Source organism: Nyctereutes procyonoides, unplaced genomic scaffold (assembly GCF_905146905.1).
Source record: "Nyctereutes procyonoides isolate TBG_1078 unplaced genomic scaffold, NYPRO_anot_genome, whole genome shotgun sequence".
Lineage (NCBI taxonomy): Eukaryota > Metazoa > Chordata > Mammalia > Carnivora > Canidae > Nyctereutes > Nyctereutes procyonoides.
Window position 1 is genome coordinate 25,420,097 of NW_026575133.1, and position 144,179 is coordinate 25,564,275.

A 144,179-nucleotide genomic window follows, 5' to 3' on the forward strand; every position below is an offset into this window, starting at 1 on the left:
CGACTCCGCCTGGGTGCAGGCTCCCTGAAGGGTGTTTTCCTCCCACAGTGGAGCAAAGGCTCCTGGATTTCAGAGGACCCCCCTGACCTCCTGCCATCCTCTGCCCCCTTCCCACCACTGCGGGCAGAGGGCAGGCCTCCTCTCTAAAAGTCTGGGCTCAGTCTATTCAGCTTGGCTAAGTGGGGCCCAGAGGAACCAAGACTGTATTTCTCTTTCTAACAAAGTCTAAGTTTTCACACAGATCGTTCTGTTGCAAAGTTCTATTTTCAGCGTCAGAATTGAAATAAAAATCTCCCTCTTTCTGTAACAAATTCTCATCTTCCTCAAGCCAGTAGTTAGTATAGGCCACTTAGAGAGAAGGCCTAATGCTCAGGAGAAGTTAAAGGAGAAACAGATTAATATGAATATTTTGCAAAAACATTTACCTTGTTATTTATTTCTTGTTGGCTAACTTACAGAGTTCATGTTCACTCTTTAAAAAAAATTACAAAAATCCTGGGGCACCCGGGTGGCTCTGTTTTTTGAGGGTCTGCCTTTGGCTCAGGTCATGATCTCAGGGTCCTGGGCTCGAGCTCCATATTGGGTTCCCTGCTCAGCGGGGAGTCTGTTTCTCCCTCTCCCCAGTGCCTATGTGCTCTATTTTTCAAATAAATAAAATCTTTTTAAAAAATTACAAAAATCCTGATAAGCACGAAGATGACGATGAAAGTGACCACTATGGGGGGGCTCCTGGGTGGCCTAGTTTGGTTGAGTGTTCAACTCTTGGTTTTGGCTCAGGTGGGGATCTCAGGGTCATGAGATCGAATCCCACATCAGGTTCTGAACTTAGCATGGAGTCTGCTGAAGATTCTTTCCCCGTCCCTCTCCCTCTACCCCTCCCTTTGCTTGTGCTTCTCTTTCTCTAAACTAAACAAATGGGGGCACCTGGGCGGCTCAGTGGTTGAGCATCTGCCTTTGGCTCAGGACGTGTTCCTGGGGTCCTGGAATTGAGTCCTGCAACAGGCTTCCTTCAGGAAGCCTGCTTCTCCCTCTGCCTATGTCTCTGCCTCTCTCTGTGTGTCTCATGAATAAATAAAATCTTTAAAATAAATAAACAAACAAACAAATAAATAAATAAATCTTAAAAAAAAGACTTTAACCTTAACAATTCAAACACTAAGGGAATGCACACTGTATTCCAGACTTTTCTGAAGCACATTATACACAAGTATATTTTTCATACAAAATGAGATCGTGCTCTACTTCTTGATTCATAGCTCACTTTTTTGCATGAAGCAATTTGGAACTTTAGGAACATCTTCCTGTGACAGGAGACCCAGTATGCTTCTCCACCATTCTTGATGGCTGCTGAGTAGTCCATATTTTTTTTAAATGTGCTATTTCTTAATCAATTGATCCTTTATTGTTGAACCTATCATCTATCCAGATGTTGCTGTAGCCACACATGGGCATTTGGCTGCTCAGAGAAACAAAATCTCGTCCCCTCCTCTCTGTATGGTTGATGCCTCTGCTGTAAGTGGCTAGCGCAATGGAGTGAACATCTGGATATTTGAAAAAGAATCTGATGGTAAGTGGATAAAGAGAGCACCTGTAGAATATAGCCTGACTTTTTCTTTTCACCCAGATGCTTGCCTCTGAATATTTGGAAACTGGCAGCAAGAGTCCCAGAGAGCCCCATTACCTTTCTTTTTTTTCTGGTTTCTTGGGTTTCTCCATCAATTGTTTGGATTGGCAGTTCTTTTGCTTCTACTCATTCTATTGTCATGAAATCTGGAAATTCTGGGTTCATCATTTGTCTTATCCCACAGTGTGTTCTGTTGTTTAGGATTCCTTCTTTTAGATGAGATTTTTTTTTAATTAAAAATGTTTTTCTAGGGATCCCTGGGTGGCGCAGCGGTTTGGCGCCTGCCTTTGGCCCAGGGCGCGATCCTGGAGACCCAGGATCGAATCCCACATCGGGCTCCCGGTGCATGGAACCTGCTTCTCCCTCTGCCTGTGTCTCTGCGCCTCTCTCTCTCTGTCTCTCTCTCTGTGACTATCATAAATAAATAAATAAAAATTTAAAAAAAAAATTATAAAAATGTTTTTCTAAAAAAATGTTTTTCTTTCTCAAATTTTTATTTTGAAAATCTTCGAATAGACAGGAAAGTTGAACAAACGTCACGACGAACACCTGAGTGTCCATTATGTAGCTCAAACCTTGTTTCACTTACCTGTTGCTGCATATCAAGCCACACAAGTGTAACAGTGTGAATTTATTATTTCTCATGGCGCCATGGCTTGACCAGGTGATCACTGTGTTTCACACAGTGTTGGCTGGGGGACGGGGAATGTCCTCGCATGACTGGAGTGCAGAGCTGTCTGCTAGGTGCCTTGATTCTCTCCATGTGGCTGTGTTCCAAGAAGAAACAGGCCAAGAAACAAAGGAGAAATCACGAGGACATGTTATGACCTGGCCCTGGAACCCATGCAGCAATACCACCGCTGTTGGATTCCAAGGCCAGTCCAGATCCAAGGGGAGCAGAAACCGATTCCATGTCTTGACAGGGGGAAAAGACACGATGATGACATTGCAAATGAGCACATAGGAGGGAAGACATTGTGGCAGCCATCCTTGGGAATGTAATCTACCAGAGCCTACCCTCTGGCCACAGAAATTCCCATTTCTCCCCCTCACTTCCTCCCCCGAAAGTGTTGTCCCAGGATCTTGTCACCCAAGTCAGCTCCTATGTAAATGAGGCCCCTGGCTGTGGCTCCCCAGGTGCAGAGACCTGTGAGAGGACAGATGCAGACCTAGCATGGTGTGGGGAGACTGGGCTAGGGTAGTCACAGCAGGCAATCCTGCTAAAAAAAATTGGGGCAGAGTATCTCGTGATGGCCCTTGTCCCTGTCAATCCTGCAGGCAAAACAGAAATGAACCAGAAGGGTCACCTTTGGGTTGTGGGTGCCTATCTGGTAGATTTCTCTGTGCCAACATGAATTTAATATGCAAAACTCACATCACATTTGCGATGATGATGTACACTACCGAAATGGCCTTTATTCATATGAACCAAGACTTCTGAGTTGCTAAACCCAGTGGACAAGTTCCAATCTTCATCCTATTTGAATTCAGCAGCGCAGAGACTGAGACTGTCAGTGGGTCAACAAGCCTCCTTTCTTTAAACAATGGTGCATCAGAAGAAAACCAGCCAAGGGGCTGTACAGCAAGATAAGGCAGTTAACAATTTCCCAAGGTTTTCAGGCCCCGAAGACTGTCTGAGTGTCATCACCCAGGATAAGGAGGTCACCACGGTGAGTCTGCCATTTAATATGATCGGTTCTGGTGGTCTGTGTTCACGGTGGCAGGTTTTCTTCATACAATGGAACTCGGGCACCAGAGGCGGCCCAGGATCACCCCGCACAACCTCCTCACTCTTTACTTGAGGAGACCCGAATTCCACAAAGGACAGTGACTTGGTGGCAGAGCCAGGAGGCCCTTCCGTAATGACACAAGGCCTTGGGTACATGTTCATCCTCTGTCGTGTACGTGCTCATGGGGTGCCTGTTGCATGCTTGCTCCTGTGCCAGGCATGAGAACTATGGAGGGAAGCAGACATGCTATGCTCTGAAAAATGCTTGGAGTCCCACAGTTACACCCCAAAAGATGAACTGCTTTATTCCAAACCATGCAGATGCCAGGCCTCTTGGAACCAGCGTCGATGGCATCGCTTCCAAGGCCTCCCAGGCTCCTGACACGTGATGGGAGGTCAGAGAGAAGCTGGCAGGCACGATCCCACCACGCTTAGCAGAAATAGAGTGGGTAGGGGGCACATTCCACCACGTTGACCACGGCCTCTGTAAAGTGAATTAGGGGCAATTGCCAAGTGGACCAACATCTGCTTCAGCATCTTGAGAAAGCTGGAAATAAAAATCAATACGTGTAAAATTAGGCTGTCGAGTGAACCCAGGACCACGAGTAATTGCAATCTGAGTTGAGGCCGCTGTGAGTAGCCTCACCAGTCCGGAGAACAGGCACCTTCCCCCACACGCGGCATCTGTATTCCAAGCTCCTTCTCCAGTGATAGTTTCAAGGCTTATAAAATGATACTACTGGCGATCCCTAAGGAGTCTAATTTTTTAAAATCATCTCCTCTTTCTTTGCTTAGCAAACAGCCATTTATGTTCTGCTATTGCAAAGAAAGGAGCAGATAATAACTTGTGTTTTAGAAATTGGAACAAGAAACTAGCAGATGCAAGTTTAGTGAATATTGAGTTTTAAACTTGTCTCGCTGTGATTTGTGGCCATGTCACGGCAAATATTTTTCAATGTCACCGCCTTAGCCAGTGCTGTCACTAAGGCAGTCAGCTGGGGAATAGAGGGCCGAACACTATGATCTCAATATTAATGGGAGCTGTTGAAAGTGGCAAAGGTGATAAAGTATTGTTTAGTTATTGGTGCCATACTTTGGCTGCGGGACATTATTATAAAACGCAGTCTGTTTTTGTCAGATTTCAATCACGGCTTCAATAACACGTTTAGAAACTTGGAGTACAGGAGCCCACATAAGAATGATTTCTTTCCCCCCTTAAACTAAAGGAGTTTAGATTGCAATCTGAAGAAATAGGGTTTGAAATTTGGATTTTACTTACTTTATTAATAATTTTTTTCCTCCAAATTATTTGGCAGCGTGACATCCTTGTCTGATGTGCAGACAGTCAGATGGGTTAGATGTGGCTTAAAGGAGCCGGGAAATTGATATAATCTCTTCCTTCACACCTGCGATAAGGAAAGATTCCTATAGGTCGTGTAAAATCGGGCCTCGTCCAGCGAGCAGAGTCCTGAATCCCCCTTACCCCCACCTCCCCGGGCCAGTCCAGGAAGAGAGAGTTATGCAAAGTGCATAATGCTTTAAAAAATAATATCCTGTTTTGCAAAATTACATTTCGTTCAGGAAATAACAGGATTCCCTAGCTTGGCCGCGACCCTGGGGAGAAGGCGAATGAATGCTTTGGTGGAGGAGGCTGCCCCTGTCATTAATAGTGCATGGGTTTAAACTTATAATTAAAATAACCTTTAAAATTCAATTTTTATAGATGGAGGAGATAACTTGATTTGAAACCCTTCAATGCACACATTTTATGTAGCATTCACCCAAATCCAATGGTACCATAGAAAAACGGGAACATAAAACCAGATGATGAGAGTTTATATAGCTCTTAAATATCAAGCTGTCAGGCTCTGTGCTGGTAGAAATATTGTAATTGGACAAGAGTAAAGAAAAAGAGTTTGTATTAGCGTTGAGGGTTTTTGAGTGAATTCAGACCGAGCAGAATATAATGGAAACCCCTTTAAAAGAGAGAGGACAGCAAATCCCAAGGTCTGAGCATAGTCTGACCTCCCTTTCAGAGGAGATCTGCTTGATAAAGCAGACACAACCCCAATAAAATACTAACAATAGAAAAAAGTAAATAGAAATCATATTAAGCAGTGGCAATATTGCCTGAATTGAAACAAAAATTAGGTATAATAGCCCCGGCGGGTTTTAATATGGTGCCCAATCACATCACGATATGAAGCATATCATGGTGTTTCTAAATAATGTTTATCGTCTTGAAATCTCCCTGCCTCATAGACAACTTGCATTATTTGAGGTTTGTGGCTTTTTAAAAAAGAACTCATAAATATTTAATGTCCGGGATCAAGAATGAGGTAGGGGGAGGGGAACGTGTCCCTGGGAGTAGTGATGTTTCCTTGTGTGACAGGCTCCGGCATTGTCTGGGGCTGGGTCCTGGCCCTGGTGGTGAAGCTTCCGGACATAGAGAAGCATGTCCCATGGAGGCCTGGAGCCTGGAGCCAGCGAGCCACCTGGCGCCAAGGCCTCAGGGTGAGCCCAGATGCCAGGGCAGCCTGGCACAGGTGCATCAACACTTGTCTGCCATGCCTTGGCAGGACAGACCTTGGATTGATATTTCCCTCATGTCTCCGGACACACAAGGGCCACAGAAGTGGGGTGGAAAAGGCAAAATGAGATCACATTGGCCATATATCACTGGCATTCTGAATTCTAAGAACTAATGGCAAAATTTGGTTGAAGGGAAAATCACAGTGGCCGTCAAACTGGCTGGTTTTTTTTTTTCTATTAGCTGATCAGCATGGCCCCATCGAGGGCCTTTGATTATGATGAGGCTCTATCATAATCCTCATTATTTGGTGTTTTCTGTTACCAACAGATTTTTTAGGGAGGTTTTTTTAACGTTTTTTTCAGTTTCACAAACTCATTTTTTAAAAATTTTAAGATAGATTCATTCATTCATTCATTCATTCAGAGACACAGAGAGAGGCAGAGACACAGGCAGAGGGAGAAGCAGACTCCATGCAGGGAGCCTGATATGGGACTCGATCCCAGGCCAAAGGCAGACACTCAACCACTGAGCCACCCAGGTGCCCAAACCCACTTCTATTTTGGATTGTTGCTGTAGGCATTCAATGAGAGTTGGAAAACTGCCTTTTCTCTACTCTTTGGTTCAGATCCTCTATCCCAGGTGGGGAGAGAGATAAAGGGGAAATGGTAGGTAGCCTGTGTGCTATTTCCTCAAAATTCCCACTGTTTATTAAAAAAAAAAAAAAGAATCTCAGTGACTCTGCAGTTGGGCTCTGTGGTCCTCACTCATCCATTCACGGCGTTTCTGAGAACCCACAGTGTGCCAGGCACCGTCTCAGCCTCTAGAGATGCGACAGTGACATTTGGCAACTTTGGTCTTCTTGGAGCTTCCGTGTCAGTGGATTGTCGCGTAGTGCTTGAAATCTGCCCTCCGTTAAGAGGCAGAAAGGAAGGAAGCAAGGTACCTTTCTGGGTGGAGTGACTGCTTTGAGAGCAGAGACACCTTAATTCCTGCAGGATTCCTGCCCTTCCTCCCTTTGAGGGGGGCAGCCCCCACATTCACCCTGGTGTCCCTCAGGGGGAGGAGCAGCCTCACTGTCCCCAGCGTGCACGTTCCTTTCTGAGTCAGTTTGCCAACATCCAGCCCTCTGGGGTGGATGTGGGCTGCATCTCCCAAATGTGAGCTCCATTGCTGCACAAAAGCGCTCGGGGCCCCACAGGCTCCCCCAGGGGTCAGCCTGGCATCCCCCCTGCTGTTTGCCCCACGAGGTAGGCCTGAGGGACTGGCACCACCAGCCCGGCCAGGCCAGAGCTGCGGCTGCCTCAGGAGGAGAGGAAGAGGCCAGTGCCATTGCCCTGGGCCTGGGTCACCAGCTGCCACTTGCAGTTCTATGGCCCGCCACATCCCCAGGTCCCCCACCCCCTGTCAGGACAGCAGCCAGTCCCAGAACTCCCCAAGGCCTGGGGTCTAGCTGTTCTCGACTTCCCCGGCTGCCCCGTTTGCTGGGCCCTGGAAGTCTGGCCACATGCGTCGAGGGCTGGGTAGGCCGGGGCTACTTGGAGAGGCAGCCAGTCACCGTAGCCCCCGGGGACAGGGACGTGAGGCAGTGGCATCTCCCCAGCAGGTGCTCGAGTGGGTTTTCCTTCCCGGGGCAGCTAAACCCAGCACAGGCACGGCCCCGGCAGCGGCTGGAGTCACGCCTGTGGGAGGCGCCCAGGGCTCCCCACGCTCAGGGCTGCGCCAGGGCTCACCCAGCCCACGACTCCAGTGAGGATGGAAGCTGTAAGCCGTCTGTCCTGGGCTTGAATGTCGGCCTTGCCACTTACTTGCTAAGTGATCTTGATGGACCACTTGGTCTTTCTGAGCCTCAGTGTCCCCATCTGTAAAATGGGCACAGTCCCGATCACAGGAGGCTGTGGGAGGTTCAGCCCTTTGCGCAGGCAGAGAGAGGGCTAGTGGCAGGGCCAGGCTCTGGGTGGTGGCCGGCAAGGCGGTCCTGTAAGTGCCTGGGAGGGAGAAGAGCTTTCTCTTCCCCATTGGGCTCAGCTCTGCCACCAGAGTCCAAAGCATAGCATCTTTGGTGGCCTTCACTGAAATAAATGGAACCAGCGTTCCCTGCTTTCATGCACACCTGCTGCCACACTCCAAGGGGCCTGCCCCTTGCCGCTCTAAGGCCAGTTGGACCTTGGCATTGAGAAGGAGGATCCTCGCTAGGAGATGCCCTTGGAGAGGGTATGCACACACGGTTCCATCCCTCGGAGGGATCCCCGTGTCTGGGAAACAAGAGAGGTTTGCGGTCGTCAGGGGGAGGAGAAGTGTGGGCAGTGGAGGCCGAGGCCGGGTCAGGGTGTTGAGTCAAGGGCAGGTGCAGCGGCAATGCCCTGAACTCCAAGGGCACGGGGGTGGGGTGAGGGGGCTCCCGCCCTGGGGCAGCTCCTGCTGGGAGGGGGCCGCCAGGTGCTGAGGGGCCTCAGCCCAGGGTGGGGCTCCTGGGAAGGCCTCCTTGGGGGAAGGTCAATAATTTTGCTGCTGGTTCCCTTAGACTCCCAAGGACTGGGCCAGGAAGCAGAGACAGAGACAGAGGGGGCGGAGAGAGAAGAGATAGGGAGACAGGACGGAGAGAGGCAGAGAGAGTGCAAGAGACAGCTCTGGGGTCCAGTGCTGGGGTTTCCAGCACAGATCCCACCCCACATTCCCACATCCCGGAGACGACGCCTTTCCTCCCTTGGCAAGCTGTCCGCGGGGGGCAGTTTGGGCCATCAAGTCTCCCGGGCGGTTTCAGGTCTGACACAGGTGAGTCTCATCTAAGTTTTGTCTTTTTGTAGGGCAGAGAACGTGTCAGAATCTTCCCATAGGGATGCTCCCGTGGAGTTGTGCACATGTGTGCACGCGTGTAGCACCTTTTTTATTGAGAGAGAGTTTGTAGCTCTCACCAGATTCTCACGGCACAAGGCCAAGGCCCGCTGCCCGAAAGGTTGCTTCCTCCATAACTGGTGTCTTAAAGGAACTAGAAATTTCCCCCTTTGAGTGCTTTAAGATCACCTCTTATGACAGACGCGCTTTAAACAAGGCTTCTAGCTTCTCCACATTTCCACGGCATGTGAGGCTGAGGAAAGAGGAAACAGAAAAGGGAGTTTGTCATCAGGTTACAGTAAGGGAGACCAGGAACAGTGGACGTGACCCCCAGGGTCAAGGAGACCTCAGTGAGAGCAAAGGCCACAGGTGTGTGTGCACGCACGTACACCCACGTGCACGTGTGCCTGTACGTGTGTGCAGGTGGGGGAGTGGCAGGACGTGGCATGGGGACTGGGCGCTCACTGCGCCTGGCTGTCTGTCCTGCTTTCTTTCTCCCGAGGTGCCAGGGGAGGTGCTGGTGCCTCCAGCAGGGACACATCTTTGGGGAGAAAAAGAGGCCGTTCCTGTCTCCAGATTTGAGGATTCCTGATCCCTGAGGTCACAGTTTCCACGACGTCTCTCTGGGCTGGGCCAGGCCCTCATGGTCAGTTCGTGCAAGAGCTGAAGCTGCCGTAGCCAAAGAAGGCGGGCTTGGTGGTCTCCTGCCGGCAGCAGCTTGGCTTTGGCTTGGCCTTGAGCAGTGAATGCACCTCAGTTTTCTTATCTCTAAAGTGGTGCTAAGAGGAATTTCTATGCAATCCTCACCCACGGAGAGAACTTTTTAAGTATGTGGTATGCGTGCATGTGCGTGTGTGTATAAACAGGTTGCAAACTGTAAAATCTTAAGCAAGTGTCCCTGCTAGTGTTTTGTTCAATGAGTCAGTGAATTATAATTCAGTTATTGGAAGATCTGCTCTCAGGGTGGTGCGATGTGGGGATCGCGTGGCAGCTGGGCGAAAAGCCCGCAGTGACGGACGAGGATAGAAACCTGTAGAGGGCAGCCCGGGGGGCCCAGCGGTTTAGCGCCGCCTTTGGCCCTGGGTGTGATCCTAGAGACCCGGGGTCAAGTCCCACATCGGGTTCCCGGCATGGAGCCTGCTTTTCCCTCTGCCTGTGTCTCTGCCTCTCTCTCTCTCTGTGTCTCTCGTGAACAAATAAATAAAATATTACAAAAAGAAAGAAAGAAAGAAAGAAAGAAAGAAAGAAAGAAACCTGTAGAAACCTGGCTGTGTCGTTCAGCTACCGCACCACCTGGTTCCTTCCTTCTCGCTCCGCTGTTTGGCTTCGAATCCTGCTCACACTGAGCCCTTCGTGAAAGTCGCTGTGTGCCGAGGCTCTGAGCGCAGGTCTGGGATCCCGACCTGTCACCCTAGGAAAGTGCCCCCCACCCCAGAATGCCAACTGGGACCACAGTCGAGGATGAGGAGGGTCCCTGCACCTGTGTTTCCAGCTGCTCCATCCCGGGAGCTCATTCAAAGAGACTTCCATGGAGAAGGGGGCGGGGGGCATGTGGAGCACGTGGGATTCACCCCGGCTCTGCAGGGGAGAGGACGCCCAGCAGGTTCCGCCACCGGGCAGGGCGCCGGTGCTCAGAGGGAGCTCCACTTGCTCCGGACTCAGGGCTGCTCAGTGGTAGCACCAGGCTGTGCACCAGATTTTTGCCCCTAGAATCTAAGCTTTTCCTTCTTCTAACGTGATCCGCTCAGTCTTCTCTCTCCCTCTCCCCAGCACAACCCAGTCCCTTGGTTGTGGCTGAATTTACATCCAGGGATGGCTGTAATTTCTGGGCTGACAACCAAATTCTTGGTGGTTGAGAAGGATGTGTTAAGAAGGATGCTGAGGCTGCATCTGGGTTCGGGGGGGGGGGGAGGGCACAGGGCTCATCCACAATGGCCTGCCCTGGACTTGGGAAAGGGGAGGTACCGTGGATTTCTACCCCACCCTTACTCATGGGGCAATGTCCCGGCTGCTGTTTGGGGTGCTGTGGTGGCCAAAAAACCTGGACAAGGATGCTTGACTCACAGACAGGGATGCTTGGCCCTGCTGTCCCTCCCAGGTGGGTGGAGTGGCAATAGTCCAGACCTGTCCTGCAGCAGGGGAAGCAGCCCCAGCAACCCCGTGAGCAAGAGCCCAACTGCCACCGAGGTCCCCGAGAGGAACATCAGGGCCTTCTGCATCCTTCCTGAGCCAAATTGTCAAAATGCCTCCATTTCCTCTTTAATCCCTCCATCACCTCAAATGCCCAGGGAGGGTGCAGGTGGTAGGGTGCGCCCTTGGGTGGTACGCTGACAAGGAGAGGAGGACATGGGAAAAGGGGCAGGAATAACACTGCTGGACCCCAAGAACGGGGGAGAGCCCTGGCCTCACAGCCCCCAACCACACGCCACCCCGGTGAGCTTGCGAGATAGAACACAGGACATTTAGTTAAGTTTGTGTTTCAGTAAAACCATAAAAAATACCCGTTTAGTCCCAGATACCTGTTTTTATTTGTTAGATCTGGTGACACTAAACACCTTGTCAAATATACCTCAGGCTCCAAATCCAGAAGGTTCTAGAGCCTCAGCCTCTGGGACCTCATGGAAACTGAAAAAGCCTCAGTAACTAGAGGGTGAGGGCCCGGCCTGTGGGCTCTGTGAGGGGAGGGTCTGTAGGGCAGCTCAGCCGCAGGGGTGTGGGCTCCAGAGCCCCACTGCCTCCCCTCAAATCCCAGCTCTGGCGCTCACTAGCTGGGAGGCCTCGGGAAAGTGACTTAGCAGTCCTGAGCCTCAACTTCTCCATCTGTAAAATGGGCATCGGGGGATAGCTGCTACCTCACAGGGCTGTTGTGAGCCCACTCATGAGGACAGTGCAGACAGGATGTCCAGTCGTATGAGGTGACAATCCGGGGGTGGGGCGGTAGTCGTTGTGTAATTTCTTAACCGGTGTGAGGAAGGAGTCTGGGTCCTGGTTCCTGGTCCCTGCTCTGTCATGGGCTTGCAGGGCTTCCTGGGGCTGGTCCCATCTCCCAGTCATATTTAACCAAGTGGGGCTCAGGCGGTCAATCGCACACTTAAACGGAATGCTTTATTTGGGCAGCAGAACCCTGCCTCCCGATGAGAGCCCACGGACAACCCCTGTACAGAGACCGAAGGAGCAAAGTTCATGAGGTTGAGAGGTGTGTGTGCTGGGGGCGGGGAGCCCAGAGTGACCACCCTCCGCGCTCCTTCCTCACCAGGTACATCTGCAAGGACCCTAGGTCCCCATGAGAGTGTGACCCTGGACAGTGGCTTGATTTCTGGCTCTGACAACACACGTTCTGGACGTGTGTCCCATTGCTGGTGAGTATCTGCTCCATGTGGGCCACGAGTGAGTGGGAAAGAAGGCTCCCTGTCTCAGATTCCACGCTGGGGACACAGAGACTGATAAGCAACCCCCCCGACCCCCCCATGACTTGGTCTGACCCCAGACACCCTCATGCAGCCACCCGAGGGCCTGGTGTCTGGTTCTGCTAGGACACAGAGGACGAGTGGGGGCATCACAGGCCCAGGCCTAGGAGCTCAGGGCTGCTGGGTGGGTGGAGGAAGCAGCCTCCGGGAGGCCAGGTTGTGCAACGGGGTTTCCTTCCCTCATAAGGGGAGCAGCTTGTCCACTGTCACTGCTGTGCTGAGTCGCAGTGCCCTGAGAGAGAGAGAGAGAGAGAGAGAGAGAGAGAGAGGGAGAGTGCCCGCACTTTGTTCTCTTTCTTGCCTGGGGGTAGGGCCAGCCTGAGCTCCCTTGGGGCCTCCTAGGTTCTTGTTTAATTAATTCTTCCTCAAATCCTCCTCCCTGATATTCAAGTCCACAGTTGGGCCCCCATCCTGTGGATGGGAAGGCTGAGTCCAGAGGGGCAGTTGCCCAGGCCATATAGACCATCAGGGAGGTCCCAGTCAGGACCTGCAACGACCTTGTTTTGGGTGATATGGAGCATCAAGGATTATTTGAATAATCCCAGAGCTTGATTGGTGGGAAGCTCTCTATCCAGCAGACCTAGTGGCTTAACCTCTCACTTTAGACATAGGGAAGTGGGGTCCAAGGTTTGCAGTGACTCGCCAGGGCTCACACCATGGGCCAGAGCCAACCAAGGCCTCGTCCACGTGGCCAGGTTGAGCGTGTAGACACCCCCACCATCGTTCTGCATCCTAAGAACAGAATACTTGTCAAAAGGCCTGAATATTTACAACACTTGCCCTACCTCCTAACTCCTTTCTTTTCTTTTCTTTTCTTTTCTTTTCTTTTCTTTTCTTTTCTTTTCTTTTCTTTTTTTACTTTTCTCTCTTCTCTTCTTTCTCTTCTCTTCTCTTCTTCTCTTCTCTCTCTTCTCTTCTTCTCTTCTCTCTCTTCTCTTCTCTTCTCTTCTCTTCTCTTCTCTTCTCTTCTCTTCTCTTCTCTCTCTTCTCTTCTTCTTTTCTTTTCCTTCCTTTGCTCGACTGCTGCATCAGGGGCTCAGGAGTTTTCTGGGTCAAGTCCGCTTTCTCAGGTGATGGGCAAAGTTTGTAGTTTATTGGGGGGAGACTCCTTGGTCTTGGTTTAGGCCAGCTAACTGGAGAAAATTTAACCCTGCTAGTGAAAGAGGCCCCTCCCTGGCTTTACTGCTTGTCCCTGGCAGTGGTGGGGGGACGGGCAGGTGGCCTGTTTATCTGCTTGTTTAGCCTCTATGGTGGCCATTTGATTGGTGCCAGATGCAAAGGAGCCGATGTCATGTATCCATTTGATCCTTTTTCCACCAAGTACTTAACTCTGAACGAGTCACTTTGCTGGATGGATCCGGGCATCAGTAGAGGAGGAGCTCACAGTCTAGGGAGAGACAGGCAGGTAGACATCAGACAGTAACCCAGGTGAAAGGTAATCGAAGCTGTGAGCACCAAGGCCTTGGAGGCAGAATGTTCAGACCTGCAGATATCCACAATACCTTTGTTTTTCATGAGGCGAAAGGGGGAGAAGATGGTAGAAGGGACCAAGATGCCCCAACCTGGAATAAGTCAGTCATTTTAAAATTTCACTGCTGAACCTGACATAATTCAGAACTCGTATCTGGCTAATGCATCAGTTCATTAGAACACAAAAATACACTATCAAACAGACAATCAAATTTCATGTAAAATAAGCTTCGGCATTAAAACGGCTCCTGGTGTTTTATGTGTGTGACTCGGTGGGCAGATATATTTCTTGCTGCGAGAGCAAGACTGATTTGTGTGAAGGCTCCCAACACCAAATCACTTCGAAGGTTGGGAGATAAAATGTCGCTTAGGATAATGTAATTGGCCTTAAGGTACAGGAGTTGAATTATTTTCGGTGATTTATAATGTGGAAATTAAAGACTCACTCACTTTCTAATTTAATTCCATCTTCAATGGAAAAATGTTCACTCTGATCTAAATTGGCGAGTAATGTTGCTAATTCAAATGCAGATGTAATTTCGATTCTGGTAGCAGTTTGCGGTGATTGACGGGTCTCCAAAGAATCATTAAGATCCTTATCTCCCAATCTCACAAATTCCCCGGCAGTTGTGATAATAACTTTGGCTAAGGAGAAAAGGGGAAAAAAAAATAAATTTTCCTCTGCCCCGTTGGTTTGAGCCTTGCTTTTTGCGGGATGTGGATTGCATGTCTCGTTCGAATTTACAGTCTTCGTGGGAGACAAAGCGACGCTCACTTACCAAATTTGGTGGCGGCATAAACACGGCAGTTTGAATTGTTTACCCGTGCCTTCCCTCTAAAATATGAATGAAATGGCCCAGAGAAGTTATCCCCAGCTCACAGTTAATTATCTGGGATTTTACACCACATTTGGTGCAATTCATTGATAAGTATCAACTACCCAGGGACAGGGAGACAATGATTAGCCATAATCACGCAGGCTTCACTGTCCCTCTCTCAGCTGTCACATGGCTAGCACATGGTAATGTGTCTTCATCTAAGTCGATCCTAAGAAGCCGCGTTGGAGAAATGATGGGGTCACTCCTGCTGTGTGAGAAATGACCAGGTCACAGAGACGGTTGTCTGCATCATCTGTTTGCCCAGCGAGTAGCGATGGTTGGGTTGGGTCACAGCTTTGGTCCAGTGTGCATATTAACACTCCTGACCTGGCCAGGCAGTGGCTCTCGCTCTCTCTAAGCAGCTGGCAAAAGAATTGATTTCTTGGGCCAACAGCTAATTTGACTCAAGTAAAGCCATTACAGTCGGAGAGTTGGTAGGTTCTATCCGGCTTAGACAATTCCGTAAAGATTTGGGGGAAGTTGGGTATATTCCTGCATTTCTAGGGTTGCTGAAAACCATGAATGTGGCGTGGGGCCTCTCTTGGAAACAGGCTGACCCCATTTGTCGGCAAGAACTCTCCTTGCACATGAGCATTTTCTCCGTATGAGGTTTTATAGCAGAATTTGTTGATTTATAGCCTATGTTAAGTCTCCAGGGGCACATGGTCATGGTTGAATGACTTCGGAGAGTGGGGGAAACACATCTCAACCAGCCTGGGAAAGAAATAATTTTGACTTAGAACAGGAATGAAAACAAAAGCTCTTACAAAATATTTATTGCTATTTTATAATCTATTTTTAAAAGTTTGATTTGGGGGGGGGGTATGAAGCTATCTGGCAAAGACTGCTCATGCTCACCAACATCTGTGCTCTCATCTTATTCTTGGGCACACTGCTGGGCCACGTCTTCTTTGCTGTTAGATGGAGATGTATGACTGAGTTCTGGCCGGAAGAATGTGTTCATACATCTCTTGTAGATCTGGCCAGTGAAAACCTCTTATGTGTGATTCTTGCTCTCTCTCCCCATCTGTTGGATAAATGGAGAAGCCTCGGAAGATTCTTCCTCCTGCCTCCAAACACTAGAACTAGAAAGAAATTTTACCTGAACAAGATAGGCAATCCTATTGGGTTAGACCACTGAGGTATTGGGGTTTGTTTATTTTTGCAGCTAATGCTATTCATCCTAACACAAGCTGCATCAAACACACTCGTGTATAGATCTGTGGATTTCCTCTAATCCCCAAGTTAATTCTTTATGGATCTCAAATATGTTACCGCCAGAGATCAAGCTGGTATCTGCATGATCCACAGATGACCGAACAGTGCCTCCATCTCGCTATTTAATCCCTATGGCCCTTTGAATTAGACTTTGGCCTTAAGTATGATGACTAGTAAGCGGGGAAGCATTTTGTTTTTACAAGTATGTAGATGTTTCACTAAGATCGCATTGACGTCCAGAACCAGAGTCAGCAGAGAAGCTTTTGACTTCAAGAAGGAAATTTTTACTTAAATATGAAGACTCGCGGAGGCGCAGTGTGTGTCTTTGGCAATTGTTTTCTCGGTAGTAGACTTAGCCGGTGTTTGGTCTTTCGCGAATTTATCCATGTTGTACAAAGACAGCTGGCTGGAGATCACTTGCCTCGCCCCATCACCACCCCCTTTAGTGGACTCCTTCCCAAACTTCTCCACACATAACCACTTAACATATCATTCTCTGCTGTGCTGGGAGAAGTTTCTACTGATGGTCCACTGATGCGACTTGCTTCTGTGAAGCTGGAAAGATCTCAAAGACCATGGAATAAATTAGTTTATTCATAGATCCTACTGCCTCAATTTGGCATAAAAAGGAATGAGAGCCCAGAAGAGTCACATCCAAGGTCACATGGCTCATCAATAGCCAGGATGTGTTCCTTCCAACTGCAGAAAGAGCCAATGTTGCAATTCAATCCTGGGGGCCATCTGCTGGAAGAATTCCCTCTTGCAAGAGAGAGGTCAGTCTTTGGTTTGATTCAGGCCTTCAACTGATTGAATGAGGCCTACACCCCACATGGAGGGCAATCTGTTTACTTCTAGTCCACCAATTTAATCTCATCCAGACACATTCATAGAAATATCCAGAATAATGTTTGACCACATATCTGGGCACCGTGGCCCTGCCAAGTTGACACAGAAAATGAACCCCCACAGCCCTCTTGCTCTGTTTTGAGGATCACAGTCAAGGAAACATTTGGCCGTTTACATAGTACAGTGCCATCATCACAAATGGGCTCAAGCCTGCATTTGAACCCTGATCTCTCCACTTACTTACCACAAGACCTCAGGAAGGTAGATTAAGCTCAGCTATTAACTGGACATAATGATGGCTGGGAAGAATAACCCCATGCTGAGGAGGAGATAAATAGCAGTGCATTTGGCAAAGAGCTCTGTAAGTGTTAAAGTGACACATACGGCTAAGTGATCTGGGCTTATTATCATTTCTTGCTTAGATACAGACTTCCACCTCAAGGCCATCAGAATGAGGTTTCCAGCTGGAAGTTCCTGATGGTGTGGCCATCTGGGATACCAAGGCAGCTCTCCTTCAGTGGGCATGATATTGGGCATGTCTGGCCATGTTCTCAAAGCTGCCAAATCATGGGCAGCCAGAGAGTGGCCTGGTGTCTGGTTGGGTGATGTGGGACAGCGAGCACATCCTCAGAAGTGATCTTTTAGATGTGACTTAAGAGCAGAGGATGTGGACCTGCTGCCCAGATCCTACTGTGTGACTCACACTAGTTTTTTGTTCCTAAAAAAACCCTTAGCTGGAAAGTTTCTGAGCACTTTATATATATTCCATTCCATTTATGAAGTCAGTAGTTTTTTGGTTTTTGTTTTTTTTCCCATTTTACAGATGGGCCTGAACTACAGGGAGATTGAATAATCTGCCAAAGCCATACACTGGTAACCATCAGGGCTCAAATTTGAACCCAAGACATCGAACCTAAGAACCTGTGCTTCTAACCACTACTCTATAGCTGTCCCAGGGGCTGGCACATGACGAGAAACCATCAGAGACAACCAGACCTAAGGGGGCTTGGTGATTTTTTGCATAAATGCTCACCATGGAGTGGTTCCCAGACTCCCCTGTGTGACCTTGGATAGGTCCTCTCTCCTCTAAGAGCCTCACTTTCTCCATCTGTACAATGGGAGTCCTCCCTGAGCTGCTGTCTTTGGCCTTGTGATTTTCTCCTTCCCAGAAGCGGGTCCTCCTTGACCCCGGGCACCTGCTCTGTAGCCATCTCTTTCATTTTTCTGGTCCAGGAGGTGCCTGGGATCCCTCAGCAAGAGCAGATCTACCTGCTGGATGGGGAAGCAACCGTTGAAGGCAGGGCTGGATGCTTATGTGTGACCACACCGGGCTCCCTATTCCCTCTGGCTCTCCAGGATCTGGGCAGCGCTTGCCTCTTACAGCATTCAGCCAGCCGCTTGGAAAACCCTGGAACCTAATGTAGGAAGTAACTGGGGATGGGGGAACAGAATGAAAAAGGATTCTAATCTTGGAGTTCCTGCCCTGAGGAACCTGGGGGGGGGGGTTGGGGTGGGGAGGAGTCAGTGTGAGCACAGTGTGTTCTCAGAAGGCTGAGGCCAGCTGGACGGGGGCCTGGCCATCCCACACAGGCACTGACCTTCAACAGTCAGCCAGATTAGGAAAAGGGAAAACCTGATGCCAGGAGACTGCTAAATGCCATGTCTGGAGGTGGGGAAAGAAGGGAGCTAGCAGGCCCCCCTCCCTGTCCCTTATCGCTTGCCAGTGTGCTGGGCACTTCCCGGGCACCATCTCAATCATTCTTCTCCACTAAGTCCCCAGAGCGAAACTTGCTCCAAATCACACAGCCGGGCAGTCTTGGAGCTGAGATAGTAGACGGCCCCCAGAGCCCTCCTCTTCCTTCAGGCTCCCTGACTGGGGCCGAACCAGGGGAGAAACCTTGGGGAGACCACCGGGAGCCCGGGGCAGCTGGGAAGGGACCACTGAGTGGGGCTGGCTTTGGAGGTCTCTGACAGGCAGGGCTGCAGAGTTGGTAAACTGTGCACTCGTCCCCTATAACTAACATCTCCCTGGCCATTTAGGAACCCCTTGATCTTTCTGGCAAAAGCGCTCGACCGGGGCCTTGCTGGCTTTTTCTGCAGGCCCAGAGCTCTGGGCTATTAGTGAAGAGTGGTCACTGTCCAGAGAGGGGACCCCATCAGCCCAGAGCTAGCAATCATAAAGATGAACCCTCAAGCTCCCTGATAACCCCCTGCCCCTGTGAATCCTCAGTTCTCTGTGTCTGGCCATCATCAGGGCTTCTCGGTCAGGACCAGCCACCCTCTAGGGAACGTCTTGGAAGACAGATGCCATCAAAAGATGGAGCAAAGCAAGACTAAGCACCAAAATGAGAACATAAAAGTTTTCTAGTTTACTTATTAGTACAATATGTAATTGGATAGAAGGAGCAGGTTTCAAAAATTTGTCTTACCGTAATGACTATAATTTTTTAAAGATTGAAAATGAATCTGACTAGAAAATACCATTAAACTACCAAGTTGCTTAAAATTTAAAGGGTAATTCACATATAATGCTTTTATTTAATAGCCCAATTTACAAAACGTCTAAAATTAATGCGGATCTTTTCAGGACAAAATCAGCCGTAACTGCACCAACTAATTTTTGCTCATTTGAACTGAATTATTAATAAGAGAGAAATATACCATATGTTCCCCAAAGAGCTGGATACATTTATTTCAAATAAAAGCACTGTGTTTGGTGGAATATAAGAGGTTTAAATGCTTTCAGAGAAATGGGTTACTTATATACAGATTTAATAGAGTATAAATCAGGCAACGTAATTAAGGACGCAGCTGCTCCTGAACCCAAGCTGGCAGCTTTTGCTTCTGAAGTTCCTTTATCACCTGCATGGCTTTCATGAGCAACCATTTGTTTTCATGGAATAATACCAGGGATTCAATGATTTTGCAGTTTATACTACACTGAACAGGAATTTTATAGCAGGTTTAGATTAACCTTGGTCATATCTATTGAGCTCATCTATTTCTCCTCTACCAGGTATTTAGTGAGTGCCTACTATGTGTCAAGCAGTGAATTCGTCTCTGAACAAAATAGACTTGGACCTTGCCCTCTCCTCCCTTCCTCCCTCCCTTCCTCTCTCCCTTCTTTCCTTCCCCCTTCCCAACCTCCCCCCCCCCCCCCCGCTCCCTTCCATTTGCCCCTCCATCTGCAAACTCAGGACTTGAGATTCAAGGTCAAAGACTCCCCCTCGCACAGTGCAGTGGGTCGATCGCAGGTGGCAGGTGCACGCAGGTGCTCACGGAGAAAAGAGGTTTTCCCCACCGCCTTTCACGGGCTCTGCAGCCTTCATCCGGCCTCGGGAGCTTTGAGCCCTGAGGTGAGTCAGGAGACCCTAGTCTCTACTTCCTCTTGCCCTGGGAACCTGAGTGCTTTCAGAATTGGAGCACCCCACAGCAGACCATCGGGGAAGAGCCGGCAGATGAGCAACTTAAAGTATTACCAGCACAGACAGGGGCTGGAGATGGGCTTTCTGATCCTTAAAATGCCCCCAGTTTTACAGCTCGCATTTCTCTTTGTATTGAATTACAGTGTTTGAGTTTAGTTTATCAGATTGCGATGAGTTTTGGAATGTCTCACTCAACCCAAGGTTGTCAGCATGTGGACGGTTCTAGAGACTGTGTTTGGTGCCTGCTAATCTCCGGGGGGCTCTGTGTGGGGATCCCTGTGCCCCTGGCATCTCAAAGGCAGGCAGGGCCCTGCATTGTAGGAACTCCCAGCATGCTGCCCTTGTGCTGTCATTGCTTGAATTTCTGTCCCTACCCCCCGAGTAGGATTCCCTGTAAGCCATGGGCAGGCACTGTGTCGGCTGGATTACTATTCCAGTGACTGTTATAGTGTCCGGCCCCATTGTGGGTGCCCGAACCCCACACGCCATGAACGAACCTTTGTTCTTCTTTGATGAATTCTTTAATGAATGAACGTGATTTCTCAATGATGGATTCAGATGCACCTACCTGTTTTCCAGCCTCCAGCAAAGTCTTTGCGGACCTTGGCAATGCCATGATGGCAAGCAGAGTTTAGTTTAGGAGGATGTGCTTGTTTCCTTGCAGGCCTGTGGGGCCGATAGGGGCTGGAAACAGTGGGCTCTGGAAATCTGGTGTGTGCACTTCAACAGGATGAGCAGCCGGCCTCAAACCCCAAAGCACTTGCGTGTTAAATGTATCTCAGAGTGAGTTTTTGTTTTAATGGAAGCAGTTATCCAACTAGCAGGCTTTGAATGGAAATAGCAGCTCTCTCTCCATAATGGGTGAGGGGTACTTTAATTAATAGCACCTCTTGGATTTTAATGACAGTGGCTTTGGTTTCTGGCCATCAGATGGCTACTCGAGCTATTGTTTGGGGGATGCAGGGACATGCGAACCTGCCTGAGTCAGCTGGGACACAATGGATACCTCAGATGTGTTGCAGTTTGTGGATTTACTAAGCTGCACGCTCGTTTATATCTCAGGGCAAGTGCCCTACCCCAAGGCTGGGCCCAATAAAACCCTCTCCATCATCTCTTTTATTCTGGTGCAAACTCAGAGTAAAATTTCCAGCTGCCCACAGGGCCACAGCACAGCTTCCCATTTACGGATGGATGCTGCTTTGTCACAAAGTGGCTGTGCCCCCTGGGGAAGGAATGGTGTTCGCTGGCCTCCCAGCCTCTGTGGGTGCCCTAATGGGCTGGCTCAACGTGTCCCAGCTCAGATGTGCCCAGGATGCCATTTTTCTAAGACCTGGGCCTGCTGCTGATGAGGAGAAAGCCTTCCCTTCTCACCCCAAAGAAGCCACGACTAGGGGTAGCAGGCCGGGGGCAGGGCTGCCAATTAGGGAACAGCTATTTATATCACCCACCCCCTCCCCTCACTCTCCCAGGTCTTGTGTTCAGGGCTGAAGTGAGGAAGACCCTCAGAGGGCTCATTGTATGGGAGGAGACAGGCATGGAAGCACACGGTGACACAAGTGTGCCATATGTGTCACGTGAAGCCTGGGTCTGGGTTCATCGTTAGGCTCCAGTCAGCATCATTAGGCTCTAGAGAGGGACGGAGAGGCAGCCTTTCCAGGAGAAGCTTCCAGATGTCCTGATAGGCTTTTCCCAGGAGACCTGCTCTCCTGCTGCTATGAGGAGCCCTAGGGATGATGATGGTTCCCTCCTCATAGGGGCTCCGCTGGAGAAGCCCAACCATCTGATGCCTGGGCCCACCCCCACTCCAACTGCAGATGTTGCAGGCATTATGGGCCATGGAGGGAAAAGTGTGGCTGTCTGAGGTGCATGGGGCATGGTGGGTTCTGGGGCTAGGACCCTCTGTATCCTTCCTTCTAGCTGGGCCTGGACCTCTGCTTAGATTTGGATTTGGCCGCTGAGACCTTGCAAAGCTGGCCAGAATACTTACTTACCCAGCCTACCCAATACATATATTCATGTAAAACCTTCCAAGGCCCTCCTCATAGGGCGAGGTAAGTCCCAGGAATGGGGTCTGTCACCGTGCCCCCCCCCTTTCACTCTAATACCTGGTCTCCTCCCTCTTACTCCTACTGTTGGGAACAGCATTGACTCCCCTGGGTGCTGGGCCCTGCATCCTCCTGTCCTTCAGATCCCAGTTCCTCACTCCATTAGGAAGCTCCTGATTCCCTAGCTGGGGCAGTGCCCCTCCGTGAGAACCGTGCATGTTCCCTTCTCGGGCAATGTCCTTATTTCCCTATTGAGTCCTGCCCTGGGGAGGAGACACATGAGACGCTTCCCCTCAGATGCACATTTTAGGATCTGGGGCTTGTGGGGAAATGGGATTTTCTGTTCCTTGCCCTCTCCGCCTGGGAGGCTGGATGGGGCTGTGATGACATGTCCCCCTCCTGCTGGACCGGCTGTGAGCCTGTGAGTTTGTCCAGGACGCACACAGGCTGCAAACGATTGTCAAATGAGCAGATAAATGGAGAGTGTGTGTATGTGGGGAGGCGGTTGGAACGCCCCGACTCGGGAATGGGATCTGAGCCCTTCTGGGGCCTGTGAGCTGCCCACAGGACCCACCCCAGGGACACTGTCTCCTCTGCCACCTGCCCTCTTGGACGCACGCTGGAGGCCCTTGAGACCAGGGAGGAGGTAATTAATGCTCTCAGGTACTCTGGCTTCTCACCCGGGAATTTAAACCTCCCCGGTCCCTCCATTTAAATAATTAATTATTATCTAACTACCTGAAGCAGAAGAGGAAGCCGGGGGCTCCCAATGCACAGGTCCTTTAACCCATAAACTTTGATCTCGGCCCCAAAGGTCAGCCATCAGCGCCTCACCCTGCAGCCCGGCTGATGCTTAATTACCCAATTAACGCATCATTTTATAGCCGGGTAGTTTAAGGGACTGCAGGAAGAGGGTGGGCTTGCCGGGGAGCAGCCATCGGTCATGGCCCCGTGCTTCTAATACACGAATTAAATATCTGTGTCTTCTAAAAGTCAGTGTGTGATTTATTGGAAAATTGGTGGAAACAGCCCTTGGGGGGGTTGTGTTCAAAATCTGGTTTATAAGAGTGGCTGCTGGCTATGACTTTTTGATTTCCTCTATCCTATTCAATGCCATTAGCCGTCTTTCATGTAAAATAAATGTTTGAATGCAGCTCATAGAAGGCTTATTTATCCATTTCGTTCCCTTCACTGCTCGCAATCATTATTTCTCTGTTGCCCCTCTTCTCTGGGAGAAAGAAGCCCTTCCCTTCAAGGCACATATTTGGGATTTGGACGACATGGAGGCCCCCTGCGCTTGCTCCCCTAGCCCCGACCCTGCCCCTTCTCGGAAGCCAGACGTGGTGCATTTCCCTCCTGGTAAATCGTGTGTAACTCCAGGATGGGAGGGATTCTGGTGTTATTTTATTTGTGATTTGCTGTTGTTTATTTATTGGGGAGCCTCCTTTTCCCAAAAGGAGCATAGTATGCAGAAAAACATAAAAAGGGGGAACCTGTTCCATTGGCTAAGCCGACATGAAGAAAGCCGGTGACATCATCTTCAGATAGGGAAGGGGGGGGCACCTGCTTCATCATACATTGAATCCTTATTAAAACATCCTCATCTAAATCTGAGAGATGGGGCCTTCACCTCAGCCAACTGACCCTCTTCTGACCTTTGATTGGCTAGTCGAAGATGTCAAAGAAGTCCATTCATTTAACAGGTCACGGTGGGTGTGCGAAAATGGGCCCCCCTATGAAAGGGAGTTTACAAGGCAAGAAAGAAAGTTTACAGAAGGACATCTAAGACGGGAAGGATCGCCTTGTGGGCAGAGAGGCCCCGGACACGGGCGGTAACCACGCTGATTTACTGGGAGGAAACAGGGTATGTCAGAGATCGAGTCAAGAAAGGAAACTTGGATCAGCCGAAGTGAGGTTCCATCTACCTCTGCATCTCCAGAGCCTAAGATCCAGGCGCTTCACATTTATAAACTGCAAAGCTTTCGTTAGCTTTGTTTTCCCAGAGGGCTAAAAAGCCAGAGTGGATTTGAAAACTTCTTCCCTGGCCCAGGCTGCTGGCGCCTCCAGGATTTGCTTCACACGTGCTTTGCCTTTGCGACGTTAAAGGGGCGCCGCTGTCCAGCACGCTAGGACAGTGCTTTGTAAACAGTAGGGGCTTAGTTATTGCTCAACAAATAAATGAACCATCATGCACATTACTCGGGGAGGAACAGAAGAAGGGATCCTTTGGTCCTGGGTCCTGCTGCTGTCTCGCTGTTCTCTGACTTCTTTGCTTCCATACCAGGCGGTGGATGGGCGGCTGTCCCAGGGCCGAGTCCCTCAGGGCCCAGCAGAGGGCACACAAGAAGTGAGATCTCGGTGGGGCCGGCGTCGGTGGGCTTGGTTGGAGTGACTGTGTCGCTAGCAGCTCAGCAGAGTGTCTTGCACTAGATAATGTCCCCTGGAGCCAGACTCCCTGGGTTCTTGTCCCAGCTCCTCTGAGCACCGCCTGGGTGATCTCGGGTAGGCCACCTTACGGCTCCCAGGCCCCCAGCTCCCTGCTGTGCCATATGGGTGCGCGCTAGGACCCACTCCCTGAGGCCCTTGTGAGGATTAGAGCTACTGCATTTGGAACATGCTAGGTACATGGAAGTGCTCCATGAGTGTAAACCACTTCTGTGAGCATCCACCACCTCGGCCTTGTCTCCGTTGAGCGCTGCGGTGAGTTTTCTGGAAAAGATAAGCCACTGGGCTTGGTGCCAGTCCTTTGGGATGGTCTGCACGTACCCAGCCTTCTGAAACTGCGTGAGGTCAGGGAAATTCTGCTTCCACTTATTGGAAGGTGCCTTCTAGAACATTTCAGTAAGGTCCAGGGGCTGTTTGGTCCCACACAGAGTGGGCCCTTACAATGACACTTTTGTCCTTGGGTCTGCTTCTCAGGTTTTGTGACTTACTAAACTGTCTCCTGCGACTTTAGCTTCTTCTGGTCAACTTAACTCTAGGATTCACCCCAGACTTCCTCTTCTGGCCCTTCAAAAATTATTTCTCCCGTGCTCTGGACCAATGGTTAAGATAACCATGGTGTTAGAACAGAGTGTAAATTACTAGTAGGTCACATCTGGGTGAAGGAGGAAGGGGTTCCCTTATGAATAAAATAGAGTGATTTCCTCTCCATGGAGTCTGGATTCTGTCCTTGCCCTTCTGCCTGGCCTCCCCTCCCCATCCTGCCCTTCTTCGGATCTTCCCAGCCCAGAAGACACTATGGTCATTTGGATTTACAGAGCACAGCATGTCCCTCTCCTGTTTTAAAACCTCAGTAGCGGGCAGCCCCGGTGGCGCAGTGGTTTAGCATTGCCTGCAGCCCAGGGCGTGATCTGGAGACCCTGGATCGAGTCCCATGTCAGGCTCTCTGCATGGAGCCTGCTTCTCCCTCTGCCTGTGTCTCTGCCTCTCTCTCTCTGCATCTCTATGAATAAATAAATAATAAAATCTTTAAAAAATAAAAATAAAAAATAAAACCTCAGTAGCTATTACCCCCACAAATAGAGCCCAACATCCTGCCCATAGCAATCTGGCCCTGAGCCATCTCTCCAGCCTCATGCCTATGTTCTTTCTTTATTTTTTAAAATATTTTATTTACTTATTCATGAGAGACAGAGAGAGGCAGAGACACAGGCAGAGGGAGAGGCAGGCTCCATGTAGGGAGCCTGATGTGGGAGTCAATCCTAAGACCCCAGGATCATGACCTGAGCCAAAGGCAGATGCTCAATCACTGAGCCACCCAGGCGTCCTGGCTACATGATTTCTTCCTCAAGCACCCTTTAGCCACTTTGGGTATCCCTGAGTTCCCCCCACATCACTGGTCTTTCCTGCCGGGGCCAGACTACCTCCTGGCCCAGGACATCCTTTGGCCTGTTGTGCTTATAGCTGTTTGCTCCACTTCTTCTGGTCTCAAGCTTATAAGTCACCTTGTTGACGAAGAGATCTTTCTTTCTTTCTTTCTTTCTTTCTTTCTTTCTTTCTTTCTTTCTTTCTTTCTTTCTTTCTTTCTTTCTTTCTCTTTTTTTCGAAGAGACCTTTCCTGACTACTCAGCCCCTCCCTTCCCTATTGCCATGCCTTATTGGATTCATTCTTAGTACGTATCGAATCTGGGGGTTATTCTTTTCCTCTAAAAGGTGAAGTCCTGGGCAGCCCAGGTGGCTCAGTGGTTGAGTGTCTGCTTTTGCCTCAGGGCGTGATCCCGGGGACCTGGGATCGAGTCCCACATCGGGCTCCCTGCATGGAGCCTGCTTCTCCCTCTGCCTCTGCCTCTCTCTTTCTCTCTCTCTCTCTGTGTGTCTCTCATGAATAAATAAATAAAATCTTAAAAAAAAAGGTGATATCCTGCTCCATAACACACCTCCACGGGTTGCCACCCCTCCTCATGCACACTTACCCTGCGATCTGACCCCTGTTTCCTGAGACACCCTCCCAAGTCACCCGCCTGCAGCCCAGCCGGGGTCCCGGTGTCTACCGTAGGGACACCTGAGCTAAGACACAGAGGAAAAGAAAACATGGGAATATTGCAAAGGGAACATGTTTCATTTGCATTTAGAATCACTGTGGCATTTTTAAAAAGATTTTATTTATTCATGAGAGACACACAGAGAGAGGCAGAGACACAGGCAGAGGGAGAAGCAGGCTCCCTGCGGGAAGCCCAATGCGGAACTTGATCCCAGGGCCCCGGGATCACACCCTGGGCCAAAGGCAGATGCTCAACCACTGAGCCTCCCAGGCCTTCCCTCATTGTGGCACTTTTCAAAACACTTTCACATATATTCACCTAAGTTTTACATACACCTTCCGCTTTACATGACCACATTAAGATGTGCAACTTAAGCTTTATATTACTGTTATGAGGACTAAATAAGGCAAACGTTATTTATTTTCCTCTGACTGATGAGAAAAGCAAGAAGTAGGTCGAGACATGGAAAGTCACACAGCAGGATGATGGCAGAGATGAGGCCTAGTGTTCCTGGCCTTGCACTTGCTGCCTTGAGTTCTGGTCGTTCTAAGCCCCTGCCTTCTCTGTTCTTTTCACAGGAAAGAGCTCAATGGTTGGCAATTTGCTATTATCACCTGCTGTGTATTTTTCTCTTGAATGCCTGGCTTTGAATTGATGTGTTTTCTAGCTTTCCCACCCGTACCCCAACGCCCCAAAGGAGACACGGGTTAGTGGGAGAGGACGCCCCATGTTAGTTGAGGGTCAAGTACTATGGCCATTCCTTTACATGTTTTATGAACTTACGACAGTCCTATGAAGGTAGGTGATGACATTCTGATTTTGCAGAAGAGGTTGAACCCAAAGTGCCTGCCACAGTGCCTGGCAGGCACTAGGTGGGAATGTGTTCAATAGTTGCTACAGACCAAATGTTTGTGCTCCCCCAAATTCATATGTGGAAGGCCTCATCCCCAATGTGATGGGATTTGAAGGTGGAGCCTTCGGGAGGTAATTAAATTTGATGAGGTTATGAGGGTAGCCCCATGATGGGATTAGCGGCCTGATAAGAAGAGGAAGAAACAGGAGATATCTCTCTGTCTCTGCCATGTGAGCACACAGTGAGAAGGTGGCCATCTGCAATTTAGGAAAGGAGCCCTCACTAGATACCAAATCTGCCAGCACCATGATCTTGGACCTCTCCACCTCCAGAACTGTGAGAAATACGTGTTTGTTGTTTGTTACCTGGTCTCCGATGTTTCATAATAGCAGCCTGTACTGACTAAGACAGTAGTCCTGAATGAATGGGGTTCAGAGAGGTTAAGTTGCTTTCCTAGATCCCACAGCCAAGAATCTGGCTGTTCCTAGTCCCAGGACCTCTTCCTGCATTTGGAGGCCTCCCAAGCTTCCATCAGGGTGTGTCTTCTTTCTCATCAATGCCTGCCTGGGGTACTCAGCCGTGTTCACTAGGTGTCCATGGACTGGATGAAACCTCACATTCCTCTTCAGTTAGGCCCTAAATGTCTGAGTGGCTGGTGCACCCACACCTGCTGCCTGGTATCCTCCACCATCCCAACAGAGAGGGCTCATCCCAGCCTCACCTGTGACACGTACCCCCCACAAGTCACCATCCTGATAATTGGATCACTGACCCACACAGGCAGAAAAATGTCCATGGCTGAGCGTAACAGCTGCTGGGAGCCATGGCAGTCTATCGAGCCCCCGCCTCATGTTTAAAACATGGCATTGACAGGCTTGCTCCCTACAGCCAGACCCACCTAGCAGGCCAGAGGCATTCACCAGATGGATGGCAAACCTGGGCCCCACAAGGTGTCTTCAGGAAGAGCGTGGCATTGTTTTGCGTCCCTAAGTCAGCGATGGAGAAGGCAGCCGAGATCTGCCTGGCTGGCATGCATCTCATTGAGGTTGTAACTGATACAACTTTTAAAGATGGGACTTTCCTTCAGCTTTTAAGGAAAAATGTCCTGAAGATCTCAAGGCACAAAGTAAAAATTGGCCCAGGGGTGTGACAAGCAGATGACAAGAGGAAAGGAACAGTGAGGTGGAGGTTCTGTATTGAGACTGGAGGCATCCTGTGAGGTGCTTTAGCATAGTGGGGTGACATTCAAAGTCAGTGACCAGTATGGCCATGGGCAGTGTGCTAGGATCCACTGACAACAAGCCCTGGTCCCTGCCCTTATGGGGCTCACAGCCCCACGTGAGAGGGAGATGAGCAAACAAGCAACTGTGACCCGAAGAAAAAATACCAACAATGGATTATCATGTGGCCTTCAGGATTCATTCTGGGGGCTTGGGGCGGGGAGGTGTCCTAGGAGATGGGACATGAAAGGTAAGATTCTGTAGGAAGAATAGGAGTTAGCTAAGCAAAGAACGGGGTATAAGGGACAAAGGTGAGTGTCCTGATTTACCCCTCACAACAATCTTAGGCAACAGATTCAAGAACCATCCCCATTTTCAAACAGAAGGTTAGAAAAATCCAGTACTTACCAGCCTAGGAATACCAAGCTGGAGAGTAACAAAGCTGTGATTAGAACCCAGTGCACAGGGGATCCCTGGATGGCTCAGAGGTTTAGCACCTGCCTTCGGCTGAGGGCGTGATCCTGGAGTCCTGGGATTGAGTCCCACATCGGGCTCCCTGCATGGAGCCTGCTTCTCCCTATGTCTGTGTCTCTGTCGCTGTCTCTCTCTGTGTGTATGTCTCTCATGAATAAATATATAAAATCTTAAAAAAAAAAGAAACCAGTGAACATGAGTTTGTTTGTTTGTTTATTTATTTATTTATTTATTTATTTATTTATTTATTTATTTTTGCACATGAGTTTAAAGCCCTGTTTTCACCTCTCCTTGGGCCTTTGTGTATTTCTTTCTCTAAAAGGTCATTGAATTTGGTGCAGGGGCTGGTCCTTTTGTCTCATTGGTGGAAGAGTACTAGCATCTTCCATTTGGAAATTCAAGGAGTGGATTGAAGTTGAAGGACTGGTGTGACAGTGATACTCCTGGACCCTCCCCTGCCCCCCCCCCACCAATTACCCGGAGATGGAGTTCATGGAAACACATGGTGCCCTGGGTTTGGATCTTCTTGACTTTGAAGCTAGCGGCATGCCGTATATGGGAAACTCCTGGAGACTCAGGCGAGAGATGGCAAGGAGAGCAAGGGCCAGCTTGGACTTGTCCCTGAGGATAATAGCAGGCTTTGCAGATTATTGAACAAGAGAGGGACCCCTTGGTGTTCTGTAGCTTGAGGGGGCAGCCCCAGTCACCAAGGCTGTTTTTCAGACCCCGTCTTTGTTTTTGTTTTTTAAGATTTTATTTATTTATTCATGATAGTCACACAGAGAGAGAGAGAGAGAGAGGCAGAGAGAGAAGTAGGCTCCATGCAGGGAGCCCGATATGGGATTCATCCAGGGTCTCCAGGATCGCACCCTGGGCCAAAGGCAGGCACTAAACCACTGTGCCACCCAGGGATCCCCCGGCCCTGTCTTTGAATTGCGTATTTCAATCAAAAGAGTCTCAATTTTCTATTGAGACTTGCATTTCATACCTGCTGTCTTGAGAAGAATGGGTTGGAAGAGGAAAGAACCAGAGGCAAGAAAAGCACTCAGGAGCATGCACAGTGGTAACACTTCAGTCAGGGACCAAGAGCCCACCCCAGAGAAGTGGCCACACAACTGGGCTTTCAAAATATTGAGGAGTTAGAAACATCGGGGCTTGCTAACCTGCCGAATATGTGGTGTTTGGGGCCAAAAAGAGGATGTCTGGACTCAGGGTTGGGAATTGGATGGATAGGTAAGCGATCGGACCTTCACCGAGGAGTGAACCAGGGAGGGCCCAGGGAGGCAGGTGCAGGGATGAGGAGCTGAATTGTGGACGATTGTGCTTGAGGTGTCAGTGAAACCTCAGAAGGGATGTGATGTCCCGCGGGCAGCGAGGTACCGAGATCCGGAGCTCACGCTGAGCTGGTCCACAGGCTGGGGTGGAAGCAACACTATCGCTACTTTAAAACCACCACCACCAGGAAAGGGCTACTCCAGCTGAGGCTGGCGTCCTCCTGGATGGTACCAGACAGGCAGGTCAGTGGCACAGAGCCCCGGGCGATGATGTCCTTTGTGCCTGGCCCACACCGGAGGGCCTGGCAGCCCGAGTCTTCCCTCTGCCATCCATCCCAGCACTGTCGGCCGAATGCCAGGCATCAAGGACGGTCCCCAGCCCCTTGGGATTTCCTGGGCTTTGTTGGGCCCGGGTCACCACGGTAATGTTATTTAAATCTAGGGTTTGAATGGAACGTTATTAAATGCCTCCTCAACCACACGACACTTGTGATGGGCCATAGTGGATGGGGGATTAGGGAGATAAATTGCTATTGTGACTCTAACACTATCACCAGGTTTGCTGAGGACAATAATTATGTAGCTTACAGTGTTTGGAAATACTGCCTAAATCTCCTCCCCGCATGTTGTTTGTGATGGAAAACAATTAGACAAAAGGTCCTTTTGGTAAGCTGCCTGGGATTCAGATCAGCGTGATGAATGGGCTTTCTCCTGGACCCTGAGCATTTGTTAGAAGTAAATTATATGTCATTTCAAATCCAAAAGATCTGCCTTTCCATGTTTATTGGGATAAATTAAATCTTCTAAGGAGGGTAAACAGAAGGCCCCGATAATTATTTGCTTCTGTATAATTTAAGCTGAAAAGGATGTGGCCAAGAGGGGGACAGGGATAGTAACACCCTGCATTGTGCCCACCACAGAGAAGGTACAATGGGGAAATTTAAATTGATACTGATCTATACACATCACATCAGGTCGGGGTGGGCAGCCTCACCCACTCACCGAGGCCGTCTTCAAATTCAGCCGTTGAGTTGCAAATGTTGACCAGAATCATCCTGATTTGCGACTTTAGAATCAACTTTTATAACCTTAGAGGCTTCCTTGCAGAGGGGATGGTACTTCTCCCATCAGACAGGTTTCTAGTCCTGAGACCAGGATAGGACCTTCTCCCAGCCTGTGATAAGCCCAGATCTATCTCCCCATCTCCCCACCTGTCCATTCATCTACCCATATTCACCTCTCCCTCCCTCCCTCCCTGCCTCCCTCCCTCCCTTCACCCACATATCCATCCGTCCACCCACCCATCCATTCACCCTTCCAAAAATACTTACTGAATACTTCTATTGAATGCTGGTTCCCCAAATATGACCAACACAACTGGTTGACAAGACAAAGCTGAGGTAATTGGTCACCATGGTGAGGGAGAGCTCCACTTCTATAGAGCTTTGGGTGGCAGTGTCTCAACAGGGGAAGGCACGGTCAGAATTTATTGAGAATTGGGAGTTTGGTTGAATGGTGGGGCTTTCAACGTGGGAAATGTGGGGAGGCGGCATTAGGGTTAGATGAGGATGGATCCTGATGCAACAGTCCAGGAATGTAGAAAATGTGAGGCAGGATTTTGGAGGTGAGAAATTTGAAGAGTTATAGGATGCAAACTGTCCATTGGTGCTTCCTGTCAAAGAATTGATGTGTCTTCTGGGAAGTTCCTCTGGCGAACAATCAAACCACTTGCTTGGGTAAGAGGCTTCCAGACACACCAAGTCATCTAATGATGTAGTGGGACACACAGTCTTGTACTCAGGTAGACAGGGTGTCAGTGGCCCAGGTTGAGTGTGGGGTACGTGGGTTTCATCCTCACCTCTAACGTGTCCGGCTGGAGGGGAGTGTGCCAAAGTGATGGACTTGGGAGGAATTTCTGAGTCCAGACATGGTGTTGGGTTGGGTGTTGTGATTCAGTCCCTCTGCCTGGTCTTTGTGTCTCCATCCTGCATCCCTGCAAACCCCCAACCGACAGCAGTTCCTGAGTGTCATCAGGTGCCACTTGGCACCTTTGTCCTGGTTCAGGTGCAGGAGGAGACTGTACCTGCACCCTGAGGTGTACCAGACCAAGGGAGGAGAAGCTAGGAGAGGCAGGGAAGGGAAGAGAAATGACCGCCAGTCCGCAGTCAGCATCCCCAGCACCCCTGGCCGGGAACAGCTCCCGGTCCTGATGGCCGACTGGCGCCCGCCCCCAGATGTCATCTGCTGTGTGAGGGTCCAGGCTCAGGTTTCACTGGTCCAGCCAGTGATAACATCTGCCTCTTGGGGTCCTAGGCCAGTGACCTCTTAGGCTCCCTGGTGCCTCGCAGTCTGCAGGGCAAGTCTCCTTTGCTCCTGGGCTGACAAGCCTCCTTTACTGACCAGCTTCCTGGCCCCTCCCTGCGCAGACTGTCTCCTTCACACAGTCCCGCAGTGTCCTGCCCCCAGGCTCTGCCTGGCTCGGCTTTGAAGGAAAATTCTATCCAGCCGTTGCCGCTGCCCAAACACCGTCTACGTGCCCTTGGCCTGAGCCTGCAAGAACAGACCTGTAAAATCCCAAATGTTACTGTTTCAGCTTCTGTCATCAAGCTTAATCATGGCTGGTTGGAATTAAGAGACATTAACCAGTGCCTATTAGTTAATGCTGACAGTAAAATGTGACACTTCCCAGTGGGTAGAGTGGCCTCTCTGCACGAGCCGATTCAGTCCTTGGACACGGTGGTGACAGCCCATCTAACAAAGGACCCAGAAGAGGCTGATGGTGGGGTTAGGGTCTCAAGGAAAGGGCACCTGGAAGTGGGGACTTCACAGCTTCCCCAGTGACCCAAATGAGAAGCAGAGGGAGCAGAGATAGAGTCATTTGTGACAGTCCTGGGTTGGAATCCAGGCCCTGGCCCCGGCTCCCTCTGGGCCCCTGGGTGGCCTCATCCCTTCCTGAATTCAGTGACAAGCCTCACTGGGAACTCCGGCATTGCACGGAGTCTTCTGCCAGTCAGAGCCAGCCGGCCAGCTGTTGTAGTTAGACCACGCGTGTTGGAAACACGAACAGGTCTCACTCTGTTGAAGACTGGAATTCCTCTCTCTCCTTGTTCCTCTCTCCTGCCTTTGGCCCCCAGGCCTTGCTGGCTGCCTCCCCCTGGTTTTTATCTTCCTCCTGTTGGCTCGCCTATGACCTGAGCACATCTTCCCTTGTGGAACTCCGTGTACACGGCCCCTTCCTGGTACGGCTTCCTCCTGGGCCATCCCCTCTGTTTCCTCGAAGGCCACACTCCCAGCCTGACCCTTTGGGGCTGCTAGTGTTTGATGCAGCTCCCATCCTTGCTGGGACCTTCTGTCTCTCTCCCCACACCCCCCAATCCAACCCCCCATCCCTTCTGGTTCTTTTCTCTTACTCCACGCCAGTGGTTCTCAAAGTGTGGTTCCGAGACGGGCAGCATCAGCGCCTAGACCCACCCAATCTGACCTCTGGGTGGGGGGGGGCAGCACTCCATGCTATACCCCTGAGAATCTTGGTGTACACCCTCCCAGGTGGTCCCTGGAGCTTTGCTAACCTTTTACAGAAGAAGGCTTCCTAAAGCTCTGTCTGCAGCCCAGCCCTCTGCCTGGTGCCCGGTGATTCCATGGGAGCGGGATGCTTTCTTAGGATGGTGAGAGTCACAGAAAGAGCTAAAAGAAGCCCCAGAGACAGGTCAACTGGACCAATCCTTTCACTTCACTGACCAGAATCCTGGGCTTCGGGAGGGTTAAGGAGCCCACTCAGTTCACCCAGTTTCTAATTCAAAGAGGACTTTCTTTTTCAGCAAATAGATCCTTTCTCAAAATAAACCATAGGCTTGGGGGTGAGAACGCCCACTTCACGGACTCCTGGAGAACTCAGGTTGAAACCTCCTTCTGTGCCTGAGGAGCCTGCACAGGTCCGAACCTTTGCTTCATATGTGGGTTGAGAGCTGTTCTCAGACATCTACCAGGAATCGGGAGCTGCTCATTGATTTCCACTAAAAACCACAGTCTTAGTAAATGTGGATTACTCTTTCTCAATAGGTTCCTGCACTAATAAGTTTCCCTTTTTTTTTTTGAGATTTCATTTATTTATTCATGAGAGACAGAGAGAGAGAGGAGCTGGATGAGGGACTCGATCCCAGGACCCTGGGATCACGCGCTGAGCCAAAAGCAGACGTTCAGCACTAAACCCCTCAGGTGCCCCCACTAATAAGGTTCTGATTGGATATTAATTAGTCTCATTGTTACGAGACTGTTAAAAATCTCCCAGGCTGTCTTGTGTTCTGTACACCTGGTCTAACAGACCCTCTCAAAAGACAAGATCGGCTGGGAGTCCAGGCTTGCTTGGGCCTGTTTGAGAAAGCTGCTTTCCTGGTAGACCAGTGCTGCTGCCGGCCTGGCCGTGGGATTAGGCATGGGTCAGAGCTGGGGTCACAGGACAAAGATCAATTGTCAGCCTTTGGGGCTCGGCCTGGGCCCATGACACAAGGTTGTTTTCCTAAGTGACTCATCTCCCTGGCCAAGCCCAGATTCAGGGGCAGGAAAATGTCCAAGGGAATGGACAGAGATGGGGACTTGGGGCCTGGGATCTGGACTGGCAAGGTGCCCTGCCATCCCTGCTCCTCCAGGATTTGCGGTCCCTAAGTTCAGGGTGGCGGGAAGGATGGCTCCACTGGTGAGTTCAGCAGCATCATAGGTTTCCTCTGCCCCCAGGACTGTGCCTCCTGCCTGAGTGACCTCCTTGGTTCCTCCTGATATCAAGGAGAGAGATGCGATTTTTGTGTAATGAGGTGACATTCACATGTTATATAACTAACCACATTAAGGTGACATTCGGTTGCATTTACCACCTCCATCTAGTTTCAGAGCATTTTCAACACCGCTCCCCCAAACAAAACCCTGTACCAATTTAAGCAGTTTTTCTCCTTGCCTCTTCCCTCAGCACCTGGCAGCCACTAACCTGCTTTCTGTCTCAAAGGATTTGCTTATTCTGAATATTTCACATAAATGGACTCGTACAACACCTGCCCTTTACCCTGAACGTAATGTTAGCAAGTTTGATCCACGCTGTAGCTCGTATCGCGGTGCCTCATTCTTTTTTTATGGCTGAGTGATGTTCCATTGTGTGGATGTGCTGCCACTTGTCTGTTTGTCCACAGATGGCTATTTGGGCCATTTCCACCTTGGGAAGCGTCCCTTTCATCATCGTTTCACAGATAAGGAGATTCTGAGTTTGACATTCTTTTCCAAGTTCACCCAGTGACCTGCTGAGCTGGGTATTAAATTCGGATTTTGAAATCTCTGCTCCTAACTGCAAAGTCTGCTACCTCTCAAACCTGTCTGAGCAGCTGATCTTGGGCTAAAAAGACAGAGGAATGGTATTGTCTGGCCCCTCTCCTGGGACTCTTTGAGGAAGGGGATTCTTGGCTGGTCTGTGTTTTGAATGACATTTTAAAGGCAGAAAAACCAGAATCCTCAAAGAAGATTAATATTTAATGTGACATGATTCAGCATGGTATTTCTTTTAAAAAGTCGCCCTTGTTGGGGCACCTGGGTGGCTCAGTCAGTTATGCGTCCAACACTTGGTTTTGGCTCAGGTCATGATCTCGGGGTGGGCGATCAAGCCCCACGTTGGGCTCCACACTCAGCAGTGAGTCTGCTTGAGATTCTCTTCCTCTCCTTCTGCCCCCTCCTCTGGCTTGCACCCTGTCTCTCTCTCTCTCTCTCTCTCAAATAAAATAAATATATAAAATCTTAAAAAAAAAATCACCTTTGTTGAGGAGAAAGTCACATGCTATAAAATTCACCAACTTGAAGTGTACAATTTGAGGATCTCTGACACCTGAACACAGTTGTATCACCACCTCCATAATCAAGATGTAAAGTAATCCCCCCACACACACACACCTCTGGCTTTCAGGGCAGCACCCCCACCCAAGGCCCTGGCTTCCTCCATCTAGGTAGCTCATTGCAGTTCATGCACATGTAGCTTACTTTATTGCCCAGCAGTAGTCCCTTTTTTGGATCTCCCTAATTTGTTTATCCATCCCCCAGTTGATGGACATTTGGGTAATTTCCTGTCTTGGGCTGTTATGAATAAAGCTGCCATGAACAGTCATGTACAAGAAACTGTCTGGACACAGGAGTGGAATTGCTGGGTCATATGGAAAGTGTATCATCCTATGTCTGCCCAGAGAGGTGGCTTTCTGTGGCCAGCTCCCTCTTTGGGATCCAAGTGGGTTCAGTCCATGGAAGTACAGTGAGGCCCCTGAGCCTGTCCTTCCTGGACTGGGGGAGGCCTGGCATCGCTAATAACTGTTTAACTGTTCCTTTCCTGGGGTGATCTCATGGTGCTCAGAGGGGGCCGTTAGGCCCTACCAGAGCGGTATGCATGCTGGAACTGGGGATAAAGCTGGCATTAAAACAAAACAAAAAAACAAAAAAACTCTCCTTTCCATATTCAGAGTTGATGACTCAGAGCCTGTCAACCCTTTGGGTTGAGATGATATTTTCAAGAGTTTTCCTCCAAGTGCTGTCTCTGGTCCCTGTGGGTCCCTGAGGGTGGCAAATGGTCCACCTTTCTTTTTTTTTCTCCTCGTGAGATGGGTATCTAGATTAAGAATTTCAGGGCGCCAAGGCTAGGCTGTTCCTCATGGCCCGGCTGGGAGGCAGCTGAGCTCTGCCCAGTCAGTAAGCCTGTGGCTACCTGCTGCTAGAATTTTACTAGGCAGGACCGTTGAGGTGTCCCTGCATTGTTTGGAACGGAAAAGGAAAATGAGCAGGCAAATGTCCAGGCAAATGCCTGTGGGTTTGAAAACAGAGCTATTCTCTTCCAGGACTTTTCTAGGGGAGTCATTTGCATGCCCATCTGATAGCAGGGGCCTAGTCAGGCCCAGCAGATAAAGCCCATCTGGGACCTTTGAACGGAAAAATAAACATTTGCTTCTTTTAGGCCCCTAGAAGGTCATTTGCATAAGAACCTGCAGCATTTCCAAGATCTCTGGGGTGGTGGGTGGAAAGGGAGAGATGGGGCAGTGAGTTTGCATGATCCTGGGAAAGCAGAACTGAGTGTTTCAGGTTGACCCATATTGTTTCCTTATTATTTGCACAGATAGGGGACCCAGAGAAGTTCGGGCTGGGGCCCTGATCCTTGCTCTGACTTCCAATTTCTCACTTGACCTCTTTGGACCTTAGTTTCCTCTTCTATAAAATGAGTAAATGGGGCCAGATCCCCCATTTAAACTATCTGCATGTATTGAGCATGTATTGTATGCCAGGCACCTTGCTAGGAGGTTAAGGTACAACAGGATGGATAAGGTCCCTGCTTTCTTTTTTATTATTATCTTATTTAAATTCAATTTGCCAACATACAGTATAACACCCCATGCTCATCCCATCACGTGCCCTCCTCAGTGTCCATCACCCAGTCACCATATCCCCCCACCCTCCTCCCCTTCCACAACCTTTTGTTTGTTTCCCAGAGTTAGGGGTCTCACATGGTTTGTCTTCCTCTCTAATTTTTCCACCACTCAGTTTCCCTCCTTCTCTTGTGGTCCCTTGCACTATTTCTTATATTCCACATATGAGTGAACCCATATGATGATTGTCTTTCTCCAGTTGACTTATTTCACTCAGCATCATACCCTCCAGTTCCATCCACGTTGTTGATGTAAATGGTAGGTATTCAAAGTCCCTGGTAGTGGAGATGGGGGGCGTCCAGAGCCTGGGCTCAGAGCCTGGCTTTGTCATTCACCAGGCAAGGCCTCTGTGACTCCATTTCCCCCATCTGTAAAATGAGCAGGTCTTTGATGCCCGACCCCGGGACTTGCCAACAGAACATGCTCCTCCAGGTACCTGACTAGGGAAAACCTGATTCAGAGACAGGATCTGGGACAATGGGCTCAGGCCTAGCCAGCGCCAATTGGATGACGGAATGGACCAGTGTAAAGGCGGAGACTATTTCTGGCTGATGAGTGGGTTTTGTCCTTTCTGAAGGATCGTGTTACCTGGAGACCCTCAAAGAGAAGCCGCTTTGGCTTGTGCAACTGCACTGGGCTATCATGTTTGCAAACGGGGCTTCTCAAAGCGCCCCTGGCATGTTGCCTGCTATGGACATGCCCTCCTGAAGAATTTATTTCAACCCAGAACCTTAGCATCACTGGCTTTATCAAGAAACACAAGCTTTGGCAGCTCGGAGCCATCGGAGACCTCCTTCCTCTGGTCCCCTTTGCCTTTAAGAATTCTTATTGTGACTGACAACACTCTCTGGGCGCAATTAATTAAATCAATGGCCCTCTCATAAATTTAAAAATACATCCCCCCATGTCTTTAAATCTCCGAATCCCAGCTGGGAAACTGAAAGGCGTGAAATACACAGTCATCATGTCACAGTCATGGAAACGGGATCCTGGAGCTGTAATTCTGTGATAAATGTCTCCAAGACACACACCCACAATTTGGTTATGCCCCACAGGCTCTGGGAGGGCCCCAAGAAGGAGATGGAAGGTTCCAAAAGGAAAGACTGGGCTGCCCAGCTGTGTGCTGTGGGGACCCGTGTGGCCTAGAGGCTCAGACAACAATGTGGGGCATGACCTGGGCTTTCTAGAAAGTTCACAACATAGTTGTTGTCTCTACCCACAGATTGGGAAAGAAATTCCAGAAATTCCACTGAGACCGTTGGGTGGCAACGTGGGCCGCATCCTGCTTGTTTCTCTGAGTGAAGAGGTGAAGTGACGGTTGGGGACTGCACTCCTCCTGCCAGAAGGCTAGACTGCTCGGACCCGGCTGTGCAAACAACCCTCTTCAAACCCTGAGGACCAACTAAGCGCCTGGCTCTGACCTAGGCACTGACAGATGGGCTGGCCCCTGCCCTTAGGCGGTGAGCGCCCTGGCGGGGGGGCAGACATGCAGACAGGCAGGACAGTGTGACAGCAGGACGGGTGCTACCTGCCTCCATGGGACCCTGCCTGCTGGGATGAGGTTTCTCAGGGTTGGGGGGACTCCCGGAGGAACCAAAGGGCTATTAGGAGCTTCCCAGGTGGAAGGGAAGGCAGAAGGTGGGGAGGGGAGAGCGTACAGCACAGAGTTGCAGGGACTAGAAATTGTTCAGTGCCACCCAGATTGGGGGCGTAGAGCTCTGGGCAGGGGATGAGCTCCCCGACACCCTAGAAGGGCACCATCTCAGAGCCTTTGAACGGGGTTGGGAGGGACTCAGGGTGGCAGGGGAGGAGGCTGGCGGGCTGTGCATTTGGGGGCATTCGGCAAATGCCCTGTGGTGCATTTTGAGAATTCACTTTATTACTCAATTTGACACAATATTGAAGTCGAGACTTTTCTGTCCCTTTTGGTTTCTGTAGATTCTATTCATTTTTATTTCTTTTTGTTTTTGTTTTTGGTTGATATTGTTCCCAGTTCACTGAGAATTGTATTTCAGAAAATACTGCTTTCTGAACTCCTTGACTTTTCATTATAGCAATTATTTTATTTAGGACAAATCAGGGAAAGCCCTATTTCACATGGGCTAATAAACCTGCAGGACCCCCACCCACACCCCGATCACTCATCCTGGGAGGGGAAGCCAGGCAGGCAGCTGCCACTGATGCTGTGGGGCAAGGTGGGGATTCACCAGCCCCTAAATCTCTCTGAATACCAGTCAGTGCCTGGCACGATCTGTGTCTGCAAGGGAGGTGTGTGTCCACCCAAGTGCCCCAGCATTCCTCCACCCACATGGTAGAAATGATTGACCAAACGGTACATTTTAACTTCTTTTTTTAGTAGTGAAATTTTAAGGCAATTTTGAGTAAAAGCAAATATATTGCTTTGGGCTGGTGAGAGGAGAGAAGGAGGCCTGCCCTTGCTCCAGACTCCAGAGTGTCCCCAACGCACCCCCCAACCCTCTGCGACCCCCCACTGCACCCCCTCCACCTCCATCTGCCCTGCCTGCATAAGCAGCCTTTGAAACCACTGCTTGCAAATATTCTTGAATCTACATCTATTTTCAGCTTATGCTCCGTTCTTAGCATTAAAATAAACCCTAGCACCTCATTACACACTGTATGAAGCAGAACCTCCTTTCATTTTTAAAACTGTCTCCTTCAAGCTCCAAAGGGTGCTTTCTAGTTTGTGCAGGAATCCTCATGCTTTCTTGGGAAAAGTGCCGGCTTGGGAGCCAGCCGTCCTGGGGTTCGTCCCAGGTGCTGGGCTAACTAATGACTACTTCCCCCCTAGGTCCATCCTTCCACTTTGCAGCGACTCGTCGTCGTGAAATTAGACATTGCACGAGCCCATGCTTCTCTCCCTGGTGTCCTGGGTTTTACAGACCCAGGTCACCTGCCCATATCCTCTGTGACTGTTGGGTATGTTGACTAGCGACCCTATCCTGCTTGCTGCACTTCCCTGCTTATCTTCTCTTTATAAATTGGATTTTAGTAAACACAGAAGGAATGAATGGCCTTTGCTTATTTTGGGCTGTGCTGATCTTAGAAAGCTGGTTTTTTTTTTTTTTTTTTTTTTTTTTGGTATGTTTGAAAGCTAATCCTGGCACTGATCTTTCGTTCAAGTAAGCAGTGACTCGGTCAGCTCGAACATGGGGCCTTAGACCCTGTTGGATGGGGTCACGGGTGGGCAGTCACAGGAGCTTTTAACCAAGGGGAGGTACCCACACCCTTGGGTTTCTGCTCTGAACAGAGCCCTGTGATGTCACCTGTCACCCCCACTCTCCAGGACTTCTCTCTGCAGGTTGTCCCCGTCCCCCCCATCTTGATCCCCGACCTAAGGACTCCAAGTCCCTGATGGGTCCTGGACCACTGATTTGAGGCCTTTCTGTTCCCTTTGATTCGATCTTTGGCAGAGCCCCAGGAACAGGAGTCCTTGATGGCACCTGGCCCTTTCTAGTCACCGACAAGGGAAACCTGAGAAACCATTCTCAGAAATGGAACTAAATTGTCAGTGAATCTGTCCCCATCTGGAGAAGAGAGGAAGATTTGGGATGGCAACAAAGGCTCCTTTGATTTCTGTTAATTAACTACTTTGGACTCAGGGGTCTGAAGTGGCTTTCGTTTGACACACAAAGAATCCAGGGCAAGGATGACACCCACACTCAGGGTGTCTGCACTGGAAAGGGCTCCGTGTATTTACCTGTAGGGCAATTCAATTAAAAATCAAGAAAGGGATAAATCTATGAGATTAGCTCCAGGAACAATGGCAGCGATTGTGGCCGGGTGTAACAATCCCGAGGAAAGCAGATGTTAAACAAATATTTTGATGGCTCCAATCAGCCCCAGCGTGAATCTCCTCTTTGTCTTCCTCATTATCTCCAGGGCTAGAAATCCTGAAATCTTCATCAGTAATCCACTTTGGTGATTACTGAAACGATCATGAGCAAGAGCTTGGTCGTAAATATCCACACGAAGGGGCGTAATTTATGAATGTGGGGACATTGTGGTGTTGCCTGCTTGCTTTTCCTCGTCCCTCCCATCCTCCTGGGAATGTCTTTCCATTACTGGGAAGGTTTCAGGGGCTTTCGTGACAGACTCAGGAGGGGGGGTGGGCAGAGGAAAACAGGCTGTAGGCTGGGGCTGGGGGTGGGATTGATGGGAGGATCCTAATGGAGGCTACTGGAAGTTTTCTTCCGAGGTGTCTGGAAGAGAGAGTTGATGGGAGCTGCAGTGTGTGAGGAAACATGATCTGAGGGAAGGGCGAGTTAGGGAGGGGTGTCCTGGGCCACGTATCTCCTTCACAAATGTACATATTATGAATGAATGGATATATGTAGAAGTGTACGTAGAGTGATAAACACTTGCCTATAGGTTGACTCAAGTGATGTTTTTTAAATACTTGAATAGAAGTGGTCAAAACAGATAGGACTTATAATTTTTTTTTAAGATTTTATTTATTTATTCATGAGAGACACACAGAGAGAGAGAGAGGCAGAGACACAGGCAGAGGGAGAAGCAGGCTCCACGCAGGGAGCCCGACGTGGGACTCAATTCCGGGACTCCAGGATCAGGGCCTGGGCTGAAGGCGGTGCTAAACCACTGAGCCACCCAGGGATCCCCAAAACAGGTAGGACTTAATACAACTTTGGAATTTGAACAGCATTTCAACCTTCCATTAAAACGAAACAATCACCTGTCCTCTTCACTCCTCTCCTTTCTCCCTCTGAGCTGACTGCCAGCTCCGCCAGGACAAGGGCACCCCTTTCTTGTTCATGTTGGGGCTCTAGGATTATGGTGAGGCACTTAATAGGCCTTCAATATGGATTTGTTGAACGAAGAAAGGGAGGAATCAAAGAAAAGTCGGGTTCTCAGTGGCCCATCCTATTTCCACCCCACATCTCTGAAAATACTTTAGAGCAGCGCAGATCTGAAACCTGGTCTTGTGGATACTTCCTACCCTCTCCTGGGCCTGCCACAGCTCCTGACTGTCTCTACAAAGCAATTGGGCTGCATTTATTATAATGTTGGTCACACTGAGGCAAGTAATAAAATTTGAGTGGTAGATACAGAATCATTTCATTTGAACATTTTTAACTTCACATTTTTCAAATGGCCATCTGGCTTTGTATAGACACAATGAAAGAATTACGACCCTTGGCCAACTTTACTGAACAAGGCAATAAAATATACTTGAAGTATATACTGCTTTTTGATTTTTGGGAGGGCGGGGATGTCATTATAGGCTGAATTATTCTGTTTCATTGACATGGACCCGAGCATCCTACAGAGACTGAAGAATCCTTTGGCTCAGCCTGTGAGCCTTTGGGAGAGGAAGGGCAGGCTGTCCCGGGAAGAAGTCATTCGTCTTCTTAAGGATTCGGGAGAAAAGGAATTTCACATCTTGCTAAGTCAACCCTCATTTCCCTGAGACTCAATCTTCCCTGTAAAACATGGAAATGACATGACCTGATTTGCCTTCTTTAAAGCATGGAAATGACATGACCCGATTTGCCTTCTTTATATCAAATTGTGTGGGCCAGTTAGAAAAAGGCATCTTTAAAGTACTTTCCAGACTTTGAAATGCCATGCAAAAATCTCTCACATGTTCTATTTGCTTAATGTGACCCTTCCTCAGAGGCTTGGAAGATATATTACATATGGACATATGAAAAGATAAATCTTAATATTCATCATAGGAGTCAATAGCACAACATTTGTCAGCTACATAATCATTATTTACCTACAATTGCAGATTACTTTATGAGGATAATGACTTGGGTAATTGCTTTGTTATGGCAAGATATCCACACACTTAGAGCCAACCATCTGAATTACAGCTTTTAAATCTCACAATTACAGAGCAGTGGGAAGGCTACCGAAGAGGCCGAGATACAACCTCTAATTGCCAAGCAGCGTGCTGGGACTTTACTTATTTCCTGTCGTCACAGTTTAACGGTGGGGTGCAAAGCGAGCGGTGTCATCTGGGGCAGGGCCTGGAAGCGTGCAAGGTGAAGACGCAGCCCCAGGCTTCCCAGAATGGCACTGTTTTCATTGGTGTTTTAAGAGGACACATCCCAACTTGAGATGCAAAGAGAAACTGGACCGCTGACCTTCCACTCTTCCAAGTGATGATCTAAGGTGGCAGGTAGAGTGGCCTGGAAGCTACCTCTTGAAATAGTGCCTGCTTCAGCTGAGGTCCTCAGGGAGGGGTCAGTGTGGAGGTCACACCCCTGATGAAGAGGATTTGGATCAATACAGGAAAGGGATCATTGGCTCACATTCATTCTAGTAAGAATTGATTCAGCTCTTTGTAAGAGGCGCACATCACCGGAGAGGGGCTCTGTGAGCTTGGACGGCTCCACTACTCTGGAGCCATGCGAACGGGAGCCAGTTTCTTCTCCTCTCCGAGTGTTAGTTTCCTCATCTGTAAAATGGGAATGACAACAGAACCTCTCTCGGGCTTGTTGTGAGCCAGGTTTTAAATGAGAGGATGCAGGGGCTCCTGGGTGGCTCAGACAGGAAAGCATCTGCCTCCGGCTCAGGTCATGATCTCATGGTCCTGGGATCAAGCCCCACATCAAGCTCCTCGCTCAGTGGGGCGTCTGCTTCCCCCTCTCACTCTGCGCCTCCTCCCCAGCTGGTGCTCTCTGTCTCTCTCTGTCTCTCTCTCAAATAAACAAACAAGCAGGGGATGCCTGGGTGGCTCAGCAGTTGAGCATCTGCTTTTGGCTCAGGGTGTGACCCTGGAGTCCCAGGATCGAGTCCCGCGTAGGACTCCCTGCATGGAGTCTGCTTCTCCCTCTGCCTGTGTCTCTGCCTCTCTCTCTCTTTCTCTTTCATGAATAAATAAATAAAATCTCAAAAAAACAAAACAAAACAAAAAGCAAACAAACTAAAAAAGATAAAGAGAGGATGCAGGTTCAGTGCTGAGAGTGGTACCTGGCCCGCAGGCAGAAGGCTGGTCACGGTAGCTCAACATCCATCTGACGTAACCCCACGCCGGTGCCTTCTTGCACTAATTCCTTACGTCACTGATTCATGGACAGGGAGTCCTCATGTGCCCGATATGCCATCAGGTCATGTTCGCATGCGCTGTCAGCCTAGAGAGGCCTGGCTCAACGGCTGGAATCTGACACTGAGGGTCAGTCATCTACTTTATGTTGAGGCCACTTTGCATCTGGGCTTTCCTGATGCTCGAGTGACACCCCCAGAGATACGTTACTTTTTAAATTAAATTAAATTTATTTGAGGGTGGGAGAAAGAGAGAGAGAGAGAGAGAGAGAGAGAGAGAGAGAGAGAGCAATCACAAACAGGGGGAGAGGCAGAGGCAGAGGGAAAAACAGGCTCCCCGCTGAGCAGGAAGTGTTATGCTGGACTTGATCCCAGGACCCCGAGATTCTGATCTGAGCCAAAGGCAATGCTTAACCAACCGAGCCACCCAAGTGCCCAATACTTTACTAATGAATCAGCTCTCACTCATGGGGTTTTTGGATGAACGTTCTCGGTCTTCCAGCTTGGTCTGCATGGGCACCAACCTGCCTTACTCCAAAATCCTGTGCCCATAAACACTTAGCTCGACTTGCCTCATCCCTGCCTTCTCCTTCCATGGAAACCCTCTTTATTTGCTAGGGTTCACGTGAATTCCAGCCTCATAGAACCATTTTTTTCTCCATCCAACCTGCAGATTCATGAGCCATCCCAACACCCACATGGGTAATATTCACAAGCGTACGTGCCAGCAACTCAGGTAAACTTGCACAAATAAGACCTTGACCTTGACACTCAGCGCTTGACTTTTCTCAGCCCTGTTCTGTCTTTCAGAATCTGAGCCCAAAATGGTACTTGTTTGGGGAACGCCAACATGCCTGAATTCACATACCCCAAAGCCTCAATATGTGTCTTCCTGGGGGCGGAGATAAATTCTGATCTTCTGAGAACCAAGAGTCCCACATTGAAACGGGAAAGGCAGGGGATTTCAGAATTCTTCCCTTAGGAGCGGTCCCGGGAAGCTCTCAAGGGGAATTGTACTGCAGAGTTGACATTTGCATTAAAATTCAGATTTCTATTTCTCCTAAAACCGTAGTCTCAAGAGGTTTTTGATCCATAGAAAAGAGAGACGTGGACAGCTGGAGGGAAGAAATAAGTGTTTCTGTTGAGAAGACAAATGAACCGGCTCCAGGTGAGAGCCTTTTCCAGGTAGCAGCTCCATGTTGGCATGTCTATCTTGGGAAGTATTTTCTGACCCATTTTTGTGTCCGAGAATAGAAGCTTTCCCACGATCCTGCCCATTCCCAGGTCCGGAGAACATGAACTGTAGAAGCGTGTAGCTTTGGTCAAATGGAAGCGGTGCACTGTAAATGCTTGTCCCCTTAGCATAAATGCATGGCGAGTGGCTGCATTCCATTCATCTTTTTTAGTGACATCAAAGCCAAGTGCAGAGAAAATGCACTTTTAAAGCAAAAAAGGTCAAAAGGTGTAGGTGCACAATTTTAATACCGGTGGAACAAGCAATTTTCTTTTCTTTTTTTCTTTTTTTTTTTTCTGATGTGAAAAAAATGCAAGAGTCTCTATTCTAGGTAGGAGCCCTGACCTCTCTTTCCTAAGAGACAGTCACTTTCTCACCAAGCCGGACTTGCAGTTGATTCAGAAGTTCTGTGTGATGGGGCCTGACCACCCTCTGGTCTGCTGGGCAGTGTGGCTGCTGAGGTGGGTCTGGGGGCAGCAGCTCTGGAAGCAGACCCGGAACCCAGGTCTGAATTCCTGGCCTCCCACTTTTCACGTGGCCTTGGGCAAGTTGCTGATATTCTTAGCCTTGGTGTTCGCATCCCTGTAATGGGTAGAGTAATCATGCCTTGCCGTGACATTGTGGAATGTGTGTAAGAGCACAGGACAGAAGCTGGGGAAATGTCAGTCTCGTTCTCATCTCTCTTTCTTTTCTTCTCCCTCCCTTCCTACCTCCCCACCTCCTCCCTCCCTCCCTCCCTCCCTCCCTCCCTCCCTCCCTCCCTCTCTCCTTCCTTCCTTCCTTCCTTCCTTCCTTCCTTCCTTCCTTCCTTCCTTCCGGAGTGCCTTTTGGAGTATGGGGGTATGGAGGGAAAAGCGGGCATTCCTGGAAGATCTGGGGTAAGAAAGCTTGAGTGTGTTCTCAGACTTCACCGCACGGTGTTGCTGGGGTGTGGTCTGAGGACACCCTCATCAGAAGCATCTGAGGGGCTTATTATGTCAAATGCAGGTTTTGAACCCTGTGTCAGACCTGCCTACTGAGAAGCTCTGAGGCAAGCCCTGGGACTCTGTTTTATAAGCCTACAGATGGCAGTTGCCCTTCCTTTCTCTGATGGAGCCCCGTTTTGCTCAGGTGTCCACCCTTTCTTGACAAAACTCGAAGGGCGAACCCTGATTGGTCTAAACAGACCCAGAAGCCCCTAGTCCCCCTGCCAGGTACAGGTGTGGTCAAGGGCAGGGCGCTCAGTGCTGACCTAGGAGACGCACAAGGACTAACGCTGGGAGCTTCTGGAAAGACTTCCTCGTGTCTTTCCACAAGGAAAACACTCTGTCTTTGTTTGTAAAACAAAGAAAAACTGTTTGAAAAACTTCTTCCACGAGATGCTGTGGTTTCTGTGTGTTGCCTGGAACTGGGTGGCTGTCCTGCAAGCCAGGGACCAGCCAAGGGCCAAGCTGAGAGGGTCCTCCCTGATGTACCAGGCAGGTGGGACATTTGTGGCAATTTAAAAGATCGAGACATAATTAATATAACAAAATTTACTGCATTAAAGTATATGATCCAGTGACTTAATTTTTTCCAGCATGTTCACAATGTTGGGCAACCATCACCACCGATTCTGGAACATTCCTGTCACCCTGCAGAGGCACCAATACCTGTCAGCAATCCCTTTCAATTCTACCCTGGCCCCAGCTCCTGGCAAAGACTAACCTACCTGGGTCTCTGTGGATTTGCTAATTCTGGACATTTCACGTAGATGTCATCATTTGGCATGTGGCCTGTTGTGACTGGCTTCTTTCCCGTGGCATAATGCTTTCAGGCTCATCTGCACTGCAGCGTGTGTTAGCACCCTGTTCTTTTCCAGGGCTGGGCAATATCCTGCTGTATGGACATACCACATTTGGTCCATCCATTTGGAAGCTGATGGACATGTGGGCCATTTCCAGTCTTTGGCTACTATGAATAATGCTGCTGTGAACACACCTGTACACGTATTGTGAGGAAGTATGTTCTCAAATCTCTTGGGTGTATACATCAGATGGTTCTCGTACTTCCTAAAATCTAGGTAATAGGGCAGTAGGCCGAGAGGTGGACTCTGGAGTTTGACCACCCGGGCACAATTCCTGGGACACTGGGGCAGGTGACAGGATGTCCTGTGCTTCAATCCTTCTGTCAGGTGGTGAGGGTAGCATGTTGTCTCCACAGGATTGCAGCGAGGACTAAATGGATTAACCCAGTAATACAACTTTGAACTCTACATGGTGCATAATTAGTGCCAGAAAATGTTAGCCGTCGTCATTAACGTCATATGCACGCACCAGAAGGAACTCACTGCAGATTCTCCTGCTGAATTTATTCTTCCCTGTTTCTGGGGAGGGAGGTGAGCTAGAAATCCCTCTTTGAAAACACCATCGTCACCCCTACTGGCCCTCCTAATGCTCCAGACAGAATGCACACGGGCCAAACTGGTCAAAACAAACAAAAACTGACCAAATAAGAGTGGCCGGTGGGATCACTTTCCTGATTCTTCTACTTCCTTTCCTGGGAGTTAATTATTGAAAATACAAGCTTTTTCTTTCTGTACAAGCCACGAGCCCACTCCACTTCCCTGTTCTGTGGCTGAAATTATTGCAAGGTTTTGATTCTTCTTTGCTCATTACCTTTTTTTTTTTACCAGAATGCACATTTCCCTGGACTCTTTGCTCCATGCCTCTATACATCTTTTTAGCTTCTCGTGTTCAAAGGTCAGCATTTTAGTCAGACTAGTAATGGCCTGGTTCTCCCACCCCAACCCGGCTCCAGCACGGGGGCCGATCTGCCCTTCATACCGTGCCTTAGTCACGGCTTCGAGTGAGAAATATGAGACAAGATATGGCCTTGGGAGAGGTCTGCGGTCCTCCATTTCCAGCATTCCGCGAATGTCATAATTAATGTGTTATAATTAATAACTAGCACTGCCCCAGCCTGAGCCTCCCAGGGGGCACATGCATCTTGGCAGAGCTACGGTTCCTGGGCCTGCAGTAAGACTCCCTTAGTGTTACGGGGCGCCTTCTTGCCAGGCCTGGAGCCCCGAGGCAGGTCGAGGATTTGATTCAGCCACCCTGGGGCTCTGGGCCTGAGAGGCCTCCTATCCCTAACTGACCGTTGCAAACATCCTGCTCTGGGAGGCTTGAGGACAGCCCAACAAAAGGACCCCAGGGCTCAGTTCCCAGCTCTGGGTTCACATCTGTGACCGTGTGGGGTGGTAGCTAAGCAGCCAGGCCCTGGGATCAGACGGTGCAGATGCAGCTCCTGCCGCCATCTAGCTGTGGGACCTCCGGCAAATTCCTTCCCTCTCTGAGCTGTAGTGACGTCGTCTGCAAAAGAGAAGAGAAGACAACATCCATCCTACCCCGTCATTTTGTGAATCAAATTGGACGACATAAAGTGTTTTGCTGAGTCTCTGGGGGTGAATTCTCACCAAAGCTGAGCTGCTGTCACCATCCCCTTGGCCACACTAGGTCTGTCCTCATTGTGTCCCCAGCCTTCCTTGTCCCTCACCGGGCTCGGCACCAGGCCCCGCTCTCCCTGTCAGCTGCACCCTGCACCAGTTCTCCTGCGTCCTCTGGCTTCCAGCCCCCTCATCTGTTCTCACACTGGGTCCTAAATGGGGCTCCTGCCTGGGATCTCACGACCCCCCACCCCCACCCCATGTGGCTACATCCATCTTCCTAAACCACTGCCCTCACTGCTTCACACTTGCTGAAAGAACTCCACGTGTGACCCCTGGAAACGGGTGTGGGCCTGGCTTCTCCTCTACTGGGCCTCCCAGCCGAACCCAAACAATAGTCCAGTCTCCTGCCTTCTGCCTCGTTCAGAGGAACCCTGTGCTACTCTGAGCACCCCCGGCCTCCCACGCCTGTGTTTGCACGGCCTCCAGCTCTGGACACCCCTCCGGCCCAGAAGATCAGGGCGCGGGGCAGCTCAGCCTGTGGCTGTGGTGGACATTTCTTCCAACCCTCCAGTCAGACAAGTGCTTCCCAGCCCACTACACCCTCATCACTCTCCTGGCTGCCAGCACATGCGTCTCTGCTGTCCCAGGGTCTCCAACGGAGACCCTCCATCCAGCCCCCACCCCAAGGCCGAGGCCTGGGCCTGGGCTGACCAGCCAAGTCCCACCCACGCTCCAGGCCGAGCAACTTGGCCAGCATCGTTTGGTGTATGGGGTCCCACTTATGATTCATTAAAAGAGAAAAGACCGCAACAGTGTTCTGCTTCTCGCAAAGCCGTTCTAGAAAGCTCAGTGAGCCGCCTGCCGCTGGAGAGCCGGGAGAGAGCCTTGCCACCAGGCGGTGTTCAACTGGTAGGAAGGAGAGTGATGTCTTAGTGAAAACCCTACACGAGCGTTCTCTAGGGCTGGGGGTGGCGGGGGGAGAGCGGGCATGGGTTTGCTGATGGGCCAGGTGGACACGGCAGCAAGAGGCAGAAGGGCATTGAAGGGCGTGGCCAAATCTGGGCAAATGTCACATGAGGGTCTGACCTCTGTCAGGGTCAGAGGCCTGGGCTCGGGCTCCAGCTCCGCCAGGGCCTCACGTTACGGAGGCTGATTAGCAGGAGTCTGTAGTTCCGCGGGAAAAAAACAATGATGGGTCGGCCAGGCCTGCCCGGGCTGCGGAATCCAGCGCTCATTACACACCCGTTTTCACGTCCAGGCCTGGAATGAAATGTCGAGCCGCTGACGGCTTCCTACAAATTCCTCGGTGTTTTGTTTAAGGGGCAGAAATGCATCCCGATCTTACCACGGGCTTTCCTTGCTCCGTCAGCCACAAAATAAATTAGACAGGTCAAACGTTGTAGATTTAATCTCACTGTGAACTGAAAACATAGTAGCTCTCCTTGCCATCGGAGAATCTGCGAGCGCCCGATGACCCCCTCGTGAACCGGAGGGGCCGGGGCGGCCGGCAGGTGCAGCTGCAGGGACTCAATGTGACATTCACCGCGATTCTTTGTGCCCTTCTGAGAACTGCTGGGTAGCGCTTGGAACTGAATACTCCAGGGCTTTCCCTCGCCGGCTCACAATTACCTGTGCAAGGCAGAAAAAAGGAGAGATTGAGAGAGAAGCAAGAGGAGGAGGAGGACGAAGAGGAGGAGGAGGAGGGAGGGTGGCCGCGGGAGAAGGGGGCAGATTCTCTGCAGTGCAGGGGAGGCCACGGTGGCTCCAATTATGGGCAGACATTGGCACAGGAGCCAAAGGGGTAGAAAGAAGCAATAGAAACAGTGCTTGGTAAACAGATTGCTCCTGGCTTCCCAGCAACACGAGGCGGCGCCTGGTCTCCACTGGCCTGAGAGCAGGAGAGGAGAGATCTGGGCGGCAGGGGTGGTGCGGGCTGGGTGGACAGAGGCCTGGTGAGGCTGGTGGCTTTGGGCCTGCGACCGGCGGCTGCTCCCAGGGTGGATTCACTGCAGCAAAAGGGAGCCAACACCCTGAGCCGCTCTTTCTGGGGATAAGGCTCCCCTCCCCACCCTGCACGGCCCTTGGGAGGTGCCCCACTCGGCCTGGGCATCAGCAGGGGCTGGCATCTGGAAAGGTCGTGGGTGAGCTCAGAGCACAGTTACGAACTGGTCTATGCCGGGATTTAGTTCCGGCCAGACAAGCCTCCTTCTCTGTGGGAAGGGAGGCAGGGAGAAGTGAAGTCCAGTTTGAGTCACAGGCAAGGGCAGGCTCTCGAGGTTCAGGGTTAGGGGCTGCATTGGCTCTTAGGTGTGTGGCAACAGACTTGGGTCTGCAGGAGTCATACGATTGAGAGAGAAAGGGTTTGACCGCCTTACAGGTATCTTAGGGAGGGCCTGGGGCCCCCAGAGCCTCTTCTCCTCCTGCTGTAGATGAGTGTCATCTATAGGAGCAGCTGGTGCCCACGTGTGGGTCCTGCCTGAAAGTCACCATCAGTAGGAGACTGGGCAGGTGTAGGGAGTAGACCTGTGGCAGCCTGTCTTACCTGCTTGGTATCTCCGACCATGTAACAACCTATAAACTCACTGGGCCTAAGCCTGGCGAAGAATCCTATTTTTAAAGAATTTACCTTGGCCAAGGAAACCATGTTTTGTAGTTCAGAGTAGAGCAGTCCTATTGCTATTTATAGGAGCCCAAAGGGAAGGAGAGGAAGAGGGTCTAGTTCCAGGGCAAGAGGAGACCCACTTGGGGACAAGGGGTGGGAGAAAGTCAGAGACTCATCCACCAAAAGCTTGCATACAAGCTCACTGTGTCCCATGCTGTGTCAGGCTCTGGGGATTCTCTGGCCTTTAGCAGGACTCATGGACAGCTGGTGGTGTCAATAACGTTAGAGTGTTTTGGGCAAACCTACTGAAGCTCTCCTTTATCACAAGCCTCCCTCCCAACCAGATGCCAGCAGGGAGCCTAGGTAGGGTCAAATATCTGTTGCTCTGAGTCACTCAGCACAGAGGCCTATTCACCTGCAGCTCAACCAGGAGCCTTGGACACAGCACTGGACTGGGAGCCAGAGGCCTGGGTTTGAGCCCCAGTATCTTCACTAACCATCTGGCCAAGTCTCTTCTCAAGTCTGAACCCCGTTTCTATCTCTGGGCTATGGTGCCCTTACAGGCACCTGCCCCTATACCTGAGCTAGTCTGAATTCTGTGGCCACTGGGCCACCCCCTTGGCCCTGCTCTAAACCCTGAAGCAGCCCCCAGGATTAGGCTGTCCTGTCCCTTGGAGCCAGTCCCAAGCCCAGGAAGGGTGGGAGGATCTGAGACTCCTATGCTTGCTGCTCCCATGTCACCAGACCACTGGGGCCACTTATTTCCCAATGACCTCCCCACTTTCAGATTCAAAATGGCACTCCCCGAAGACTCCTCCAACCCAGAAACAAAGATACCGACCGAAGCAGGGCAGGGAAGGGACATCCAGATGGGATGCTGAGTCATCTTTCTCTCTCTCAGAGCCTAGACAGTCCTTGGCAGAAGTGGGCAGCACATCCCAGAGCCTCTCTGGGTGAAGAGTGAAGGTTCTGTTGCTCCTGCTCACTTTCAGAATCTCCAAGGTCGTGCATTTTCCTAGGCTGGGTCGGGGCCAGAGTGTAGGTGCTGTGAAGGCAGCAGCCTGGTCTGTCTCACTCACTGCTTCCCCTGTGCCTAGCACATAACTGGTGCTCAGTCAATGTTTGTTGGCTGACAAAATGACCTGCCACTCCACTGCCTCTGTGAGGTGATGGAGGGATGGAAAAGATGGCGCTGGTGGGGAGTGATCCGCCCCCCGTGTCCCCACGGACAGAGGGGAAATGGACTTCTCTGGGTGGCTGGTCACTCATGAGGCAGAGCTTCACCTTGGCCTAGAGATGCCACAAAGCTTCCATCTTCCTTGTTGGGCTTTTCTGCTTGGCTCTGGAACACAGAAAGTTCATAACCCTTTTAGAAAGCACGGCCTGAGCCGCAGGGACAGAGTCCCTGTCTAAGCACTCATCAGCCTTCCCTGTAGGCAGCTGATTGATTGATTGGATTGAATGATTTATGTATTTATGTACTTATTTACTTATTTTTAAGGCAGCTGATTTAAAAGAGGTGCCAGGGTCATGTGGGTAGACTTTCTGCAATGTGTTATCCGCATCCTCCCATGCTCACCCACGTGCTTTGTATCACTCGAGAGTAGTGAAGACCATTCATTGGTGAATGCCATGGGAGCCCTGGCCACAGATAACGTCAGTGTCAGGGAGGGCTTGATCAGTCCCATGAGAGATGTTTGGAAGGGTTGCTTTGGAGGCCCAGTGAGGGGAAAGAGCCACTGGACAGGAAGCATCCAGAAAGACTTTGTGATACACTGGAGAAGAGCCTCACAGCCCAGGTGGGGGCCAGCAGGTGCAGAGGGAAGGAAGGACATTTCAGCGGAGGGGATAGCATGAGAACAGGCTGTGTTCACGGGGCATCTAGCTGTGGACTTGGGTGCAAAGATATCGAGAGACGTTGACATGACCGTCTTGATATTGCAATTCTTGCTCGGTCAGGGGCACGAAGCAGGCACAGAACGAGTAACATATCACGACGCTGCGAAGTTATGGCAGGTCAGGATGGAAGGGGGTCCGGGTGCAAACTGCAGGCGACTTCAGTGCCAGGGTCAGAAGGTGGCCTCTCCTGACTCCTGTGGCCGGTGGAAAGCCCCTGAGCTTTCTGAGCCTTTCTGATTTCTGATCAGCGTTCCATTTTAGGAAAATTATCAGAAGCGGGTGTTCTATCTCTTTTGGGTAAATTTGGAATTCACTGTGGAGACAACTTAGTTGAGGTGATTCCACCTGGAATATGGGGCCTTAGTGGGGTTTCCTCTTCCACAATTACTCCTTCGGCATCTTGGAATGTAGACTGTGTCAAGACATGCCCTCCGTCCCCGGCCCCCCAGTGCAGATCTGGGGTGGGCAGGACCGTGAGGTCTCTTCTAGGGAACGATGTAGACCTGAGCTCAGCCATTTTTTTTCTTCCTGTAAAGGGCAGATAGTAAATATTTTAAGCTTTATGGGCCATGCAGTTTCTGCCACAGCTACTCAATCCTGCTGTCCCAGGTGCAGAGGCACAGGTGAAGGAGGGGATGTGACTGTGTTCCAGTGAAACCATACAAATAGCAGGTGGTCTGGATTTGGCCCTCGTGCCATAGTTTGCTGTCTGCCAGTGGAGACGGCCTAATGGCTTGGGTCGCAACCTTCTTTTCAGGCCACTATGCTTCCCTTGTCTCTTGTGCGGGGCTGTCACTGGAGATGCCAACCCAGTCTTGGTTGGGCTGCCCAGATTCAGAGCCAGGGCCGATGGGGCTTCTTCCGTCCCCAGGGACGGTGTCGGACCTGATTATGTCCACCTTGACAACCACGCAGACTGATGGAGGAGTGAAATGTAAAGCTGAAGCGTGCCCAAGGATGTGGGCTTCCAGGGTGCGACACCCAGCACCTCCCCGCTCCTGCTGCTCATCACTTCACAAAGGGCCACTCGCCAGGAAAATCCTCCAATGGCCACTGTTGACATTGCCGTTACTCTCCGGTGATGAGTCCCCACTGCTGATATAACAGACGGTTTAAAACATGCTTAGAAATGCTGTCAACCCTCCTTTTGAGAACAGCCTGCCAGGACCCGATTAAACGGGGCTTGTAGCTAAAGCCGCTCTTCCCTTGATGACACATAGTAAGTGGCAGGTAATCCGCGTCCTAATCTCCTTGCTGCCCCCAGAGGCTTAGGGTAACTGATCCCCCTGTGAATGCCACGGAGTCCGATTGAGTTACCTTGAAAGGCCAGGGCTCCTTCCTGCTCCTCTCCTAATGGAATGTATTCAGATAAAGGCACTTGAAGTTGGCCACGGTCTCCTGAGATGTTGCTCTGAAGGGAAAATTGGATTTCCCCTAAGCTGTGGCGATCGGACTTTTTGATTTTCCCTGAAGCGTTTCACCGAATGCAGCCACGGTGGCCACTGCGCACCTGTCCCCACAGCGCGGGGGGGGGGGGGGGAGGTGAGGAGAATCCGGGGGGCTGGCCTGCTTCCTATTGTGGTTTCTGCCTTGATTCCAGGGGCCAGAGCGGGCCTGGCTCGTGGGGCATTTCACCATCAAAATTCTGACTTTTCCCACCACAATCAAGACCCAGGCTCCTGCTGTCATCAAGGGTACATGGCCCGCTGGGCCTGGAAGGCATCTGAGCGCACAGGGGCTGAGTGGCGTGATTCCACACCACTTACAGTTCTTCCCTGCATTCCGGCCCCGCTAACTGGATTCACGGAAGGCAGCCTGGTCGAGCAGAAAGAGTCCTGGACTTGGTCCTTGGAACCTGACCTTGGGCCTAAATGAGTTGCTAACTTACCCAGTGGGCGCCCCGCACCCCGTGCCTTTTCTTGGCCCATCTGTAAACTGAGGAAGCTTTGCTAAAAGTTCAGTCCTTTTGGGGGTTGTCAGATTTAGCAAATAAAAATACTGGTCACCAAGTTAAACCTGAATTTCAGTTAAACACAGAATTACTGTTTAGGGTAAATATGCCCCGTGTAATGTCGGGGACACGCTTACTATACTGAAAAGTTAACTGTTTATCTGAAGTTCAAATTTAACTGGGCATCCTGTATTTTATCTGTCAACCCTCCTCCTGTGGCTTTCACCTCAAGTGGTTCCTGAATCCACACTAGGGGACACCTGATATATGGTGCTTATGATATCCAGTGGATTTAGGTAACCATAAGCAAAGAGTAATATCTCGAGAATTCTGGAGAGTACCAAATAGATGCTCAGTGAGAACTGCTTGCATGTGTGCATGCGCTGTCTCCAATTCACCATACAGTGCACCTTTGTAACCTTGGTTCACCCTTCATGCTGTATCCCTTCCAGTCTAGCAGGACTGCCAGGACTTTCCCATACCCATCCCATCCTTTCAAGACCACTCTGTCTTTTTTTTTTTTAAGATTTTATTTGTTTATTCATGAGTGCTACACAGAGAGAAGCAGAGACACATGCAGAGGGAGAAGCAGGCTTCCTGGGGAGCCTGATGTGGGACTCAACCCCGGGACCCCGGGATCACGACCTGAGCCAAAGGCAGATGCTCAACCACTGAGCCACCCAGGTGCCCCAAGACCACTCTGTCTTTGCTCAAATTGTCCTCTTCCTGGCACCCATATCCTTCCCACAGAAGCAGTATCACACAGGGAGCAAAACTGTAAGCACTAGAGCCAGAATGCCTGGGGTTGGGTCTCATGCCTCCCATTGTGGATCTATGCATAATTTTCATTAACTTTCAGCGCCTCAGTTTTATCATCTATGAAACAGAAGTAACAATAAAACCTAGTAAAGCTGTTTTGAGGAACAGATGAGCGAATACATGTTTGGCATTTAGAAGACAAAGTTCTTCTAATAAGGGTTTATTCTAGTCCATCTATACACCCCTAATTCTGACCATCCTACAAGGGCCACTCTTGATTGTCCTCCATGAAGCCCTCCTGATTGTCCTCTCCTTACAGGTGGAAGGCACTTCTAAAATGTATCCTCTTACCCAGTGCTCTAGGAAAAAAATAAAACGTGGTCATTTCTCTCCTATAGATCATACATTCTTTGTGAGAAGGACCAACTCAACCATACTTGGGTGTCTACACGTTGCCTGGTAGGCAGAGGAGACCCAAGACATCTTTGTTGAATTAATGAAGCATGAATCCAATTAAAACACAGTGACTATAGAAAGAATTTCCTGGCAGGTTAGAGGATGGTGTTGTGATCCTAGGAGGTCTTTTTATCTGGTGCTCCCACCAAATAGCTGGGAGATTGAGGAAGGTGAAAAGGAAGAGCCCAACTAGTACAGACCTGGTCCATCACAAAGGGACACAGCTTGGTGTGGAAGAAAGAACAGGGGATAGGAGTCCAACAGAGGCATCCAAAAACCTAGCTTTTCATGTAGGTCTTCGTGGCTAAAGACCTACAGAAATTTCCACTTCTTCACATGTGAAAGGGGTATAAGAATGCTTCCTCTCTGGGATGGGATGGGGTGGGCTCAGGTACTGAAGAGAGATAAACACCCACAAAGGGCTGTACCAAGAAGGGACTCAAATGGGTCCTGTCTAGAGTCTAGGTATGGGTTCGGCTGATACTGAGTCTGGGGTGCCCCCCAATGCCCTGTTTGTGTCCTTCTTCATCCACACAGACACAGGCCACAGGGGCCTGGGAGCAGAGAATCTGGCAAATTCTCTCTCCCACTGAGCTTTTCCTGTGGCTCTGAGCCTGATATATGGTATGCACGTTCCTTACACCCCCAGCTACTCAACCCAAGGATAAAGGTCATTCTGAGCTTCAGTGGTTTGAGCTAGTAAAGATTTTTATAAAAACTCACTGTCTTGATTTGTGTTCAAGTACTTTAAAGTTCACATATTTCTTATTTGAACTTTGCTGGCTGTAGTCATTTCATCCACAATCAGCCTGGATTGGTTCTGCTTATTCAGAGCCCATCAATTACAGGGAACCGGACTGGAGCACACAGCGTCCATTCATTGGCTTCGCCCCAGGCTAGCCGATTTATCTGACATTTAATAAGGAGTTTTAGATTTTGCAGCTTATCAGGAGAGCACCATGCGAGAGTGCGGGTGAGCCAGTGAATCCCAAATAAGTGAGCTGCTCAGGAATCTCTTTCCTTTTAACCCGTTCTTTGTCACGCAACAGGGCTCTGCCTGTTGGGATCTTCCATCCTCCTGCCCCTTTCTTTTCTTAAAATTGCTTTTGGGTCCGTGTTTTAAAAAAATCACATCAATGTTGAGAGACCTTGGGGAGAATTCCAAATCTAGCCTAGATGTAAACAGAGAAACTCTGGAACTGCAAGCCAAGGCCTGGGAAGCTCTGTTGCCTGATAAAAACTCAAGTCAACAGATAACGCTGCGTGCCAGTTGTGTGCCAGCCAGGGTGCTAGGCATGGGTGTGTGGAGAGGAGGACCCTGCCCTGCACGGGCACACTGTGTGCCGGGGAAGCAGGGCATGGACACAGATGACTTAAATCCCAGGGGGAACGGAGCCGCCGCTCTGATAGAGGTATAGACGGAGCAAAATGGGAGTGTTGGGGTCGGGAGAGATTACTAATCTCCTTGATTTGCGCCGTTCTTTGGAGGCTCAGACAATGAGCGCACATTTACACATTTGACCATGTACAGAACTCTGTTTTATTAGGCTACTTTCCAGTTTCCTTTGAACATCAAGACTATTGTGTTAAACTTGTTTCTCCCTGATTAGGGTCTGTTTGGTTCTCTTGGGCATCTTTGTGTATGTTTAAAGACTCTTGGTGACAAAGGTTTCAGTCAATGTAAGAACACTGGCTGGCAGGGCCATTCGGTAGGAAGAAATGACTCTTCACTGGCTTTCTTCACCGAGTTTCTAGGTTTTTCTTCCCTAGGATTTTTACTGTCATTGTAGGTCTTTGGAGTTATAAGTATGATATATGTCCCAACAGCCATATATGAAAGTATCTTTTCCACCACCCCCTTGTTCATGTTGGTGGTGGTTCTTCTTCTTCTTCTCCTTCTCCTTCTCTGTCTCCTCCTCTGCCTCCTCTTCCTCTTCCTCCTCCTTCTTCTCCTTCTTCTTTTTTTCCCTTAAGGAAATAGAATTGTATAGTTTCCTCCAATGTTCCTCTCTAGCACCAGTGGAGCTTCTATAAGTTTTGTCCCAAACTGTCTCTATCCATTAAGGGCTCAGGTTCTCAGCAACCATCCCTAAGATCCTAATTTGTGGGAGTGAGATGAAGCCCGTGAACTCTCATGTCAATGGAGATCCACATGACTCCTACACCTGTTAAAGTTGAGGGACAAAGTCCTGTGCATCATCTCTCAACAGCCCCATCCAACCCCAAGCTTGGTGCTGCATCCTGCACTTCTCTGTTGAGCACCAGATCTGGGGGTGCAGCTGCTGCCTGTACAAGCTCCCTTGGATGACCCACAGACCCCCAAACCCAACATGACCAACGGTGAATCATCATTTCCTCCCTAAATCTTTTCCTCCCTGTGTTCCCCACAGGAGTAGGCATTGCCCACGACAGATACCTCCTTCTCTCTTCTTTCTCACACCCTTATGCACCATACATTGTGTGAGATTCCATCTCAAAAAAAAAAAAAAGGTCTCCATTCTACCTGTTCACCTAGCCCGGTTGCCACTTCCCTGGAATAAGCCATCTGCACCGCTTACCTTGGCCAGCCTCCTTTCCCCAGGGCTACACCTAATCCATTCTCTTCACTGAAGGCAGAGGGGATTTTTCTCCTAATTGGCCAATCTGACCTTGTTGCTTGCCATCCGTGGATCCCAGGGTGGCTCCCACTGCTTTCAGGATGGAGCACATCCTCTCCACCAGGGCTTTGAGGGCCCTTTGAGCCCTGCTCAATGCCTGCTTGTCCATCCTCCTGTTGCACCATGCTTCTGATCCACGCACACTAGGCTTCTTCCAGGGCCTCAGACCACTGCGCTCACTCCTCCAGGCCTGCCATCCCTTCTGCCTCAAACACTACCCCCTGCATTACCTGCACAGGAGTCCTACATCCTCACTGCTGACTTGAGTTGGCTGTCACTCCCCAACTCCCTAAGTTAGCAGCAGTGTTCTGCCCTTAACAGTACCTGCCGTCCTGATTAAAATTGTCCATGCACTTGGCTCTTACCTCAGTGGACCAGACCCTAGAGAGTCAGGGCCCCAGCAGCAACTAGCACCAACCCTGGCATGTGGGTGACATCATACAAAACTGCTGATTTTTGCTCTACCAAAAAATACCCATCTCATAAGGGCTCATCCTAATACTTGCCACTCATAAATTTTTGTCAAATGAAGATGTAAACACTGTATCTCTTTCTTTTAATTGGGATGTCTTTGTGAATGGGAACAAACTCCTTAACAGGTTTAGACTTTTGAACATAAATTTTAACTGGTTGCATTATGCTCACAAAAGGCCCAAATGGGATTACAGCATCACAAAGGAAAAGACCCCATTTCCCTGGCATGAAGTTGTTCACCTGAGAGGCCACTGGGGGTGGAATGGCAGGGATGGTGGGAAGATTTGTTTGAACAGGACCTCAAGGAGCACTCACCTGCTTTCATGGAGTCAGTGCCACCAGATGAAAGATTTAGGTGACAATATTTTGCAAGTTACATTCTTTTTTGCAGACTTTATTTCTCCAGGTGAAAACGTGATTTGTGAATACTTTAGAAACATACTTTTTATTTTCCAGATTAAACATTCCCAATGGCCATGTTGGTCTAGGAGAGACTTATTTGACTTCTGAAGATAAATGACTAATTGGCTGGTTTCTGTTTCCTTTCTGGACCTATTGCATTTGCTGAGAACGTATAGATCAATGGAAGCATCTTTTCTGTGGATTTTAGTTAGCAAGAGGCTGCCATCTACAGATCCTTGACCCAACTGCACACTGTTTTTAAGAGGCTGTAATGACAGGCCTGTGGCTCTGGTGGGCTTTTATGAATTTCATACCTCTCAACTCTGAGGATTAGAGTGGCAGGCTTTTCATAAGCTGTTGCTTTTAAATTAAATTTAAAAATTTTTTTAAAGATTTTATTTATGTATTCATGAAAGACACACAGAGAGAGAGAGGCAGAGACACAGGCAGAGGGAGAAGCAGGTTCCCTGCAGGGAGCCTGATGTGAGACTCGATCCTGTGACCCCAGGATCACACCCTGAGCTGAAGACAGACGTGCAACCACTGAGCCAGCCAGACATCCCTTAAAATTTTTTTATTTTGCAGACAAACTCAATGTGCTTATTTTAAGACTCCAGGACCATCTAGCATCCTGTTTTGCCCATGAAGAAACTGAGGTCGGCCAAGATTGGAGGACTTGCTGCCCAAAGTCCCCCCGGGATGTGAGGCAGAGCTGGGACTTGCCCCCAAGGGGAAGGCATCTCTGCCTTCCTAATGCAGGAAAAGCAAGGTTCTTGGCAGAGGGGTGCACGCCTGGTAAACTAAGTCTGGCCTGAGCAAAGGGCCAGGTAAGCCTCATCCCCACTGGCCCCCTGGAATTGTTTCCCCTTTCAGAGTTTGCCTTCTTTATAGCAGTGACTCAACCCCTTAGTCTTTTAGACAAAGTAACAATAGTGACAATGATAGTAAGAATTGCATACGCAGAGATGTGATCTGGAACAAGAGTTATGATTAGGATTATTTTCATAAAATGCCTCTGTGTTTAGCAATAATATTATGGAAACAGCCATAAAGCTATCTGCTTCTAATGAAGGGAAAGTGAAAGGACAACACGACTTTAAAAGAGCACATTATACAGAAACAAAGGGGTCTGGGCCCCCACCCCACCCCCCCGGCTGCCCTCGAGTTTAAGTCTACTGTGTTCCGGCCAAAAATGAAATGCCTGCTCCCGGCTCGCTCCCAGATGCCAGGCCCGCTGACAAAGGCCCACTTGTTCCTTGGGACACGTGCCTAGATGCATTTTCAGAGAGGTTTGGAGGGCACCCGTCACCTGCAGCTCCCCCGAAGATGACACACGCAGCGGGGCTGTGTCCCCCCCACCCCTATTCATGTGCTCTGCGTGGTGATTATTCCTGGTTCCCGCCCCCCGGGGCAGCCTGAGATGAACCCCGCTGTGGTGGGAAGGGCGCGGGGCCCAGAGCTTGGAAGTCCCCAGATGAGCGCGAGGGGAGCCCCCACTGCTTGTTGTCAGCCCATCGGGGCGGCTCCTGGCCTCCGAGTCCGGAGGGGCCCGGGGCCCCGGGTGGGTGCGCCCTGATGGAGGCAGAAAACGGATCCACACGGAAATGGCTGTGCCCGGGGAAGGGAAGCACAGCCCGTGGGACCTGGCCGTGCTCTCCGCCACCAAGCGAGTTCTACCTTTCAGGCTCCTTGGTGGTGGCAGAGCTACAGCCCTTGGCGTCGCTGTCTCCGTGGGGTCCTGCCCTGCCCACCCTAACCCCCCAGGACCAAACCCGCTGCTTCCTCCTTCCGATGCCCCCCACACGGTCATCTGCCCACCTGGGCGCCCCACACCTCCTGGCTCTGCCTTCGCCGCAGTGTGCCCGTGTCCAGACCTCCCTCTGTCGTCACATGCGCCTGTGTCATCGCCATGGATGCTTGTGCTTCAGGATCAGCGCCACTGTCATGCCTCCAGAAGCGTCCAGCGGCTGCGAGGAGGACTGGTGGCCCGGGCCAGGGGCTCCACTCTGTTCTGTGACCCGGGATGGCCCAGCTCATGCTCAGAGGACACGGGCGGGCTGCTCATGGCTCCGCACCCAGGGCAGGGCTGGAGCCACCGCAGGGCAGGTGCTCAGAGCACCTCGCAGCTGAATGAACGAGGGGGGAGACCCTCGGAGCGAGACGGCCCGGCAAGGCCGTGATCTCGGGGAGCCGCCGTGAGAGCTTAGGGCAGAGGTTGGAAGCCTTCCCAGGGGTCAGGAGTAGAGGGTGTAGGCGCCGTGGGCCGGATGGACTCTGCGGCAGCTGCTCGACCCTGACCTGCGGTGCAAGGTGCGTGCGTGCAGAGGGGCACGGCTGTGGCCTGATACGACCTCATTTACACACATAGCCAGGAAGCTGGGGTTAGCCCAGCAGCTGTGTCTCCGGGTCTCTGGCGGAGGGTTTGGAATGGAACCCTGGGCTCTTTCCATGGCTGGGTCTTCCCTAGTCTGTGGGCCCTCTCCGGGGCCTGCTGGGGCTCCAGGCCAGGGGTGATGAGTGGCTTACACGAGTCTTACTCTCTCCTTTTCTTTGGTTCATTATAGTGAAGTTCTCAGAACTTTCTTCCAGCCTTCGAGCTAGCTTTCTGGGTATTTTCTGCATTTTGTTGTCCAGATACCTGCCCCAGGTAATTCTAGGGAGCACCCATCCCTATCAGAGCAAGAAGAAATAGGCTCCAGTCATCCTGGTCTCTCTCACACGTGGGCTAGGTGGGCTTCCCCTCCGGCTCCCCAAGCCCAGGCCGGAGTCCCTTCCTGCATCCTCCATGCAGAACAATGGCAAGCCCAGCAGTGTCCTCTTGCTGTGACCTAAGCCTGTATCACAAACCATCGCAAACTGAAGGACCTCAATGACACTGTTTTTTCTCATGGGCAGAGCTCGGCAATCCTTTGCCCCACTTGGCAAAGGCAGAGTTGTTCAAAGCCTGGGGACTGGAGTCCTATGAAGGCTTGTGGACTCACCATCTGGTGCCCAGGCCAGGAAGACTCAGTACCCAGGAAGATGAGCGGCTGAGGTGGCTACCCATCCTCCATGGCTAGCTTTCTCTATCTCTTATGGTGCCCCGACGCCATCTCTCCAGCATGGTGACTTCTGGGTCACCACATTTCTTAGTATCAGCCCAGATGACCCAAGGGCCCCGTCCCAGAAGATCCTGAAAGAAGACATATCACCCTTTATGACCTAGACTCAGAAGTCACGCAGGGTTACTTCTGGCACATTCTATTCATTGAAGTAGTCACAAAGCTCCCCCCAGGTTGGAGGTTGGAGGGAGGTGAAATGGGAAAGGATACAGTTCTGTAAGAGCATGGGGGACCATTTTCAGGAAATAGCATCCCCACATTTCTACTTCCTGGGCCCTGCTCTGTGCTAGTCACCGTGCTTGTCACTTTGCTATTTGTATTATCTGTACAGACGTGTTATCAATGCCTGTGTATCTGTAATCTCTTACAAAGTCCTTTCTTCATTCCCCTGAGCCCTTATTACCTGCTTGCAGACTTTGTTTTGAGTGTTTCCAGCTCTTTAGGCAGCTCCCAGGGGTTTGGCAGGGAAACCAGCACATGCATCCCTGCAGAGTCTGAAGGAAACGAGAGTCTCGGGGGTCTGGGCTTCCTTCCGGGGTGGGCTGAGCTGTCCAAGGTGGAAGCTGGGACAGTGGTGCTGGGACGTGACATGTCACTGTACCAGTGTCGAGCTGATAATCATGATGGTGTGCACATGATCGCATCCCCTGTGGTTCCAGGTGCCCAGTGTTAGTCTCAGGGGGTCACTGTCCACAAGGACATCTGGAAGCCGGCCGAGTAGGCATCAGTGGAGAAGCAACCTCAAAACTCATTCTGCTCTTTTCTCCAAAGCGAATTGGTCGGAGCAGGAGGACATACCGTCCTATTGTGAGAAGGGCTCCATCCACGTGAGGCCCTCTGTGTGGGGCGAGCTGGGGGCTGCGGGTACAAGCTCACCTCAGCTCATATTTAGGGCTCCTAGAGGGATGGAGGCTAATTTCAATTTCAATCTTATTTTTGTACTTCCTAAGAGGTTTTTATTCCTGTTTTCTTTCTTTTTCTTTTTTTATTTATGATAGTCACACACACACAGGGAGAGAGAGAGAGAGAGAGAGAGAGAGAGAGAGAGAGAGGCAGAGACATAGGCAGAGGGAGAAGCAGGCTCCATGCACCGGGAGCCCGACATGGGACTCGATCCCGGGTCTCCAGGATCGCGCCCTGGGCCAAAGGCAGGCGCTAAACCGCTGCGCCACCCAGGGATCCCCTCCTGTCTTCTTTCTTAATTATTATGGCTCTGATGACCAGAAACACTTTGGGCCAGCAAGATCCAGGGGTATTATTATTTTTTAAAAAACAACAATTTTTTTAGGCTTCAGAGACACCTCTAAGACTGCTTGCCAAGTCCCCCTGGTTTTACAAATGAAGAAACTGAAATTCAGGGAAGGGAAGGGACTTGCCCAAGGTCATACAAGGTGCTGGGCCAGGGTTTTGCCCACAGTGCCTGCCTCTCTCATGCGGCCTCTGGCTGGAGGGTACCTTGCTCTGATTCACCTGCCCCTGGTCATGGCAGCACCGTCTCCTTCCCAGTTTGTTCGGCTTGGCGGTGGCGACCTGAGAACACAGGCTGCATTCTGCACTTTACATAAAGCAGCTTCTTAAATCCTCGGGCCCTGACATCTCTGGAGAAACTCCTGGCATCCTTTCTTTTTCTTTCCCACTCATCCAATGTCTCACGAAGCCTGGTCTTCTTATTAACTCGGCTGCATTAGAATCACAGGGGCTACTTTTTTTGAAATGCAGAGTCCTGGGCCCCCAAGGATCTGCCACCTAGGACTCTTCTGGGGACAAAGCCCAGAAAACACGCACTTTAACATGCTCCTTGGACAATGTTTAAGCAGCTGGCGTTTGGGACTCTGCACTCGACGAAGGCCGGGGAAGTTATTTTGTGTACAGTTGTGCACCTCGCCCAGAGCCCGGCACCAACCAGGAGCTAATAAACCGTGCGTTGAATGAATGAATGACGCTCTATCCCTGAGCTTGACTCTGATCTACTTATTTTGGAAATGCCCTCCCATCGCATCCCTCAGGTGGCTCACCTGCTACCTGCACACCTAGAGCAGACAAGACAGGTAACGCTCTCTCCTGCTCACAAATGCTGTCCTTTTAATACCACTCCAGGTGTGGTCGAGTTCAGGGGTATGTAACACATAACCTCAGGCTAAAGAGGTTAATCATCCTTAAAATTATTGTTGTGTGCATGTATGTGTGTGTTCGGTGTTTAAGGGGTTAAAGGAAGGATGTTCTATTAAATTTGAGATTGTAAAATTCTGGAAGGAATTTGTTTTCCCTAACCAACACACAACGCACAAATGCTTAATTTTCACAGTGTCGCTTACGGCCTCTCTAACACACACAATGTGATAGGAAAATGTTTTTAGAAGAGCTTGCTTACGCTGAGTGAAGCAGGGGGCAGGCTGGCGCTGCCCTGCCGCCAGGCACACGTCAGTGGTCTCGGGAGGAGCAGGGCTGCGGGGTCGGCAGGGACGCCCAGCGATGCGTTCTCAGAAGGCCTGTAGTCGCCAAGATGTGGATAATTTATACGATGTTTAACTATCTTTTAAATAGCCAGTTTTTCTTGTACAGTGGCTGGGCTTCCATAAAACAGAGACAAGGCCTGCCCATTTGGCTCAGTTTTAGAGGGGACGGTGCTGTAAAGTTAATGCAGTGAGAAATCTATGGCGCTCTGGCATTAAACCCAACACGGGACATAAAGAATTGGGGCTGCTCTAAGCCACGACAGCGGGTAAAGAGATGAAGCAATCTTTGCAGATGAAAATCATCCTGAGTGGGAAAGAACCTCCCTGTCCTGAGAAACCGGGAACTAGGAGATAGAAGGGTGGGCTCTGAGCCCTGACCATCAGCACCGTAGGGTCTCTGAAAAGCCAGCCCCAGTGTTTAACCATTGCTGGATCCCAAAAGTCAGGGAAGTACTGAGAGAGAGAGAGAGAGAGAGAGAGAGAGAGAGAGAACAAGTATTTATATGATAGTTTAATTCATTTATTTATCGTCTATGTGCTGTTCTCATGCCCGACTTGGCTCCTGGGAGGACAGATGCAGGCCCTCCCAGTTACAGGCAGGGCCTCAGAGCACAAGGAGAAAGCATCTCAGGCCGCTGGGTCCTGCAGCTCAGGGTTTCCCACCAGGATTCCAGGCCGGGTGGGCAGGGCAGCGTGGGTGCTGCCGAGGAGATTCAGACCCCAGGCCCTGGCCGTCTTGCTCAGTGCTCCTCCCACCACCACCCCGGCCAGTCCACCTCTTGCTGGGGCGGGTTAGACAGATAAGGAGATGTATTAGGCCAAGACACCTTCTCTCCCCAACCTGAGTGGCTGAGTCAGAGACCTCCAGATCCACAGGTCTCACCTGCCCAGGTGGCTGTAACTACACGGGTCTGCTCTGCTTTCCGGGCGACAAAGTGGCCAGAAGCATTATCAGGGCAGGAAGAGGACGAGAGGCTACAGTGGCTGAACACAGCCAAAGGACCAATCCTGAAGGGGGCGGTGGGCGGTCGAGCTGCTGAGGAAGGGGCTGGGGCCTCCGGAAGCCTCTGGAGAGTCTGCAGAGAGGCCTGGGTGTGGTTCCTCCAGAACTTTCAAGGCCCCTCACCCTGGCCTCCGACGTAAGTGCCTGATAGGTTTTTGTGCTCATTTAGGACAACTGGTATTTCCTTCTGTGGTGCAAAGCCCAGAGATGGGGGGAGGTGTGCAGGGAGGGGTTGGGCTGGGGGAGCAGAGAGGGAAAGCAGGGTGCAGAGGGGACAACCAGAGCCGAGAAGGGAGCGGGCGGCAGGATGGGCTGGGGTCTGGAGGCCAGCAGGGCACAGAGCAGAAGAGAGTCAAGGCCAGGAGCCCAGATTTTGGCCTTTACAGGAGCCAGCAGGAAGGGTGAGAGGAATGGTCCCTGAGGGGTCCCAGGGCAATGGGGGCGAGCAAGGCAAGCGTGGCCCTTCCCGGGAACCCAGGGGCAGACCTCTGAGGGCCCCTCCCACGGTGGGCCTGGCCTCCCCACGCTGGGGCCGGCAGCTGTGTCAGGAGGGCCTCCAGGTTCCCAGCGCCCCCCAGACCCGCAGACAGGAGCTGAACAACTGGAAGCATGTGCCTGGGGCTGTGTTCCTCCACGTGTCCCCTCCCCCCCCCCCCACCTGCTCACTTGGCCCTGAAACGCTGCCTCTTCCCGGAAGCCTGCTGGCCACCGGAGCGTGGCTCACAGTGAGTCTCCCTGGTGCTTCTGACCCCAGCCTCAGTTCTAAAGGGACAAAGGTGGCTGCCTTGAGATTGCCACCCCTTCCAGGCAAGATGTGGACTTCCCACAGCTGCCTGTCCTCCACATCGCCAGGGCCGCCTGTCTTGTCTCACCTGAACAGGTGGGCTCCCATGAGGGGCAGACAGGGTGTGAGCACCGTGCAGGCCCAGGTGCCGGGGCTACACCATGCCGTGCTGGCACCAAAGACGATGACAGGGCATTTGGGTCACGGGTGGTCCTCAGATCCCATTAGGGACCAGGCTCCGGCTGCCAAAGGGCTTAACACAGAACCCTTTTGAGGCCAGAATCTGTGCCCCAAAAAAGGAAAGAAGCAGCCTCCTGCACGGAGATGTCAGCAGGCTGGTCCCCGGATCCCTCTGGGCCCCGGGACCCCGTGGTGCAGGGGCCTTTCCTCTTGACAAGACCCATCCACCGAGAATCGACCTCGTGTATCCCCAAATCTAAACCGCAACCCGCAAATCCCGGCCAGGCTGGGGGTCCACTCGGGCCTCCGAGAACCTGCCCCGCCGGGGAGCCTCTGCCGAAGGGAGCAGTCAGGAATTCATAAAGTATTTATTTAGTGGCCCACAGCACCCCACCTCCCTTTCTTAAGGCAGAATCGATGCAAAGTTTCCAAGACAAGCCCACGATTGCGGCTGTCACCAAACAATGCCATATTTCTTTTCTTCTCTTAAATTCTAGGGATCATTCCCCGTAAGAGGGCAATTTGTCTGTCAGGCAGGCAAAACAGGGGCCGCTCCCTGCCCTCATTAAACTGACAGCACGGTTATTAGCAGAAAACGAAGCCCGCCCGCATGAAGCTAGCCACTGTTTTACGGCGAGCGCCGGAGAGATATTTTCAGTAATTAATTTGATAAATATATTAATTATGAATTGAGTTGACAGTACAATCAGATTGTCAGCCTTCCAGACAGCCTCTTGTGATAAAGCTCTGTGATGAAGTGGTTGGATTTCAGACCTGTCATCCTGCCGGGCAGTCCCTTATCACCGTCTGCCCATTCACTATAATTTCCTGCGCGTTGTAATTAAATGGTAGCTTTCTGATTGGAAGTGACTCCTCAAACTTAATCTCTCTTTCTTTTCCAGCCCCGTGGGGGAGGGGTACAAAAAAGCCCTTTGTTTCAAGGGATTTTTTAATGTTAAGAAGCAGTTTTCTTTCCTTTTCTTCCTTGAGCGTTAAGAAAGCAGTGCTCTTTTTGAAGGCACCTGTCTGGTCCCATGGGTCCCCTCTCTGGGGTGGGGGGGGAAGGAGGAGCCTTGCAGGACAGGGTCAGAGGGGCCCTGGAGGGCTGGGGGTGCTCACATGTCCAGCTCTGCTGTCCTCTAAGCAGCTTGCTGCTCCTCTGTGGGCCTGTTTCTTCAGCCAGAGAAGGAAGAGGTTGGGCAAAATGACTACATGGGCCTCCCCGGGGCCTGAAATTCTGGGATCCTGGGGACTGAGCCACTCTGCAGGCTCCCCTGCCCTCCAGAGTCCAGGGAAGGAGAGAGACGGAGGGAAGGAGACTCGAGCCAAGTGTCAGCTGTATTTCTGCAGGACAGGTCATTCAGGGAGTCCCTTGCCAGCACTTTTTTTCCCCCCTTTTGATGAAATTAATTATGAACACTGCCCGGGGTCATTTGACTCCGGAGATACATGTCAAGATAAAATATTTCAGAAACACTTATATTTAATAATTTAATATGGTGGTTCGCATTTGGGTGCAACAAAGGGAATCATTGGTAATTGCACATTTTAAAGAGGCAGGAGGAAGCCCAGCAAAGTCCGTGGGGGGGGGGGTGGGGGGCGGGCGGTGGGGAACCACAGGACAAAATGAGGAAGGTCGCCAGAGGTTTTTGTTTCAGGATAAGGATCTATGTCATTCGTGTACCTTCTAAGGAAGTCAACTCCTGGAACCTTTTGAGGGAGTAGTGTCCAGGGCCCACGTGCCCCAGTGGGACAGAGAGAGAGAGAGAGAAAGCAGTGGTCCTAGGGGTAGTCGTCCTCAGCCTTGGAGTCATGGAAAGTCTGTTGTCTGGGACTCAGAGATGCGGAGGGGTTGTCCCACGCCACACAGCTAAGGAGTGAGAACCCGGAGAAGCTTGGCCTCCCAGGCCGGTGCTCCCAGGTCACGGGGCTCCATGGAAAGAAGAGCAGTTTTGCATCAGGAAAGCCTAAAATCCAAATCCAGCTGCCACTTGCCTGCCACGCCTGTTTCTTTGTTTGCAAAACGGGCTAGTAGACGGGCTACTAGACTACCAACCTCGGACTTGACGGGAAGGTTGAATGAAATAATGCTTTTCAGAGCAGCCAGTTCATGGTGGAAGCAAAGGAGTTATCAGCTGGTGCTCAGCAGGCTCAGATAATATGCGTGCATGCACGCCCCCATGGACGTGTGGACACACGACTGGCTCTGAGGTCCTTGGCTGCTCAGCTGTCTAGCCCTGCCTGCCACCCTTGTCCCCTCGTGATGTTATCCTCCATTCATGGCCAAGCATGTGGCCAGGGGCTCCTCAGGAGCCTGGCACAACGGCTTAACTCCCAACAACGACCCAAACAAACTAACCAGTGCTGCCCCTTGGCCAACTCATCTTTATGGCTTTGGCCAAGGCCCCCTTCAAGGCTTATTGTTTCTGCATCTCTAAGATGTAGGGAAGCAGCGTGCCCAGGTTGCTGCTCAGGTGGGTACTCATCGAGTCTGGGTGGTCGCTGATGGTCTGGGGCCTGTCTCCCTCCAGCGAGGATGAGCCGGCCAGTCCCTTCCCTGCTCTGGGCCTTTGTCTGCTCATCTTTAAGGCAAAGGTGCTGCACTCAGCAATTGGCAGTATCATCTGAGAAGCCCCTGTGGCCTGAGGTCTATGGCTGGAACATACTTAAACTCAGCTTTCTTCAGAAACCACAAATCCTACTAGAAAACTCAATTTTTGTCTATCACCTAGAAATCTTGGGCCCCACTTTGAGGAGAACGTAGGGGCCACAGCCACAAGGGCAGATCGGGGCTCAGATTCCCAGGTAGAGGAGTCCCCACTTAGGTTGCACCCATGGGAGCCCCCCCACCCAGTACTAGACAACCGGAAGTTGCACAGCCTCCTTCCTATGCTCTAGGAGGCGAAGCCGGCACATGTATGCAAAGCCCTATGAGCAAGACAGTTTTAAGATGGTGTAAGAACATTATCGCTTGGGATCCCTGGGTGGCTCAGCAGTTTAGCGCTTTAGCCTTTGGCCCAGGGTGAGATCCTGGAGACCCGGGATCGAGTCCCCCATCGGGCTCCCTGCATGGAGCCTGATTTTCCCTCTGCCTGTGTCTCTGCCTCTCTCCCTCTCTCCCTCTCTGTGTCTTTCATGATGAATAAATGAATAAAATCTTTAAAAAAAAAAGAACATTTTCGCTCATTGTAGGAGGATTTCTGTTCACGTTTCTTTCATGAACAAATGCACAACTTACTTTTCTCAAGTTCCAGTCCTTGGCCCTTTCCTTAACTTTTCAAAGAAAGCCTAAGTACTGGGCGTATGACCAGAGTTGAGTATTTTCCTTTGTCAGGTTGTACTCGAATCTATATTTTAACATGTTCCCATTATATTTCAAAGAGGAGACATGATTGCTCTTGAAAAAAAAAAAAGTAAGACCAAAGACGAGGTATTGTCTATTATGCCACCCTCCACCCCAGAAATGTTCTCATCAGAGCCAGCCGGGTGTCATTTATTAAATCCCGAATGGAGAATCATAAGCTTCTTTATTTTATACCAGAAGCGACGAGTAAGTGGACGCAAATTGATTCTGGAGAGGATGCTAAGTGATAATCCTTCCCGGGTTCCCAGTAAAGAAAATATACCTATTTGAGGGAATTTTCAACTTGGGTTTGAACTTGCTGATGCCTTTTTAGAGTCCAAGTGGAAACTATGGAGCTTTTGTGTGTCCGTCAGATAGCTTTGCTTAATGCCGAGGGAGGAATGATAAATATGCAGAAGCTTTGATGTTAATACGGGGCCTCCGAAGGGGCGGAGTAGGAGGCGGTTGACACTGCGGTTTTCATCCCTCCGCAGGGATCGAACGGATGCTTGAAAATAAATGGCACCTGCGGAGAAAGTGCTCTGTCCCTGACTCTGTCATCGCAGCCTGCGTCCCCCGCCACCGGCTCGAGGACCCCGGGCTCAGAGCTCTGCCTGGCGGGAGAAGGTGAATGCACGCAGGGGATAAAAGGCAGTGACTCACTTTGTTTTATTCTGTTTGCCGGGGAGCCTTTCTGATGAGCCCAGGCTAATCTTCCGCAGGTGGGGATATGAAAGGGAAAAGCACTCTCTAGAAATGAATAGATAACTCCACTTGGTTCAGCTGCCTGCCCCGTGGGGCCTCAGTTTCCCTGTCTGTAAAACGAGGGGGTTGGGCTGGATGAGGTCTGAGATGCTGTTCTCTTTGCCATTGTTTAGGAAGATGATGCTGTCAGACGCCCCTGGTTGGGGACTGGCCTCTGTCTCAGCCCCTGCCCCCCAGAGCCAACCTCCTTTCCTGGAGCAATTGGAGAGGGGAAGGCAGGGCATTGAGGGGGTGCCTAAAGCCCCCCTGTAGAGGCCATGCTTGCTCCTCTTTTAGCCAGGGGATGCCTCTTCTGCTATGGGAAGAGAGAATGGGTCTGAGGAGGGCCCATCGCCCTAGGACTCAGGAGACCACCCCCAAGCCACCCCACAGACCCTGGCTGTGTACTGGTCCTACCTTCGCTACACCATGCTCAAGGCAAGGCCTCTACCCAGCCCTCCCGCCGACCAGGCCCCAGCATGACTTTGGTGGACCCTGCACACTTTTGTCCTCTTGGAACCTTTCCTCCATAAAAAAAAATACTACAAATTTTGTTTCACAATTGCCTCAGAATGAAGGTGACTATAGTCCAGGCTGAGTTCATTGTTAAATATCATTCTTGTATTCATTTCTTTCTTCTGATTTTAAGAAAAAATTTTAAAAAAATTTGTGGACATTTAAAAAAAATGTCATGGGTCCTGTCTCTAGTGAATACATTGATCCCACTCACTGTCCTCGCTAAGAAGCCATCCCTTTTCAGAAGCTATTTGGATTTGCATCCCCACCAACTAAACACCTGTCAGTGCTGGCCAGAGGGCAGGAGATGACAATTCTATGCTGTACTGAGTTGATGAGGAAGGAAGGTTGGGGCCACCCGAGTACAGCCTGGCCCTGGGCAGGCAGCCTGGTGCAATGGGCTTTGGGGTCAGAAAGACCCAGACTCTCATTTCTCCCACTGCTCTTCCTACCTGAATAACCCTTTTGAGTTACTTCCTCTTGGCCTCAACTTCCTAATCTGGAAAGTGAGACTAATGCCACCTTGACTGCAGGTCTCCTGAGGTGCGTGGCACTGGGTGCGTGGGGGGCATTGTGGGAATGTTACATGGAAAAAGATTTTCAAGCAAATCAACTGAAACGTTTGCATGGGGACCAAAACCTCTGGGGACCCTCGCAGAATCCCTTCTGTTAGCTCCCTGGCAATAAACTTCTTTTAAGTTAGCCAATCTCAGCCCTTAAGACACTATGCACGGTTCAGCCCTGAATCAAATCAATGAGAGGTTCTGAAGGCTCCTGTAATTTTGTGTGGAACAAAGTCTTAAATTAATATTTTCTTTAGTTCAAAAGGCTGCCTGCGCCTTTGGCGGAGTACTCTGGCTGTGGGGGACCAGGGAGTGACCCTGGCCAGAGGGCCCTGCTAGGTGGGGACCACAGTCCATGCACACATCAATAACCAGAAAATATCTCACCCGGCGGCATTAGTCCACCAAAAATGTTTTACACTAGTTGAGCACAAAAATCAATCCTGAAGTGCAGTACATCACAGTCATAAATTACATGTGTCCAATCAAAAAAGTGAGGGAACAGGGCAAAGGCGAGGACAAGAGAGCGATCCCCGGAAGAGGTGGCTGTGGACACACCCACGCTGTCGCACAGGGAGGCAGAGGCCCGAAGCCCAGGAGGCCACCAAGGTGTTCCTGTGGGTGACAAACTCCCGCCTGCACCCCTGCCCCAGACTGCAGGTGGGAGACGGGGTGGGAGGCCAAGGCAGGGCAGAGCACAGGCCTCTGCCTGCATCACTGATTTGTTCTAGAAGATCACTGAGCGGCCCTCAGACCTGCTCTGCCCGCCCTGCCTTTGGATCTGTCTTGACTCTAGGTTAACGCCAAGGAAAGGCATTGTCTCGGATTGCCCACCATCCCCTTCCCTCCAAGTCTCTGATTAGCGTGCTTGGCTTTTAGAGGGGATGCATTTTAGGAACTGTAGGTGTTGTTGAGTGGCCAGGCAAGTGGCTTGCCAATGGGAAGAGACTGCAAATTGGTGTGGGTGGGCTTAGGAAATCCCTGACATGCACCCGCAAAGTGGACTTGCTTCGCCAGGAACTAGCGGGAGCCCACATAATGCTTTCCGAGGACCAGCTACCCCCTAGCTCTGTCCTGCCCATTCCCAGAACGCCTGACTCAGGCGTCCCCACTCGGCTGCTGCCCACCTCTCCCAGCTCCGGTCACCCTGTAGGTCCACGGTGGCTTGTCCCAGTCAATGCACAGGGCTTCTCCAGCAACCTGTTCAGTGCCCCGTCCGCTCTGGTCAAAATGAGAAGCAGCCCAGCCTGGGAAGCAGGACATATGCCTTTGTGCACAAAGTACTCGCCTGTACCTCAGTGAGATTGCCCCGCAGGCTCATTCATTCTATTCTCTTCTATTTTATTTTCAGACTCATTCCATTTTAGTGCCAGAATGAACCTTAGAGGTTGTCTAGTCTGACCTCTTCTTGTGTAAAGATGGGGAAACTGAGGCCCCCAGCAGGCAGTGACTGTTCAGGTCCATAGATTGATGGAGGTCCAGGATTGGGGCAACTGGAGTCCTCCCCAGGGCTGTCCTGTCCTGCCCAGGGCAAAAGTAGGGGTGCTGGGAAGAGCTCCTCATGCAGGGAGGTGGGAATAGCACCCATAACCACCTACGCCCCACCCCTTCCTCTTTTCAGCTGCTCCAAGGGAGTGGTGACATCCCTCGGCTCCCACTTTCTACTCAGTGAACACCCCTCTGTCCTGTGTGAATCATCCTATTAAGTGGAGCCCAGTGAGCAATAGGATATCTCCAGGGCTTGGGAAAACATCTGTTAGATGAAACTTCAACCCCAAATAGTGACCAGATCCTATCTGGGTGGTGTTTCTGCCTCATTTGGGAGGAAAGGAAACCAAGGGACAGGTGTCCCACCACCTACCTCTGCTGACAGTGAAGCTGCACAGCCTCTCATAACTGGCTGAGCTCAGAAGCGCCCATGTGGCCTTGACACCATGAAATGGGTGGGACCCCCTTCGAGGGGGTTCCTGCTGACCCAAGGGCTTTGCTTCCTGCCTCTCCTCTCAGAACAGGGTTGCCCTCTGCTCCACAGGTCCCTTAAAGTCCCCAGACCTGCCCGGGGTGGACTTGTGTGGGCAGGTACAGAGATCCCCCCATCCCCTGAATCTTCTGTGAGGCTGGGTCTATGCTGGGCCCCAAGGCTCTGCAGCGAGCAATACCCAGCCTCATCTAGAGGGATTAGAGTTTCTCAGAGAGGGCCTGACCTGCAAACAAGATGGGTCTCCAAGCTCACAACTCTTCTGTGTGGGCATTATTTTCTCCCCATTATAATTCATCTGGTTCTTCAGCCAATATTTATTAGGCACCAATATATGAAGGACGATGGGCGAGATCCGAAGGCTGGAACACTGGATGTTACCCGAATTCTACTACCTTTATAGAACCCACAATCTGCCCCCACCCACCCTCCATACTTTGTACTCAAACCACCCCAAATGGGTTCCCCAGACCCTGGCACACCTTTGCAAAGGTTGACTCCCTGCCTGGACCACCTTTCTCCTCCCCCACCAGTCATCTTCATCTGGGACACTCCAAACCACCCTTTCGAGGTCAGATTAAAAAAAAATCACTTCCTGCATGCCACTCTGGATGCCCTGATGGAAGCAAGACTCTCAGGCTGTGCACACGACAAGCTCACCAGAAGGTTTTTGATTCCTTACGTAGAAGCCACCTCCCCTGCAAGCCTGTCTCATGAGCCCTATTTCTACTCCCTGACCCCAGCATGGAATCTTGCACACAGTAGTCTTTTGTCCACATTACTGTTGGATTAAATATCTACTGCACGCCAAGCACTCCTAACCCCCACCTTCCCTGCTCTGGTATAAGACTACATGCAAGCAATGTGTCCATGAGACCATGATCCATTTTTAGAAATGTGTGTTTGCACTGGAGGTGGGCTGTGAAGAGTAGGGAGTTAAGAAATAAAGAGACCCTAGAGCCTGGTGCCTCACTAGGGCCACTTTCTCCAGGCCCAATCACATCATAAGGGCCTCCATTCAATGGAGGTGAAAGGCGCTGAGGGCCCTCTGTGCTCTGTGCCACCTGCAGAGCTGAAACTGTCTGGAAGCCAGTAGCTCTCTCCTGCCTGTTAAGAATTCAGAACCCCACTAAAACGAGTGCTGTCTCCACCTCCATGTGGTCCCAGTGTCTGCTAGAACCCCCTCCAAACCAGCTCATTGATGGTGTTCAGAACTAGAAGAGTTTGAAACCCTTAATTGATTAAATGAATGAGCGGTTGATTAAGGAATAAAATCTAAGTTGAAACAGTTGACAAAGTGAAATTATGACTCTGTCATGCAGTCACACAGGAAGATTAATGCATTAACATCTGTGGAACCCCCAGCATTTTAGAAATGGGTCAAGCCACCCAAGCTCTCATTTCAAGGCTGTTGAATGTAAAGTCCAGGGAGATCCAGACACTGCCCCAAACACCCATAGCCGAGTTTATTTGTTCCTTTATTCAACTAAGATATATTGAGGGTCTACTATGACTAAGCACTCTTCTCCATCCCTGGGATACATCTGTGAATAAAATGGACAAAAATCCATGCAGTTTGGAGAAAGACCATAAGGGATAACAAGTTTGCAAATTATATGGTATGTTAGAAGGTGAAAAATGTAATGAAGAAAAAATAGGCCACATTAAGAGGACTGGGAATGTGTGTGGGGGGGTTATGTGTGGTGTGGGTGTGGGCAGAATTAAATTGTGTGACTTAAACAGGGTGGGTAGGGCTACCACATTGCACAAGTGAGACTGGCATAAAGATTTTCGAAAGAGGAGAGGGAGTTTGTTTCTAGTTACATTGCAGATTTGTCATAAGCATTAAATGAGTGTGTGCTTGGCATGTCATAAGTCCTCTGCAAATGGCAGCTGTTCTGGAAACTATTGCTGTCACTATCATCATCATCATAACCATGATTACTTTGAACTTTTATGCTTCCATCTGTAAGGATTTCTTTCCTCTTATTTTGCTTTTCCCTCAAAATGACTAGGTGGAAAAAGAATTGGAAGCAATGAGCTCACAGTTGCCATTTCTGTGCTTCTCAACCCCCTTCCCTCCAGGAAGACCTTCATGAGGTTTTCCCAGCCAGAGAGGTTTCTACTGTTCCAGGATGAGGGAAATTGTCAGGAACCATTGTGGGGGTGGGGGCGGGGATCCAAGATCTCATCCTACTTGCAAGTTGACAAGTTAGTTTTCTGCAGTTTCATGGATGCTGGCAGGAGACACAAGACTCCTGGGCCAGGAACCAAGGACAGTTTATTACTTAGAGCAATAGCAGAAGCTAGAGTATCAGGATTAGCACCAATTCTTTAAGATACAGTTCCTACAGGGCAATATGATGTGGGCCAGGTGATGCCCTGCGCAGGTAATGAGTTGCGTTACATGAGAGGGGCACCAAGCTTAGGGAACCTGGAGCTTTTATAATGGGCAATAAGCCTACTTAAATGTGACCCAAAGGCAGACATCATCTTATTATCCTTGTCAGTTAACAAACCTGCCCTTTGCCCTGGAGGGAGACCCTGCCTATCTCCCAAGGCTGTTTGCAATGCAGATGTCCTTGGCAAGACTGGGACAAAGGCAGTCAGTGCTTCCATTCTCGACATGCAGAAACACAAGAGACCTGTGGACAGTTGTCTCCCAACAGGCTGAAGGAATTAGCTGGTAAGATACGGTAACAGAGTCACAATTGGAATTCAGTGTTTATCTGTTTCTTGACAACTCCAGGGTAATGAGAATCCAGAGACTTCTGTGCTTCTGCTGTGTCAGGGAGGCAGGCTAGTTCCTGGCTCCGGTTGTAGTCCTGGCTTTGAATCCCAGCCCTGCCACTTTTCTAGTGGTGTAACGTCAGGCAGTTTGCTTATTCTACCCTTATCCTTAAAATAGGAATAACAAAGGTACCTACTTCAGAAGGCTTTCAGGAGACCAAATGATAAGATGGTCTAACAGTGCTTAGCTCAATGCCTGGCATGTGACAACTATTCGGTCAATGATAAAGCTGGCAAGGATGATGGTTTTCCATAAGGAGAAACATAGGTCATAGGAAACCAGCTGGAGATGGGTGGTCCAGCCAACTGTGACCTGGCCCTCTGATGCCAGAGGTAGAGGAGAAAGAAATTGTTTATGCTTATCTGCAGTGATTGCTCTGGGCCTTTAGGAGTACGTTCTATTTCAGAATTTAATGTCCTACGACTTGTTTATATGTGTCTTCAGAAATTGTGTCACACTCAAAGCCTGAGTAAGGGTTCTCATTTCTAGAAGTCTCTTTTATAATCTCCAAGTTGAAACCAAGGTTTTCAATTGTCCTTAGATACCAAGTTGATATGTGTGTTACTGAAGATTAAAGATGTCTGCAGATCCCTGAGCAGACATATTTTCATAAACCATATATCCCAGAAACCCTGAGGGGATGGGACTTTTATTTGTGTGAAGAGTCAATCAACTCAATATACTATCTCCTGTATGTCTGCTGTGTGTGAGGCAATGCAATGGGCAGAGTAGTTGACCCAACAGTGTGTATGGTGCAGGCCCTCCTGCAGGGAGGTGGTTAGCACTTGGGATCCCTAATTCATGTGGAATGCAGAATTTCAATGCCACGAAGAGGTGTAATCAAAGAGAATATGCAGGGTGAGAGGGAGAGAAAGAGAATGAGAATGTCAGCAAAGAAATCATGGAGCCTTGGGCAGGGCCATGAAGAGCATGCATATTAGAGAAAACCAACTCTCAAGGTTGTCCTGGATTTAAATCCTGACCCAACTCTGTGACCTGGGTCAGGTGATCTAGCCTTCAGATTCTCTGAGGCTTTCCCCCCACTTATAAAGAGAGGATCTTAAAACCCACCTTGTAGGACCCTGTGAGGGTGATTGAAATGATTTATAGGTTTGACAGGCAGTGGTTTTGACAAATGGCATTTTTAAGACTTGTGGGCAAAAGTCTTAGGCCAGTTCCTGAAGCAGAGGGAACTTGGCTGGGAGAGCCCTTGGGAACAGCAGCACCTGTGAGATATGGAAGGCTGCAGGACTGGGCAGTGGGGACTGTCCCTGAGGAGGGGCATAACCTCGGGCACAACAGATCCCCTGGCAAAGGGCAAATTCACAAGAGGGCCTTGGCTGTGAGCCTTCAGCAGCCAACATTCCCAGCCGCTGAAAGAGCGAGGGCCTTGGCTGGAGGATCTCGCACAGGAGGCCAGCAGTTCAAGCAGGATCCAGTGAAGGAAAAGCCATCCCCCTCGGTATTTTAACCCTTTCTCTGAGGCCCAAGCTGGAAAGAAATTCAGAGGGCACCTCATTGACGAGAAACGGGAAGCTTTCCTTTGCCTCTGAGTGCTTAGCTCCTGGCTGGCTCTGGCCTCATTCTGCCTCCACTCTGATGCCTTCCTGCTCACTGGCTTCCTGCCTGGTGCTCCTGGAGACTCAGCCTCCTTTCCCCTGGCCTCACACGATTCTTACTTGTGAACCTTCTATTTTCTTGAGAGGATCAAGCATAGCAGAGTATCAAATAGCCAAATGCTACTTCTCAAAGAGAGCTAGAACATCTCTAGAAAGCTCTAGAAATTGCATTAGATCAATCACAGACCCCACTTGCAGGGCCAGAATTGGGGGTTCTTGGCCTCCCCTCGGTGGTCAAAGCAGAGGGCAGGGCAATGGCCTGCAGAGCTAAGGCAGTGTTGGAAGCCCACCTGGGCTCTTCCAGCCCCAGACTCCACTGGCTTCCTGGCCTATAGTTTCCGCAATTCCCTTGCTCCCTCTCAGTACACAGCGTCGTGCCCCATCTCTCCCTCTGCCACTGACATTTTGAAATTAGAACTCTTCTATTCACCTGCGTCAGGACTCCAGCGTTCTGGGCTTCAGGCAAGACTGCCCGCATGCCATCCTTCGAGAACCTTGATTTGCATGCATCGTGAATAGAAGTCCACTAACAATTAATGATTAAGCAAAGGCTCCAAATCCTTTGAGAGACACTCCACAGTTTCTGGCCCCTCCCGAGGCAGAAGAACCAAGGAGGACTTTTGATAAGTGAAAAAGAATCCATTGTTAGCTGTGAGTTTATGGGGACCAAAGCTTACAGTACTTGGGGTTCACACTCAGCCTAAGCTAGGTTATTTTGCATGGTTTCTCCTTTCCAGTGCCTCTGGATTAATATTTAGCAATTTTATGGAGGTAGAAACTGCCAATTAAGGGCAGTTCTCAAATAGGGAAATAGTACTGGCATTTACCCAAGAAGAGCTCAACACTCCTGAGAATAATTTTGTCATTCTTTACTGGAATTCTCTTGAGAATTAATAATAGCTCCAAAATCAAGAAATTTATCCATTAGAACCCGCCGCCCCCATTCTCTGATACAGATCTCCTAATTGTGATTCTAAACTCAGACAACCATCGCTTCCCCCCTTCTTTTCCGATTCCGGCACCCCATTAATCATTGATTAATGAAATTGGCAGCTGAACTTCTGGGCTTCTCAAAGAGTGCTCAGAGTGCTTATGAATATTTAACTTCAAGATTGCTCTTTGCAGGGTCTTTTTTTTTTTTAATAAGAAATATTGGAAAGAAAGAACTTAGATGCCCAGGAGTAGGGAATTAGTTGAATAAATTGTGGCATTTAATGAGATATGCATTAGAAGATCATGCAGTCATGAAAAGGATATTGCAGAAGCATATTCCAGGGCACGAAAATGTTTATAGGACGAGCTACAAAAAATAGCGCGTAGAGCATGATCCATCTTTGTGACTACGGGCATGTGTGCATTGGCTGAACACGAGCATGTACATGAACAGGCCTGGAGCGAGATTAGCACATCACAGGTGTTTTCCCTTAACGGCGAGATTACCTGTGATTCTGTGTTCTTCTGTTTCACTCATGTCTTTCTCATTTTCCTGTACCATATATATATATATATTTCTTGTGGAATCAAGAAATCAAAAGTCATAAAAAGGTCGCAGAGGAGAGGGAGTTCTCCCTCCTGTTGAAATGTGGGCTCGCAGCACAAGGAGCAACCAGTTTGGGTCCCCAAAGCCCAAATTCTCACCGTCACTAGCCTGCCTCACATTAGGTTCGCAACCTGCAACGTGGGGAGGCCAGGCCCGCTCACGATGAAAGAGAGAGAGGTGCTGCGGCAGAGAGCAAAGGAAGTGTTAGCTGGACCGGTTTCTACCTTCTAGAATGAAATCTGAAAGTGGTGTCGTGCCCTCTTGGAACCTCCACTTGCTTTGATCCCCAGACCTGGGGCTCTTCTGGACAACTCTGCGATTCATCAGCAGTCCGGACGTGTCTCCAGTGACTTAGCCTCACAGGCAATGTTGCCCCATCCTCTGCCACAGTCCTGGGGGCAGGACAGGCACCTGCCCACGACTCGTGTACCCTGCTGGGCTCCCCAGCTCTCGGACGTTCACCAGGACCCAGGCGCTGAGCCCCCAGGAGGCAGGTGTCCTCTGCAAGGCGCACAGGGGCCTCCTGCTGCAGGCCGCAGAGTGGGGCGGGCGCCAGCAACGGCAGCGGAGGCGATGACACTGCTCTCTATCTGCCGATCTTGCTGTGGCTACGGTTGCGTGGTTTGCAATTAGACGAGAGGTCCGGGGGCCTGGGAGATCATTTCCTTCAGCAGGTTATCATTTGGGCAAAATCAGGGACTTGTCAGGCTCAGCTCACTGGCTCTCCCTTCCCTCTCTGCCCCCGCCCGCTCCTGCCCGGACAGCCCTGGCACCTTGGTGCTGCAGCAACGCTGGCTGCTGCTTCCCTGGTGGACCTCGAAACATTCTCTGAGCAAACTGTGTCATCCAGTGGTCCCTTCCAGGGGAAATTTCCCCAACGGCCCCTTTTTCCACCCCACTAACTCAGGACCCCTTGCGTCTTCTCTTGTGACATACCAGTTTGTGATTCTTCACTTACTTGTGTGCTTATGCGTTGCTCTTTTCCCCACTAGACTGTAGGACTAGGTTTTGCTCACTCCTGCCTCCCCAGGACCGCGTTCAGAGCCTGGCACAGAGTGGGCTTTTCAACAGTGAGATGAATGGCTGAGTGCACACACGTGTGTGTGATCCACGCATGACAGTCACCTTCTTGGCAGTGTTCTAACCTTAGATGCTTCTACATGGGACTCAGTCCCCTGGGTGTGAGTTCATGTTCAAGAAATCATTACTGAGTGGCCGTGGGTCAGTTGCATACCGAGGTTGAGGTTGTTTTCCTTTCTGTCAAATTGAATGCAAATATATATATATATATATATATTTCCAGCCACAGCTGGAGGTCACCCTTAGTTTGTGACAAAACCTCTGGATGTCTATGTGGCTCTGGGCCTCTATACCTGCCTGCATGTCACTTTGTCATCCACACTCAGTGTCTTCGGGTTTGGAAGGGGGCAGAGAGAATGAAGAGACTCTACCAATACAGGGGGAGAATCCTGCTCACTGGGATGCCACCTGGAACCTAATCTGATTCTGGGGAGGAACATTGTAGGGGCTACCAATGCAGGAACAACCTTCCAGGAAGGGGACCCCGAGTGTCGAAGGAAGTGTGCTGGTGGGCTGACCGCTCCTGCCTCCCAGACTGGGCTCCACAGGGAGCTGACCACTGAGGTTCAAGAAGGGATGCAGATGGGTGTGTTGTAATCTGGACGCTACTGTGGGGTGGCGGCTGTGGAAGGGAAAGCAGACTCTGGAGAAATTTGATACAGTTATGGGGACATGAAGACCCAGGGATGGGCTTCTCAGGCTCATGAACAATCGGGAATGTGTAAGAGTCTGTTTCCAGCCCCTGGATTCCAGGGGGACTCAAAGAGGTAAAGCGCCCCACATGTGGTCACACAGCTGCTAAGTGACGGAGGCAGGACTTCCAACACCTCTGCCATTCCAAAGCTTTTCCTGAAGCCACACCACTTCTCCGATCAGTATCTCCATTCCAAGTTTACCTGGACACCAGTTTTAATGACTTATAATCATGTGGTGGGAACACTCGCACATACACATGTTTGGTCACCAAGTTTTATATTTTTTAAAGATTTTATTCATTTATTTAGTTAGTTATTTGGGAGAGAAAGAGAGTGAACAATGGAGAGAGCACAAACAGGGAGGTGTGGGAGGCAGAGGGAGAAGCAGACGCTGAGCAGGAGCCCCCATGCAGGACTCAATCCCAGGACCCTGAGATCATAACCTGAGCTGAAGGCAGATGCTTAACTGCCTGAGCCCCTGACTACCAAGTTTAAAATGTCAGGTCCTGGCTGAGGCCCAAGGATACGAAGATGAACCAGAGTGGTTCCTGGTCTCGGTTGATGGAAGAAGCCCTATGTTGAAACACAATTATATCTCACTTAGACGTCCCCACAGTCCTATGTGGTAAGTATTTATCCGTCTTTATTCATTTTTTTCCTCCTACTTTGTGCCACCCAATGTGCTAGGAGGCTAAAGATAGAGCCATGGGCAAGAAATAAAGACCAAACACTGCCCTCAAGGGACTTAGAGAGGAGAGATATAAATAAGCATATGGATCAGTGGGTTAATCACCACAAAAAAAGGGGGACTCTTTCCTCTCATTTGCTTCCATCTCTGAGAGATCAGAGGAAGCCTCCCTTCAGAGCAGGCTCTGAGCTAAAGTCTGGAGGTTGAGTGGGATATGACTAGGCAAGGAGGGGAGGGGAAGATCATTCCAGGGAGGGAGAATGGGCTGTGTAAACATCCTGGGGCAGAGAGAATGCATGTGAGGTCCTGCGGGACAGCCGAGGAGGCAGGACAGACAGGGGATTTTTGTCTTTACCTCCCAGAAAAATGGGCAGCCATTGCAGGAGTTTAAACCAGGCAATGGCACAATTAGATTTCATTTCCAAAAGATTGCTGTCACTGCAGAGTGGACTCCAGATTGGAGGAAGGCAGGACAGTGTGGGTGGACCAGTTGGAGACTGTTGTCAAGGTCCTGATGAGCATAGATGGTGGCCTAGAGTAATGTGAGGGCAGGACAGCTGAGTGAGGACTGGGTTGTGGAGATATGTGGGGAGCTGGCAAGGGAACTAGAAAACCAGAGACAGAGGTGGGAGCAGATGTGTGTTACACCATGAGGGCAAAGCAAGAGGGGTCCAGGGAGGAAGTGATGGGGGCGTTGGGTGTGGCAGAGAGAAGAGACAATGACTGCGTGATGCCTGTTGGTTTGAGAGACCCGAGGCCACTGGTGACCTTGCAGAGAACTGTGTTGGATGACCAAGCCCAGGGCTCAACAGGGTAAGGTGACTGATGCCAGTCATAAGCTAAGGGATGAACCAAGTCTTGAACCTAGATCTCCTGACTCCAAATCCAGCGCCTTTTCTGACATCTGAGAATGAGGATTTAGCCAGGGGCCATTCTGTGGTCTACCCAGAGCTGTAGGTCAACTGTAGCTCATCCACACTAATGCGTACCCCAAATCTCAATGGCTTATAATGAAAGCGGCTCACTCTGCTCGTGTTACATGTAGGCCGAGGGTCAGCTGGGCCTGGACCCCTGTGTCTGCTCCTTCAGAACCCAAGAGGAAGGCGGGGCGAGACTCGTGTGGGACTCGCCTGTACTGGTGGCCGAGGGGAAGCGCAGCGTGCCGCAGTCAGGCATCGGAAGGCACTGGCTCTGTGACACGGACCAAGGCTGGATGCCCTCTCAGGCCCCTTGCAGATGCCTCATGCTGCATGGCTGAGTGGCTCCTCTCACTTGATCCATGATGTTTAGGTAAATGAGCATGATGAGCATAGCGCGAAAACCTTGTTTCATTTTTAGGTGGATTCGTGAGGGGTCATTCTAGTGTCCTTGGGCCACAATCGTTGAGGAACACGTGTTCCTTGCTGGTGCTGGAAGTTGTTTGTGATTTTCCTATTGGTTTCCTTTTTTGTTTTGAAACACAAACCTGGGATTAATTTGGACTTGGGCTGAGAGCGTGCTTGAATTCACACAGGGCATCCAGCTGCCTGCCAACTCTGGGTCTCTTCCTACCACGTAACTGCTTTTCAAATCAAGCATTGCCAAGCCCCAGAGAGTCAGGGAAAGGGTCATTGCTGCAGGAAGGACAGAGGAGTGGGAGCTTTTAGTTCACATCTCCATAGAAAGAAACTTCTGATACCCTTAGCTGTGGCAGCTCAGGGTGGGGTACAGGTGTGAGCATCTCTGGTTTCTCCTTCCTCCCTCTGGGAGCAGCAGTGGCCTGTGGTATTGTGACACCCTGACAGCTGCAGGCCATCCCCAGAGCATCCCTGCACTGAGGCATTTGGGTGGTCTCTAACATCTTCTGCTTCCTGTTCTTTTGGTCTCTTTTGTCTGCTCTGACATCTGGGGCATTTGTACCGGAACAAGGGCCTGCTAAAGGGGCCTCTGCTCTCCAGCTTCTGCCTCTCAATCTGCTTGAAGAGGTCAGGTTTGCCAGCCTCACTGTCCCAACCGTCTAAAATGTGGGGCAGGAAACGGGGGTGCCAGCTGCGTTCCCGAGTCCAGCCTGGGGGGTACTTGGGGAGGTACCGGGTACAGTTGATAACTCGGACATTTGGATGCCAGTTGGCCCCTTGGGTTACCTTCTACCAGCGAGAGGAAGGGGCAAAGAATTTGTATTGCAAACCTCCAACAGGCTGGGGCAGGGTACAGCTACACTCTTCTTTCTCTTCTGTAGTTTTGTTTGAAGAAGGGATCTCTCTTCTCTCTGTGAAAGGGTTAATTTGAAAGCCAAGGCATCCTGGGCATTTGAGGCACAAGTTTACGAGCTCTTGGAGTGGAGAGGTCTGTGGGACAGGTGAAGGACTTTCTGGCCATTTGAAACTGGAATACTCTGTTTCCTTCCAGGCTCTTAGCTTGGGAAGAAATAAGCCATCCTGCCAGTACCTCAGAAGGATTTACTTCAACATCTGTGGGCGTATTTCAATTTCTTCTTCCAGTAGGGTTCAGCTTGGCCAACTAAAACAGTGTTTATTTAATCGTGTTAATAAGAAAGGCAGCCTGCCAGGCCCCCAGGAGGAATGTCTTTCTTTGTTGTGTTGCACAAAAGTAGCTTCCTCTGCCTTCCCTCTGGTGGTGTGTTGGGTAATCCACACGAGTTCTTTGACTTGCCCTCCAAGCAACTAGGTGGGCAGGTGTAACTGGCTCACATTTTACACCTGAAGACACCAAGGCTCTGAGAGATTAGCAAGACAGGTGTCTCGCTGGAGGCGGGGGAAGGAAGCACAATCATCTTGGAAAGTATGTCCTGCCCTCGAAGAAGAACCTACGTTGGGGTAAAGAGATCCTCAACTAGCAAGGCCCTTGGCGATTGGCTGGTGTAATTTGCTCATTTTATAATGAGGACAGGCAAGGCCCAGGGAAGGGGAGGGTATGTCTGAGGTACAGGGCAGCAGGAAGTATCCACCAGCAGAAGGTTCCGGCATCCTTGCCAGCATGGCCATGCAACAAATTGTGGCCAAGAAGACCTAAGATTTCCAGGAAGTATGAAAAGGGAGAGGGCACACCTCGGTTTGCTTTTTCAACCTGCCTGCTGCCTGAAGCTCTATGGTCAGAGGTGTGTATTGCCCTGTTGTTTGTCAGAGAAAACAAAAAGGCAACTACAAAGATATCCAATTCCTGGCAACTACTTTAAAATTCTTTATAGAACAAAGTAGAGCATACTGGTCAGTAAAAAGTGAATAATTATTGCATATCCAGACCAAAAACTATCATGCAACAGCCCCCACCTTATCTGCGGTCTCTTGGGCAGTCGTCCCTTATTATCCATGGTGTCGCTGTCTACAGTTCGGGTCACTCGAGGTGAACCTCAGCCTACAAGCAGATGATGCTCCTCACGTGTGGGCAGAGGGTCAGTAGCAGCCTCACGCTCCATCACAGCCTGCATCACTCACGTCCCTTCCTCTCATCACAGAGGCATTTTATCATCTCACATCATCGCGGGAAGAAGGAGGGCAGTACAGTAAGATATTTTGAGATAGAGACCAAGTTCATACAACTTTTATCATAGTATATGGTAAAATTGTTCTTTTTCATTGTTAGTTATTGCTGTTCATCTCTTCCTGCAACTGATTTATAAATTAAACTTTATCAGAGCTGTGTACACATAGGAAAAAGCATATGTAGAGTTCAATAATATTCACAGTTTCAGGCACCCCCAGAGGGTCTCAAAACGCATCCCCGACAGGTATGGGGGGGCTACTGAACCACTCTTTCTTGTAAATCCTTTGCGGAGTTTTCCTTTAAGTCTTTATTGAACTATGATCGGCATACCAAAACCCACAGATATTTGGGTTGAAATGTACAATTTGAAAAGGTGGATGTATGTGTATGCCTGTGAAACTTTCACCACAATCAAGATATTGAGTATATTACCCACCCCCCAAAACTTACCTTCCTCCCACCACTTTCTAATCCCCTTCATCAAAGTGACCATTGATCTGCTTTCTTTGACTGTAGATTCTTTTTCTTTTTCTTTTTTTTTTCATTTTCTTTGTCTAGAATTAAATTTGGAATCCTACAGTATGAATTCTTATTTGTCTGGTTTATTTCTCTAGCACAATTACTTTGAGAACCATCCATGTTGTATTGTTTTAAACTGGTAATTGCTGAGTAGTATTCCATTATATGGGGGAGCCACCGTTTGTTTATCCTCTCACGCATTGATGAACATTTGGGTTGTTTCCAGTTTTGAACGATTACAAATAAAGCCCCTATTAATAATCATGTGTAAGCCTTTGTAAGAACATATGCTTACGTTTCCTTTGGATAAATACCTTGGAGTGGAATGAGTGGGTCATATGGTAGGATTAGGTTTAACTTTTAAATATTTTAACTGTAGGAAACAAACTGAGGGTTGTTGGAGGAGAGGTGGGTGATGGGCACTAAGAAAGACACTTGACGGAATGAGCGCTGGGTGATGTACACAACTGATGAATCACCAGATTCTCCCAGAAACTAATGATACAGCGTATGATAATTAAATTGAATTTAAATTTAAAAATTTAAATAAATAACTAAATAATCTGCCAAACTCCTCCCCAAAGTGGTTTGACCATTCCACATTCTCACCCAGCAAGTATATATTGGCTCCCTCCACATGCTTGCCAGAGATTGTTCTGGTCAGTCTTTTTAAGCTTCCACTTTCTAACAGGTGAGAAATTATGTGTCCTTATTTTTTTCAATTTGTATTTCCCTAAAGACTAATGACTTTAAGTATCTTTTCATGTGTTTATTCATGATCTATAGATCTCCTTTTGCTGAATTGTCGCCTTAAATCTTTTGTCCTTCTTTTGTATGGGGTTTATGTTTTCTTGTTACTGAATTTTTGGAAGTTTTAAAAAATATATCTTGTGAACACAACTCCTTTATCAGGTGTGTGATCCCCAAATATTTCCCCCAAGATGGTGGCTTGTCATTTCAAAGTGTCTTTCAAAGAGTAGACATTTTTAATTTAGATAGTCTAATGTATTAGTTTTTGCTTTTAGGTGGTGTCAGTTGTGTTGTTTTTAGGAAATATTTGCCTAACCCAAGGTCACAATCGTAGTTTTAAAGGTTTAGGTCCTACATTTAGTTCTAGGATTCTTGAGTAAGAGGTATACATCCAAGTTCATTATCACATATGGGTAGCCAATCGTTTCAGCAACATTTGTGCAAACGGCGATTTTTTTTTCTCTACTAAGTTGTCTTTGCACCTCTGTTGAAAATCAGTTGAGCGTATTTGTGTGGGTGTATTTCTGGGTTCTCTATTCTGATCTATCGATCTGTTTGTCTATTTTGACACCAATTCCGCACTGCTTTGGTTAATGTGGCTTTATAATCAGCCTTGAAGCCAGGCGAGGTAAGTTCTCCAAGTGTGTTCTTCATTTTCAAAGTTGTTTGTCTCAGCCTTTGGTATTTCCATATGAATCTTAGAACTGACTTGTCAATGTTCACAAAAAGAAAAAAAAATTCTTCTAGGTAGGACTTTGGTGGCACTGAATCTATAAATCAATTTGGCATAAAATAGACGTCTTAACCATATTGAATCTTCTAATCCATGGTCTTAATATAGCTCTCCATTTATTTAGAGGTCTTCTTTAATTTCTCTCAGCAATGTTTTCAATGTACAGGTCTTAACACACTTTCATCAGATTTATTTCTAAATAGCCCATGTTTTTGTGCCATAGGGATATAGTATTTTGAAATTTCAATTTCCCATTGTTCATTGCTAGTAAATAGAAATACAATTGATTATTGTAATTTGATCTCATATCCTACAAACGTGTGAAGCTCACTTTTTAGTTCTAGCTGCATTTTACAGATTCCATAGGATTTTTAAATATAGACATTCATGTTATCTGCGATTAGACAGTTATACTTCTTTCTTTCCATTCTGGATTCATTTGATTTTTTTCTTGCCTTCCTACCTGCCCAGAACCTCCAATAAGAAGTTGAGTAGAAGTGGTAATACTAATTAACCTTGTTTTATTTTCAATTTTGGGAGAAAGTACTCAATCTTTCACTATTACTTATGATGCTAGCTACAGGTTTTTATGTAGATGACCCTTATCATGTTAATGAAATTTCCTTCTGTTTCTGGTTTGCTAAGTGTTTTTACCTGGAATACATGTTGGATTGTTTCCAAATGATTTTGTTGTATTAATTAAACATTACCTCTCTTGTTTTAGGATAGTGAGTTAAATTAATTGATTTTTAATCAATTTTTAACATTGACTTCCTAGGTTAAGCTCTACTTGATCATGATATGTTTTTCTTTTTAAATATATCATTGCATCTTATTTGTTAAAATTTGTTAAGAATTTTTGCATCTATGTTTATGAGGAAAACTTGTCTTTAGATATCTTCCCTTATAATGTTTCTGTCTAGTTTGGGTATCAAAATAATGTTTCCCTTACATCATGAATTGGAGAGCATTCCTCCCTCTTTAAATTTCTAGAATGGAAAATGCAGAATTGGTATTGTTTCTCCCTTAAGTGTTTGATGGAATTCACCAGTGAAGTCATCTGACCCTAGAGTTTTATTCGTGTGAAGATTTTAACTAAAAACTCAAATTCTTTCATATACATAAGACTATTCATGCAATCTATTTTTTCTTTTATTTCTATTTTTATTTATTTTATTTATTTTGGTAGCTTCCAACTTTCAAGGAATTTTCCATTTCATGTTAAGTTGTACATATTCGTCTAGCATTGCTCGTTTATTCCCTAATCATCCTTTTACCATCTGTAGCATGTGTACTAATATTACTTCTCTCATCCCTAATATTGTAATTGGTATCTTCTCTCTTTTTTTCCTGATCCATCTGGCCACAGACTTATCATTTTATTAGTCTTCTCAAAAAGCCAACTTTGGTTTCATTGATTTTCTATATGGTTGGTGTTTTGTTTTATTGGTTTCTGCTTTGATCTTTATTATTTCTCTCCTTCTGCTTGCTTTGAGTTTCTTTTGCTCTTCTTTGTCCTGTTTCTTAAGATGGAAGCTGAAGTAATTGATTTGAGACCTTTTCTCTTTTTTAATATAGGCATAGAGCGCTATAGAGTTTCCTCTGCAGACTGCTTTAGCCGCATCCTACACAGTTTGTTATATTCTGTTTTCATTTTCATTTATTTCAAAACATGGTTTAATGTTATTTTTTTATTTTTTTGAGCCATGACCTACTTAGAAGTATATTATTTAGTTTCCCAGTGTTGCTATTAATTTTTAATTACATAAAAATATAAAATCTCACAAACCGATTACTTTGCTATTTATTTGTCCTGCTTCTTCTTTGTGCCTTGTTTCCTCTTTTTCTGTCTTGTTTTGGATGAATTTTGTTTTGTTATGACTTTATTGTATCTCTTCTATGAATTCTTTAGCTACAAGTCTTCATTGTGTTATTATAGTAGGTGGTTTGGGGTTCATACATCTTTATCACATTTTGTCTATAAGAGATCTTATACCATTTCATGTATATTACAGGGACTTTATAACAGTATATTTTCATTTGTTTCTTGGTGGCTTTTATGGTATAATGCCAATCATTTTACTACTAGATGTATTATCAACCCCAGAGAACGTTGCTATCATTTTTGCTTTCAAGAATTAGTTATATTTTAAGGATATATAGATAATAAGAACAAGTGCTTATGCTCACCAGTGTAGCTTCCATTCCCAGCCCTCTTCAGCCCTTTGTATAGACACATATTTGTATCAGACATCATGTCCCTTCAGCTTAAAAGATTTCTTGAATATTCTTTATAGTTCAGGTCAGCTGGTGATGAATTCTTTCAGCATTGAATCAGACAGTTTTCAAGAGTCTTTATTTTGCCTTAATTTTGAAATGATATTTGTTGGATACAGAATTTTGGTTGTCAAATTTTAGTGCTTTAAAGATGTTGCTCCCCTGTCTTTCAGCTTGCATTGTTTCCAGCAAGCAATCTGCTGTCCTTCCTAGTTGTGCTTTCTCCCTGTGTATTGTGTCTTTTTCCTTTGGCTGCTTTCAAGATTTTGATTTTTTACTGATTTTAAGCAATTTTAGTATGATGTGTTTGAAGTTTTATTCATGTTTCTTAGGCTTGTGGTTTATTGAATTTTCTATATATGTGGGTTCATAGTTTTAATCAAATTGTGAAAATATTTAGGCATTATTATTTCAAATACTTTTTTTGTCCTCTTTTTCTTTTCCTTTACATGTATATATATATTTTATATATATAATATATATATATATATTTTTTAGCTCTGAGTGTCATTTAGAATAGTTTCTATCGCTATACCTTCAAATTCGCTATTCATTTCAGAAATGCTTAATCTTGCAAAAAGTTTTTGATGTAATAAAATGCTAAGATTTTATTGTTAAATGAAAAAGAGCATGGTATAAAATGTTTACATCATGTGATTATTGATATCTTTAAAATGTACCCAGAGAAATGTTAGGAGAAAATATGTATTTGTAAACAATGAATTCACCTGGTTGGTGGGATTGTAGATCCTAAGAATCTCCTTTATTCTTTTCTATAATTTCCAGAATTTTTACATAAGCAAGTGCTTATTACTTTACAATTAATTATATAAGAAAGAAAGGATATAAAATGTAATAAAATGATATAACATTTATTGACTATCAAATTAGTAAAAATTCAAAATAAAATGGGAATGTCAAAATCAATGAGGATGCCATAAAAGTGCCTTCTTGTTCAACCCCTCTGGGGTAGGGGTAGATGGAGGGTTACAGGACCTACTTCAAGGCCCTTTGATATTGACTTTCTGCTGCAGACTGCTGGGACTTCAGATGGGGGTACTCAGCCTCATACTGACCATATGCATGCCTGCACATGTGCACTTCAATTTATGTCAATATGGCCATGAGCAGTCTATGCAAATCAATTTATTTGCATATTGGTTTGTTGAACTGTGGCTGGGACTATTTAAAGGAGTCCTGAAGCTAATCTCTCATTATGCACATATTCTCTTGCTGTTCCTCCTTTACAGACTTAAATTTATTTATTTATTGCCCGTTAGCATTTTCACTGTCTTGTTGAAGTGGGACTCACCTGCATTTTATTCCCTATTCACTCTCCTGATTTTAGCTCTGGCTTAACTGTTACTAACAGGACGTGTGATCCTTGGGCAAGTTTATATCTGCCTCTAGGCCTTTCTTGTCATATGAAAGCTTTAGCCCTAGACCAGTGATTCTCAAGGTCCAGAGTGCATCAAAATCCCCTGCTGAAGGTTTGTTGGGTTCTGTCCTCAGACTTTTTTATTCAGTTGTTCTGGGGTGGACTTGAGTTAATGCATTTCTGACAAGTTTCCTGGTGATGTTACATGCTGCTAGCGCAGAGAGCACACTTTGCAAACCACTGACCTAGGCCTTTGAGATAACTAAGAGCGGTGTAAAATAAACAAGACACAGAGAATGCTTGTTTTTAATATGTGTTTTTGATAAGGGGATAGTGAAAGGTGCATTTTGCAAGTCGGCTTTATGCAAAATTCAAACATTTCTAAAAGAAAGGAGAAACACTACCTCTTAAAAATTCTCAGGATTTACATATATAGGCAAATCAACCTAAGAATAACTCATCGTATTCAAACTGTAATGTTTACATATTTTTAAAAGCTCCGTTAGAGACATATGGCTCTTTCAAATCTAATCAAAATGAAGGTAATCACTTCTCTGCTGGTTCTAAATGACTCCCTCATCAGCACTATTTACATGGCAAGAAGTACTCCGTCTTGACATTGGTTTCTTCTTCACAATTTATGTGGTTTGTCCTGAAATTTAACTCTTGTTGCAATTGGCTTTTACTGGGCAAGGACACTCTATTCTTTAAAACCAGATAATTTTTATTTTTTTTTAACCTGTGTGACAGAGTGTGCCCGATAAAGAAACCATTTCTTTCATGCCTTTAATCTCCTTCGAGGGCGAAAGTAGTATTTGCTGAAATAAAAGTACACCCTTGCAGAAATGCGATGCTAATCCTCTTAGTTTTAATGGTTTGGAAATGGTTGGAATAAGAAGGTAAACATTGTAGTTGATTAATAGGAAGGAAGTCAATTGTCCATGTAGCCACTGCTATAGGCCATACTGTACAATAGTGCTTTCTTTCTATAAACCCCCAAACAGGGTCCTTGTCCATTTTCACGTTCTTACCTGAAAAGTGATCTACTAGCACCGCACGGTTCTAAGTGTTTGATTCCATTACCCCAAAAAGCAAGCAGTGCACATTTCAAATCGACGTCAAACAAGTCCCGCTGATAACTGGTGTCATATCAATGGCTTATCAGGTCTTTTTTATTGAAAATAGTCGGATATAATGAGGTGCTTCACATTTAAAAGTCTTAAATCTCTGAAAGCTCCAGGCCTAGATGGTTTTGATACTGGCTTATTAAACTTGCACTGGGAGAGAAAGCAGAACTGGGGGAGGGTGGGAGCAGGCAAGAGAAAGAAAATGGAGCAGGAGTGAGAAACGCAGAGGTGGGAGCTTTCAGTAACATGATTTAACCCCACGCTGGCCATGGTGAAAAGGTCATGTTTGCCGATAGCAGTTTCTGCCAGCGCGTCCCAGGGAGGGCCCTGAGGATGGAGACTCAACGAGCCTGTCTGGGTACGCAGCCTCGCAAGAATTCACCTGCCAATTTAGTAGGATCTCACGGCCTTCCCCGTGTGGTGATGAGCCCAGGGCTCTGGCCCTCCAGTCATCCTCCATCCACTAAAGTGGAGCATTAGACAAAGAAGACCTTTTGACCTACTTTACAACTCAGTTGTGAGTAGAAAGCCTTCAGGACCCAATAAGGAGGGGCCTTCACAGGTTGAGACTCTACCAAGTACCAGATGCTAGAAGATGCCCTTTCCCTCCGTGACCTCCTCTAACCCTGCTTGTGCTCCTGCTGGGTCAGGGTTGACACCTGTTCCCAGATGAGGAAAGTGAGGTCCCAAAGAGGGGAAGACATTTGTCATGAATTGACTAGATGGGTGATTCTCAAAGTGTAGCTCCCCATCAGCCAAATAGTCCTACCTGGGAACTTGGTCCCCACCCAGACCTGCTAATCCAGGAACCCTAGGGGTGAGACCTGGCAATCTCTGGAGTAAGCCCTCTGGGGATGCTGATGCACACTTGAGTTTGCAGGTACCCTGCTGCCAAGGGCCCAACATGCTGAACCCTTCTTAGGAGTCTCAGCAAGTGAGAAACAATACTTTGAATTGAGGGAGATGGGAGCAGGAATGCCAGGCACCCTCCTGCTCTTTGCTCCTTAACTTTGTGACTTCGGGAGGAGACCAGAAAACTAAAAGGGACAAGATAGGATTTTAGTGTCCAGCTATCAAATGAGGGTCCCATTCTGCTGGGATGCCTGTGACTCCAAGATGAGAAGTAATTGCTGCTTTATGGGAGTTTAGGAGGGTACTGAAGACGAGGCATGACTTCCCCCTCTCTCTGCCCACATCATCAGTGCCTCGCTGATGGAGATGCTTTCTCATGGGAAGGAGTCCCAGAGGAGCCACTTGCTCTAAAGATGACTCCGAGGACCATGGATCCAAGGGCACCCTGGAAATAACTGTATCACCTAGCAAACTGCTAAGTATGACTTTCACAATGTCTGGCATTGCCTGGAGCAAGGTATGGATCGTAATAGTGAATCAAGTTGGAAGAGAAGGGCCCCAAGGAGGCCTGGTGCACTTAGGGACTCATTTCTGTTTCTTTCCTTTTTTTTTTTTTAAAGATTATTTATTAATTTGAGAGAGATTGAGAGTGAGAGAGAGCGTGCATAGAGGGAGAGGGAGAAGCAGGCTCCCTGCTGAGCAGAGAGCCCGACGACGACGACGACGACGACGACGACGACGACGCAGGGCTCCACCCCAGGACCCTAGGATTATGACCTGAGCCAAAGGCAGGCACTTAACTGACTGAGCCACCCAGGCATCCCTCTGTTTATTTCCTTTGCTGCCACCCCCTGCCCAACCTCCGGAGTGGCCCACCCATAGGCTCTCATCCTCGATCTCATTGGCTCCCCAACATGCCAGGTGAGTGCTGAGTGAGCAGCTCAAGGGGAACCCAGAGGTCAGTACCACAACAGAACCCAAATAGAAGCTTGTGTTTCTTATGGGGTTCGCAGGAGGTCCTCACCAAAGACGGAAAAGACAAGTGGGCAAGAGTGAAGATGCAATGTGCCCATTCTACCCTTCCCAGTGCTGTGACCTTGGGCAGGTTACGACTTCCTCAAGGTCCCATGATTGCTGTGATGGCCCTGCATCCCCTCGCCCACCCAGGGCAGATGTGAGGATCTCCAAGGATGTGTAAGGACAGTAGGTGCGCCTTAGAGCAGCCTGAAGAACAGAGCCCATGAGATGGGCCTTGAGCTGCCAGCTGGATAGCATGCTTCAGTCCCCGGGCAATGAGAAGATCACAAATGTGGGCTTAGCTTCAGGTAGGGTGAGAGACCTGAACTGGTTTTCCTGGGGCTTCCCTGGATTTGACACTGAAAGTCTCAGACAAAATAGGATTGTTGATCACTCTAGCACAAAGCTCACTCCTTCCTTTACTCATCCTGTAACCTGGCCTCTCAGAGACGTGGCTCTATCTTTGTAAAATAGTAGTGGAAATACTAATACTAATGTAATAGGCACTCGACACGCTCTGTTTATTCCTGCCGGGGAGCCCCACATGTCTGCCATCCCTTGCTTTCTGAGGTTGACCAGATCCCAGCTTGCCTGCACGGGGCGTCGAGCATGCTTTACCTCAATGGCTTGCTTCATGCCTGTGACCCTCATCCACTGGGAGCTCCTTGAAGGAGAGGCTGTATCCTGTTCAGCTTTGCTCCTTGGTGCCTAGCACAGTGCCTGGGCCCTGGAAAGCGCCTAGTAAATGTTAGTTAAAATTTCAGTTACTGACCTCCCCCACCAGGAAGACAGACAGCAGGAAGCTATAACCTGGAAAATTCAGTTTCCAAGAGCCAGCAGCAACAGCTGGCATTTACTCAGTGGCATTGAGCATCCACCAACGCGTTTAACACTTTACTTGCTTGGTTTCATTGAACCCCTCCCAACCCTCCTTGGAGGTAAGTAAAGGTTTATTATCACCTCTGTTTTATGTACAAGGGGCCCCAGACAGAGAGGTGAAGAGACTTGCCCAAGGGCACACAGCTGGAAAGTAGAGGAGTCGGGATTCAAACCCGATTTTGTCTTTACCAAACAACTTGGAATGACCCAGTGCACTTGGCAAAGCACTTTTTAGGGTGCTTACAGATGCTGGAAAAGCCGCCTGGTGTCCACATTGTCTCCCCAGCTCATTTCTAGTAAAAACCTGCTACCTGTGGGCCGCTGCCTCCTTAGTTCTGTGTGTAGATCCAAGGGGCCCAGGGCAGAGTTGCCACCGTGGTCCTGTTTCCGTGACCCCCCAGTGAGCCTCCCTAATGGGCAGCCGGACAGGCCGCCCCGGCTTGAGAGTGCCAGAGACCATTTTCACCACCTAATCGATGACCCTGTTATTGACTTGGTGTTCCCAGAGGGCAGGTTTATAACTTTATCGAGCACTATATGCGGGGGCAATTATAAGGATAATGGAAAATCATCGACAAATGGAGGCTTCTGCATTGCAAATTAACATCTGCTCCAGGTAAGAGAAACATCGTGTTTTAATTTCAGGATTTGTGAAAATGGAAATGCCTGTAAGACAAAGTGTGTGATTTACGGTGGGTGCCCAGCAGTGCACCCTGGTCGGGGCCTTCCACCCAGACCTCATTAGCTCCTGGTGACCACGACAATCCCCATGTGATGAGCTCGTCGGTCACATCCAGGGCATTGTCTGCAACCACCTGCTCTCATCCTGATTTCCCGGGTCCTGAAACAACTGCCACGCAGAGTCCTCCTGTCTTGAGAGTGGACAACCCTAGAAAGACACTTGGCCTCGTCCCCTGGAGGTTGGCTTCTGCTTGGTGCTCCTCACACAGCTGGGAGGTACTGGGAAGGAGGACTGGACCTAGACCAGGGGACCATGTTCCACTCTTGGTTTCACTGGCTGTGTGGCTCCAGGCAAGCTGCTTCAGCTCGTTGAGCTCCCACTGTGTCCATCTGTAAAATGGGGTTATAACACTGTCTGCCCTGGAGGATCCTCATGAGGTTAGATGAGCTGATACCTTTGCAATTACAGCCTCGTATTACAGACTCATGTGTCCAGCCCTTGGCCTCCTGCATGCTACGCATCATTCTTGGCACCTAGAACAAGAAAACGAAATAAATCCCCTGCCTTTGTTAGGCCATTCTGGCTGCAGAGAGTTGATCCAGAGGCAAGCACAGAAACAAGATTGATTGATTGATTGATTGATTGATTGACTAAAGATTTTATTTATTTATTCATGAGAGACACAGAGAGAGGCAGAGACACAGGCAGAGGGAGAAGCAGGCTTCATGCAGGGAGCCCGATGTGGGACTCAATCCCAGGATCCTGGGATCATGACCTGAGCTGAAGGCAGACGCTCAACCACTGAGCCACCCAGGCACCCAGAAACAAAATTTAAGAAAGACCACCAGGGGGGCCTGGGTGACTTGGTCGATTAAGCATCTGACTTGATTTCAGCTCATCTCAGGGTTGTGGGATTGAGCCCTGCATTGGGCTCCATGCTGGGCATGGGACCTGCCTAAGATTCATTCTCTCCCTGCTCCCTGCTTGTGCTCTCTCTCTTAAAAAAAGAAGAAGAAGAAGAAGAAGAAGAAGAAGAAGAAGAAGAAGAAGAAGAAGAAGAAGAAAGACCCCCAAAGGGCAGGTCTATGAAACACACTTAGCTGTTCCCAGAGGAAACACGACAGGCCCAGGAGGCTGTTGGGTTTCTACTAAATCTTTGGTCTGCTGGCTCTGGTGTCATCTATCATCCCGGGAGGCTTCCTCTGTGCCCGCTGCTGTGCCCAGAGCTGTGTGCTCATTCAGTCCTTGGGTCCTCCTCCTGCCAACTCTAAGAGGTGGTGATATAATGCTCCTCATTTTCAGGGGGGGAGGCACAGAAAGGACAAGTGACCTGTCTGTGCCACACAGCATGTGAGTGGTCTGAGGCCAGATCCTGGGGCTCTCCTGACTCCAAGACCAGAACCTGGAAGGCCCCCAGCGCTGCATGTGCCTTCATCCCATGGCGAGGTAGAGCGGCAGCAGGTGCCCACGTTTCCCGCCTCCGAGCCTCAGCCTCTCTCAACTGCTCTGCATGTTCGCCGACGTTTTTATCCCTTCAAGTCCCCCCAGAACCCACGTGAGCCAGCTGTCCTGGTTCCGGGGTCTCTGCCTTGGTTATGCCAACGGACAAAGGCTGGTCCATGCACAAGGAGGCGCTGGGGTTGCCACTTACAGTCAATCCTTGTTGATGAAGGACCAGAGAGAAGTGGACTCTCCAGCTGGAGTAGGTGAGAGCTGGCAGGCAGGGGAGCCAGACTGTTAGCCCTTTGAATGACACTGTGGTGAGGGCTCTGGGGGTGGCTCTGTTGGTGTGTGCAGGCAGAGATGGAGGCCCAGAGAGAGAGAGGACTCAGGGTTCTTTGGTGTGACTATGATCAGATACCTAGAGCACCTCTTCCTGTCATTGAGGCTATGACTCTGCCCCCGAACCTTCCCGGCCTACACCCAGCAATGTGGTCCAGACACAATCACACCCCCTTGTGCAGCTGGAGTCCTGTGGGCTGCCCCATTGGTGCCCTGGAGCCCCACGAAAGGCCCCCACTGGCAGTGCAGAGGTTGGTGATCCCTTCATGACCGATCCCTGGAAGGCCAAGTTTTCCTAGGGCGTCCTTATCGCTTTTACTGATGCCCACAAATCATCAGGGACAGCCGGCTCTATAGGTGGCCTCAGTTCTTTGCACCTTTCTGTGTCCATACTTGTTGCTCAGTGTCCTGGCAGTGTCTCCCACGTAAGAGGTGGAGTCAATCTCTCTACCCCCTTGAGTTTGGGGCTTGCTTTGGTCAATAGCCTGCAGCAGACACGATGGATAAAGGGTTCTAAACCTAGCTCCAAGGGGACTCACACGTTTGATCTTCCTTGCACAGCTGGTGTGCCACGGTAGCCCTGGAGGGGCCGGCCTACATCATCAACCGGCAGCCAACGGCTCTCAGATTCCTGACCAACCTCTGCCCATGTCAGCTAAGCCCAGGTGAGCTCAGCCAGTCCCCAGCTTTGATTCATGAGCTGTAAATAATAAGCGACTGTCATTTTAAGCCACAGTTTTGGGGCTGGTAGTTAGTTATATAGCATTAGCTAGCCTGGAAACTCTGTGAACTTCCTTACCCCCATCTGGCACTTACTACTGGTTTTGAGGGATAGAAAAATGTGGGGTTTGCTACTGACAACATTCTGACCATCCTCTTCCTCGGGATCATCGTCACCATAATCTCCTTATAACCACCACTTAATTGAGCATCAGCAGCTCCAGGCTTCGTATATCTATTATAGGCTCTGATCTCCACACACTCCGAGGCAGGGATTATTGCTACATATTTGATATATAATGAAGCCAAGATGCAGAGATGCTAACTAATTGGCCCGAGGTTCATCCACAAAGTAGCTGTATCAGGATCGACCCCGTGGGACTCATGCAGAAAATGTTCCCATGAAAAGTACATCCAGACACCGCCCCAGAGCCAGGTCCCTCCATCCCTCAAACTCCCTCCAGGTGTTGGATCTTGGGAATTCAATCCGAGACCAGAGGGCAGGGCTTGTAATGGACTCTATACAATTAAAACCAGAATCCGTTAGTACGAAAAAGATTTTTAGCTTCTTCAGGGGGACAAACGCACCACCCTGAGCTCTGATCAGAAGACCTGCCCAGTCGCTTTCTCGGGAGCACATACGAACTATCTCCTTCCCCAGGGGCCGCCTGATTCAAAATCTAGGCAGGAGGAGGCCGTGGTTCCCCTTGAGTGACTCGGAGTCTCGGCGAGAGGCTGTGTTCAGGTCTGGTTAACCTAATGTGCACAATAAAAATTTTTATTAAAAAGAGAAGAAGAAAGCAGGGAAATGGCAATTGGCCATGGAAGGACATTATTTTTTATTGGAATTAGAATTCTTTTATTTAAAAAATATATAAACCCTCAATTTTCTTTCTATCACTTGGCTTAGCAGCCCGTGGCAAGTTTCCGAGGGCAATTTCAGTATTGGCAGAGGGAACTTGCTCGCTTTTCCTAAACTCTCTGTTTAGGAGAATGGGAGCTGCTGCCCTATGGGGTGCCAGAGCACTGGGACCCCCTAGTACAGGCCACAGAGCCATACTGATGTGGGGGCCTCTCCTCCCATGGCGAGCCGTGTCCCCAAGTCTGGGCCCAATAATCCATCCCAAGTCACCTCTGCATTCTTGGTGTCATGCTCAGGGTTTATATTTTATTTTATTTTATTTTATTTTATATTTTATTTATTTTTTTTGCCAAGGCCTGCTGGATTTTTGTTTTAACAGATAACATTTCCGTAGGTTTAGATGAAGAAGTAAAATTCCCGTGCTTTGCAAAGGGCAGCAAAAAGGGCAGCTGTGCTCACCTGAGGATTCCAGTTACCTGAGAGCCACGTGCTTGTCCAGCATGACCTGTCCATGCATCACAAGTCTGCTCCCCGGGTAGCTTTCCCCAGGCTGGGAGCAAGGCACCCACTAGTCCCGCATCCTCTCGTCTCATCCCTGAAGCTGTCGGTTTGAGGCAGATTCTGTTCCAGTCCCCCCTTGCAGTGGCAGAAACGAAGACCCAACAATGATAAGTAACTTAGATTTAACTAATGAACACGTACCGAGCCCCTCATGTGTCAGATGCCATCCGAGGCACAAGGGGACACCGTGGGGATGCAAGAGACCCAGCAAACCTGCCTGTTGCCGCAGAGCCGGGAGCGGTGGCCCCGGGTACAGAGTCTGTGGGGCTCTGGGGTGCAGGCTGCCCCTGCTGTACTGAACCCCCGACCCGTGCAAGGTTGGGGATTTGGAATAAAAATCACCATGGAGCACGGGGTGCGTCCATAGGTGGCAAAGTCCATCTGGATTTGCACCCTGACTCTTCCACAGTTTTCCAGTTGTTTTAATCAAGATTTCAAAGGGCATCACGTGACAGAGACCACCTCTGACATTTGTTGAACACCAGTTACGGGCCAGCCCTCTCGTACTGGAGACTTTCAGCAGTTCCAGTGATAGATAGATACCATTTGCCATGTCCCTTCTGCAGAAAAAAAGAACTGGGGAAGCACATGCTTTGCTCAGGGATGCTCGGCAGGCAAGCGCAGAACGGGGGAGCACATCGGCTGCCTCCCCCTGGGGCGGCTTAGCCCCTGAGTATTCCTCCCGGGGGCAATGCCCTGCCACCCTGGGTCTTGAGTCTGGAGTATAACCCTCTGTTCCCCAGTAAGACTGGCTTCGTCCCCTGGCTGGGGACAAAGAGGGTGATGGGGGAGGAGGAGGGGAGGGGGACCAGGGAGGGGGAGGGCAAAGGGGGAGGAGGAGGGGGATGAAGAAAGAGGAGGAGGATGGTTAAAGCTCTGCTCCTTCATCACACTCCACCCTTTCACCAACTCAGAATGCCCAGCTAACACCCCATTTTCTCTTCCTTCCAATGACCAAGCCGCCATCCCCTGCTGCGTGTTGCCCAGCTGCCTCAGTGGCTTGTCCTGCTCCCAGCTCCCTGGGCTGCTTGTCCGGGGCCAGGGCCAGGGACTGAGAGGCTTTGCAGCAAGTCACTTGCTCTCAGAGCTGGGGAAGCAGGGGAGGCAGGAGATCCACAGGAATGGGGGGCCGAGGAGGAGGCAGGGCCTGGCCTAGGGCCGGGCCTCCGAATGTGGGTTGCACGTCCCTCGGGCCTCGGGAGATTGAGAAGTAGAGGGGGGAAGTGACCCAGGCTGGAGCTGGTTCCAGGTTCAAAGGCACAGCTGACAAGACTCACCCTGGACGGGGCTTCTTTGGGGGAGGAGGAGAATAAAGGAGGCGAGCTGGTTTGCCTTTGTGGCTGAAACGGTTTGCAGCCCTCGGAGTGCGCAGCTCAGCTGGTCACCTGGGAGGCCGGAAAGCTTATCGCGGAGCACATCCTAACCTTGGACGGTCCTCTGACACCAACGATCCCCAGGACGCTGGGAGGCCACCTCGTGAACAGGCCCACGGCACGGCCCACCTCCTGCTCTACGAGGATCATGCGTCATGTTCCCTGGGAGGCACGTGGGAGTTGTTTCCTGGACTCATTCTGAGCCACTCCCCGGGGCCAGCGGATGGACAGATGTGGCTTCCCCAGCCTTGGCCCACAGCTGTTTGCCCTACACCTGACCCCCGCAGCCAGGCCCTGTGTCAGGCTCACCGGTGCCCTGCCAGGCTCACCAGGGCCCTCAGGAGGGCCGAGCCCCCGGGGCCCACACGGGTCCATGGACTCTGGCATGTGGGTGCCAGGCTGCCCTGCCACCAGCATCCCGCCTGGGAACCTGCCACCCTGTCAGTAGGGTCCTGGTCGTCTCGGTGACTGGGCCGCTCAACAAAGAGGCGGGCCTGTGGGCCAAATGGAAATTCAGTCTGTACAGGTGACCCACGGAAGGAGTGTGGGTGGAGCTGAGTCATCTCTGGCAGGCCCCGAAGGGTCCCAGCCCCTGCTCCCGCACTCACCTTAGGGCTGCCCAGCATCTTTCTGATGTCTGTCCTAAGCTGCTACCAAGAATCCTACCTGAAACAGAACATTAGAGGGAATGACCTTCCCCATGGGCTCCAACACGTACCGGTGGGGCCAGGGAAGGCTCGTGGATGCCAGGGGCTGGCTCCAGGGCACACAGGGATTTGAGGGTGGGGATTGGGACAGAGGGTGCTGCCCTCAGGCAGGAACGTGGGGCCTGGTGGCAGCTGCTGGCCCTTCCATTAACCTCTCTCACCTCCAGCCAGAAGCAGGGGTTGGGGTAGCCCTCGGGAGCCGGGCTTCTTTGCTTGGCCTATCCCCTGGACCCTGAAGCCACAGGATATAGCACTAGGAAACCATGAGGGGTGTCCCTGGGTCTGCCACTGACTGGAAAGGAACAACCTTCCCCCGATCCTAGAATTACATGGAGCTCTGTGGTGTCTTGGGGAGCAGGTGGTTGTGAGCCTGGGGCCTGAGGGTGGTGATCTGAGGCCCTACCCCACAGCTCAGGGACCCTCCTGTCCTCACCCCCCACCATGCCTCATGGAGCACCACCGTAGGGTTGCCCAGAAAGCCCCGCCAAAACCCCAGCCTGAGATTGCTCTGGCTGGGAGAGGAGGGTGAGGGTCACCATCTCATGGTCCGGCCGGGCCCAGCAACCTGTGGCCAAAGGCTTCAGTTTCCTTAAATGGTATCTGTTCTTCACCTTCATCACAAAAGGGATGAAGATCACAAAATTAGAAAAATAAAGAGCAAACAAATGCAATCTCAGCACCAAGCACAGTATTTTCAGGGATATTAGTAGAAGATTGAATTATGGAGGCTGCTAATCACAGGTGGAGAGAAGAGAGTCCTCCCTGAGGAAAGGGAGGCTCAGGATGCTGAGCTGAGTGACCTGCAGGTTAGCAGACATGGGAACAGCCACTCGGTGCAGGGGCCTGAGCTCCATGGTCGGGTGTGGGATCTACAGCCCTCCTGGCCAGGCTCTTACTACCCCCTCCTTGGACCCAGAGGTCTGACCCCGGCCTCCTGCCTCAGCCCTGCCCTCCCGGGGGCACCAGGAACAGACCTAGCCCAGCAGCAGGCAGGCACTGCCAGGGGTGGAAAAGCAGGCTCAGCTTCAGGTTCAAGAATGTGGGGAGACTCCCACCTGCTGTTGCCATCTGTCCCACCAAGGCTGCTTGAGAGTACAGCTCGTCACAGAGGATGGTTCTTTTTCTATGCATTTTTTGTATTTTTATTTTTATTATTTTAAGAAATATTTTATTTATTTATTCATGAGAGACCCACAGAAACAGAGACATAGAGGGAGAAGCAGGCTCCCTGCAGGGAGCCTGATGTGGAACTAGATCCCAGGACCCCAGGATCATGACCTGGGTCAAAGGCAGACACTCAACCACTGAGCCACCTGAGTGCCCTATTTTTATTTTTTTTAAATATTTTATTGAGAGAGAGAGACAGAGAGAGAGAGAGAGAGCATGCACATGAGGTGGGGGAGAGGCAGGGAGAGAGAATCTCCTGCTGATTCCATGCTGGGCACAGAGTCCATATGGACTTGGGGAGCAGTCCCAGGACCCCGAGATCATGATCTGAGCAGAAACCAAGAGCCAGTCACTTAACTGAGTCTCCCAGGCGCCCCACATTTTTGTATTTTTAATCGCTGGTATAAAATATTTTAGCAGGCAAGCCTTGTCCCTCAGCAAAGGGTATGCTTTAGTTTTTAGGGGATGAGTAGTCCTGGAAAATCAAATCTCCCTTCACCCTGCACGAATTGTGACTTCTGCAAAAAAGGGCAGGGTAACACACAGCCAGGTGACATTTGTTTACCTATGCCCAGCCTATACTTCTCCTGCTAATAAAATATGTCAGAGCCTGCAGGGAGCTCTGGCCCCAACCCTTCCTGAAGAGTGGGGTCCTTTCTGTCCTCACCTAAAAGCGGAGGAAGCTGAGACCCAGAGACACCTCGCCAGCCAGGGCAAGCTGAGTTTTATACTTGGGTTTGTCCAAACCAAAGTCTGTGCTCTGGGAGCGAGGGGAGCGACCCTCCCAGCCCTCTTGCCTGGGGGTGTCAGGCCCCAGCCCATGGTGTAGGGTGGGCTTTGGCAGGCAGGACCACCCCGCTCCCCAACCACACACACACACACACACACACACACACACACACACACACGCACCTCATCCCCCTTTCCTTTGGTGGATCACTTTGAGATCTTGCCCTGGGGCCCAGGCAGGGGATGTCTCCAAGGCTATTCAGGTTGAGGACCCTCAGAGGCCCTGGAGGCAGACCATTGGCTTCCCACTCCCACAGGCCCGCTTCCCCCATAGGGATAACTGTGATTCCCGGTTGTGGTGTGAAAGGCAGGGGGTCCCAGGAGGCCATGGGGCTTCCCAGGCACGGGGGGCAGCAACCATGTAGGGCACCTGCAGTGGTGCCTGTGCCTGGCACCCTGTTCTCGCCCCTGTCCGTGTGCACAGGGCTGGGGGGCAGCTCAGACTCGGGGAAACCTGATCCGCACCCAGGTCACTGCGAGGCCCTGGCCTGCAGCGCCGACGATCGCTGGGCCTGGCGCGCAGATGCTATCATGTCCCGCTGAGCAGATGGGAAACCACGAGGCCCGGCAGCCGGACGGCTCGCCCACTCTGCTTGCTGGAATTTGACCTTTGATGCCTTCAAATCTGCCCCTTTCATCCGACCCTGGCGCTGCCTCTCCAGCCTGGTGGGTTTGGCTACAAGGCCAATAAAGCTTTCCTGGGGCCCCGGAGCCTCCTGTCTTTCAGGCCCTGACCTATTTTCTGAGCTGGGCCCAAGGCTGATGCTCGAGGTGGAGCCCCGCTTGGTGGCGATGGGCACTCTTCCACCCAGAACGAGGTCGCGGATGCCCAGGCTCGGGTCAGCAGCGTCTGTAGCCAGAGGCCGACTGGGACGATGGGGAGGGATGGCAGGGCCGGGAGTGGAGAGGAGTGGCACGCAGCAGGACCAGCTGCTGTGCTTCCTTTTTTTTTTTTTTTTAAGATTTTATTTATTCATGAGAGACACACAGAGAGAGGCAGAGACACAGGCAGAGGGAGAAGCAGGCTCCATGCAGGGAGCCCGATGTGGGACTCGATCCCGGGTCTCCAGGATCAGGCCCTGGGACGAAGGCGGTGCTAAATCGCTGAGCCACCAGGGCTGCCTGCTGCTGTGCTTTCTTGAATGGAGCTAAACCCACCCTCACAGGCCAGGACAAATGGCTTCTACCCACAGGCAGTGTCGGATTCTGGGCCCAGCCTGGGGGGCCTTCTGACAGAGTCCCGGGGGACAGCAAGGTCAGGGGGAGTCTGGTAGGAGGGGTACAGCAGGAGTCGGAAAGGCAAGTCGGTGGACAGCATGGGGCTGGGAGGGGGGCACAGGTGAACAGGGCCTCAGGTGGAGAGTAGCCAGGGAGCTGGGAGGATGGAGATGGGCCCACGGGCTACAGTGAGTCAGGGGATTTGAGGTGAGGTGGCCATAGGGACCGGCTCAGCCAGCAGCTGTGCCAAGTCTGATCCCACATGACAGAGGGCCCAAAGCCTGTGCTCGCCAAGGATGTGGCCCCGAGCCCTGTCCCTCCACTGCAGTGGCTGAGAAGAGGAAATAGAGCCAAAATCCCAGCTAAAATCCCAGCTCACAGCACTCGCCTGCCGAGTCCAGCTGGATTCAACGAGGTTAGAGTCACCAGACTGGAGGAAGGAAACTCCGGGTGCCGGTGGGAGGTTGGCCTGGGCTTGGCAGGGGGCGGGAGAGCAAGACAGAGCCAAGGACACAGGTGAGGAGTGCCACCTGTCAAAGATGGTGGGATGGCACAGGTGGGGAGACAAGAGAAGGTCCTGCAGGAGCCTTCCACCCCGACGCCCCCGGGGGTGGCCACCAATGAGCCATTGGGCCTCCAGCCCAATCCCAGTTTCCCGGGGCCAGCGCTGGAACAAAGGGCCTCAGTGCAGACAATGGGCCCTTTATGTGGACGCCCGCCCCAGGCTGGGCACAATCGCTGATTCATACCCGGGGCTGGGCCCCTAGGACCAGGTAGTGAAGGTTCAGCTGAGAGGGATGCGCTGAAGGAGCGAATGAGAGCAGCAGAGTCTTCGATGGGGAAAGGCTGCCCCCTGGTGTTGTACAGCGGAACTGCGCAGACCAGGCCTGCAGGACCTTTGGGACATCATACAATCGGGGAAACTAAGGCCCAGGACCACCCAGGGACTCACCTGAGGCCATTTTCTTGATTATGAAGTGGGATTCGGGCTGCGGGGATACGCAGTCAAAATCCCTCCCCCGTATGGGACAATCTAGCACATGAAAGCATGTCAGGGAGCCCAGGACGGTGGGGTGCTGGAGTTAGCTGATTCCAGCTTTTCCCCAGAGCCGGTGGGACACATCTCTTCCCGACTCTGCATTCAGTGCCATGCCCATAGCCTGAAATCAGCGATGGTGGAAGTATTTACACCATGGAAACCAACCAGCAAACGCAACCAGGACCTGCCCAAAGCCCTCTCTGTGCCAGCGAGCCGGGTCTTTGACATTTGCCAGCACACCACTGCCCAGGGACCAGTCTCAGCTCCAGAGCTGGGGATTATCAGCAAAGCATACCATGTCCTTGAACCTCAGTTTCGTTTCTTTTCTTTCTTTTTTTTTTTTTTTAAGATTTTATTTATTCATTCACGAGACACACACACACGAGAGGCAGAGACACAGGCAGAGGGAGAAGCAGGCTCCATGCAGGGAGCCCGACGTGGGACTCGATCCCAGGACTCCAGGATCACGCCCTGGGCTGAAGGTGGTGCTAAACCACTGAGCCACCCTGGCTACCTATGAACCTCAGTTTCTATACCTGTAAAATATCCGTGTGCATATCCTGCGCCAGGCATAATCTTAGGTGTTCGGGATATAAGAACAACACGGACAAAATAAAAGTTCCCACCTCTGTGGGGCTGTTTTCTGGTGGGGGGACAGAGCATAAACAAGAGAAATGCAGTATATCACGATCAGGCAATGATAGCAATACAGCAAGGGGAAAGCGGGTGACAGTGATGACATTTGTGGTGGGAGAGGGGTGGGGTAAGGGGAGGTCTGTCGGAAGAGGGGGCTCATGAACGGAGTGGAATTGACTACAGTGGAGGGGTAGGCCATGGAGGGGAGACACCCTAGTGGGGGAACAGTTTCAGCCAGAGGGAACAGCAAGAGCAAAGGCCCCAGGATGGTACGAGCTAGAGGCTCAATGTGTAGAAGCCATCAGCGTGTCCCTAGTGCAGGAACTGAGGGGCCCGTGGTGGGAGATGAGGCCTCGGGGTGGAGGGATGAGGCCATGCAGGGAGCCAGCGTTTCAGTCCCCGAGGACGGAAGCCCAGGGCCTCATACAGAGGGAGGGGATGTGACCCCACCTGGCATTTAAAGGGGTCTTTCTGAGCTCCTTGGAGAGAAAAGACACGGGGTGGGTGGTGGGGCTGGGGTGGGGGCTTTGGAGGCCAGAGGGCTGGGCCAGGACCTTTCTGCTGGTGGGCAGGTTAGGACAGTGTTGGGTGGTTCCCTGGCCTTCTGGGGGAGAGCTCAGAGGCTGGAGGGCGCCTCGTATCCCCAGGCATCCCCAAAAGCTCCCTGCCCGCCCCTCTGGCTTGTACAATCGCCTCTGCCCTCTACCGGGTTTCATGCCCTGTGCATTTTGACAAGTCTCTTCATCTGCGTCATCTTCCCCATCTGCTTGGTGAGGACCTGGGGCTCAGAGAGACTGGCCCGCTCAGGGGACACCGTCCGCTAGTCGGGCCTTGACTCCCCAGGTCCCTGGCCAGTGGGCAGTGAGCCTCCGGTGGGTGGCTCAGAGGGCCTGGTTCCTCACTGGCTGCCCTGGGGCCCCCCAGCCCTTTCATCCTGTGGTCCCCTCTCCCACATGCCTGTTTCTCCAGCTCCCGGGGTCACCTCCACCTCTTTCTCATCATCATCCCTCCCTCCTAGGACCCTTCCAATGTTTCCAGTTCCAAACAAAGATGGAGAACTAGGAGGTATGCCTCAGTTTCCCCAGTGTGGCATCTCATGCCGTGGTCTACTTGAACCATAAACTCCTGTGGGGCAGGTGCTATGCCCTGCTCATCTCTATGGCCCCAGGGGGCCCTGAGTAGGGTCAGTAAGGACGACACTGGGGTCCATGAAGCACATGCTGTGTGTCGGGCAAGGTGCCGAGAGCTTTACCGGTGTCGTCTCATTTAATACTCTTAAGAACTTGGTGAACGAGTTCAGGTTATCCATCCTGGGGACCTGCTACATGGTGCGTGGAGCACAGTACACGAGGAAAATGTGGGATCCCATGCAAAAAAAATATTAAGAATTCCAAGATGATGGCAGCAGGGCATTGAGCCAAACACAGAACCCTTCTAAGTATGACCGCTCAGATTAAACACCTACGAAGCTGGCGCTGTTCTTCCGACCATGGTGGGCCTCGTGCGATCAGGGGAAGGCCCGAATAAAACAAAAAGGTCGACCGCTCCACTTGCCCACGGAGGAGGGAATTCCTCTTGCCTTCCTGCAAAGGAAGAACAGAAACACGGGCTCCTCCTGCGGCTCGAGACCCAGGCATTCGGACTAGAGCTGCATTGTCAGCTCTCATGGGGCCTCAGTTTGCCCTGACTTACCCTCTGTAATTCTCTAACACAAATCTCTTTTATACACACACACACACACACACACACACACACACACACACCTTATTGGTTTTGTTTCTCTGGAGAACCCGAATTCAATCCCATCCAACACTCTATCACACTGATTGGGTTTGACTACATCAAATTAGCCAAAAATAAAATAAACTGGCCCCGTCTACTCATGATTTGGGATTTTCATGTTCACAGTTATCTGCCCAAAAAAATCTCCATGACTCCATTTGGTATGAAAGAGATGTTGAGGTGGTCCCTGGCTCACCAGGCCCCACGTGAACTCCAGACTGTGGTCATCAGGCCTCTCCCCCTGTAGCTCTCAAGCTCATTTGCACTGTTCCAGCCATGCTGGCCTCCTCAATATTCCTCAAGCAGGCCAAGCAAGCTCCTGCCTCAGGGCCTTTGCACTTGCTGTGCCTGCTGGCTGCCCTTCCCCCACATGCCTGCATGGCTCCCTCCCTCCTTTACACCTTGACTCAAATGTCCCCTGGTCCATGCTGTGCATTCTGGCCTCTCCATGAGCTATTGCCCCTGCGCCTCCCTTCTGTGCTGCTCACCCCTTCCCTGCTTTGTTTTTCTCCTTAGCCCTTAAGACTACTTGAGTTGACCTATTTTACTTCTTGTTCTTGTTATCTGTAAGTTCCGGGTAAACAAGGATCTATGTCTGTTTTGTTCTTTGCTCTTCTCCAGAACCTGGAACAGTGGCCAACATAGCAAATAATTATTTGTCAAATAGGGAAGCAGTTGGCAGAAAGACGCTGGTGCCGATTCATGCTGCTGCTTCGAGCCTGCGCTCTTCCGCTGGCCCAGCCCCCTGCCTTAGCCCATGAAGCTGCCTGAGGTGAGCGAGCGATGGGAACAGCTGCCCGCCAGGGCCTCATTGGGCATTCCCATCAGGTGGGGGAATGTGCCAGGAGGACCCTAGGACCAGCTGGCGAGTCTGCCTCTGGCCCCTGGGAGCCCCAGACTTCTGAGAGCAGGAGCCAGCCCTGCTGGGGAAGGGTCTTGGATCCCTGTGCCAGGGATGCTGTGAGGTCCTTCTAGCTACAAGATAATATCCTGGATATCTCCTCCTCTAGGGCTGTGAGACTTTGCGTCTGGGTGAAGACCCTTTACCTCTCTGGGCTGGCACTGCCCCAGCCAGGGGCCTTGAGCTGGCCTTTCTGGAAACATTGGGCCAGTTCGTTTTAGTAGACTGAGGCGTTTGTTTGCTGTTCTGTGCTGGGAGGTGGCCCTGCAGATCCTTTGGTACTGCAGGTCCCCGGGGCGTGCAGCATTGCCCAGCAGTCAGCTGCTGTCCGCCACAGGGCATGCGGTTTGGGATTTGTTTGCAGGCCCCTGAGCCCATGATGGGCTCACTTTGCTCCCCGGGCATGGCCTCAGAGTCCTGGTCGGGTCTGTTCTCCTAGTCCACGCTCTGTGTTTCTGGCCCCCTCACTCCCCTCTTCCGTCTTGCCTTGCCTGGATCTGAGCTCACTGAAGAAGAGAGGACACTCCAAGGGACACCTACGTTGCAGGAGCCACGAGACTGTCCCGTCCACAGGAACCCAGGCCCCAAGAAGCGAAGTGACTGACCGGACGTCACAGGGTCCACGGGTGGGCTGTGGCCTGTATGAGTCACGCACATCCCTGCTTTCTGTGCCTCCTCCTGTCCTTGAGAGGATGGACAAGGTCAAGAGTTTCCAGGTGTTTTGTTTAAGCAGGAAACCCTTTTTGTTCAGAGTGAAACTCATGTGAAAGCTCATCTATAAATCAGATATGGTCAAGGCAGTCGTAGAACAGCCCACATGAACGGGTGGATACTGTGTGCTGGACCCTGTGCTCGGCTCTCCAAGGACCAGCTTGAAGAGTCCTTCCTGGCACCCCATGGGAGGAGAATCTCCATCTTCATTCTAGAGAGAGGTGCCAAACTTGCCCACAGGGCACAATACAGAGCCAAAGGGATCCCTTCAAGCGGAGGGGCCACCATGTCTGAAGCCACTGGGGGGTGGATCTGGCACCCTGGCCCCGAGACCACAGCCCCTACAAGCGCTGAGGCCCCTCTGAACACTGGTCCAGCTAGAAGTTCCCTCCAGCACTGAGCTGTCACCTGACCTACTTCCCTTTGCAGAGCAAGGCACTGTCTGCTTCGGGTTCAAATCTGGTATCAGTGATGTCGTACTGTGTGCATTGTTCTGCAAGAAGGGTTTTCAGGCAGCACTGCATATGGGATTGATCTGAGCTGATGCATGTACTTCTGGTTCAATCATTTTTACTGCGGCATAATATTCCATTACATGAAATTTTCACAATTTATCCATTCTCTTGAGTAAAGGTTGACATTTTAAAAGCTTGGCATTTAAAAACGTCCCAGTGGCACTTTTCAGCTCCCTATAGGATGTCTCTTTCAATTGGCCGACTGTGCCAGTGTCTTCTGTGCTCTGGACACTCCCAGGACCACCATGTCTCCCCCCCACACACACACCTGCTGTCTCATCTCTGTTCAGGGATGTGGACACTGAGCAGAGGCAAAGTCTCTCCTGTGGGTCCAGAGCCTGGCCAAACACCTATAGGTTTGGGCAGGGGTGGGGGGGGGTGCTCTGTGTACCGGCTCACCCACAGACAGCACCTCTCAGGGGCCAGGGTGGGTGCATCCTCGGTGGCTTGAGGGAGGTGAGGCCCAGGAGATCTCCCTCCTTGCAGCAGCCCGTGGGGGCATCTCCAGGAGGTTGAGGTGCTGAGCTGCCCCTGGCAGGCAGCAGGTAGCTCTGTTTCCCTCTGAGATGCTGGTCGAGATTAGCCAGGCAGGGCCCAGGAAGTGTGGTTTTGCCACCATCCTGAGGAGGGGGGTCGAGAAACAAGTTGGCAAGCACAGTTGTTAATACCACGTGTGCATCTGCACACACACACAGGGGTCAGCAAGAGAATGGGTAAATGGTGAAAACTTCATATACTAGACTATTTACAGTGATTTAAATGATTAAATCAGAACTACATGTATCAACCCAGAGAATTCCCACTCACAATGTTGAAAGAAAAATCCTAGTCGTGAAAGAACGTGTTGCTTACAGTACACAAACATCATTTATATAAAACTTAAATCACGTAAAACAATACTACCTGTTGTTTAAGCTACAAAAATGCACAGGATTAAGTAGCATCTGATTTTGGGGGAGAAGAGACCCCTGGCAGTGTGACAGGAACAAGGTGGCCAGGTGGGGACACAGATGATTTTAGTGCATGTGCCATGCTTTATTTCTTAAACTGGGTCATAGGGGGACACCTGGGTGGCTTAGCAGTTGAGTGTCTGCCTTTGGCTCAGGTCGTGATCCCAGGGTCCCGGGATCGAGTCCCACATCGGGCTCCCTGCATGGAGCCTGCTTCTCCCTCTGCCTGTGTCTCTGCCCCTCCCTCTGTATCTCTCATGAATAAATAAATAAAAATCTTTTTTTATTTGGGTCATAGGTTCATAATCCAGGTTTAATCTTAAAGACTGTATAGCTTTTTTTTTTTTTTAATAAAAAGGAAGCAGGAAAGGTGAGAAAAGCAAAAAAGAGACAGAGAAAAGAAACAGGGAATTGTCAGAACCCAAAGCAGAGCCACCTTATTTAGCTTGAAATCTTTCGAATTTGGAACAAAGGAATGTTCTCTGAAATAAAGGGACACGGCCCCATGTCCACACCCCTGGGACACCCTCCACGCCATCATCGTGGGCACCTGGATCAATCCGAAATTCCCAGACAGCGAATGTGGCTTGCTGGCGACCACACAGCAGACATGGGCCTGGCCCAATGGGCTGCTGGGGAGTGGGGGACACCCATTCCGGAGCCGTAGGATCCAGTTGGGCCCCGAGGCTGGACAACAACTCCCGCTCTCTCTGTCTCCCACCGTCATCTTGCAGCACCTACCCCGGGATTCTCGAAGCTGCTGAAACGCCAACAAGCAGACCAAGCCTGTGTCCTCGGACTCTTATTGTGCCTAGAAGCCTGCTACTTACCTCGTCCACATCCCTTACGCTTTCCTGTGTGAGAAAGGATTTTAATGTCAAAGACTGACACCTGAATTCTCTCAGTGTTCACCTGTTTTATTTTTATTATTATTATTTTATTTTTATTTTTATTTTTTCACCTGTTTTATTTCTGCTACTGCGTGCACTGGGCCGGTGCACGTGGCCAAGGGGTAGCGGAACCACGGCTCCCCGATGGTCTCCGTCCTGCGAGTTCAGTCGCTAGATCTGTTTCCAGGGGTGTCCTTCAGCGGGCGGCCTGAGCAGCGAAATCACTCACACAAATGACCTACCACGTATAAAAAAGCCACCAATATATCAGCAGGCCTTAAAACCAAGCAACAGTTAAAATAACTACTAGATCAGTAGCCGCGAACATTCTGGGCAGACACACCACCGGGGAAGGCAGGTCCTGGGCATTTCGCTCCTGATTTATGCCCCCACTTCATTCTCTATTCAAGGTATGAGACATTCTGAACAGCAGATGCTAAACAATGGAAAAAAGATTGCCATAACAAGACGAAGGGCAGGGTGCCGGGCCATCAAGAGGGACATATTTATGTCCCCGAAGAGATAATTCTCATGACACCTCACTCATGTATCTTCCACCAGGCCGTGGAGGGCAGGGGATGGCAGGAGAAGCAGCAGCCTCACCTCCGCTGGCCCCCCAAGGCCAACCTGTCCTGCTTGGGGCCTTTGTCTTATGCCCGGCCCCAACGCGGTGCAGGGATCCTCCATGTGAAGGCACAGAGGCAGCGAGTCAGCAGCATCCTGGACTTGGCATCTGAAGACCTGGGTTCAAGCTCCCGCTATGCCATCTACTAGTGGTGTGACACTGGGTAAGTCATTTGTCTCTCTGAGCCTCGGTTTCCCCACTGGGGCAATGGAGTCAAGGATTACAATGGAGTCAATGATCCCCATCTCACAATCAGATGCGGTCCTGGACATGAACATGCTCTGAAAACTGAGAAGGTCCCCAGGGAGCAATACGGTGACCCACTGTGTCTCTTCCCCGATCAACCCTCCTCTTTGTGTAGACCCAGCCGACCAGCTCAAGGAGGCTCCAATGGAGGCCAAAAAGGGTGACAGAGTGATGGGATGGATCTGTTGATGGGGGAATCTGGACAGGTCTAGCTCATCAGGAGAGAGGATGGCCCCAAGGTCTGGGGAGAAGCCAATGCTAGAAACTTCAGCTGGACTCCAGGGGTCTTAGGGGACAGAGCAGCATGTGGTGGGCTGAATTGTATGCCCCCACCCCAAAGATCTGTTCAGGTCCTAACCCTTGATGCCCATGAGTGTGAACTTATTTGGAAATAGGTCTTTGGGGATCCCTGGGTGGCGCAGCAGTTTAGCGCCTGCCTTTGACCCAGGGCGCGATCCTGGAGACCCGGGGTCGAATCCCACATCGAGCTCCCGGTGCATGGAGCCTGCTTCTCCCTCTGCCTGTGTCTCTGCCTCTCTCTCTCACTGTGTGCCTATCATAAATAAAATAAAAAAAATTTTAAAAAAAAGGAAATAGGTCTTTGTTGATGTCATCCTATTATGAGGAAGTCATACTGATGAGTTGGGTGGTCCCTAATCTAGTGTCCGGGGTCCTTGTAAGAGCAAAGAGAGGGCAGTTTGGACACATACACATAGGGTAGATGGAGGCAGAAGTTGGAGTGATGCCTTTACATGCTGGGGAGGCCTGGTAGCCTCCAGAAGCTGGAGAGGCCAGGAGGGGCCCTTTTCATGGGCCTGTCATGACACCTGGATTTTGGGCTTCCAGCCTCCAGAACTGTGAGGAATATGTTGTCATGTTTTAGGCCACCCAGTTCCTGCTAATTTGGTGTGGCAGCCGTGGTGAGTCAATATATGGCCTGAGTAGGGAGCTCTGGGCCTCCAGGCTTCACCACCGGGTCCCTGGGTTAAGCAGGACTCTGAGGGAAGGGGGAGCCACAGGGAACCACCTAGGTCTGAGTGGGCCCAGGGGCTGGGAGGGGCCCATGTCTACTTCCGGTGGCTGCTGGGTCCCCACAGCTCCCTGTGACAGCCAGCATGATGGGGAGTCCTCTTGAGAACAAGCCAGCACCGGCTCCCTGGGATGGGCTAGAAGGGTCCAGAGTCGGGATCTGCCTGCCGAGCCCAGCTCCCCCGACAGGTGGCCCAGCGATGATGCATGCTCCCACATGGGCCAGTGTCTGAGACAGGACGGAAGACCCCGAGAGGATCAGACCTGCTACGAAGCAGGAGCGTAGAACTTCCAGTGGCCACCGTTTGAGCATCAATGGACACATGGATCCACCTTATAGCCCAACATGGTGGGACCTGGGTGTTTGGTGATATGAGGGTTTGTTTGACAACCCTGAACATCTCCGAATGAGCACCTGATTAACCAGGCAGAGGGGTTCATCACCTGAGTCTTGGGGACCCTCAGTGGGTGTGCACTCCCCCAATGAGCCCCAGGCTTGGATCTCTTGCATCGTTGAGCTACCATGTCTGTGCACATGGGAATGTCGTCCACACAGATGGCACGAGGACATTGGGGTCATTGTGGAATGTGGTTCCACAGACCATGAATGTCTTTATTTCCAGCAGCTACGTTGATTTGCAGTTCTTCATGGAATTATACCGGCCTGATTTTTCAGTTTCAGCAAAAATTAATTCACTTTTGTTTGAGCAAAACCAAGAAGAAAGAAAGAGGGAAAAGGAGAAGAGGAAACAGCAAGGGGAGCAGAGGAGTAGGGTTTGGAGCCACAGGGAACCAGGGCACAATCCAAGCACAGCTAAACAGATGGGCTTCGTCACTGTGTGTTCTCGGGCAGGCTACGGCCCTCTCTGATCTGTGGCGTCCCCAACACAGACCACCTGGGGGAGAGGAAATGAACCCATGGGTAAAAAGGGACTGGGATACAGCAGACACGCGCATGTTGGCTTCTCTGCATCTCTCAGGGGCTCCTGGACCAAGTGCACCGAACATGGAGAAGTTGGGGGAAACTAGCATGTGAGTGGTGGAGACAGTCACTTGGTCCCATTGCTCAGACGCAGACCGTGGTACGTCTTGGTTGAGTTGGAACCCTCACGGGTAAGGCTCAGACTTCATCTGAGCGGAGATATGCACTCAGCACTTTACCTGCTGACTTCATCCATGACCTACCCACCAGGGAGTCATTACCCCCATTTTACAGAGAAGACAACTGAGGCTGGAGGTCATTTAGGAAAGGCCTGGCCACAGGTGCACTGCCCGAGCGAAGGAGCGGGGCTGAGCAGGGGGCAGGCATTTCTCCTCCTTTAACATTTGTGCCCTGCCCACGGCAGACTGGGGATCCCACCCAGGGAGGTAGGAATGCAGCCCCCACCTCATACCTAACACCTGCCCCTCCAGAGGGGAGGGCTGGCTGACCTGCGCAGTGGGGCTCTGCAACATTTCCTAGGGGGCATGCTTACCGTGCACATCACAGGTAGACTCCCAGGTACCAAACTTCCTCACCAGTTTTCTCTGTGGGGGGTCAGCAGACCTCACCTCCGGCTCCCACGCTGGAAGCGCACCGCTACCTGCACGTCCAGAGCCTGTTGCCTTCCCCCAGGATCTTGCAAATGTGTGGTTCCCCCCGCCGTGTCTGCTCTGGGGCCGGAGCCCAGGACGATGCTTTTCTAAGTCTCCTAGGTGAGGCAGGATGCTGGTCGGGAGACCGCATCTGAGGAGCAAGGTTTTATTTATTTATTTATTTATTTATTTATTTATTTATTTATTTTTAAAGATTTTATTTATTAGAGAGAGAGAGAGAGAGAGGCAGAGACACAGGCAGAGGGAGAAGCAGGCTCCATGCAGGGAGCCTGACGTGGGACTTGATCCCAGGACTCCAGGATCACACCCTGGGCCGAAGGCAGCGCTAAACTGCTGGGCTACCGGGCCTCCCAGGAGCAAGGTTTTAAAGCAGAGTTTTACGATCTCAGTGCAACATGAAAATTGCAGGGGGAACTTTTTAAAAATATTGGATCTCTGGCCCCACTCAGACAAATTAAATTATAATCTTTTAGGAGCGGAGCCTGGGAAATGGGTATTTTTTAACACTCCCCGGGAGATTCTAACATGCAACCCACGTTGAGAACTACTGTTCTAGAAGCAGGTCTGGCTCTGTCCACCTGTGACTAGTGGGTAGCAGGCTGATTTAAAGTTTGTGTGCTGGCATTCTGCTCGACAGACACAGTCTCCCTCTCTCTCCTCCTCCTCTTCCTCTCCCTCATCCCCTGGCACACCTCAGATGTGTGCCAACCCAAAAATAAGAGTTGCCCTTGAGCCAAAGTTTTTGTCTCCAATGGAGATTATTGTGTGTGTGTGTGTGCACGTGTGTGTGTGTGTGTTTTTTTTTTTTTTTTTTTTTTTTACCAAAGCTTTGCATTGGCAGTTCTGGGCATCTGATACTTTCCCAGTGACAATTAAAGCAGCCCTCTCCTTCCCACCTGCCTATTTTTCTTTGTGTGTGGGCTTGGTCACTCAGAACCCTGTAGGACTGGGGAGTGCAAACATCCCAACCCCAAAAGACCAGCACCTCACATCTGCGTGTTCTCTGAAGCTCTGAGTTACCCGGAATGGGAAGCTGGAGCCTCAATCTCTGCTGCAGGCAGGAGTGAAGCATGAAACGGAAGAAGGGTGGCCTCATCACCCCCCAAATGTCCTTGGTGCCCACCCTGTCCTCCACCAGGCTCTAAACAACAGGCTCAGCCAGGCTCTCACCCCTCTTCCTGGTCTACTGAGCAGCAAGTAGGCAACTCAACAGAAGTGTGAAGAAAGGTAGAGCAACTGGGGTAAAGGACGCCTGGTGTTAGCCCTGCATCCCCACAGGCCTTGGAGTAGGGGCTGAGCAGGAGTCATCATAGGTCACAGATCACGTAACTGTTGAGGGAGGATTCCTCTCTCCTGGAATGGGTTGTCGGACCTCCAGCTCATTTATGAGAAACAGAGTGAGGGTCAGGGGAAATGGCATCCAGTCCAGTGGTGGGACATGGCAGGTGCCACCTGGACCAAGAGATCGGAATGAATTTCACTAATAATATATGCTGTTGACCTCACACATGCTTGGTATGATGCAAAGGCAAGGGTACTCACTTTTGTGTATTCTTCTCCCAAATCTATAACCACACTCCAATAGTGGGGGAACATAAGACACAGACAATTCAAGGCACATTCTACAAAAACACTTGACTGGTCGGTGTTCTTCAAAACTCTCAAGGTTACAAAAAATGAAGAAAGACTGAGAAAGTGTTAACAGGTGGATCTTCATATCCTGGACTGGATCCTGGGGCGGGGAGGGCGGGGAAGGACATCAGTGGAAAAATCAGGGAAATCCAAATGAAGTGTATAGTTAATAGTTCTAGTGTTAATCTCTTAATCTTAGTCCACGTACTCTGGTGGAAGATGTCAATGTTCAGGGAAGCTGGGGAAAGGTATATGGGACCTCTCTGTACTACCTTTGCCATCGATCTATGAATCTAAAACTATTTTCAAGCTAAAAGTTGTTTTTAAAGTATTGAAAGAAAATAAACGAGGTGAAGAATGGTCTCTTCTGTCTGTCCGTCTCTCTCTCTCTCTTAAACACTCTCTGATCTACAAGGTAGAACCATGAAAGGAGAAAGCTGGACTGCTAGCTGGAGCTGAATTTACTGCCAGAAAACAGGCATGCTTTGCTCTCTTTGCTGTGATTTACAGCCAAGGACCTGGACCCCCATCGATCCTCACTCGGAGCCCCCAGAGCAGGCGCAGGGTCTTCTGGGCAAAATCGATGCCTGGAGGTGACTGTGCATTTCACTGCCATCATAGGAATCCAGATTTATGTTCTGGGCAAGATATATCCCAGGGCAATGGGAAGGGGGCTGAATGAGGAGGCCGGGGTTCCAGGCTCAGCTCTGCCATTTACATCTGTGTGATTTAGAGCTATTTATTTTCCCTCTCTGGACCTTAGTCTTGGGAAATGGTCTCTATGTCCACGTGCAGCTCATATCATCATGTTTCTTTGATTACAAAGAACAGAATACGCCCATGGGTAGAAAAATCTTGAGTACAAAAGAATATTATTGGACCATCTATGGAACAGCTGGGGGCTCATAAATGGGCACAAGCAGTACTCATCAAGGCAGACTAATTGCTATAATAAGCAACCCAACCTTTTGGTGGCTTAACATAGTTCGATGTGTCACAGCCTAATCAGGTGGTTGGTGGTGGTGGTGGTGGTGGTGATGGTGGTGGTGGTGGTGGTAGTGGGAGTGGTGGAAGTAGTTCGGGCTGTTTGCTCTACAGTCATTCAGGGACCCGGGTTCCTTCCATCTTGTGGCTCCTCCCTACTCTATGTCCTTGGCTTCTTCTCCATTTAATCATTAGATGTTGAAACAGAGTGAGGACCACGAATGGGAGGTTTTATAATGGGCCATGTTGGAAATGGCCCACACTTCCATTCACATCCCACTAGCCAGACCCATGTGCAAGGCATCTTGGAAAATGCAGTTTGAGTGTGTTCCCTGGAAGATGTGGAGGCAGGAATCCTACAGATCACCTATCATCGTCTGTCACAGGCGATGAAAACTACAAAAGAGCTTTGCTGAAGTTTGACCACTGGGATGAGTGAGTTCCTACCACTGGGAAATGTCCACCCTAAAGTCTCTGTACCCAGATTTAGGGTCCTAGAAGACAGTGCAATTGGCCCAGCTTGGTCTCATGCTGACTTCTTGGCCTATGGGAGGGCAGGACTCCTACCCTGACACTTCCCATATGGCACACAATAGAGGGAGGGGAAATGCCCCCAAAAGAAGCACACCTGCCAAATGCCATGAGATCTGGATGAAAGCAAGGGAGGAGATGGGTGCCTATGCATACTCCTCTGGCCACAGGTAGGAACTGGAGTCCCTAAATGAAAGAGTACTGGTCTTTCAGGGCCAAATGATCTGTTGATTGAAGAAGATTTAGAAGTAACAGGAGAAACGAGGACGGTCCCCACAGAGACCCCCTTTGTCTCCATAGAACATGGGTTGGCAGACTATGGCCTGTACGCTGATGCCCATTTATATGAGGAAAGTTTCCCTGGAACACAGTCATGCTCATTCACTTACATATTGCCTGTGGTTGTTTCCACATTGCAACAGCAGGTTTGAGGGGGCGTGACAGAGACTGTACAGCCCTCAAAGCCAAAGAGATTTACTCTCCAGCTCTTTAAGATGAACAGCTTGCTAACCTCTCCCACAGGGAAGGCAATGGGAGGAACAGAAGGTGGCCCCAAATTCTCAGACACCCTTCCCATTGAGAAGTGGGTCTCCTTCCCTCCCTTAGCTCTGGGGTGGTGGAAGCTCTGCTCTGTCAGCTTCAGCCTAGATGTTCAAAGACTGCTTCCAGCACTGCTTCCTGTGTCTTAGAGTCCCGAGCCACTGGGTGGGAAGTCTGGTGACCCTGCTGGGGAGAGCACATGGAAACAGAGAGGGCCCCAACAAGCCCAGCTTCCAGTAGACCCCACCAAGCCACCGGGCATGAGAAGCCATCTCTGACCCTCTCAGACCAGACCAGCCACCAACCATATGTCACTTGAGTGACTCCAGTCAGTGTCACCTGGAACAGAAGTTGTTCCCAGGCAATACTGTACTGAATATCTGGTCCATAAAACCATGAGATATGATAAAATGGTTGTTGCTTTAAGTCACTAGGATTGCTGTTTGTTCAGCAGCATTGGACACCCAGGACCAGCAGGGACAAGAGCAACTGGGCTGAGCGTCCTTCCTCATGTCTACGACTGGGAAGAGGTGAAAGAGAGGTGGAAGGAGATGGAGATCACTGAGTCACCCCACGGGGATTCTGGGACTTCAGAGATGAACTCTGGACCAAACACAGTTTCCCAACTCTGAAAGTAGAGGGAAAGTGGGCTACTCCTCGAGGAAGCTGATGAAACATGGGGCACAGTACCCAAGACTTTGGCCCCCCAGGCCCCCGGGTCTACCAGTCACTCCTCCGATGTGCTGGGAACAACAACAGCACCAACAGCTAAGGTCACAGGGAAGCACTGGAGGAAATCACATAAAACCAATAAAAAAGAACAGGGTGTGAAGGGGATTTAGAGAAGACACAGATAGAGAAGATAGAGAAGACCCACATCGACATCACCATTCTATAAAAAGAGAACAGAACAGCGTCTGTCTCACCTCTCCGACCTGGAAGGAAAAGCTCCACTTGGGAAGACCCACTCGATTACACTGGGCACCACTCTGCTCCCCAGAGAATCCAGAGTAATCTCTCCATCTCAGTCTTTAATCTAATCCACCTGCAACACCCCCTCTGCCATGGAAAGTAATGTATTGACAAGTTCTGGGGATTGGGGTGTAGACCTCTTTGGTGGGGTCTATATTCTGCCTACAGTTGCTAGTGATGGTTATTTCTTGGAATGAGGATTTCTCTCTTCTTTCAGATTTCAAAGACTTCATAATGACTACATACCATTTTTATGAAAAAATACAGATTACTGTTTGAAAGACACAGCAACTTCCTTGCTTCTCTTGGGTCCAGCTACTTCCCTCAATGGGAGCCTGCCTCAAAATACCCATAACCAGAGAGTTTCCATCTAGATGCCCCAGAGCATTTGTCACTGGGTAGTGTTTCTCAGTCCCCATTTCTCTGGATGTGTCAGAGGACACCTGGATGATACAGCCCCTGCACAAGCAAATCTGGACATTGAGAAGGTACCTGCATATCACCACAATAATCACCAGCCTCTGGGAGGAACCCCTCTGGGAAGGGTGCTTTCCTTGCCTGCATTTGTACTAAAGGGTAGGGTCTGTCATTTCCCACTTTACAGCGGCTCATAGAGGCTCAGCAACTCACCAGAGACCTGAGGTCACGTAGCCACAGTCCATCGGCCCAAGAGCAGGGGAGGGAACAGCTGCCCCTTCTATGTCCACAGCTCAGGAAGGGAGCAGCCCCCACTTGGTAGGGTTTGGGATGCTGGTCACCAAAGTGACCAATGTCTGTGTAGCTTCTCCAGGACTTTACTGATTGTCACCACTGTGTGGGCCATTGTGTATAGAAATCAGGATATAGACATTTTTCTGGCTGTCTTTCCTCATTTCCCTCCAGTATCAGTGGAAGAGTGGGGAGGGGTCTCCTTCAGAGGGGCTCTGGAGTCCCCCCAGCTCCTCTGAAATTGACCCTTAGCCAGAAGCCCTCTCCACTTTGCCTGACCCCCTTTCCTTCTTGTCATTGAAGACACACCAACTCGGGCCCCTTTCACCTGATAAGCAAGCCCTCCTTGGCCTGGGTCCCCAGTTAGCACCCTTACTCTCCCTCCTCTTCACTCAGCTCCAGATGTGGGTATCCACCTACCCCTGAGTTGTCCACAAGCACCTCAATCTCATGTCTGAACAGACTTGCCTCTCCACCCTTCCCCTGGGGCCCCTGAAATCTGGCTCCCCCTCCTGCGTTCCCACTCTTGGATGCCACCTCCAAAGCTGAGCCACCCAATGCAGAAACCCTTCTAGGTCCTTCCCCAAGCTTTCCTGGGTCCTGTGGATTCCACTGCGAGGTTTTCAACTCAACCCATGTGTTCCTTTCCCCGTGGCCACCCCCAGTCATGGCCTCTGTCATTTCTCAGCGTCCCTGTCAACTGCAACTCTACTTCCTGGCCCTCTCGCCCCACTTTGGCTACTCCATCCTCCTTGAACTTCACCCTCCAATGAGCTCATGTTTCCTGAAGTTTCCCATAAAGACTCTGCTGTCATTGGTCCTCTCTGTTCCCTCTAACCGGAGTGTCCAGTCCGTCAACCCAAACAGACACACACACATACACACACACACAGAGGTAGATAGATGATAAAGATGATGATGATAGATAGATAGATAGATAGATAGATGATAGATAGATAGATGATAGATGACAGATTTACTCTCTCTGATCTCTATTTATCCCACTTCCTCTCTCCCCCTGACACTTCTCAACCCCCTGCTCTTGGGTTCATTTTTCTTCTCCTCCTTCCCTTTGCCCCTTTTGCCCCCTAGCTTTGGTGTCCCACCTCTCCGCCTCCACAGCACCCTGAACTTCTTCTCCTGCCGGGATACATATTGACGTCTAATCGTCTGTGTATCTGTCTTTCCTGCAGAACTGTAACCTCCTGGAGGTGGAGGATGGTCTTATTCATCGCGGTGCCCTAGTACCTGGCTCTGCACAAGCATTTAGAGGTTGGATATTTGCTCAGTCAATTGTGAGAGCGAGGTGTGTGCTGGGCTCCCTGAGCTGGTCCTTCAGAGAACAGAACAGCTGCCAATCTGCCGATCTTCCTCTGCACCACGCATTGAGCACAGCACCCTGCCAGCTAGATACCACCCTAAGCCGATTTTTACAGAGGAACAAACTGAGGACCCCTGGGTGGGTGGCTCAGTGGTTGAGCATCTGCTTTGGCTCAGGGCGTGATCACGGGGTCCTGGGATCGAGTCCCACATCGGGATCCCTGCATGGAGCCTGCTTCTCCCTCTGCCTGTGTCTCTGCCTCTCTCTCTGTGTCTCTCATGAATAAATAAACAAAATCTTAAAACAACAACAAAGGGGAAAGCTGAGGTAAGGAGCCTTCAATGAATCGTGCACATCCAGAAGGCAGAGCATGCATGTGTGAGAGCATGTGTGTGAGCATGTGTGCACACAGAAGGGCATGTGTATGTGTGGGAACGTGTGGGAACATGTGGGTGTGACAGCATGTGTGTGAGCATGTGTGTGTAAGGGCATGAAAGTGTGTGAAAGCATATGTGTGTCAGCTGTGAACATGTGCATATGTGAGCGTGTGTGTGATCACATGTGCGTGTTCATGTGTGGGCACACCCACACCTCTGCTCACCTGCCTCTTACTTGAGCAGTCTGTGGACTACCTGTGGCGCCCACGACGACGAGGAGATGAGCCTTGTCTCTGTCACCGCACTCAGGGCACACAAGCCTCTGTTTGGGATGCATTGAATAACAGGGGATGGGCTCATAGCAGGTGCACAGCGTGGGGGGGTGGGGGCGGGAGGGGAGGGAGGGCCCCAGAGCCACCCCAGGGAAGAGTCCCATCTAGAGATACCCCCAGATGTCACCATTGGCAGCGCTGCTTGTGTCTCCCCCGGGCCCCGACCTTGCCTGACCTTGCATGGGAGTCAGAGGTCAAGGTACATACAGTCCCATCCTCACCCCCTATTAGGGTCTGGGAGGTGGCGGGGTCCAGGCCTCCAGGGCTTCGGGCTGCCAGACAGACAGCCACTGGGGGGAGCCCTTGAGCCGTAAACGGCCGCCCTTGCACTTGGCCCAAGGGTCTGCAGCCAAGAGGAAAGCTCTTGCCCTTGAAGAAACCAGGTGCCTGAATGTGTACCCATGTGGGCTTCTCTTGTGTCCCACAGCAGCTGAGAACTTGTCACTGCTTCACACATGCTGTGGCTCCTAACAAGCCACCCGAGTCCTTGAGTTTGGGTGTGGCGGAGTGGGGAAGGACGGGCGGGTTCACCAGGGTCAGTAACCTAGGCAGGTGGAGCTCAGCTCTGCCTGCGCAGAACTGCTGTGTGACCTGTGACCTGTGCCCTGCCCTCCCCGAGCTCCAGTGTCCCGAGACCCGTCAGGATTTGTAGGTAGAAATGAGAGGACTGAGCCCAAATGAAGCTGCTGGGCGGCTTACGCAATTCAGAACAAGGCAGAGAGCTGGGCAAAGTGAGACACAAAGGTGGCCGGCAGCCCAGGACCGAGCTGGGTCACCCCTGGCACTGCTTGGCTTGAGCTGCCACCTGCCAGCCCCGCTCAAGGACTCTGGCTCTGCCACTGCTGCCAACCGTGCATCCCTTCCCTGGGTGTGGTCACATGGTGGCGGTCCCTCTGCACAATTGGATCTCCTTCCTCCTATTTCCACAGTGAACAAAGAGCCCAGTGCCCAGCAGGAAGGGTTTGGGAGACTGGTAGCTAAAAGTGACCAATATTTGGCCACGTTTCTTTTTTAATTTTTTTAAAGATCTTATTTATTTATTCATGAGAGACAAAGAGAGAGAGAGAGGCAGAGACACAGGCAGAGGGAGAAGCAGGCCCCATGCAGGGAGCCCGACGTGGGACTCGATCCCAGGACTCCAGGATCAGGCCCTGGGCCGAAGGCTGTGCTAAACCACCGAGCCACCCTTGGCCACGTTTTTATCCACATTTCAAGGGGCTGGATTGCTGAGACCTTGCACCCTAAGCAGTCACCACAACAGTCTCAAACATACAGCACCTGCCATGGGCCCGGCACTATTCCAAGAACCTTATGCATATAAACTCGTTTGATCCTCACAACTCCACGAGATAGATTTTATTAGCATCCTCGTTTTACAGAGAAGGAAACTGAGGCATGCAGAATTTAAGTGATTTGCCTAGGATCACCCAGCTAGCAAGAGGCAGATGTGGGTCTGAACCCAGGCATTGTGGTCCTCTTAACCCCATACCCTGCTGCCCGGCTGGACATTCTCTTGGGGTGTCTCCAACGACACCTGCTCCCCAGAACATGGACCAAACACTGAACGCACACATCAGCGTGGAGAGCCTCTGCTTTTCAAAGCTCTCCTCGTCTCTCTGGTTGAATGACAAAGCCACTTTTCGGTCGGAAGGGTCCGTCTTAGGAGAAAACGTTTTTGTCTTGCTGAAGGCAAGTCAGGAAATGTCATAGAAACCACAGCCTGAATCAGGAGCGGGGATGACACGTATTTGTTTGTTAGACCTTAAATCAGGAGTCGGGAAGGTGACGTGGAACAGGTGCTTGTGGTTCAAATGCTCCCCGTGGATTTTCTGCTCGACTGCTCTTAAGTGCTCTGCCGGTGGGGAGGGGGTGTCTTCGCAGGGGACAGACCGCCAGAGGGCAGCCTGTGCCCCGACTCCGAGAGGCTGAATTGTGACTTGAGAGACGATGAAGACACACAAGTCTGCTTTTTCCAGAGTCGGCTGTTTGCAAAACCGCCAGGAGGTGTGGCTCAAGGGACTGGAATTGTATTTTTATCGGCTGCTCATTTTCAGCGATCTGGAAGTCTCTCCGGCTCACAAAGGAAGTGCTTGCCTCCTGCAAAGCTTGGCTGGCGTTGTTCGGGAGAGGTGGTCTAGCGTGGTGGACTCGAGTCCCAGGGCACTGGGGCCACTCTGCCCGACACAGAGGTGTCACCCCTTGTTTTGCCCCTGGCTGGAGTCCGGTGCCCCTGCCCTGCTTTTCGACGTGGCCGGAGGAGCTGACTCAGGGCAGATGGCCACGTCCCTGCTGCAGCCAATCCAGCTGCCAGCAGAAGCCTGGCTCAGCAGAGCCCAAGCTCCCGGGGCCATGCGGGGCCAGCACCCCTCCTGCCTGGAGAAGAAGGGACAGACTGCCACCCTCCCCATGGGGCTAGGATCGCAGGTGGGAGGCTGCGGCGCCTCCAGGGGGCGCTCCGGGCAGCAGTGCGCTCTGTCCTCTAGCAGGGGCCGCAGCTCATCTCCCCGAAGCCCTGCTCCTGAGGCCCAGGCCCCAGCAGCCCAGGTCCCGCCGAGAGGACAGAGAGCCGCAGGGAGGAAGACGCCTTACCAAAGGGGATTCCCATGGACCCACTTTTTGTTTTACTTTACCTGCCCCAGCTTGGGGGAGACACCTCCTCCAGGAAGCCCGCTCTGATTCTCCTGCTCCTTCGTGGTAAACGACCGTGTCTGCGTCCTGAGGGTTCCCCCTGCCTGGCCCAAGCCCAGAATAAGCAGCAGGAAGAAGAGGTGGATGAGTGGATCACAACTGTGTTCACTTTTGAGGGCCGACAGTGGCAGCCCCCACCCGCCGCTGCTGCCATGTGCTTACACACACACACACACACACACACACACACACACACACGTGCACACACTCGGGCCTCCACCTACCCTTTTCCTGTACAATAGCATCAATCCTCTGCCTCACTCTGCCACCTGCTTTCTTATTGAAACCTCTGCCGCTGCCTCCTGGCCCATCCCCTGTCTGCAGCCTTGGCCCAGCCACCCAGTCTCCGAGGTCAAGTCCCTTTGGTGGCTCCTCCCTTGCCCACGTCTGCATCCTGATGTCCCTAACCACCCCCCCACCCCATAGCCCGACAACAGGGATCTGCCCTGTTCTCCACACACCGTGCTTTTTAGCACCTGCTGACCCTTTTGTTCTCGACTCTGCGGGAATGCAGGCTCATCCTCCAGAGTTCAGCTCCAAGGTGACCTCCTCTGTGGAGCCTCCCAGGTTTCCCCCAGGACCGAGCACAAGCAGAAGTGGCAGGGCTAGGCCAACGCAGCAAGTGCCTGAGGTGCCCTGGGAGACCCAAGCCTCCCGCCCAGATGGGGAAGCTGCCTGCATCCTGCCCGAGGTTTGGAAAGAACTACTAAGATTCTGGGCATTCTCACTCCGCTGTAGCGGGACTGAGGAGCCTACCTCTACTTAGCCAGAAACGAGGAGAGAGGCCCTGATTCCTAGGCCCAAACACCTGCAGAGCATCTGCATCTGGTAAGAGTGGATGTTTATGGAAGCCGGACTGTGGGCTATTACACAGGCCCAGGCCCCGGGGGGAACACTGGGGAACAGAACCTGCCTTTTTCGAAGCCTCCATCCAAGGGTTAACTCATCAGATCATATAAGGAGGCAGGAGGGAGAGGATGAGGAAAGGAAATCAGGAAATCCAGAGAGGCTGGGTGGCTGCCCCAGGCCCCACCATGGGAAGCCTCCTTACCTGGCCCTGTGTCCTCACCTCTCTCCTGCACAATGGGTCCCTGTGCCGTGGGGGAGCAGGGGACATTCTGCACAGCGCCCTGTGCAGTCGTCCCAGAGTCCCATCCTGCCCCCAGCCAGCATCTAACAGCTGCCAAGTGCAGACCAGAACAGAGAGAACCGTGGAGGCTGGGGTGACTTTTCAATTTATGCAGCGGCTTGAACAGGCAAGCGTAGGGCGGAGGGATTTGGGGGAAAATGAGATCTTTTAAATGCTCCAGGACACTTTCCCATTCAAAAGAAACACATAGTCACTTCTTTTCTAGCACACGTATGTCCTGATTTTTCTGTCGGTTTGGCTTTTTTGTGCCTTGATCTGAGGAACTTTTCTCCTTACTGCAAAGTCAGCACAGCAGTGATTCTTTTGTCCTGCTCCTTTGTTTCTCTTGCATTTGTGCAGCGCATTTTGCACAGAAGTTTCCAATTGTTCTGTGGTGGTATTTGTCAACCTTCTCCTCTGTGATTTCTTCCAGAGCCTCAAGGCTTAGAAAAAAACACACTTCTCTAAGGAAGTTATAAATATTTAATTTTGGCAGCTTTTCTAGGATTCAATTTTTGCATTTCATTCTTTTTTGAAATTGTTGAAAGGTGCATTTGAGAGGTGACTCTGGATATAATTTTTTTTTCATTTTTATCTATTTGCAAGTCAATGGTCTCAACTGCTTTGGGTGCCTGCTTTACCATCGGCTGTATAACCACATTCTTTTTCACGCACACCCCCACCCTCGCTTCATTCCTGCTCCTCTCTGGCAGGCTGTGTGCACAACCTTCAACTGTCCATGCATTGACACACATACATGCTACCATTTTCTTGTGTAAATAGGATTCTATTACATACACTATTACAGCTTGCTCTCCTCACTACTATGTCTTGGAGGCCTTCCCATGCTGTTGCATAGAGGCCCGCTCCGTTTGTTAATGACAACACAATATTCCATGGGACAGATGTGACATATTTTATTTAACCACCCCCCGTTAATTAACATTTGGATTGTTTCCAATTTCTCGCTATTGTAAACAATAAAGCAATGAACGTCTTTGTTACTTGTATCTTTGAAGGCAGGTGAAGCTTTAGAAACATATTTCTAGAAGTGGAAATGTTAGTTCTGGAGTTTAGATACATGTACTTTATCAAGAGTTTTGATAAATATATATTATCAAACTACCCTCTTTAACCGACCTCACTTCCATGATAACAAACAAACTTGCCTCTTTGTCCACATCCATGCTAACACTTGATATTCTCCTTCTTTTAAATTCTTGATTATATCATGGGTGGAAATAACCTCTCATTGCTGTCTTAATATGCATTTCATTTATCACTATTGACTCTTGCATTTCCTCCCATGTGAAACGCTTCTGTTGAATGACTAGTCAGAAATGAATGGAACGCCAAGCTCTTGGCAGACATGGGGCACAGTAAAGGTGAGAGAGAGGAAGGAGGGCAGACTTGACTCATTTCGGTAGGGGAGGAATGGATGAGGCAACAAGGAGCCCTCAGAGGAACCATCCCACCCCTCAGACCTCTGGTCGACGGGGCTGAGTAGAGTACAAATGCTATGGGTGGTGGACAGGTGGGAGCAGCCAAGCAGCCCTGTAAATTGTACCCTGACCACAGGTGCCCCTCCAGTGGGTGCAGGTGGGGCTGGACTCCAGCCAGATGTCAGCTTATGGAGCTGTGTCTTCTTGCCCAGGGGTTCTCAGTTCAGAGGAAGCTAAGACTTTTGTAATTCATCTGCCTGCAGGGGGTGCCTGTTTCTAATTCATGCAAAGGCTCCCTAGGTATTAGGAATGGCTCTGAGACATCATCAGCAGGTGAGTACATCCCTTGGGCTGCCTCTGAGACCCTTTGTCCGCTTGGCTACATCTGCTGTGGGGACCCATGTCATTAGGGAGCAGATAGAGATAAGGGCTGCAGGGCAAGGAGGACCTTTGAGGCTTCCTCTTACCTCTGCCAAACCACCCCACTTTCAGCGGAATACATCCCAACATGTGAATTCCCCCATTCAGACCCAGGTTTCATCTTTTCCAATGTCGGAAGCATGTAGCTCAAACTATAGAGAAATGCATAGACTGGGCACATCTTATTTTTTTTAATATATATTTTTTAATTTTTATTTATTTATGATAGTCACAGAGAGAGAGAGAGAGAGAGAGAGAGGCAGAGACACAGGCAGAGGGAGAAGCAGGCTCCATGCACCGGGAGCCCGACGTGGGATTCGATCCCGGGTCTCCAGGATCGCGCCCTGGGCCAAAGGCAGGCGCTAAACCGCTGCGCCACCAGACTGGGCACATCTTGAACAGTCTTGGGTAGAAGAATTACATGACCCACCCAGTAGCCAGGCATTCTAAGACAGAGCTCTTGCTTGGCCTTGAATGTCAACATCACCTTCTGTGTCCTGCAGCCGATTTTAGCTACTTAGATTTCCTAGCTTGAGCTTCCAACATTTCTCAAAGACACTGAAAAAAGATTACTTCCTTTTTTAAAAAAATCTGATTTGCTAGTATTTTTTTAAAAGATTTTATTCATTTATTCATGAGGGACAGACAGAGAGAGAGAGAGAGAGAGAGAGAGAGGCAGAGACACTGGCAGAGGGAGAAGCAGGCTCCATGCAGGGAGTCTGACATGGGACTGGATCCCAGGTCTCCAGGATTAGGCCCTGGGCAGAAGGTGGCGCTAAACCGCTGAGCCACCCGGGCTGCCCAGATTACTTCCTTTTGCATGCTTTAGAGAGGTACCGATATTTTATGTCATTACCATTTATTTATTTTCTGGAATACAAAGAGCTAACACTGGAACAAACCAAGTTCCTATGCGTGTGGAAGAACAACTTCATAGCAATGATTATTTGGGAAATCCAGATTGTTAGGTGTTTGGAACCATGTGGAAGGATGCCATGAAAGAGATAATACTTTTAGTATGACAATCAATTCCATTGTTGCCCAGCAGAAAAGTATAAAAAATTTGGCTCTGTTAAAACTTAGGAACAAAATGTTAAGGGCTTGTGGTTCCCCCAAATTTACAACATGGTTTTATCAAGACATTTCGCGTGATGAACCGAGAGTATTTTGGGAAGTATTCAGCTGGCAGTAAGGTTGGCATAATAGGCAGGACCCCAGCAGTGTGGACCTCAGACTGGCATTTGGCCCTGATACCCCGATGAGTTTGCACAAGACTCTTCCCCTCTCTGGACCTCAGTTACCCCGCTCAAAAAATGTTAGAGACAATACTTCTAGCTGTGATGAAGTAACCATACCAGATTTTTTCCTCTCCTCTTAAACAGAAAACTGAACGATGCATATAACACAACAGGCAGCAAAGGACATTGATGTTAAAAGAAAGGAAGCAAACAAGATGAAAACAACAACAGAAAGGAAACAGAGCAAAACAAAGTAATAGAGAAAAAGCAGTGAAACTGAAAGCTGGTTCTTTGAAAAGATCAATAAAATCAATAAATATCTAGCCAATCTAATGAAGGGAAAGTAAGAGAAGACACAGATTGCCAATATGAGGAATGTGAAATCAGACATCATCTTAGATGCTACAGGCATTAACAGGATAACAAGGAAATAGTATAAGCAACTTAATTGCAATAAATACAGTAACTTCTATGAAATGGACCAGTTTCTTTAAAGACACAAACTAATAAAGCTCACTCAAGAAAGATTAAATAGCCCAATGTCCTAAATCTATTTAAATTGAATTTGAAGTTAAAACAATTCTTCCCACAAAGAACACTCCAGGCTTTAAGATGTCTTCAGCGACGAATACTACCAAACACTTAAGGAGAAAATAACACCAACTCTACAAAAACTCTTCCCCATCCAGAAAATAGATGATAAGGGAACACTTTCCAACTAATTTTATGAGACCATCATTATCTTGGTACTAAAACCAGACAAATACATTACAAGGAAATAAAATTACAAATTAAAATTCCTCATAAACATAAACTCTAACATCCTCAACAAAATATTAGCAAATTGAATGCAGCAATATGTAAAAATAACATGCCATGACTTAATGGAGTTTATCACAGAGATGTTAAATCAATGTAATTCACCGCATCAACAGAACAAAAAAAAAAAAAGAAAAAGAAAAAAAGAAAAACCCAAGTGATTAGATCACTATATGCAAAATGCATTTGATAAAATTTAATGCCAATTCATGACAAAAACTCTCAGCAGGGAGGCAGAGACAGGAACTTCCTCAATCTTATTTATGAAGGACCTACAGCTAACTTCAAACTCAATGGTAAAAGTCAAATGCTTTTCTCCTAACATCAGGAAGTAAGTAAGAATATCTTCTCTCACCACTTTTATTCAATATTCTGCTGAGATCACCGCCAGTGCTTTAGCACAAGAAAATTAATTAAAAGGCAGATCAAAATGGGGGAAGTAAAGCTATCTTTATTTATAGGCAGCACGATTGTGTATGTAGAAAAATCCTAAGGAAGATTTAAAAACTAGTAGTGATAATAAGTGAGTTTAGCAAGATCACAGGACACAAAATCAATATACAAAGTTAATAGTATTTGTCAATCCTGGGCACAAACAATTGTAAATTGAAATTTAAAACATAATACCCTTCACAATAGCACCAAATATTAAGGGATAAATTTATTTATTTATTTATTTTTAAATTTTTTTTGTTTTATTTATTTATGATAGGCACACAGTGAGAGAGAGAGAGGCAGAGACACAGGCAGAGGGAGAAGCAGGCTCCATGCACCGGGAGCCCGATGTGGGATTCGATCCTGGGTCTCCAGGATCGCGCCCTGGGCCAAAGGCATGCGCTAAACCGCTGCGCCACCCAGGGATCCCTAAGGGATAAATTTAACAAAAGATGTGCAAGACATGTATACCAGAAACTACAAAACTTTATTGAAAGAAATTAAAGATGTAAATAGAGAGATATATCATGCTTGTGGATAAGAAAACTCATCATTTGGTGCCTGGGTGGCTCAGTTAAGCGTCTGCCTTCAGTTCAGGTCATGATCCCAGGTTCTTGGGATCAAGCCCGGGTCAAGCTTCCTGATCAGCAGGGAGCCTACTTCTCCTTCTGCCCCTACTATCTCTCCCTCTCTCACTCTCTCTCTCAAATAAATAAACATTTAAAAATACAAAAATTGTAAAAAAGAAAACATTATTGCTAAGTTATCAGGTCTCCCAAATCGGCCTATAGGTTAAATGTAACCACAATAAAAATCCTACCAGGCTTCTTTGTGGACATCAACAAAAACAATTCTAAAATTTTATAAAAATACAAACGATGCAGAATATCCAAAACAATCTTGAAAAAGAAGAACAGAATTGGAGGACTTACACCACCTGATTGTAAGATGTGCTAAAAAGCTTCAAAAATCAAGCCAGTATGGATTTTGGCAAAGAGATAGAAATGTAGGTCAGTGGAAGAGAATAGGAGTCTAGAAATAGACTTACTTACGCATATACAGCCAATTGAACTTTTACAAAAGCTCCAAGGCAACTCAACATGTAAATGTTGCTCGAACACTTAGATATCTACCTGAGAAAAACAACAACAAAAAGCCTTAAACCTTCCCTCACATCAAGCCAAAAATGAACGCTAAAATTATAATTCCCTTGGAAGAGAAAATAAGGATGCCCCCAGTAGGCTTCCAATAAATCCCAAAGGTCCAGCCTTGCCAAATTCTGACCTGCATCCATTGGCCTCGGTGCTGTCGCTTCTTTGTACCAGACAGATCAAGAGTCACATGTTCTAGTGACTGAGCCAGTCAGGTGCCCCCGGGGTAGCTTATTCTTAACAAAGGCTGCGTGGCCTGGATGGTGCAAGCTTACTACCACTTTTGTCACCACCCAGGGGCCAATTCCATTGACTGCCCCTGGAGTGGAGGTGACTATGCAGTCAGAGCTTCATGCATGTAACAGATCACTGCAAATACAGCAGCTCAAAACAACACCATTCATTAGTTCACATTTTTAAAGGCAAGAAGTCCAGTTACAGCATGGCTGGGTCTCACCAGGCTGAAGTCCCCCGGAGCTGGGGGTTCTCCTCCAAGCTCATTCGAGTGCCTGGCGTAATTCAGTTCCTCTGGGACACGATTGTGTGAGAAATAGAAGCCCCTTATTTGTTTAAGTTACTCTTTGTGAGGTCACCGTCACCTGAGCACATCGGACACTGTCACCTGAGCACAATTGCTGACTGATTTAGGGTACAGTGTCCCCGTGGAGGCAGAAGGACATGCTGGGAGAGCGTCCACCTGGAGCTGTACTTGGCCAGTGGAACGAGGTTTTCATGGCCCTACGTCACACCTTAGCACGGTATTATTTCATTAGACCCTTATAGCTCTTCTTCTGATTTTTTTAAACCTCCTCCTACAGATGGAGAAACTGAGACCCAGAAAGATGAGGTAAAGTTTTCAAGAACCTTTAGCCTACTAGGGGGAGCCCAAAGACTGAACCGAGCTTTTCTGGCTTCTAACTCAGAGCTGGCTTTTCACATCTCCTTGCCACCCCAGCCCTGCCTCCAGCCCAGCTCTCCTGTAGGCTGCCCATGGTCCAGCCTCAGCACCAGCCCTTAGCCTGGAATAGCACCCACGACCTATGGGAGGAGGAGGCTGGAGTGTCTTCTGGCAGAGGGCAGAGTCCGTTATCAAACATCTGCTCAAATGTGGTCAGCATTGCGTGTGCTTCCCTTGCTCTAGCAGAGGCGGCCACACACCATCCCATCAGTGGGGAATAAAAGGATCTGACCAGGGCTTTGATGGGCGGGGAGTGAGGGTGCAGACTCAGGTTCCCACATCCCCCAGACAGGCCCTCAGCTGGGGTTCCAGAAGACCACTTTCCAAGCGCAGGCAGTTCTTCTGTGCCTCCCTACCAGCACTTCTAGGAGCAGCCTGTCAGAATAAATTGTATATTATGGGTTCTGGGGGGCTGGGGGGACCAGCTGTTACCAAAACGCCTGGGCTAATTTTAAATCTATTCATTATGCATGATTAATTACCAAAGCCCTGAGAGAGATAAGTGAACAAAACTCCTATAGCACGTGTCGAAGTCATGCCAGGAATATATTATCCGAGTTACCTCTCTTCTTCTTTCTTTGTTGTTGCTGCAAAAATTTTAATCTTAGGATAGATCTAGATTGATATGAATGTTGTGAAGATAAAACAGTATTTGCACTTACCCAAAATCTGACTTCTCCCATTATACATATCATGTGTAAGCAGTCATGCTTCAAGCGCGGTATTATTAACTAAAGTCCGTATCGTACTTGGATTCCCTTCGTGTTTACCTAGATGCCTTTTTTTATGTTCCAGGATCCCATCCAGGATCTCACATCACATTGGCTCTCATGTCCCCTTGGACAGTTCTGGGTTCTTTTTTTTTTTTTTTTCAGTTCTGGGTTCTGACAGTTTCCTAGACCCCCCTTGTTTTTGATGACTTTGACAATTTTGAGGAGTTCTGGTCAGGCACTTTGTAGAAGGCTCCCTTTGTAGGGTTTGTGTGATATTTTTAATCGTGGGTAGACTGGTGGTATGGGTTTTGGGGAGGAAGCCCTCAGAGTAGTGTCATTTTCATCACATTATATCAGGGGCACATTTATTTATTTGAAAGAGAGAGAGTGAGCGAGCATGAGCGGGGGTGCGGAGGGGCAGAGGGTGAGGGAGAAGCAAACTCCCCACTGAGCAGGGAGCCCGATGTGGGGCTCGACCCCAGGACTCTGAGATCATGACCCGGGCCGAAGGCAGACACTTAACCTGCTGAGCCACCCAGGTACCCCATCAATGTTAATCTGAATCACTTTCCTAAAGTAGTGTTTGAAAGATTTCTCTGTCATAAAGTTACCCTTATTTTTTCTTAACCTCCTTCCATATTTTACCTTTGAAAGAAAGTCACCATATGAAGCTCACACTTACAGAGTGAGGAGTTATGTTCCACCTCCTTGAGGAGAGAACATCTATATAAATTACTGGTAATTTTTCGACATAGATTTGTCTCATCTTTCATTTATTTATTTGGTCCTCTATACCAGTATGGACTCATGGCTCTATATTCTGTACTTTGGGTTATAATCCAATACTACAATATTTATTTTGTTGCTCAAATTGGGAGCATTTGGATAGGGTAGCATGGAATCATGCTACCCTATCCCAGCAACTCCAGGTGTGTGCTCAGACCAGAGCGCTAAGGTGGGGCCAGGTGGGGTTGGCCTCAGCTATGTATCCCACTTGGGATCATCTGATTTATTACTGACACAGCACCCACCAGCCTGTGTGGTTGGCACTGCTACTTTGTGAAAGCACAGGAGAGAGATGACAGGTTTTAGAGCCAGAACAGTCTGGATTTATCCTTTGCCACCTACTAACCAAGGAACCATAGGCACTTGCTTGAATCCTTGTTGTTCACAGTGTGACCAGCAGACCAGCATCAGCCACCCCTGGGAGCTTGTGAGAAATCTCAGACCCCACGCCAACCTTCAGCAAGATCCTTAGGTCATTTACAGGCACATTGAATCACTAGATGTTCTAGTGAAAAGCTAAGTCAGAGGACTTTCCCCCATTTGTAAAATGGAGGCCCCAGGGCTCTCTGGGCCCCATTCACACCGCTAATGCAATGACATACCCATTACAAGCTGGAGACTCAGTTTCCCCTGGCAGAATTAAAACACCATGCTCATTCAATTTCCCTGTATTTCAGTTTTTCCCTGGCACTAGACTTAAATGGCCTGAGAGAGAAGATCATACGGGATCCCCAACTCCCATTCTTCCCAGATAGAAAAACTGATGCTCAAGATCCCAGAACAAGCTCACAAAGCTAGGCCTGTGGGAGGACAGTCTCCAGATTCCTACATGGGGCCACCCCCCAATCCCACTGTTCACCAGTCACCCGCTTCCTCACCCTGGCTCTGTCACTGCTGGATACTGACTCATGCCACTTCCCCGGGGTGGGGGTGGGGGTGGGGGGGCAAAAGTCTCCAACAGCCACGGGGCTCTGGCAACCCTGCATTCAGACACTGGGGCATCCCTCTGAAGTCATCTTCTGCTGTTGTTTTTGGCTCCAGAGCTCATTTTCGGAAGGTCATTGTCAGAGAAGTTAGAAATCAAAGCAACCAGACTGGAAGGTCTATGTTCCTGATAGAGAAATGCCACTTGGAGAATTTCTTCTCTCTCAGCATCTATCCTTCCCCTAAGGGACAGACCCCTCCTCCCCCCAACCTGTTTGTCACAGTTGTCCTGTTGGCAGCACTCCAACATCATAGGGAAGGGGCTAATGAAAACCTGAACTTGTCATCCCTCTCCCCGCCCCTTTGTCTTTCCCCAGAAGGTGGTAATCTCCACCAGAAGCACCTGCTGCACTTGCTTAAAACTGCCTCTACCCTTAGGTGTGACATGTCTTCCTTCAGCAGAAGCCAGCTCTAGTCCACTGCTTTTCCTTCTCATTCCATCCTCCACCGCAGACCTATTTTGCCTGCGGCACCCCCACAGTGCAGAGGTGAGGCGTGCAGCTCACAGTGACCTCCCTCTGTTCTAATTGCCCCAGATACTTTCAGGCAGAGGTGCACAGGATTCCAGGATTAATTCAGCTTTTTTGTTCACAGATACCAATGCAAGGCTTAGAGAGGCAAAGAGATTTGCTCAAGACCAATGGCATTCTGGAGATGGACAAGAATTGTCTAGACCAGGTGTCCTGTCATGAAATTCCATACCTATATAACTATCTAGTCGTAAATCTATTAATATCTCCTCTCAGCAAACTTTATTATCTCCCAGAGTAGAAAGTTCAGCTATAAGCAGGCAGGGATGCTTGACCAACCCTGGTGGAATTAAAAGGCCTGTGCACCCATGGATGATGGGTCCCCATTGGGGTCTCGAAGAAGGAGAGTTCCCCTCACATGCCCTCTGTGCCCCCTTCCCCACCCTCAGTAACCTTCAGTACCTTCATTGGCCTCAGGTCAGATGTAAAAGTGCCCCTGTCTTGGAAACCACTGGAAGCTGTGGGCAAATGTAGGTCCCCACCTTGACAGAGGAAAGAGGACCCTCAGTTTCCCTATCTGGACAATGAGGAGCTTGCAGAAAGTGACTCTGAGGAAGGCCTTTGAAAATCATCACATTCCACCTGTTAGACATGCAGAACATCTGCTTCTCTCTCAGTTCCAGTTTAGTGGGTTTCATATGGCATCACCTGTTTCTTCCTACCAAGTAATCCAGGGGGTTCTAAGACCTGGCACATTTGGAAATCACTGTGAGGGGCCATTCTGACCTCAGGAGAATCTGCAAGGGACAATTAGGCACTGTGAAGATCAGGGCTAATAAAACCACTTCTCTGCACCCCTCTCTCCCGCCCATGGGAGATCCCGCCCTGGGATGCAGGGAAACTGCTGGCCTTGGGTGCTGTGCAGCCCTGACTTCTGTCATGTGTGTCTCCCTCATCAGAATCCAGAGAGCCAGACTCTTGTTTCCAAGCAGCTCCAGCTCCTTAAACTCTGCAGCCGATGTGCTTGAAGTCAATGCTTTGGGGAATGTCCATAGCCCAGATTCAGTTTGATACCACAATGTTGCTAAGAGCCCTTGTTACTGAGAATTAACTAATGCAAGACTGATGTTTGGAAACATCTTTACAGAAAAGTGAAATTGCCTGGACTCAGGGAAGCTTACCTAGTTTGCATATTTTCTTCCTCTTTTCCCCTCTCTCCTCCCTCCTTCCTCCCTCCCTCCCCTTACTCCTCCATCCTTCCTCCCTCTCTCCTCCTTCCTTCCTTCCTTTCCTCCCGCTTTTCTTCTTCCCTCCTCCCTGCCTCCTTCCTTCCTTGTTCTTCCTTTTTTCCTTCCCTCCCCTCCCTTCTCTTTCACTTCTATATCCAGAAAACATTTTAATTTTGGAAAGAAATGCTCTGTAAGCCAAAGTTATGTGATATGTGAAAGTATGGGATGTGGGAGGGGAGATTCAGAGGGAGGCATCTCAACACCTACCAAGGCAAGGAATTCATTTTGAAGAGAATTCTGGAAAAACAACAAGCTAAGCCACAGTCTTCAGAGTCAACCTAGAGGTACCTGAAGTGTCAGAACATGGAAATGTGCAATGACTCACTCAGATCCTAGGGACCGACTGGTCCTCATCCCAGGAAAGGCCAGAGGCAAGTGGCAAAAAAATGAATTTGGCCCCCCATCAAGCAGGTCAACTGAATGTCGCTGCATCCCCCAATCCTCCTGCTCTTGGCTGAGGCTTTCAAAACATGTGACTGGTAAATCCTAATCTGAACATTTGGATTATGCAAGGAGAGGGGGAAAACCAATTTCTCAAATAAGTAGGAGCAGCTTAGCTTTTAGGACTGGAATGGCAGTTGATGGGTTAACCAAAGGCTTCACTCTAGAGGAGCATTGGCTTGGGTGGTATCAGGTGACAGGTTTTCTAGAGAGAAAAGGGGTGTGTGTTGTTAAGCTGGGAGCTAGTCCAGCAGAAGTCAGTTAAAAGAGCACCCATCCCATCTGAGAATTCCCAGGTAACAGCTCTCCTTGGTGTGGGTGTACTGCGGTCTCTAGCCTGATCCCAACACCCCAGCTGGGTCTCTAGGCTCCTTCTGCCATCTTTCCCACACCCGCAGGGACCCTGATGGCCATTGTCTCATAGACCTGTTCCCTTCCTCTTCCTGATTGGGCTGAATGCCTCCGAGGGTCAACTGTGCCCGTTGTAAATAAACAGTGTACAAAACTCAGTGAAAGAAGAGGGCCAAAAGTGAGTTGTTTCCACAAAGACTAAGTTTAATTCTTTGGAAATGCTCCTTCTATAAAGGGAAGTCACTAAAAATAACGGCAGTTGAATTAGGTGTGGGCGAGGTGACTTTAAAAAATTGAGGAGAATGGTATAAATCTAAAAATACCTGCACTTAAAAGACTTTATCTTAAGTTCTCACTTGTTTTAGAGAAACCAAAATTGGAAATTATAGAGATGTGTTTGGGGTGGGTTTATGTAAGAAAGAAGACTGGAAACTCCAAACAAAGGACTTGTTCTCAAAGAAAAGCTCTCGATAATCCATGAAATTCATAGGTTTTAAGTTAAAAATGAAATGTTTAATGTACTATTATTTTACGATTAAGGGGAATTGTAAAAATCACAATGGGTCATATGTGGCTCATAAAGTTTAGATTTTTCCTGCAGCTGCGGGAAGCCACTGAAGAACTCTAAATAGGTAGTAGTGAGATGATTGGCTTGGCTACTCAGGTAGAGAGCACTGATGGTGTGTGGGGGAGGTGTGGGCGATGGTAGAGAGGAGGTGATCAGAAGAAAGAACAAAGGATCAACAAAGAAGCTGGAATCTGGGGTGAGTGGAAAGAGTCTTGAATCAAGAAGGTAGAGATGGAAATAAGGGTACAGGAAAAGGGGATATTTGGGAGGGAGAACCAGACAGGAGAAGGTGACTAGGTCTGGAGGTTTGTGGTCTAGGTGACTGGGTGGATGGGGATACCTGCGATTCAAGGTGGTTCAACAGCGAGTAACAGGGACAGAGCAAAGATGTGAGGGAAAGGAGACAGGAGTTGGCCATGTGCTGTACCTCAAAGGAACTTTCCCTTCCTATTTGTCTTCCCCAAACCAACACGACCTTTCAGATGCTCGTGGAAGCATCCAGTCTTTGAAGCCCCAGCCCCAAAGGGAGGTGATCGCCTCAAATGGAGTTACACCCCCACTTGGCCTGAAGCTTTCAAATTGTAGTACTGAGCTCACTACCCTGCATTCTAGAGTTCTTTGCTTGCTGGTCATTCTTTCCTACTAATTGCGAGTCTTTGATGCCAGGGGAAACATCTTCTTGAACTTTGTGCTTTTAATTTAGAACTCAGTGGCAAGCGCATACTGACTTCTCAAATGTGTGTGTCAGGAACTGATCAACAGTGTCAGCTTCCAAATGATTATTTGAATTATATTTGTTTTTCTGTCAGCTTATAGGTTGCCATAGCTGTCTCTGCTGATAACTTTTATCAAAAATTTATTAGTTCTCCCCTACTTCCACCCTCCAAAAAAGAATATGACGCAGTGTGTATAAAAATACAAACAATAATCAGGTCACTAACTATACAGGAAGACTTTATACAGATTAACAGAAAAAGTAAATTTATCAGAACCTAAGATGTTTGTAATTTAGCATCGAATTTGTCTCTGAGATTCCTGACTTCCCAGTGTTAAAGAGGAAATTAAACTACATACAGAATTTTTCAAAACCATGTTTTACAATAGAGTTCCATAGGATGCCAATAGACCATGGTGGTGAAGGAGGGGAAGATGAGCCCCACAGATCCTATTCCCAAATTAGTTCAAAAAGTTAAAGATGTCTTCTTTATGCTACAAAACATCCTGAGGCTTGAATATGGTAAGGGGCATCCTGGATCTCAAGGGGGAGAGGTATTAAAAGTGTCTTGACACCCTCTTAAATGTCCCAGATGGATGCTCTACAGAACCCCAGTCCAGGGAATGCTATAGTGTCAGGAGAGACAATTTCTGGAATTGAAATCTGTAAGGACTTTTGCACATGGCTGCTGCACAGGAGATAGGCTGGAGGAAGCATTGCAGGAGACAGAGGCATCCTGGTCTCTAAAAGCCTTGCATCAGACAAACTGGTGTTTGTATAGACAGGCTGGTGAAAAAACCTCTCCTTCCATTCTGGGCATTTGTATTTCATCCGTTTCATTGTGACATATTATCTACATAAAGCAGAAATCCGTGCCCCGCGCCTCCTGCCACCTTAGTGTTCATTTCTCCCAATTTTGACAAATGTGTGCAGTGGTGTAAGCACCATCACCATATAGAACAGTTCTGTCGACTCCCCCAAATTCCCTTGTATCCCTTCAAAGCTAACCCTTTCCCCCATCCCTTGCCCCAGGCAACCACTGGTGTTTTAGTGTTTTCTGACTCTAGAACCACTGGTGTTCCAGTGTTTTCTGACTCTAGAGCTTGACCTTCTAGAACATCTTGTAAATGGACTCGTGCTGTGGGTAGCCTTTTGAGGCTGGCTCCTTTCACTCAGTGTAATGTTTATGAGATTCACCCGTGTTGTCACAGGTGTCTGGGATTCGTTGCTAAGTGCTATTCCCTTGTAGGGAGGGCGTATATCCATTATCCATCCACCAGTTGAAGGACATGTGGATTGTTTTCAGTTTGGGGCCATTACTAAGAAAACTCCCATAAACATTAGCGTATAGGTTTTTGTGTGAACGTTAGCTTGAGATTCCTTGGGCAAACAGCTAGGAGTGGAAAAGTGTATGTTTATATGATCAGTGTGTGTTTAACTTTATAAGAAGTGGCCACACAGTTTCTCAGGGTTTAAGGCTTTTGGTCCGTAGGTGAGGGGGTGGGGTAGGAAGAGGGCCTGGCAGGGCTGTCTGCCCCTCCTACTGCTGTTCCCACCTCCATAGGGACCACACTTTGGAGACTTTCCACCATCTCTGGACCCTAATCTTTCATGGGAGACTCTGATGAGGTCCATGGAAAGCACCCCACCTGGGTATGAATTCTGCTTGTGTCGGAAGCCCCCAGGGCTTCTATAGTCTCTCATGTGCCCATACTCAGTCTTTAGCAGTTGCAGCTGATTTCTCCTCAGTGGTGGCCGGTGGCATCTGCCCCAGTTACACAAGTGCTCACAAGCGATCTGCACTTGGACGTACCAGTCTTTCCTTAGAGGTCAGGTTAGTAGGTTGCTCTGCAACCTCAGCTCTCTGATAGATTTAGGAACAGGTGTGACCTTGTAGACTGCCTCGCTTTGTTGTGGCAGTTGTTATAAGGTGGGAATGATGCTCTTTCCAGCTCTCTTCATTCTCTGGATGCTGGAAGTTCTGTGGGAGATAATTTAAGCATTTGAACTTGAACCCTGGTATATGACACAGAATGGAAGGTTATTCTCCTCGGTCTCAGAGTATTCCGGCGAAGAACAGGTTAAGTCTGCTAGATGGCTGCTTTGTCAGTCTGTCTGTCAGTCTTTGGTGAGCCCTGCTTTGAGCCAGGTGCTGCGACAGATACTGGAGATTGAACAGTGAATTACAGGAGGTTGCTTGCTCCCAGTGGGGAGACAGACCTATAGGCATTTGTCAACAATAAGCTGAAAGCTCTGGCTGGGGGTGGGGCCCAAAGTATTTCAGGGGATGCACTCCAGTGAGGAAGGGGGGGCGGTTGTGGAGGGAAGCTTCCAGAAGTGACATCTGAGACCTGTGTGAAACTGGCAGAGGTGTGTGGGTGGGGAGTGCTGTCTATGTGGCTGGAGCATTAACATGAGGAGCCAGGAGGTTGGAGAAAGCTGAGAAACTTGAATCTGGTTTGCTAAGCAGGCAGGTTCACATAGGAGTCAAATATATGGTTCCGGAGCCAGCTGTGCTAGGGTTTGAGTCCTGGCCCTGTCACCTAGCATCTGGTGGATCTCGGATGAGTTGCTGAACTTCCGTGTTCCTCAGTGTTCTCATGTGTGAAATAGAGATGCAGCAGCAGG